Raw genomic sequence first — 136,047 nt, 5'->3', positions numbered from 1 at the left:
GTAGAGAGACACTGATTTGAGACGAGGGAGACAGGTCTTAGATAAGGGAGTGCGATATTAGGAAAGCTAGAATGTGAGGATACAAAATCTGAGATAGATATGAGGTGAGGGCGACATCTGAGGTGAGGTGGACAGATCTAAAACAAGTTAAGGCAAAAAAAAGACAGCCCTGAGGCTGATCTGTGGTCAGGAAAACAGACCTAGTATGAGGGAGAGAGATCTGAGGCAAATGAGGCAGATATGTGGCAAAGGAGAGAGATGTAAGGCAGACAAGGTCAAACGTATCTGAGTCAAAGGTGACAGACGTGAAATGAGGGAGACAGATCCGAGGCAAGAGAGACGGGTCTGAAAAATATCTGAGGCGAGGGAGATGGATCTCAGATGAGAAGGACAGAATTGAGTGAGACAGACGTAAAGTGAGAGCGACAGATCTGAGGCAGATCTAAGATAAGCGAGACAGATCTGAGATATTGGAGACTGATCTGCAGAGATCACCTGAGTTAAGTATAAGACATGGGATGGATTTGAGTCAAGTCAGGGCTCTACACATTTTAAAGCCCGCTGTATGATTTATTTCCCACTCCGAACCCTTCTGTTCATTTTTGCCTCTGAACATATGTATTTATATCATTAAATATAGACCTTACAGTTACATAATCAATTACAGCACAGAGACAGAACTGAGGGAAAGGTGAGTAAGGAGGCAGGGAACTGATACGGCTTTCCAGATCTCTCTCTCTCTCTCTCTGTGTGTGTGTGTGTGTGTCTGGGAGAGCGAGAGCAGGTACGTCATGTGGTAATAGAGTCAGCTCTGACTGCAGTGGAGAGTTCCTCGGATCAATTAAAGATGGACATAAATTAAAGTGTCGATAAATAAAAAGCGATTATGGGGTGTTCCGGAGCGAGAGCAGGAGCTTAATGGACGTCTGTGAGAGATGGTTTATTCTTTTCAGTTTTTTTTTTTTGGCGTTTGCAGAAACAGCTGCCAGGGGAGGAAATGATTTCAAAGGAAATGTCTCCCCCTTAAAAGCCATTATCTGCTGAAAGAGAATCTGAGGGACGAGGACAGAGGACAGAGCTTATTCCTGCTACGAGCACATTAAACATCTGTGGAAACACTATCACCCAGTGTGAAGTGATTCATACCAGTCCCAGACGAACACCTGAGTGACACGGCAAAACGACACCATTTACACAATCACCACTTTCACCAGAATCACACTCACAAATGTCTCTTCTCTGTATGAGTGATGTTAAAGGGCCAGTGTCATAAACTCCTTTACGTTTATTTCAATAAAGAAGATGTAGCATGTCAGTTTGATTTATTTGTTCATTCACTCATCGTCTGTAACAACTTATGGGTCATGATGGGTCAGAAGCCCACCTGAAAAAACTGGGGGCAAGGCTGGAACACACCCTGGAGGGTGCACCAGTCCTTCGCAGGGCGCCACACACTCACACATTCACTCATACCTATGGACATTTTAAGAAGCCAATCCACCTACCAACCAATGTTTTTGGACCATGGGACAGAACCAGGGCACATGAAGGCAACCCATGTGGACACGGGGAGAACTCACAGAGCAGGGCTCGAACCCCCAACCCCAGGACCCTGGAGCTGTATGACAGCGACACCACCTGTTGCAACACTTTGCCACCATTGATTTATTTAATGAAGTAAACAGTAGCACAAACCTGTAAATTTAGACGGTTGTAAACTCAATGTAGTTGTGATGTCACAACCATGAACATTAACATATAAATACTCTATCACCAGGTAGCTTTTTAAACTTCCAGTGGATGGTGATAAAGTGTATTTCCACACTTCAGCTCTGACTGTGATGTCATAATAATAAACTCATTTACATCTACACTCTGTGGACACTCACTCATCCGGTGTTTCACCTGAAATTACCATGTATTAATCATGAAGATTTTCTCTTTAATGCAGTAACAGTCTCTGCTTCTACTTCATGAGACGTGAAGATTTCTGTGATTTTATGGTGTTTACCAACATAAACATTAGTGAGGTCAGGTACTGATGTTGATGATTAGAAGCGGACAGGATAAGACAAGATGGGAGGAGACAGAATGGAGATGTTCTCTTTATTCTGTCTGTCACATGGCATTGGAGAACTGCGGGTGAAGGAGAAAATCATGGCTTTTGAACTGAGTGTCACATTTTATAAATTCACACTTCCACAAATGCCTAGAGTTTTCTGGGGGTTTTGGGTGGAGGGGTCCTTTTCTGTCTCAGGCTCAAGGTTGTTTTCAGTGTCCAATGGTCAGTGGTCAGTGACAGGATTAAACTGTTCTCAAACCTACAGCTCAAAAAAGATAAAGGCCAATGTGAGCTGAACCTTCAGCGACATGCGGAGCCTCTCTATGTTTAACACTCCGTCAGAGACATCAGTGTTAATACAGCACTGATCAGGAGTCTGTAGTCTGTATTTGTGCCTGGGCCTGAGTTTGTGTGTCTGTGTGTGTGTGTGTGATAAAAAAGTAAAAAAATCAAAATAAGAATAATGAAATTTGCAGTTAATTTTGAGTTAAAGGCAGTATAATGAAATTGTGTCCCAGTGTAAATGTAAAATTAGTGTCCTACTGAAGCCTACAACATTCTTTTATAGTCTACAATTTTCTACTATATTCTACTTAATTTTACTATACTAGGGTCTACTGAACTCATTTTTCTACTATAGTTTACTATAACACAATATTACACTGAACTCTACAATAATCTGCCATACTCTACAGTACTCTATCATATTTTAGGTTAATATTATTATCAATATTCTACTATTCTGTAAGTCACTCTGGCCAGGAGCATCTCCTTAATGTCCTACATGTAAATGCATTATATTATAATAAACAAAAAACTAATGAAGTCTAAAATATTCTACTATTATAATAATATCTAATATTAAAAGAATCATTGGCATATCATGAGATACTGTCACTGGTGTACAGCTGTCGTAGGCATGAGGCTGCAGGCAGATACACTGCAGTATTTATTTATACAGTTTAATTATTTATTTGTACAGCATTTATACAGTTCTTTCTACATTCCAGAGTGCTCTTCAGTACTCCATCCATCCATTATCTGTAACCGCTTATCCAATTTAGGGTCGCGGGGGGTCCAGAGCCTACCTGGAATCATTGGGCGCAAGGCGGGAATACACTCTGGAGGGGACACCAGTCCTTCACAGGGCAACACACACACACACACACACACACACACATTCACTCACACCTACGGACACTTTTTGAGTCACCAATCCACCTGCAACGTGTGTTTTTGGACTGTGGGAGGAAACCGGAGCACCCGGAGGAAACCCACGCGGACACGGGGAGAACACACCAACTCCTCACAGACAGTCACCCGGAGCGGGAATCGAACCCACAATCTCCAGGCCCCTGGAGCTGTGTGACTGCGACACTACCTGCTGCGCCACCGTGCCGCCCCTCTTCAGTACTCTACATTAGAATATTCTACAACACTCAACAGTACTCTACAATATTCTGTAATACATTTCAGCACTATAGAATATTCTACTGTACAGTACACTGTCTGTACTCTATAGAACTCTACTGTACTCTAGTTTACTTTACAATACTGTACTCTACAGCGCCTGTTTGACCTGTCTGTCTGTAGCAGGGAGCCGATATTTAGATGGGGAGTGTAATTAATAATTTATTTAATACTCTGAGTCTGACCTCTGTGTGTGAGAGGTTTATTTTTAGTTTATCCACTGAATTGTGTTTCATTAAACCTTCGTCCTCCACCAATCAGGTCTTTCTGCTCTAAATTAGGACGACGTGAAGGTTGAAGATGTCAATAGGAGCTCTCTGTGGCTCGGAGTGAAACTATCAGACACAGTGGACAGAGTCAGACTTGTGCAGTTCATGTGACTTTGTTCTGAGAAAGTGAAAATCGCTTTGATCTTTTTGATGCAAATAGTGCAAGGTTTCCTCAAGCTTTATATTTTTACAAAGAAATGTTTGAAGATATATATGGATTTCAAGTTGAAAATGAACACAATCATCATCACTATACTTTAAACAACAGCAGGCTTAAACCTCCCCGTGTCGTTATGGTGATGTTTAATTTTATGTTATAGGATTTAGATTTTTACACTTTCATGAAAAAGCAGAAAATGATGCAGTACAGTTTTCTATTAGTCTCTCTCGCACACATACACAGAGGACGTCTGAAAGTCAGTGTATGTGTGTGTGTGTGTCGTGTTAAGTTTGGACGGTGGCAGAAATGAGCCTCTGGCTCTCACTGAAAACACAACAAAAACACAATGGGTTCTGTTCTATTTTCCTTCTTACTGCTCTGTGTTCTACCTTTTTTTATTTTACCTCCAGTACTGAGAGAGAGAGAGAGAGAGAGAGAGAGAGAGAGAGAGAGAGAATTTAACACAAACCTTAAAAGCTAAACAAGACACACATTCTTCAGTGTTGACTGGGTGGTCCACTCTTTACCTTTTTTTCAAGCTTCTGCGGATACACCTCCTTAGTTCAGTCTTAGAAGTTCCTTTAGACTACTCCAATGCCATCACAATTACTGCGGTAAAAAGCTCAGTGGAAAACCCTTATAGTGTACACTACACAGCTGAACAGAACAGTGGGTTTTCTACTTCCTTTACCCTCTTGACATGTCGCTGTGCTCAGGGAGTTAAAGGCAGTGTAGACGATTCTGATTAACGCCACCCCAACACTGGTGTTAATTCAGAAGCACTGAATTTATAAGGTGGAAAGGTATGTTTGAATAAGATGCAAAGGTGTTCTAACAAGTTGTACTGCCTTGTTGGAATGTGCTTTGCAGACCACAACATTTTAATGTTTTTTTCTCTGGTGCATTACACAATATTAGTTTACTGATATCATTTGTTTAAGTGTTCAAACTGTACAAGGCTAATTAGATTTTAAAAAACCTATCAAATAATTTCTTGTCACTGTAATTATCTTATAGTTTCTTTAATAAGGACATTTAGACTGTGCATATCTCCTGCTTCTACTCTGTAGGCAGCATTTTCTGATACACTTAGCTTATTCTGACGAGTTGTGCTACCTTGTCAAAATGTGCTGCCACAGTGTATTTATATACATACAGTTGCTTAAATAAAACAGTAGGTAAGGTAATTATAAAGAGTTTTTGGGTCTGAGCATGCACAGAGCTGCAAAGCAGCATAACTCATCAGAACACCAGCTGTAACTTGTTTGTAGCTTAAGTTTAACTTGTCTTTTCGCTGTTTGCGCCTCCGTAAAAACCTATTTGTAACTGTTGTTGTTGTAGCACTTTCAGTATGTGTTCCCTTTCATGCAGGTTGTGGCCTCCTGAAATTGCATTCATTCCACCTTAAGTAATTAAATTAGCACATCTTTTAATGTGGAATGGTATGTTTGAGTAAAAAACAGAGTGTCATTTTTTGTGCTTGAACTTTAACTTGTCTGGAAGGTTTTACTTACTGTTGGAACTATCACTGAAACATATCTGTAACTCAAGCAGATTAGTTTTGTAGCACCTTCTGTATGAAGTCACTTTCACCCACTTATTGAGCAGGAATAGAGCAACATCCTCATCTGTTTTCATGCTTTTCAACTTTCTGAGGTCTCTCCACTCTTCAGTCTCCTCCAGATGTTGTTTCTTGTTTGTGGCAGTGACTTACAGAACTCCTGAACCATTCCAAACCAAGCCATTAGTTTCTTTCCCATTTACAGAGCCAGAGATGTGTATACATACTGGACCTTGTTACAGCATGCACTCATTCTATTAATTTTAGAGAAAGTGTATTGGATTAAAATCACAAGCAATCATTTTAAAGAGTTTTAAGTACAACCTGATAGTAAGAGAAAAGTGGAGCTCTTTGTGTCCTCTTTCTGAAATAGGCCCAGTTCAAAAATTCTGTTCCTCATCATTTTAAGATTTAACACACCACCACCAATTGGCAGCATCCTTATGGATTATGCAAAGGCAGCCCATCTCTGCCAGTAGACAAGATAATAGGAAATGTCAGAGATTTTTTTTAAAAATGCCCAAAGGGACAGACCACAGGGAGAGCATCCCTTACTGGCTCCACCAACAGCTACGTCAAGTTCATTCAGGCTTTTCTGAGAGGTCTCCCATCTAATACTGGCCAAGCCTAAACCTGCTTAGCTGTGGATTTGCCTATGTTTAATTTGTTTAGTTGCTATGGCTTTTGGCTGCATTCTCTTGTTTTCACAGAGAGAGATAAACAACTCAAGCACTTCAGCAGAGAATAAAGATCAAGCTTCAGCGGTTTCCAAACATGGGGGATCTGTACTTTGTCACCTTTTTATTAGTTGCCACAGAAATAAAAATGACATTATTCTATAAATTATAATTTTGTAGAGCTCAACTTTCAGAAGACGCTGGGCCATTAAACCGTCGCAATTAAATCCCTTCAAACTCCCTCCTCATACCATTAACTGCAATATCTAATTAAAGCTCAAAAAGGGAGTCATCTTTGATTGATAGGATCTCTTTTCACTATTTTGCATTTTAATGTTCATTAATAAACTTTTATTGTTTTGCTAATTATAATACCCCCTTTAGATAATGACTTCTGGCCGTTTGTTATAAAAGCTGCTCAGCTACATATGGAGCATCAGAGTCATGAAAACGCTGCCAGCCCTCAGTTTTCTCCATATTTACATCACACAAACAACTGATTACAGCCAAACAGTAGGTTTTGATTTGGACGTTGAGCTGATACCGAACTGATAGGAATCTCCTGTTTATTCTTCAAGAACTTTATTCTTGAAACTTTTGTTATGTATTTCATGGCATTAAATCACAAACATAGTTGAATTTGAGTGTGCTTTCTAATATGGGTCAGTAATCATTAACATTAACAAAGGGTTTTAAAATTATTTTGTGATTAGACATTTACCAACGTGTGATATTGAGGTTTAAAAAATAATCATATAACCCAGCACGCAGAGTGTGCAAGAGTGTTAGCTGTAACTTGTAGCATGTAACATTATTCATATTTAAATGCTTAATGAGCTTGTAATTCAGAGCAGTAAAATACAGCAGAAAAAATGCACACAGGAAAATGTGCTGGACCGTTTTTGTTTGCTGTATTGTGTGTTGGGTTTTTCTTGTTTCTTATATGTGCAGACATGATGCTGAATAGGGAGAAAGAGACTAAGAGAGACAAAGTGGGTGAGTGAGTGAGTGAGTGAGTGAGAAAGAGAGAGAGAGAGAGAGAGAGAGAGAGAGAGAGAGATGGGTAGATTGATCAGGTTCAGTAATAGGCGAGTGATAACCTTGTGTAATGATATGATTCTGCTCATGATGGATGATGGCGGCGAACGGATAGCACCATTACTCACACACACACAACCAAACACACACACACACAAAACCAAACACACACACACACACACACAGGCATGTACCCCCACCCTCGACTTTCGGCCCCCAGAGCCCTACACACTCACCCCCAAATTTCTGCACTCCAGCAAAACCACACACAAAAAACTTCCCACAACCTCTGTCTCTTTTGTAGGACGTCTATTTTCTCTCTCTCTTTCTCACATTCTTTCCCTCGCTCCCCTCCAACCTCAAAACACCATGTCTTCAGAAGCAGGAGCAAAGTAAAATATCAGTGAATGTTGATATTGAAACTGAAGCTGGTGTTTTATGTAATGCAAAGAGATATACAAGGGTTTATTCATTTTTTTTCTGACAGTGACAACGCGGCTGTATATTTTATTGCCACAAAAGTTTTCCATTGCTCTGAGAAAATTAGGTCATCACTACAGTAAACAGCTGATGGTCTCTCTCTCTCTCTCTTTCTCCCTCTGTCTCTCTCTCTCTCTCTCTCTCTCAAATTTGAGTGAAATTGATGTTTCTCTCTGCATTGTCTCCGCTGCATCACTGCAGTTATTACACACACACACACACAGAGAGAGAGAGAGGGTATTGTTAAAGTTTCAGTCCACACTGTCAAAAAACAACCTTCTGTAAATTCCTATTACTAATTCATATGCACAACCTATATGGCCAATCACAGCTTATACATCCTTTCAAACTTTTAATGAGTGTCATTACCTCAGACAGTCTGCTCCACCCCAATCAAATGCCACCACAGTGAGGAAGTAAGGAATCCCTTCAGTCTCTGTTTGTGATGAGAAATTCCTGATAGAAAGCTTCAAACTGTTCAATATTAGACCACAAACACAAGCATACAGGCATTCACACACACACACACACACGATTTTTTTGCTGCATTTTACCAAATAAAGACAAAAAATAGCCAGCAGGAAAAACAATTTATATTTACAGTTTTGCAAGCAACTGACATTTTTTTCATTGTAAGGACTGGAGTCTGGTATTCTGAAAAACAAATGTGTGGGGTATGAATGGTGTGTGTGAGGTCTAGTGATATCTCTGTGGTCCTGCAGTGCAGAAGGTCCAGTTGGATGAATCCCCAGATGCCTTACCTCCACCTCCAGCAGCTCTGAGGCCCCCAAATCACCCCCCATAAAATACCTCACACAACCCTGCCACACCCACCCACCCACACTTTAACCCCCCCACACGCACGTTCTTTACACACATACACCACCAAGTTGCCAGCCACCCAAACCACTGCAACCCCACTCCATCAATCACACCACCACCAGAGAGATGATGGAGGAGGGGGCAAGAGAGGAGGAAGAGGGAGAGAGAGAGAGAGAGAGAGAGAGAGAGAGAGGTCCGCTCCATTCTTTGTGCACATTTCTGGAAGTCTTCATTTTCTACTCTTGGACCTCTTGATATTCTCTGTTTATAAGGAGACTGTCTGCTTTAATGTTCACAACAGTCTGGAGTTACAGATGTCACTGGGGGAAATACTTCTGGATGTCTCTGAAAGTCAACATTGTCTCACAACCTTCAGAAACACTTAACGACTTTCATTCCAATTTTCATGAGCTCAGGCCAGACGCCATAAACGTCTCATCAGCAGTGGAAATATGGGGAGACAGAGGAAAACACCCTGGAGGGTTCTCTGGAGAAATTTTGTAGTGGAATTTTTCCTAAAAAATATTTTCAATAATTGATTTTAATGTTCAACCACAGTTGACAATTTACACCACTACACTGAAATGGCCTTTACAAATATTTTATTCAGTTTTCATTTTAATTAAATGGTTAAAATTAACCTTTTAATGAAACAATAAAATTCTTTCAGTCAAACAACTCCATTAACATTCCCCGAAATACATTAATTTCATCTGTATGGAGTAGATTACGATAGATGTTCAGACTTCAGCTTCCTCTAATCCTGCACTTTTCCCAGGTAAACCCTCTTCGTCTTTCTTTTGTTTCTCAATATTTTGAGGCAGATGTGTGTGATGAGATGCTGTTAAGTAATGGAGAGAAATAGTAAATAACGTGATGCAAATTGAGGTTTAGTGGCTAATTAGCATTAAATGGCCCTCTTAATTGGTGTAGAATGCAATGAGAAAAATGTCCATATTTCACTTTGTCTTCATTAACGCCACACGCAGCGCATTTCATTCAGTATAATGAAGTCAAATAGAAATTTATTCCTGAGCTCTAAGCGTTTACTGAGGCATTTACGGAAATAAACACAGGAAACAAACATGTAAACAACAACATGAATCACTGCCTCGTTTGAACCTGCTGAGCAAACACAACTTAAATCTAAGGTTTTAGGACCACCGCAGAACACTTGAAAGAACTCAGAGAGGAGTGAGGTACTGATGTTCTATGTGGAGAGAAAGTGTGTGTAGAGCAGTGGAGAAAGAGTTTACACACTTCTGGTTAAATACCACATGACACACATCAACAGAGAAAAAGTCCTGCAAATATTAGCACACATTTGTATGTCTGGGAAGAGTTTAACATGTGTGTATGAAAGGGCTGATCATAAATCAGTAAATCAACATTGAGTGTGTTCTTTGTGTGGTGATGCATTCATTTATTTTAACTCAGAAATTCAACACAAACCTGTACATTAGTGTAGGGTGTGTAAACTTTTACACACAGCTGTACCAGAGAGGTGTGTGTGAGGGGGGACAGGTGGGGGTGGGGGGCACCTGGGGAATTACAGCCATATGTTTAAGCTTTGTCTTGTCCTACAAAGTTAGTGTCTGCCCTTCACATACTACAGTACTGACACAGAGAATATGGGTGAGAGTGTGGGGGCGGTAGAGAGAGAGAGAGAGAGAGAGAGAGAGATTGCTCCTGGCTTCCTGGCTTCTGTTGAAACGGCCGACTGTTGAGCTGATTATGTTGTAATTAAAGCTGTAAAGTGCTGAGATTATGCACCTGGTTCTGGGTTCGAATCTCACCCCCCACCATAAACACACACAACACGCACGCACACATGCATGCACACACACTGAGGGAAGCTCAGGGCCAAGAGTTCTATTTCTATTCAGTTAAAGGCCTATATTGAGATCTGTTAAAAGCATTATCGGTAATTCGTCATGTTTAAAACCTGGGAAATTAAATGATGAGAGAGCAGATGCTTGTCTGGGGGTTACAGATATACACAATTTGCGTTTTCAGGTTCTCTCTCTCTCTCTCTCTCTATACCATCTCTCTCACTCCCTCCCTCTCCTTGTAAATGGTTACATTTAGAAGAGCTGTGTGGCATTTAAACAGAATCTGTATAAAGGACAGAAAAACAGCTGTATAAGTAGCCTATTTTTTAAAACAGCAGCTTACTTAATTGTACTTCATTGTTCTTCATTGATCAGGGCCCCACATAGCAGGTATTATTTGGGTGATGGCTCATTCCCAGTGACACTCTCTGGTGACATTGTCATGGTGGTGATGTGTTAGTGTGTTGCACTGGGACAAGGGGATCAGACACAGCAGCGCTGCTAGAATTTTTAAACCCATCAGTATCATTGCTAGACTGAGAATAGTCCACCAACCTAAAATATCCAGCCAACAGCATCCATTGCCCACTGATGAAGGACTAGAAGCTACTGTCTCACACTTTTTCAAGGTGGACCAATGAGGTAGGTTTGTCTAATAGAGTGGACAGTGAATGGACAGGATTTTTAAAACCTCCAGCAGCACCGCTGTGTCTCTACTGTGTAACTATATATTAACTATATCCAACAACAATGTACATCACATACTGGTTATGTATTTAGTGTTACAGATAGATTACACAGTTGTATCTGGATAACTAGTATATAATTTTAAGGTATTTATTTAAACAATTAAAAACTAGTTAATACATTTGTTTTTGTACTAATTTAATACATCTATAAAATCTACAGGTGAACACTTCACAAGCAGTCCATTTTTGTTGCGTGTATAATTAATATGTAATTAATTCATTTTAACCTTGGTAACATTTTCATGTGTTGTTGTTTATATTCTAGAAGAGGTATCATATATGAAATAAGTAATCAGTGATGATGTTAATCATGTCCACCTGCAACGTTGCAAACAGAGTCTCAAAAACCTGGATTTAGACACCCAGGGTCACAAACCTCAGGAACCAATCTTGTCAACTCGGAGGGGGTGGTTTTGGAGGTGCAGATGAGCAGCAGAGGGGTGGGTCAAAAGTACCTGTTCTCTGTGTTTTGTTTAGAGATATTTCTCCCCTCACTGCTGAAGCCCTGAAACGTTTTAATTTGTAGAGAAATAAAGCACTGCTTTGTTTGATATTAACCGCATTACAGAAAAATAAAAACTTTTGTTAAAAATAAGCTCTAGCGTGTGATTAATGTTTGGACACAGCAGCATGTTTTACCTTGCTCACTTTTTATGAAAGTTTTTTTTTCTGTATTTTCTGTTTCTCAGACTCTGAAGGACGTTGAAGAGCAGAGCGAAAAACACACGGTGAACATTTCAAACCCTTTACAGCTTCATTTCCATAAATCTGCACACGGCACACGGTGTAGAGACAAACACAGCGTCCTCACTCTGCTCTCATTGATGGAAAAAGACTTCATATACACACACATGAACACACACACACACACACACATACTTCTTATGTGTTTATAAAGGTAAATATATTTTATTTATATATATGTGCTTAATTATGAAAGGGGAATATGTTTTTTTATTTCAGGAAAGTGTGCTTCAATTTTTCAAATCAAAGCAAAACCAGTAATCTTAGTAAAAGGATATGTAAAACAACATAATGTAAACCTGCATATACAGTAAATTCGAGTAGTTTCAAACTATGGAAAATACTAGTAAACTTTTGTTTATGGAATATTTTTTAATACATTTTAAAAACAGTAGTGAAATTTTTAAATCATAAATAATAATTTACTTGAATATAAATTGCTGTCATATTTTAACAAAGTGGAAATATATAAATGTATAAATGAAGTAGAGCATTTGCATATCTTACACTGACATTCACATAAACATTAAAACGTAAATCATAATTCTTTTACATTTTTATATTTAAGAACATCATTACGCTTAAACCCAAGTAGAAATATCAATAGATGACTTTTATATTTACTTTTTTATTATTACAAATATTTAGTTAAGAAAAAATTAAAGGTAACATAAAAAAATGAAAAGATGTTAAAAGCATACTATAAAGATATTTTAATATATATTAAAAGATAATATACAGTTAAATATATATAATTATAATGCATTAACATTTTTTTTACATTTGGGGTAATTCTGTGAAAAATATGAAGTATGATGTTTTAGATTTTCTCAAGCACAAACTCTAGTCTCAGAGAGAACACATCCTCCCGATGTACAGCCTTATGGTAATTTGGAGATGAAATATTACGGAAAATAAATCAAAAACCACAAGTGAATGTTCGGTGTTATTTGAAGGTGGAGGGCGCCACCTGTTGTTCATGTTCAAAATGACACTTTACCACAAACCTTTCACAAATTTCTCAGTCTGAAAAAAGACAGATATATGTAAATATAAAATATATTCGTTTAAAATTTCCATTAATCATTAAATAATTAACGTTTGAAATATATTCATTACAAGTGGATTATGTCTATATGAATATTGGCTACTGCTTTTTTTCAAAGATGGATATTACGTTAAATTAAAGTGTAATTTGTTTTCTAAATCTAAAGCGGAATTAATATATTAAATATGCTCTGAATCAAGAATTTTACCGAAAATATTTAATAGCTGTCCTTGAGTTTTACCTTCGTCACAATGAATACTGTAATGTAAAAATAAGAGACTACTCTTTCATGAATGTAACATAAACATTACTAATATCAATAAAAATAATTAATCTGTGGATTTTAAGAAATTACAAGTAAAAAAAAGACTAATTCCCTGTGTTGGGAATGGTTCACTCATTAACTCTTAATTCACCACAGAGCGTTTTCTAACTGGGAACAGAACTGCGCCGGAGGTTCTTTTTGTCAAATAAACGAATCGGTATTGTTTAGCCTGTAGGGTTTGTTTGTTTGTTTTTATTTTTTAAACCAGAGTCAGGGTTGTGGGTCAGTTCACTTGGCGAAGGTGTGCAAGGTCAAGTACAACAGAGAAGTCATGGAGACCGAAGTTCCGTTGAACACTTTTAATAAAGGGAAAATAAACAACTGTTTCTGCTTCGTGTAGCTACGACCAGACGAACTATTATCATGTTACTGCTGATCTCTCTCTCTCTCTCTCTCTCTCTCTCTGACCCATTCCTTCGCTCAAGTCATTCATTGTATAATAAACCCATTTGCTTTTATATAAAAAATAGTTGCAAAATAAATGTAGATAACCTACCTCTGTGGTTTACTGGCATTTAAGCGTGTCCAGTGAATAACCTTAAACTGAACAATGGGAAGCAGCAAACTGCCAGTTTGGTTAAGGTTTAATAGGTTAAGAGAAACTAAACATTAATAAGAAACTAAAGTGTGATTTCAATTTAAATGTCATACAACAAATACCTATGGAAGCCTTTGCAGCTGTTTGGTCTCAATGAGAGTACATGAATAATAATAAAAAAAAACTCCATTAGGTCTCCCAACCTTTTGCCTGTATATAAATGCAGTGGATTTGGACACTACTGCATTATGAATGTGATTTTTTTTTCTAACGCATCAAATAAGGCACTGCTGTGTCTGATCCACTCATACCAGCACAACACACATTAACACACCACCACGTCAGTGTCACTAAACCAAATGATCCACCACAAAAACATACCTGCTCAGTGGTGGTCCTGTGTGGGTCCTGACCACTGAAGAACAGGGGCAATGTGGGAAAATAAAGTATACACAAAAACAAATGAACTCCATTCTGTAATTATAAAACTACAAAGTGCTCCTCTGTGGTCAGTGGAACTCAGAGAGTGGACAGTGAGTGTAGAAACAAGGTGGTGGTCATAAAGTGATGGTTTATTGATGTATATATTTTTGTAGGTGGCATGTTTCTTTTTAAACGTGAACCCGTCATCATTCTGCTTGCTTTCTTTCTCTGGTTTTCATTGTCTATTTTATCTGAAAATCTGCCTCAAACTTTTCTGTGTCTAGAAGCTCATCTGAAACTCAAAAAAGGGGTCTGAGGGGTAAAAATATACCAATTCAATTTATAATGTTTGTTTTTCAGTGTATATCCACAAGCCTCTTGATCATTTTGCTCTTCTGTTTTGATGCAACAGTAGGATGACAGTCCCTCAGCAAAGAGTTAACTGGTCCAGAATGTGAGCTCTGTAACCTCATCTTTCCTGAACTTCAGTTCCCAATGAATCATTTGAATCGTTACTGATATTGTCTAGTGGGAACAAATCACATCATCGTGTTCAGTTATTTTCATGGTCAACAACATGAATCAACTCCAGAAAATCATGTCACTAAATGAACGCCATGAAACAGAAACATAGTAAGCAAGCAAAATTATAATTAAATCAAAATTAACTCAATCCAGTTTGTAGCGTTAGAAAGTTTCTAAACTTTATTAAAAGTGTGTTGTGTTCACTATTAATTCCATTTACAGTGAAGAAGGGTAAAACTTTAGGAAAGAATGATGCAATTCCAATGACCAATTCCAATGGAGGACTTTTACTGTTAGTAGTAGACACCATGTGACGAACCACATCTGGGACTTTATTAATGCAGTACATTGATTACCCTGGACTTAGATAAATAAAGTTATGATGTATATTGTATACACAAGCATGCTGTAAACGACTTGCCTCCCTCAAACAAGTCTCAAATGTCACCCATATTCATAAGGTTTTGTCATGATTTATGTGATCTTCTAAGTAGAATATTAAACACTTGAAGTGTCAAATGTTTAAGAGAAAAAGGATTCATTTTTGCTAATTTCCTGTTTTCTGTGTGCAATATTCTGTTCTGAGAGCAGTTAGACATTGTTTTTATACAGACGCGATGCAGTGCATCTGCTGTAAATGTGAAAGACAGCTATGAAACAGCCATTACAGCTCCTGGCCTTGAATCATTATTAAACACCTCCTGATGAGGTCACCACCCATCCCTCCAGCTCCACTTCAGAACACTCTCACTTTTAATGGCCTTTTATTATTAAAATTCAGCATGTTTCCACAGCCAGCTTCCCTAAAATAGAGCCATCACAGACCGGAGCACCTGATCTCAAAGGAATCAGACAACTCAGCCACGTCCATCATCTCCAGTGGCTCCTGGACCTTCTGCTAACTCCATCCCGGGATTAGCCTGCTGCACTTGTCTGTCTCGATATTTCTGGAGGGTGAAATATCGCCTCCTTCCTCTTTATAATGAAACACACCACTGAACACACAATAAAAATGAAAGAACAGAAAAATGGGCAGGAATGTGTCTCCTGTGTGCAACTCTGTTTAAACTTCACTCTTTTACAGAGGCTCATTTACAGTGGTTGTAGACTATCATTGTTACCAAAGTAACAATCTCAGAGCTTTAGCACAAACTCAACACTTTATGAAAAGTGCAAATTTCTTTGTCTCTGAACAGCCAACTGATTATTAAATATGATCAATATTGACACTCATGTAACAAAATATTTTTTACTCTTTATTTACACTGTCATAGGCATCAATATCAAATTGTCTAAGCACATTGAGCTTATGTAACATTATTTGGGTTCTCCTCCAAGCAAACTGAGCTGATGTAACAGAATTAACAGTTGGTGTTCTCCTTTGAGCTGCAGTGTGTAGAGATGTGATGACGTGATATATCTCAGAGGAAGCTGGAGCTCTTTCAGCACCATGTGAATTTATCATGAGGGAAACTGATATAAAAAAAAAAACAGATATAAAACATTACCCAACTTATTAGAATTTGCTTTAAGTTCCCCTATGGCCATTAAGTAAACCCTTAAAACCCATCCCTGGTCATCCTTATTACATATGTATGATTTATTTCCAAGAACAAACTCCCCTAATGCCTTAGTGGCTTAACTGTAATTATAATCTATTGACTTATTGAGTTCATGCAGATCTATGAATATGCAAATATTCTCTCTATCTATGCCCACCCCTCAAGTTCATAATGTTGACTAATGTTTGTGACACATAAAACGCTGGCTGCCTTAATGTATGTGTTTTGTGTTAATGTGTTTTTGAAACTGTGGTTTCAAAGCGGAACTCCTCAGCCTTGGTTTCACACATATTTAGCATTTAAATATAAAACATGGACATGTTAACAAGGCCACAAAAATGATTTTAACTGGAGGTTATCTTTCTATTTCTCTGCACTGTCAAAAAAATTGTCACTGTGGTGGTACCATTTGTTGTCAGTGTGGCAGTATTTTTAAGGGTACATATTCTGTACCTTTAATGAGGGAACATTGTAACTTATTCTGTATTAATAGCAGATTTTTTAATTTTGTTGATTTCATACGCCATATTTCCTTTCCAGGACTTCAGTTATGTTCTGTTATTTTACACAGATCTATAATGAAATCTTACAAATATTTAGCTCTCCTTCTGGAGATGATGTACATTTAGTGACCAATAGCATATATTTTAATATACCTTTTTTCCGAGAGTGTGTGTGTTATATGTTATTTTAAGCATAAATCTATTCTCCTGAGATCAGAGTCTTGTTGAACACTAAAATTGACTGAAATTATTGTGTCATTGGTTGTATCTGAAACAATGCCATGCTGTCTATGCCGCCTCATTAGTCAGTGCCTTAAAAGGCAGTGTTTAGACATGAGAGTTATCATAACTGAAACAATTATGACATATTCTTCCAAGACAGCAATACATCATGACATGATACTAACAGCTGACTGCCACCAGGAGGAGTAATCAATACATACATTACTGCTTATCACTGAGAAAAGCAAAACCTAAAAACTAGGCAAGCCTTGTTTTACCAGAACACCATTGACCCATTGCATAGCATTTGCCGTACATGTCTCTGACATTTCAACAGTGGAAGGTAGGGTTTAAAATACATACCCCTATTAGAAGTCCTTGAGAAATTGTTTGGCTGTGAATCAATGTATTTGTTAACATGGGTTTTTATTATGTATGTATGTATATTGTGATACAGGAAAATGTAGGGCAGAGCTAATGAATATAGAAATTTAAAAAAGGATCACTATATTTTAGTTATATAGGTTTGTGTGTGTGTGGTTTTTTTTTTTTTTTTTGTACAATTTGTAAGGCAATTTATGTTTAAGCATTCAGCAGGATTTGGACATATAAGACCTACATATTTTGTTTTACAGTTGTTTTATAGGGCGACACGGTGGTGCAGCAAGTAGTGTCGCAGTGTGTTCCTGCCTTGCGCCCAATGATTCCAGGTAGACTCTGGACCCACCGCAACCCTGAACTGGATAAGCGCTTACAGATAATGAATGAAATCTAGACATTTTAAAGACTATTAAGGTTTGGTTGATTTAAATAATTATTTATTTAATGTAATATTAATTTATTCATTCATTCACTGTCTGTAACAATTATAGGGTTGTTGATGGGTCCAGAGCCTACCCAGACTCACTGGGCTCAAGGCGGGAAAACGCCCTGTGTGGGACTGAATGTAACAGCTTTCTTATATATAAAATTGTTTAGGTAAAAATGTGAAAACAAAACTTAGATATACAAGAACAAAATTGGCAACCTACTAAATGATCTCATCTAATTTTAATAGTAAATACTGTAGTTAATACAATATATATTTAATACTATGCATTCACCATACTGGGCCCTTTAAGTCTTGAAAGTCAGGATTCCCTTTAAAGTTGTGCTTGTCTCAGCAACAGATACCCCACCCACATTCTCCACTTGACGGAGAATGACATTTTCAGTGTGTTAACTTGGCCTCACTATCAGGATTCAGCCTGTTGCATTCTGATTGGCTACCTGCCTTCTTCTTGTGATTGGTCCTGGTTAAGTGGCAAAAGGTAGAAGACTCTCCTTAGAGAATCACTTAGAGAACGGATGGTGGTGCAGCAGGTAGTGTCAGACTCACATGGCTCCAGGGACCTGGAGGTTGTGGGTTCAAGTCCCACTCTGGGTGACTGTCTGTGAGGAGTTTGGTGTGTTCTCCCTGTGTCCACGTGGGTTTCCTCTGTGTGCTCTGGTTTTGTCCCACGGTCCAAAAACACACGTTGGTAGGTGGATTGGCAACATAAAATTGTCCATAGGTGTAACTGAGTGAGTGCGTGTCGCTCTGGGAAGGACTGGCTCCCCCCTCCAGGGTGTGTTCCCGCCTTGCACCCTGTGATTCTGGGTCGGATCCGCACCCATCACGACCCACGACACTAAATTAATTCATCAATTTGTTAATGTTTATATTGAATTTAATAATTATAACAATTTTGAACTATGAATGACCATTATGACATACATTGTGTGAGTTTAGAAAGGAGCTTTTCCCACTTGAAACAATAATGACATTAAAAGCTTAAGTTATATGTGGGAGATATAATAATTTATATGTAGTAGTTCAAGATAGATTTGAATATTATATCTTCAGTTCACTGAAAGAATATCAACATGTCTTTTTAAACAGATACAGATTTATAAATTCATTCATCACTTAATACACCACACAACACTTTTTCCACAGAGCCCCTTTGGACAGAATACAACTATTTCCTACTCCCCACCTCTAGGATGAGGAGTTGGGGGGTCACATGTATGCCTGATTTACAGGCCTTTTTTGAAGTAGGGAATGGGTAGAAGGGATTGGATGCAGTGAAAAAAAATTTTCTCATTATACAATCAGTACATTAATACAAATAAAGCACAATATTAATTACTCTCTGGTGGGTGGGGGACATTGGGGATCTGAGGAGCTATGCACTGCACTAGCAGCAGATGCCTCAAAGCCAGTGGGATCTGGGTGCGTGGGCCTCTGTGTTGAGGCAGCAGGATGGGCAGAGGTGTTCCCAGACTGAGGGGATACTGGGAGTCCAGGGGACAGCTCAGCACTGAGGGAAAATGGTTCTATGTAAAATTAAATGTTTCTTTGCATCATGAAAGTGTTCTTCAGATTGATGGAGAATGTGCTATAGATGGTTCTATATAGCAACATGTAGGAAAGGGTTCTACTATTTTCTTCTTCTTTACCAAAGAACTCTTGTTGAACCAGCATTTTTAAGCATTTTTAAGATTAGGGCATAAACATATAGCAGTTGTTTTCTCACAGATTTCACACAGATTTTTTCTTTGCGCTACAGAAAGGCAGGATTTTCACGTGTAGCCCACTGCGAAACGCTGCTGAAGTCCCTGGGCCATCATATTTATTAACTTCATTCATTATCTGTAACCGCTTATCCAACTCAGGGTCGCAGTGGGTCCAGAGCCTACCTGGAATCATTGGGCACAAGGCGGGAATACACCCTGGAGGGGTTGCCAGTCCTTCACAGGGCAACACAGACACACACACATTCACTCACACACTCACACCTACAGACACTTTTGAGTCACCAATCCACCTACCAACGTGTGTTTTTGGACTGTGGGAGGAAACCGGAGCACCCGGAGGAAACCCATGCGGACACGGGAAGAACACACCAACTCCTCACAGACAGTCACCCGGAGCGGGAATCGAACCCACAACCTCCAGGCCCCTGGAGCTGTGTGACTGCGACACTACCTGCTGCGCCACTGTGCCGCCCATATTTATTAACTTTTCAAATATATTTAATATATATTTTTATACTCATAAATATATATATATATATATTTTTGTGTGGAGTGATATCCGAAGAGCTTTGGTCATTTTCGTATAATATTAGCACTCCTGGAACGTCTCTCAGGCAATTACATTGCAGGGTCAGAACTAACTGTGGTATTATTAATATTACAGACATAAATCAAAGGTAAGTAAGTAAAATGTGTGTTTTATGCAAAACAAAAATGTTAAGAAAAAAAATACTAAAATAATTTCATATTAGCGCAATGCATGAGTAAAATTAGGAGCCAAAAAACTTAGCATTTTCTTTTATTCTTAATTTTGAAACCTTACAGTTGCCATATTCCCTGCATTTTTGGCTGAATTAAGCTGTAGTAAAGTAACTTTAGACTACAATCTCATTTTAATTCTAATTCACGTTTATACAAGAAAATTATTTCTTCAGAACACTGCCTCAATACACAGCATTTATGACGCTTCAGACACCGTCACTGAGTCATTCCCCAATTGAGGACTCGTTTGAGTGAATCGATTCCCAAGGGAAGTGAAGGTGAAGGTGAAGACTCGGTCAAGCATCACCCACAGCTTCATTTTCCTGACATTAAAAATAAAAAAAGAGAAAGAGCTCGAGGCTTGAGCTGAAATTAACCCATACCCAGAGCACAGAGAGAGGAATGTGGAACACAGCTCTGAAACACTGCAAAAATACAGACATAGCTAATGAAATCATCTTAGTGTATTCTAAGATAAAGACTTATTTATAAATGCATTTTGTATGTTTTGAGTGATTTTATCTAATAAAATTGTTGAGATCGTCGGTTTGTTTCAAGCATTATTTACTTTTAAAAAATGACAAATAACAATTTCAGTAGACAAAAACAAAACCCCAAAATGTCTAGAAATGATATAGTAATATAATTACAACAATCATCAAATCATAAATATTAGACATTATGACTAGATTTAAGATGGATTCAGTTAATAAGAGATTATCTTTCAGGCTGTATGAGAACACATGGGTTCAGTAAAGACTGCTGGACACTTCTAAAAGAACACCCCATTCGAAACTTTTTTGCTCCACACATTGTTTATAAAGTGGATGATTAAACATGGAATGACAGGATTGAGTTATCTCTTTATCCCCCAGTCTGTACACATGTATAAACTCCAACACACACAAATTAATTATCTCTTCATCGTTCTCCAGAACAGAGCTTATCTGAAACAGAGATAGATTTAGCAAAATAATTGACCCTGTATTAGCCAGGCCACTTCTCTTATTTTGGTTTTAATTCACAGTCGAGTGTTCTCAGCATCAGCATCATGTGTTTTTCCCACTTAATTCAACTTAGGCTCACAGTTGCAACAGAACAAACAAAAATTCCCAGGCATCTCTGTGCTCACAGCTTCCACCAGCTTCTTCTGGGGAATCCCAAGGCATTCCCAGGCCAGCAAGGAGATATAATCCCTGCAGTTTGTCCTGGGTCTTCCCTCCTTCCAGTAGGCCATGCCTGGTATACGTCCAGCAGAAGGCATCTTTATTGGATGGCCAAACCACCTCAACTAGCTCCTTGCAATGTGATGCCGCAGTGGCTATCAACTTCAGTGACTTTGGCCAAGGAAATGGAAACTGACACCCCAGACACCTCTGGCCTTACCTCCTGCACAGGTGTGTCTCTTTCGTTTAGCAATTCCTCTAACGCTCAAAAATCCAGACAAATGTGACACAAGAAGCACACTTAATAAAGACTGCAAAAAGAAAAGTGTGTACCCTGCCCAGGAGAGGATTACTGGGATCTTCACTTTATTGCAGAAAGTATTGACTCACCCATCCACATAATTGAATTCAGGTGTTCTAATCACTTCTAATCACTCAGTTTAATATGTTATAACTGCAAAGGGTGGGCCAACATCATATTAAACCCTATGGATTAAGGGATTCCACTCAAGTTCATATGCGTGCAATAGCAGATGAGCAAATAATTTAGGCAATATAGTGTATCTCTGGAGCCAAGCCTGAGAATAGTGTCCATTGGTAAGTCCCTGTTGGCCTAGAAGCCTACGGAAAATGTCTGGGCTCAGCCTGAAAACGGCAATGTGGGATGAGTTGCACAGGGTACTGGGTGGGTCTGGGGATACTCACAGCTCACAGGCTGGCATCCGTACAGTTGGAGTTTGTCCCAGTAAACAAGACTGTCACATCAATGCAGCTTCCATTTAAAGAGAGAAAAACTTTAACTGCTGCATGTGCATATATACCCAACAGCATTTCAGAGTTTTTGGCCTATTTTGAGATAAAGATATCGTTCTCTCTTGCACTCCCAGTTACTAAATTAGACTTTTTTTTTCTCCTCCACTGTTCCACTGCCATTCCCATTATAATTAAATGGAAGACATGTTACTGTTCATTAGTTTCTGCTTCTGACTGGGACTCTCATTAATATTTACACCCTCAGTGTTACTCATTAAACAGATAAGTGAAATATGTGTAGATAATAAAGAGAATATTTATAAATGATCAACAAGCCATGAGTCAAATTTGACCCACTGTCCAGAATTTATTTTTCATATTTAAGGGTTTAAATGTGTTCTTTATGCAAATAAGGCCTGGGCAGTTTTCAATTAACTTTGAGGGACAAAACACCAACAACGTGTTGGTAATAAATCAATTTTATTAATTATGGGTCATTGAACCCAAATCCCTTAGTGTTTGTTAAATGTAAAAGTTCTACTTGGATTTATTTTAAAGCAGAATTAGAATCAGTTTCGGGCATTTTTAAGTTAAATTTAAAATTAATCTTTTTTAATGTTAATAACAATAAGAAAAAAATACATTTGTGTGTGTGTGTGTGTGTGTGTGTGTGTGTGTGTGTGTGTATATATATATATATATCCCTTCACACCCTTCATGCAAAGACAGATATTAATTAAATTTATTATTACAACTAACTAAATTAATTGTTATTAACATTTTTCAAAGTGTGGAGGAGTCCTGAGTTATATTTCTATCCCACAATGCCCTGCAGCAGATACATCACTTCCTCTCTGAAGGTTAATCTTAGATAACCTGCCGTTGGCATTTAATCAGCTGCTTGTTAAATACTCTGGTGATAGAAGGATTAAAACCTTTATTGCTTCCTAAATGACCCCCTCTTTCTCTTTTTAAAGCCTTAATCACAAAGCTAAAGCTTAGAAATAAACCTCTAATGAAACACTCTCCATCCGAAAGACTTTATGAATCTCTCTGTAAATCGCAGGCTCTGAATTTAAAGACAAAATCTCCCAATTTAAATTTAAATTATTCTGTACTCTGAGACAGGAAGGGATAATCCAGAAGAAAATGTGAAGGCAGTTTTCTTTTTCAACCTGGAGCTCAACACAGTGCAGACACACTGCTCAGGGAATAGGGCGGAGCCATATGTTATTTACCTTCACCTGGCAGAGGAGTGGAGCCAGAAGGTCTTTACTTTCACCTGAGACACCCATGAGAGAAGTGAGGAAGATGAAGATGGCAAACACAGAGCTGAGGAAAATAAAGATAAGGAAGAGGAAAGTGTGGAAGAGGAAGATTAATGTGATGGTGATAAAGATTGTTGTTAGCTCAGGGCTCTAAACACTGCTCTCACATGGTCAGAAGAGATTTTCCCATGAGGAGACAGGTACAGAGAAAAGTATGAAGGTGGAAGGAAGACGGGGTCCAAAGTGGGGCCTCTGTAAATGGGCTATGAAGTTTTGAGGGTAATGGGGATGTGGTCTGGGTAAAGTTGAGAACTGAACATGTGAACAGTTGCAGAGAATGAGAGAGAGAGAGAGAGAGAGAGAGAGAGATTAGTCATAAAATGAAAAGTGATTAGGTGCCTGACGAGGAAAATATCTAAATATCTTCATTTAATTGAGTCTTTTTGTGTTTTCTATAATCATTAATTTCTGACTCTTCTACTCAGAGACAGGTCTAATCAGATATGTGTGCAACTGTGCTGTTTCCTCCTGTCCTGGTTACTTTAAGAACTGATTGCGTAATGCTCAGCCACAGACTGGCGCCTGTGCAATGAGGACGGCCTTATGCGTCCAATGATAGTGTATAGACTCCGGACACAGCTTGTCCGGCAGATGGCGATAAAGGTTATCAGATATTCACTACCCGATATCGCATTAAAGGTTTACAAATTTAGGTTATCTTTAGGAGTATTGTATTTTATAATGTATTATTTAAATTTCTAATAACTCCCTAAACATTTATATTTTTATAGTTTTATTTTCAACGGGGATTTTTATCACTGGATTTCTCTGAAGAAATCCGAAAGTGTCGTATTACTTATCTGCTGATTTTATACTCAGAAAATGTACATTATCAGACAGTGATAATGGTTTCAGTCTATAGTAGGGTCATACATACTGAAATAGGATTTTTATAGAATAATAATAATAAAATTGTTTGTTTTTTTAATGGACTTTTTAATGGACTTCAGCGCCCCCTCCCCAATAATGGGCTGGCCCCGCTGAGTTGCTGACTGAAGGGAGCGAGGGAGATACCATCTGTGTGGGGTAGGGGTGGTGATCTGTAGCGGTAGACGAAGCTAAAGGCTTGGGGGTCTCAGCGCGGTTCGGACGCAGAAATGAGTTGCAGCCTTAGGCGCAGTCTTCACTAAAATCCTTTGGGACTATACCAGTGATTTTTTCCCTGTGATTTGGAGGTAAGGTTGCGCTTTTTGTTTTCTATATTAACCTGTTGCTGATTATTTATGTATTTAGTGGTGTTTAAAATTTGTTTTCATTAAAGACAGCCGTGCCGTGAAGCCGCTAAACTTAAATCACTCTCTGATCTTTACATTTTTTGCTCCTTCCAGACATGCATGCGTGTAGAGAAACTCGTGATTTAACGTACATTCTCAGAGTGGACTGAACTGAACAAGCCGCGTTGATCTGTGTGAATGAAACAGTGTGCTCATGTTTTCATGTGAAGACTAGAGAAACCTGGGATTACACGTTTCTTTCCAGTGTTGATGAATGAAAGAAGAACGTATTCCTGTCTAAAACACAAAAACAGCATTGTTTTTTACTTCTCAACCACTAGTCTTATAATGAATGATGAATGACGATGATAACTGAAAATAGTGAATTTCTCTAGTAAATGGTTTCTTTACATCACAATGTCCTTTAACAAGAATGGTCTTCATAACAACAACCTTCACAAAACTATGGTCAGACCCCAAGTGTTTATTCACAACCATTTACTGTAATAGCTTTCTGTGAGGAGATTTTAGAGGAGATATTTTGGTTCCATTCACTCCCCAGAGGTTACTTCTCAGCCACATGATTACTAAACCATAAGAAAAAAAAGTCCTGTTTTACCATGACCTGGACGCATGTTGCTGCGTCTGTTAGGGGTTTACTGACAATACTTACATTAACGTTTATTCTTTTGTGTGTTTAGCAGATGCTTTTTTAAATATTACACATACTAAAGTGCTTCATTGCCTCTCAGACTGCTGCTTCTTGGTCTCCTTAGTTCTTTTCGTTGCCTTTGTTTCAGTAAACAGCATAAACACAGACAGCTTTATCTTTGGAGCTTCCTCCAAGGACAAGCCTCCTGCTCTTCTCCAAATTCAGAAATATTCTCCAACTCTACTACTCTACTAATAACTTTCCTGAGATTTTTCAGAGAAAGGAATTTATACTTTGTATGTTTAAAATAGTATCTCTTTGACAATGAAAGTCTTTAAACAAAGCAGCATCATTTATATTGTTTCAGAAAGTTTTTAATAAATTCATTGTCTAAAAATGTGTGCCCAGCATGTTTCTCTTCATCAGGAATATATAAATATACAAATATGTTTTGGACTCAAAACTATAGTGCATTTAGAGGCAGACATCTGGTTCCATTCACCATCACTGAATAATTCTGACTGATTAGCTAAAGGCTGGAGATCAGCTGTTTTTATTGAAGTCACTGAAGCGCCTCTGTTTTGGGGAGGAGTATGTGTTATTGTGTCAGACAGGTGGTCAGTGCTGAGGGCTTTCAGGGCAGGAGGAATTACTGAAGAATTTCTCTCTCTCTCTCCCTCTCACACACACACACACTCACACTCTTTCTCTCTCTCTCTCTCTCTCTCTCTCTCTCTCTCTCTCTCGCTCTCTCTCTCTCTCTCTCTCGCTCTCTCTCTCTCTCTCTCTCTCTCTCCCCTTACTCAGGGCATGTTTCCAGGTATTTGTTCTATGTAAATCATAAACCTCTTCACTTCTTTTCAGTTCCTGTTTTTTTTTTTTTTTGCTAACCCTGCATCTAATCCTGAGTATAGCTCTTATCTCCAAGTGGAGGAGGGGTAGGTGTGCATATGTGTTGGGGGTATATGTGTGTCTGAATGGAACTGGTCAGCTCAGAAATGTGATCTCTAGTTTGAGGTCAGGGGTCAGAGGTCAGGGGTGGGGAGGATAATGGTCTGATCTCCTCAGTCCGAGAGGAAACTCTTTGTGTTTGTTTGAGCTTCTGATCTGATCCGATCAGATCGGACTGAGCTTCAGAACATCACACATTTCACAAAGGCTGCTGTCTGTATCTGACCTCTGATCTCTTGATACGTGTGTGTGTGTGTGTGTGTGTGTGTGTGTGTGTGAGTGACAGCTATTGGACAAAAAGCTGCTCATTATTCTACATATTAGTAAGGGTTTCCATTTCTCTCTCTCTCTCTCTCTCTCTCTCTCTCTCTCTCTCTCTCTGTTTTTCTGTCTTTTGTTTACACTTTTTTATTATTTGTCTGGAGAGGAGGATGACTAAGCCCAACCCCCGCACACACTTACAAACAAACACACACACACACACGCGCGCACACACACGCACACACCTCCTGGGGGACATTCTGAAAGACCCCCTCTCTCTTTTGTGGCTCTGCAGTGAAAGTGAATAATTTGAGACATTCAGAAGGTTATTTGAGCCAAGTAAAACAGTAAACACCAGTAAACACCAATGAACATAATTATTCCTCAGTGTGTAACTGTTAACAGAATGAAGCTGCTTCTGACACTGCACACAGAATTCTGAACAAACATCCTATTGGACTGTGATTTAATGTGTATCAGGTCCTGTGGTAATCCCATCATTTACACATGTTATTAAGAACATCACAGTGATTTTTGCCAATCTCAGAGAGACAAATGTAATTTTGGATGCATTATAATAAATTCCTTCAGAATCTTTTTCCAGAAAACCCAATTTTAGCCCTGCCTAGAGGAGCACCACTGTGTTTTTCACCTAACTCAGCGCTAATATTATTTTCTGTCCGTTTACATTCTGTGCATTCTGTTGTTTTAACCCAGATCAGTGCTGCTCTTGGTAGTTAGGGGTCTGGTAAATAAGCTTCAATGAAAACAGTGGGGGGATGAGACAGACAGAGAAAGGGTAGAGAGAGAGGATGTAATAAAGTCTGGGAGGAGGTGAGGGAGAATGAGAGATGAGAGAGAGAGAGAGAGAGAGAGAGAGAGAGAGAGAGAGAGAGAGAGAGAGAGAAGGAGGTAATAAACCCTGGGAGGTGGTGAAGGAGATGAAAGCTCAGCTGGGGGGTCATGAGTAGTATGGAGGTGGGGACATTGTCTGGCTGGTGTTGTTATCTATCAGAACTTCTTCTTTATATGACCCTAGGTCTCAACAGGCTCAGCAGCACATCACTTTACATCTGTTTGTTAAATGACAGACTGCCTCAGAACATTTCTTCTGTAATTTACACAAGACCTTAATTTAAGAGATTAGTTTATACTTATTAGGCCTCACTTGTTACTTGCTGAAGCAAACAGAAATTCCTTTGAAAGTGTGGAATCTAAACTTTTAAATAATACACCAATATAGTGAATGTTGTATTATGATCAGATACGTTTTTATTTTGTGCATAAATTCTAATGTATATCAAATGTTAATGTACTTTGTTGCTTAAAATTCTATGTAATTACTCATGTATTACCTACTGTCAGGGCCTGAAGAACATATCTGATGGCCAGAAGTACTGGCAGGTATTGAAGACCCACATATTTATTGGTATGGCATAATGGTATTAATAAAACACATTTAATTATCAGCTTCTTTGGTCACAGTACTGATGCAATTCAGGCAGTAGAGTAGCTATATATGTTATAAGTCAAACACTTAACACTAGAGGATGGCATGGTGGTGCAACAAGTGTGCTCCCGTTTCCTTCCACAGTCCAAAAACATGTTGGTAGGTGAACTGGCTGCTCAAAAGTGTTCATAGGTGTGAGTGTGTGAGTGAATGTTTAAGTGTGTGTTACCCTGCGAAGGACTGACGTTCCCTCCATGGTGTGTTCCCAACTGGCGTCCAGCGATTCCCCCACGCCCAAGTCCAGAACTGGATAAGTGGTTACAGACAATGAATGAAAATGAACATAACACTACACATAATTTCAGCATGTAAAAATGTGTGTGGTGTTCTCCCTGTGTCCGTGTGGGTTTCCTCCGGGTGCTCCGGTCCCCTCCCATGGTCCAAAAACACATGTTGGTAGGTGGATTAGCTTCTCAAAAGTGTCCATGCATGTGAATGTGTGTGTGTGTGTGTGTGTTGCCCTGTGAAGGATTGGTGCCCTCTCCAGGGTGTGTTCCTGCCTTGCACCCAATGATCCTGGGTAGGGTCCAGACCCACCGCGACCCTGGACTGGATAAGCAGTTACAGACAATGAATGAATGAATGAAAATGTGTTTGTATCTGTGTGTGTCTGTGTGGACTTTTTTTTTCTGTGTGTTGGACTGTTCAGTTCTGGGGCTACATGTTGAGCAGGTTTTAAGTGCACTGTGACTAAAGTTGTGTCCTGTAAGACACATTTTATTAACTTTAATTTTATTAACTTTTATTAACTTTACAGATCTGTTATGAAAAATATTGTCATTTTCCTTTTCCAATCCCGATTAATGGCTTACAGCTACTACAGGTTTAAGTGAAACTTCACTGTGTCGACGAAGACAGTAAACAAATATTTTAGACCACAGGTGTTATTCTGAATTATGTCTCCCTGCAGAATATTGCTGCCTGTTCACCATATGACACAGACATATGGACACTAGATGTTTAGCTGCAACCCCATTCTTTTCAGGAAAGGATTTTTAAACAAATAAATTAAAATTAATAAAAAACTGATTCTGTAATTTCTTAATTCTCTTAAACTATTATTTAATGGTTTAATTGATAAAAGAATAAAAATGTTAGTAAAGTGGCATGTTATCCAGTGTATGATATCACCATTTTAAATTACACATTGGCTCGAGAGAATCAAATCAACGAGGCAAAAATATTAGACTTAGATTTATTTACTGAGAAATATAAACATACCAGTTAGTGACAAAAGTATGTGAATCCGGTGTCAGGTGTTTTCAAACAACAGGATGACCATCAGGTGTGAGTGCGTGCCCTTTTTATTTTAAAAACCATGAATCTGATCTGCATAGCACATGTTTCTGGAGGTGTATCATGGCAGAAACAAAACAGATTTATGAGGACCGTCAAAGATATAGTTGTTGAAAAGGATGGAAAATATTACAAAACCATCTAAAGCGTTTGGACTCCAATAATCCACAGTTACAAAGATTGTGTAAAAATAGAGGAAATTAAAGACCATAATTACCTTCCCCAGCAATGACTGACCAACAAGGATCACGCCGAATGCGTGGCCTGTAATAGTTCACAATATCACAAAGGAACTAACTGTAACTTCCAAGAGACTAAAGGCTTTTCTCACATGGGCTAATTTTAATGTTCTCGAGTCCATCATCAAAACACTGAACAACTATAGTGTGCATGGCAGGGTTGCAAGGAGAAAGCAACTGCTTTAAAAAAAAGAACAATGAAACCCACCAACACCAAAACTTTTTGTACGGAGGAATGTTCTAAGATTCCTCCAAGCCAATGTGCAATATATGGACATTGCCTCAATCATTTTTGCTTACCTCAGTCTCGCCCATTGTTTTTACTGGCATGTTTGTTTACATAAAAATGAACATTACCAGTATTTTAGCCACTTGCCCTGTTTTGTTCTCTGGTGTTGTCTGGTCTCCCTGTTCTGTCCTTTTTGTCACTTTGTTAAGAAGACGTGGTTTTATTTTAATGATGGTATATTTATTTAGGACACTTATTATACCAATTCCTATCTAAATATTGTAAGTATATAAGCCATTGGTAAATATTCATTGCTCTTTAAAAGGGTGTAAATGCATTAAGACTTTCTTATATTGTCATTATATCAGTGGCATAAATGGTCTTAAAAATATAAAAATTATCATTTATTTGAAATTATTTCTGGGAAAATATGTCGATCACAAAAAATGGCAATCGTGACTATGTGATTATAGTCTTATGTAGGACTATAATCACTCTATTTCATGCTTCCTTTCTTTATCTCTTTCTCTGTGTGTACTCTCTCCTGTTTCTCTGTTCCACCCCCGCACCCCTCCCCCCTTTTCCACACAGATACACACACACAATCCGTTGTTGAGGTCAGGGTGACCTAACTCTGGTTACAGTGACTTTTTGAGGCGGAAAATAAATTGGACTGAATTTTCTCATCCAAATCTTGATGAAAGCAGATTTTCCAAAGAATTTAAACTAACAATCCTTAAAACGTGCAGCTAACTATCAGCTGCTGTAATTGGCTGGATCTTAGTGATGACCTCAGGGGTGTTGGTGTTAGTGAGTTAACTGTTTTGAAAATAAAATATGTGTTCTATCTTTACTCCATCAAGCCCTTGGTAACTTCCTTTACCTTTTATGTGTTGTATGTTTTTGCTTTGAGAAGGTTCTCCATTTGTATGCATTTGCTTTGAAGAGGTTCTCCATTTTATATGTATGCAGTAGATAAACTATGTATAAGGCCACCAGTCCAGCTCATGAATAAACTTATTAATGGGAGAGGAGCATAGCCACTTTGATAACACAGAGAAAAACAGTTCTGTTTGGACTGTTTTCCTTTGAGCATGTCCAAATTTTAACCCTTAAAATCTAAAATAGGTTTTTTTACAGTATTTAAAAAGTGTTGTAATGTTACATAACATAAGTGTTCAATAATTTGTTTTACAATAAAAGTGTGATGTGCGTGCTGTGTGATTTTTTAGAAAATAAGATATTTAATTGCTCCCTGATCAGCAGCAGTTATCTCCTTGCTTCTATTTCTCTCTCTCTATCTCTCTCTCTCTCTCTCTCTCTCTCTCTCTCTCTCTCTCTCTCTCTCTCTCTCTCTCTCTCTCTCTTTCTCTCACTCTCCAATGGTCTCACTGATCTGTCTTTCCTGAAGGTAATGGGGAATTCTTACGCTGGACAGCTCAGAACCACACGCTTTGAGGAGGTTCTCCACAGCTCCATTGAGGCATCCCTCCGCTCCAACAGTGTGGTTCCCCGACCTGTGTTCTCCCAGCTTTATCTAGAACCAGAACACAGAACTCACTCTAGAGATGGTACGACTGACTTGACCATTATCATTAAAGCCACATTGTAATAAATGGGCAAAATGGCTCAGGAAAAATGTTGAGGATAAAATGATTTATTTGTGTTTATTTATTTTTAGCTGAATGTCTTTTGACTGATTCATTTTGGACCACTTCTGAGTCCTTCTGCTCTATGATAACATGAAGTTATTAATGATATGAGTATTACAATCTAAACGTACATACGCAGTATGTAATGTGAGAAATGGAGGACTGTTTTTAGTCATAAAGAAAACCCTAAGTGGGAAATGTAGAAGGTGGAAGAATTATCCATAGTTTGCTTAGTTAATTCACTAAATAGATAGTTATTATATCTGTTGCTCCCTCCAGGCCACATGGAAAATGAGGAAGAGGATGATGAGGATGGCTCAGAGTCTAGTAGTCCCCCCATCCCATACCAGATGAAACCTCCCCCAGAGGGATCCTGCATTGCAGATGGTGAGAGGAGAGGAGCTGATGTGAGGATGTGGTCTAGACCTGCACAGAGTGCCCCTCATCTGGAATCATCACAGAATTGATCATTTTTATATAATCTCTGGAAGAGAAGGGTATAGTGATAATGATGGAGTAGTGTAATAACGTGAATGTGTAATAGCGAATAGAGGGCACTGGAAGACCAAGAATTTCTGGAATATTTCTGTGTGTGTTTTTTCAGGATTCTGTCAGGCAGGAAAAGACCTGCGACTGAGCTCGGTAGCAGCCGAAAATCTGGACGTTCCAGCAGGATTCCTCCTGGTGGGAGCAAAGTCTCCCAGTTTACCAGAGCACGTCCTGGTGTGTGCTGTGGACCGTCGTTTCCTCCCAGATGAACGGGGACACAACGCACTTTTAGGTAAAATACAATAAAGTTTGGTATTATTTTAAGGATCTCATCACTGAAATGCAGCATTCAGTTAATTAAGTTCTAAAAATTATATATATGATTCAATTGATACTAAAAATTGACATTAAAAACAGATGGTTTTAGAGGGGGTTTAAAGCTAGATGGAGCTAGATTAAAGAGATTCAGAATGGAATATATATAGAGAGGGAGGTTTATATCGAGGACTGAGTCCTGGGTCAGGACAACCTGACCTGGAGCATTCAGACCTGCACTCAAACACAGCTGTTTTTAGCTCTTTTCAATCACAGAGTTATGGAGTAACAGTTTCTGTGCTCATTGGTGACTATGGAAACTGGCTGCACTCTCAGCTCAATACACACAGACCCACTTTTTAGCTGATTTTCTCAGAAAGACACAAACCTCACAAGCTTTCTGTTACTGTAAAAAACTTTCTGTATATCATAATCTTTGGCTTTGCGTAGAAAATAAACTTTAGCTTCATTCTGAATCTATTCTTACAATAAGTTAATAACTAAATAACTAAGTTAACTAATAAGTTAATAAATTAGTAACTAAATTATAAAAACACCATCCCTTGACAGACACCTTAAAGCAATCTGTATGCATTTTCACATCATATTCATTTTATAAATCACTACACAAATGCACATTTTCTCATATATTCATTTACACACCTCTGTGTGACCTCTCCTGTTTTCAGGTTTCTTGGGGAACTGTGTGGGCTGTGGAGAGAAGGGATTCCGATATTTCACAGAATTCTCAAACCACATAAACCTAAAGCTCAGCACTCAGCCAAAGAAGCAGAAGCACTTAAAGTATCGTCTGCTCCGAAACGCCCAGGGTCTACTGGTTCAGGGACCTGCCATCTGCTGGAAGGGGATTGGTAAATCATCAGTGGAGAGAGAACACTCTTTTTTATCACTTAACTTAACTAAACAAGGACACAGTGTCATAGATGCAAATCACTCTATGAGCATACATTGTAGAGCAATTTCTAAATTTGTGAGAGCATTTACACCAATAATAGCCATAATATTACAATAACCTTTGTGCTTCTACATTCATTGTCCATTTCATCAGCTCCTTTGACAATGCATGTGCACTTTGTAGTTCTACAGTTACGGAGTAGAGTCTCTCTATTGCTCTGCCTACCTTCTTAGCCCACATTCACCCTGTTCTTCAAAGATCAGGTCCATCAGGAGCAGGTAGTGTATCAGTGGTGAAGAATGTCATTTGTGAGTTATCAGTTATGAGTGATCAGTGTATGTGAATGAATGTGTATGTGAATGAGTTACAAGCCAGTTCTATGAGGTGCTTCTCATCTAACAATTCTGTAACATTCACTGCATCTGACACAGCTGCAGATATCATATCTTAATTGTTCATTTATACGTTTGCGAACTTCACGCAAACATCTCTGCCTTACAACACAGGTGTCTTATGTGGACAATCACATCAGTGTAAACATAGTTTAACATAATGTGAATAGGGTGGCACAGTGGTGCAGCAGATAGTGTCGCAGTCACACAGCTCCAGGGACCTGGAGGTTGTGGGCTCGATTCCCGCTCCGAGTGATTGTCTGTGAGGAGTGTGGTGCGTTCTCCCTGTGTCCATGTGGGTTTCCTCCGGGTGCTCCGGTTTCCTCCCACAGTCCAAAAACACACGTTGGTAGGTGGATTGGCGACTAAAAAAGTGTCTGTAGGTGTGAGTGTGTGAGTGAATGTGTGAGTGTGTGTTGCCCTGTGAAGGACTGACACCCCCTCCAGGGTATGTTCCTGCCTTGTGCCCAGTGATTCCAGGTAGGCTCTGGACCCACCGCGACCCTGAACTGGATAAACGGTTACAGATAATGAATGAATTAATTAATAATGTGAACTGGGGGCTGCATCTAAACCAGAATGTATATACGATGAAAAAGAAAGTCTCATGCTTTGTTGAACAAAGTGGTTTGAAGCAGGAGAAAACTGGAAAAATCTCATGATTATGGTTACCTGCAAAACAGATGAGTTGAGATTTCTCAGTGTTCACAAGCTTCTGTGTGCCATGCTTACCCATGATGAGACAGAAAGATTTATTTGGATCTATGCAGAGATATAAAGCAGCCTTTACTGCACCGTGCTTCATTCTTTAAAATACACTGAGATACTCTAAATGAGATTTACTTTATGGAAAATTGTTTATTGTAAATCATTACACATCCACATTTCCGATAAAGACTTTGATCCTGAGACCTTGAGAAACAGCAGATATTGATACTTATTCATTATTTTCTATAACAAAACTTAAAAATTATGTATTTAATGCCCATACGTATGCATGAAGTAGAGGGATTTAGTGTGTGTAAACTCTAGTGTGTGTAGTATAATGTTAGTTTAATAAATATACATTGTTGCTATCTGCTGAAAAACATTTTTTGCTTCAGATATTCAGTTGTAATTAGTGGTTAAAATGGGTGTGCCATTATATATTGTCAAGACTGACGGAGGCAGACGCATTTGCAATAACACAATGACTTTTAATTATAACTAAACAGAGACAGACAGACAGGGATAACGCGACAGGATACTTAAAGAAAGAGAGACAGTGAGACTTGGACAGAAGGACAATACATGGAGAGCTTAACAGAGACCTAGACAGGGGGAGCTAAACTGAGACCTAGACAAAGGGGGCTAAACAGGGGCCTAGACAAAGAAGCTAAACAGAATAAACCTGAACACAGAGCTAAACAGCATAAACTTGGATACAGAGAGAGCTGAACAGGCTAAATGATCAAAGAAAGAAACACAAGGAAGGAAATAGACAGACCAGATCAACATACGCAAGGAAAGAGAAAGAAACGCGGATCGAGGAACAGATGAGACAAACAGACTAGAGACAAGCGATAATGGATGAGGATGAGGAACAGACGAGACAAACTGACTGGAGAAAGAAGAGCAAAACGAATGTCCAACCAAGAGGCACTAAGACAAGGGAACTTAAATGCACACCATAGACAAGGAACACCTGGGACAGATAACGAGAGGGCAGGATTGCAAATGAGACACAGACGAGGAGGTGGAACTAAGGTGGGGTGTGGAGACAGGAACAATAACAAACAGAACCATGTGCAAGTGCACATGTGATGCTTTTTTAATCTTCAAAAAATTCAGCTAGTATAGCATCGCTTTATTTTAATTTGATGTACATTTTAATATTCTTTATGAAAAATCAGCACTTTTTAAATTTTTTTGTGATTAATATGTGGCCATGCTGGACTAAAATAGGACTTGCATAAATACATAATCCTGGTCCATGTAGCAAATTTAAAATACCTGTATAAAAAAATCAAATACATATAATTAAATACATTAGAAGCTAATATAATGATTAAAAAATAGTTTATTTCTTTCCTTAAATGTTTAAATGAACAGTTCATAGCAGACAAGTATCATCACATTCTCAGGTAATGAAGATTTTATGAACGTATCTGGCAGCCAGTGAAGATTTTGGTTAAATAAACCCTGTGATATTTCTTAGCTTTTCATCAGTTCTTCTGATATCGGCTGCTATGGACAAATGCAGACATATACCCACATTTTATTCAGGGTAAAAAAGTAAAAACAACTAGAAAAGTGTTTATCACCAGAGAATATAAAGTACATTTTATCTGTGTGTAGAAAGCCGTGTGAAACAGATCCCCCCTGTATCCAGCGGTCTTGAGGAGAATCCACATGGATCTGGATCCAGTGACTTCACACTGCACAGTTCAGCACACAGTCACACAGCAAGCTACACAGGTACAGTGTTCCACCGTTCCAAACAGTGTCAGTTACACAGGTATAGTGTTAGTTAAAGTTTAATTACTGTTGCTTAAGTTGTTCAAGTTGTTTTCTGTAAGATTCTGTTTTTTTTTGTCATTTTTCCTCAGATCTGAACTCTCATCTTCAAGCATCTGAAACATCTCCTCCCATCGCCAATGGAAGCCATGCTCCCGAATCCCAGCCTGCTCTGCCCCAGACAGGTTTCCCAGCAGCCCATGCTACGGGAAGAACCCCAGGTAAAATATGATAGCTGTTCACAAAACCTTACAAACAGAGCTCAACCAGTAAAGACTATTATTGTCACCTTAAAAATATAAATGATGAAGATCTTAGAGAAGGTTAAACTAATAGTAAATTCCTACTTAACTCTTTTACATCAAAATATCAGTACAGACAACAATAAATTAATCTGGTCACTCTGAACTTAAACCCCCAGCTTGGGGTTAGAGAACATATATAGCACCTATTTAGGGGTCATTCCCAAAATGTTTTAGGAGCCCATGAAATAATATGTCTGATATTTCAGAAAACAGAGCCACAGTGATAAGATATCAGTGCATTCTATCACCACTCATGCATCTTAAAATACATTCATGAAAAAACAGCAACAAGTTGCTCAATATTAGCTTTTTCTGTAAAATCACAGCATTCCACAGATGCATATAGATTTATTCTCTTTTTCAGAGCAGATGGGAATGAACAATTTTTCTCACAACATTTTTCTTAAATTTGAAATCACATTGAATATATTGCAGTGGCAAAGCACTGCTTAATTAAAACTAAATGAATTCAAATATTGATCATATTTTTTTACTATATTAAAGGATATTAAACCATATTAGCCCCTTTCAGATTGGGTCATATAGGCACAGCCAAGTGCTGAAACATATCAATGGAGTGATGAATGGAAAAAGTAGCTTTGGTTTATGACTACTCCAGAAAACAGCAGAGGAAACTGCAGACGTTTATTGCAGTGTTATAGGAGGAGAGTTAAAGGGTTAAACCCTCTCTGTGGCAGAGCTCTCACCTCTGTAAAACATCCCACTCTTGAAAAACACCCCCATTGAATCCACCTACCAGCACCAAAAACAAAACAAAGAGAAGAGGTGTTTAAGGAGGAGCTCCAGATGAATTGTCTTGTCCTCTTCCTTTTCTCCTTTATTTCTCTGTTATTATTCAACACTTCAAGCAGTAAAAAGATTTTGTTCTAAACCTACCACCTTCTGGTAACTGCTGTAAAATTCTCTTTTCTATTTTTTTTTCCTGTCTCACCATCAGCACTGTTATAAAATGCAAAGATTTCCTTCATTAAGCATGCAGTAGGCACACACACACACACACACACACAGGTTAATGAACAACTGACCATTTCCTCTCAGTCTAAAAACTTCCTCGGCCTCTCCATTATTTTAACCAGGGAATGTTCCATTGTCTGGAGCAAGTCCGAAATTAAACTGTATACAAAGTCTTTTTAAAAACTTTAGCCACAATCAAATGATTAACCAAGGACACATAATATCTTTGATGCAAAGCACTGTGAGTGAGAAAATAATGGAGTGATTTTATATATGAGTGAGTAAAGGCCTGTTCTATGAGATGCTTTAGATCATGATCAATGGTTAATTATTTTAAATTAAATGGAAGATTGTGTAATGATCAGAGTTGTGTCTCCACATGGGGAGGCATGTTTAAATGTCTGTGCTTGAATGTCTAAAGGTTCTATGGTGAGTTCCGGTCCTCCCAAAAAGAGACACAGAGGCTGGTCTCCAGAATCCTCAACAACTACAGAGACTGCCAACAGACCTGCGTGCAGCACTATGAATGGCTCCAAATCAGGTACAAAACAAAACCTATCACACACGTGCACACACAGACACTTTGCAGAGTATTTCCAGCAGAGTATATACTATTAATGCTGCAAAGTAGGTGCAAATTGTTGATTAACATGGGTCATTTATGGAATACAATTAATATATCATTTTGTTTGGATGTATGTTTGTGTGTGTGTGTGTGTGTGTGTGTGTGTGTGTGTGTGTGTAGTTGACAGTAGTTCTTCAGGATGTGTGTCTCAGGAGTCCTCCCCCCAAGTTCCTCCTAGAGAGTCTGTTACTGTTCCTGAAAATCTGCTACAGACCTGCGGACTGCAGCCTGTCATTTTTAAAGGTAAGGAAAAACTCTTCAAATGCTCATTTAAAGAACCACAGGGATCCCCTTATGCTCTGGAGAAACAACATTCCTTCTGTATTTATTAATGGAAAGTAAGTTTCTAACTTACACTTGTGTAAGCGATTAATTATTGTGCTGTTTATCATTTATACTTTTTTAAAGTGAACACAGTCATACTTTCCTGTGTAAAGGTTTATGCACCCTGTTTTTTTAACCCTTTAAAGCTTGACACATGAAATAATAATACAATAAAGCTGATTTTTTAATTCACACATTATGTGGCTCTTTAACTAAAAATCTAAATGTTGTTAATTATTTAATTTTGGGTCATAAAATTCCTGAATGCAACATATTTAGGCATTTAACAATATATATATATATATTTAATTGGTCTTTCATTTAGTTCACTGCATCAGTTAAAACACTTTTTTAGTTGTTCAGACATCTTTTCAGAATTTCTTCTTCATTTTGATTGATTTCAGGTAAACAACGATTTCAGTTAGCAAACGATTGTCTCTGTTCTTCATAATGTATCAGGAAAACATAACTGTAATGATGCAGGCTGGCCCAAAACATCACCGTCTCTCTAAAACAACTCACCAAAGACATTCATTTTAAAAAGACTAGAAATTAACAATTATGAATTGGAAAAGGGTACTTGCCTGTGTCCTTTCAGGAGTGGCAGCATGTGGCTCACCCAGCTTTTATAGTCCTGAGTGGACTGGGGGACCTGTAAAAAAGGAAAAACATCGATTAATACATTTTGTTATATAATGGAATGACTATACTTACCTATAACATCTGAACGTACGCATGCATCGAGATGTAACCGATTATATAAGTACTTGACCGTGTGTATATTTTAATGTTCTTTAAAGCACTTTTGTTACACTGTATTTTCTTCCCCAGTATGGGGATCTTAAATGATACATGAATTGTGTGTGTGTGTGTGTGTGTGTGCGTGTTTCTCTCTCTCAATCCAGGTCATGGTGTATTTCCTCATCTATGTGGAAACACCACTGATGTCCATGTGAGTGAGAGTCTCCAGGTGTGTTACCGCAGTTCTCAGACTCTTCCTCGAGTTTATGAACAGTTCGGAGCTGCATCTGTCCAGCCCTTGAGCACAGAGATGCAGATCCTCCTCACTGTCTACTACCTGGTTCAGCTAGGTGAGAAGCACACACACACACACACACACACAAAGATTGTCCAGATGCTTATGGCCTGCTGGGGTCTCATAAACTAAACTGTATATATACAAAGTTGAAAAATCGATTTCTGTGTTTGTGAGTTTAATGTATGTGTGTATATGTCTGATCAGGTCCTGATCAGGTTCCTTTGATTGATGATCTGGAGCAGATTCTGATTCGTTCATGGAGGGAGTCTCACCTGACGGAGATCCGACAGTTCCAGCAGAACCAGAACCAGACACAGTTCCCTCCACCTCTCCCAGGCCTAGCCCATCCCCTTTCCCCCAGCCAGCTCCCCTGGCTTGCCAAGCTGGCTGCCAGCTCTGGGGATAGCCTCCTGGTCTTGGACACATTTGTCTCAATCGCCCCAGCACTAGACCACACCTTCCTCTCTCTGATGGAGGGAAGACTCTCTCACACTCACTACATTGTCATCATCTGCATGAACCGGAACCAGGAGACTGAGTCATGTGTGATGGTCACAGGTCAGATACTCGGCTGAACTTCAGATGCTTTGATGTTTAGATTAACTGAGAAAATCTGCACTTATTAATAAACACATTTCAAAACTGGACATCATTACTTTCCCTGTAGGGAAGCACCAGTCCCGAGCTTTTGCTGAAAGCATGCTGTCTCGCAGTGAGTGTGTGGGAAAGATTAGTCAGGAGCTTTCCTCGGGGTTGACTGCAGAACTGGAAGCCTACTTCAGCTCCCTGGGGCCAGGTAAACTATCCTTTAATAGAAACCAAGAAATAAATATAAATTAACATAAACAGTGGAAGAGTTTAACCCTTTAAGCATGTGTTTGTCTACATTTCTGTGGGGCACTGCTAGATGGAAATGTGGAGGCTTTATTGGAGAAGTTAAGTCCAGAAAACAGCAGCAATTCTACTCCAGAACTTTCAGGAGAATCCACATGTTCAGGTGATTTACATTTGAGAAACCTACATGACTTCACCACAGAACTTGATGAACTTTACCTGAATATTCTCTAAACCCTACTTTAACCCTTGGTGACAGAGTTCAGAGTGCAATGGCATGAGGTCCGGCCCGTCCAGCTCGCTGTGGCCCGGAAACTTCTTTCTCATGTCTGTGCCATCGCTGACTCCAGCACACACAACTTGGACCTGGGCTCTTTTGACAGAGTGGACTTCCTCATCTGTGTCCCACCATCTGAGGTCACCTTTCGGCAGGTGGTCCTTCACCTGTGGAACTCAGGTAAAGCCATTTCTTAGAAAAAATGTGATACGTTTCTCGGAGGTATATAGCTTTAGCAGTGATTTGGACACAAAAATATTTTTTCTCTTCTTTAAAAAGGATAATGCTTTATTCATATGATCGAGTTAATGCCTGGCACAGTGATGAAAGTTAACTACTTTTTAATTGACATTTCAATTTGTGTTCTTCACAATTTGAACTTACACTGAGGTCTGTTCTCTCTGATTGTGTCCTGTGGGTTCTGTAGGAGTTCTTCAGGAGCTGGGTCTAGATCAGGATTCTGCTTTGTGCCTAAAAGACGCTGAGCAGTTTGTGGTGAAGTTGGACCAAGCTGCGGTATCAAAGATCAATGACCTCATCCAGAAATCTAAACTTAACCCATACACTCTGTTTATACTGGTGCATGACCATGCTCACTGGGACATTAGCAGGTGATGTTTTCCTCCTGTACAACATGTCTACACTACTACACTATACAGTGATACATTTGAACTTGAATTTAGTTACAAATACATGTAAATTTCCTCTTGCCTTTTAGACTCATTACATTAAAACTTCTATATGTAGTGTGAACTAAATCTGTGTTTTTGTTTGGCTTTGCAGTGGACAGTATGGTCGAGTGGGAGGAGAGTTAAACTCAGGATTAGTTGACAGTCTTCTGAATTGCAGGCAGATTCAGGAGGCAAATAACATCCTGATACTCCATGTAACCTCGTTCCCCTTCGCCCTGCAGACTCAGTACACACGAATCAGCCCCTACAATGAGATCCACTGGCCTTCGCTATTCAACAATGTATGCACAAAAACTGATGTTATAAAGTAAAACAATTATTTTTAAACCATACTCTGTTTTAATACATTCAATTTTCCTCATTGTTCAAGAGGATAACCTTATATTTATGTTTCTTTATAGTGTTGGTGATGGAAATCAGGGTTTGCCCTCTCTACAACACTAAAACAGCAGTTTGTTTACCATTGTAATAACTTACACACTGATAAATAGATATGGGTAATTGATTAGTACAGTTTTGTCTTGTTTGTTCCACCCTGCAAGGAGATGATTTAAAAAAGTTTCAGTTTAATGTAAAAATATTAAACATCATCTCAGATATCAGACAATGTTATAGAGGAGCCTTTAGACCTCTGGATCCATTCACCAACACTAAACAATTCTGACTGTAAATTTCTGTAGTAGAGTACTTTAGTATTTTTGGAAACTTGAAACTGAAATGACACATTTAAGCTTGTGTGTAATGTGTGTTCGTGTGTAGGATGTGGATCTGTATAATGAGAAAATGAAGTACTTTGGCATGTCTGAGCTGCTGGAGTCAACTTGCTCAGGGAATGGAGTTCCTCTGCTGCGCTTTGATAGTTCGTTTGAGAGCATCGTCACTGCTCTCGAAGAGAGGTACATCACTAACTGCTGTCAATAACTTTAATCTTAAATCTGTAAATATAACAATATTTTATGAAGTTACTGTTCTTGGGTTTTGTTCTATACGTACATGGGACAGCAGTGATTAAACTGAGTGGAATAGAGTAAAGTAGCCTGAACCCAGATTTAAATATAAGATATAAGGCAGAACTCAGGCAGAACGTAGCAAACAAACTGAATAATCATGAAGTGCACTAAAACCCTTAGTGAGTGTGTTTGTAATCAGGGAGGCTGAAGTATGATCTTTTTGGGTCATTTTGGTCAAGGTGCAACCTGGAACTGTGATGTTTGCTTTTGTATTTGAAAAATAATTTTGTATTCATATTGATCTGAACCAGAGAAAAACTGAAAAAATCAATTACATTCTTGAGCTTTGAACAAAACATGGATGAAAAATTTTTTTATAAATGCACACATAAGCACTGTAACACCCCCCAAGCAAATGTACTTTTATATTTTCTGGGGGGGGGGGGTTCACAATAATATGGCACTGTTTTCCAGCTTTATTGTTTGAGAAATATAAAACATTTTCAGAATAAAATTGAATGAATAAGAGCAGTGAAGGTTAAACATAAGTGAATTTATTAAAAAGCAGATATTCTAAATCAAAGTACATTAGCTAGTTATGAGCCACTTTTGTCTATCAGTATAAACTCAGCTTGTTCATATAATACAAATTCACACATTTTAAAAATGCTCCACACTCTTACTATTTTCTGCAGGTTCCCGAAGCTGCACAGTGTAGTGATCCGGACCCTGGTCCTACTGAGACATTACAGCATAGCTTTACTGGCAGCAGCGCGAGGTGGGGGTCAGGTGCAACTGCAGAAGCACACCTCTGTGGAGACGATGGAGATGGTGCAGAGTTTGCTGGGCTCCGCTCAACGTTGTCCCACCCATGGACACATGATCCTGCTTCGGATTCCCATTCCCTCCCTGGCGTCTCTCGCCCACCAGCGCCTTAGACGCATTCGGAATCAGCTTGGCCTGCACCACTGTTTCGACATTGTCCTTGCAGACCCAGCGTCTGGCATCACTGTTGGGACGCACTTCCTCAAACAGCTCAGGGTAAATCTATTTTAATACTTATTATTTTTTTACTGTAGGAAAAAACATCCTCAGACAGATTAGAATGAATGTCCTCACCCGTTTTTATTATTATTATTATTATTTGTGCATTATGGTATCATTTAATCAAAATTATTTATTCTGTTTTTGGATATATCATACTGTAGTACAAACTGCACTTTGGTTTTTGTTGTAAGTGTTTGGGTTTTTTTTTATTGTTTTAACTCTGTATATGTTTATAAACCCTTTTGCAGTTTAATCTCTTGTGTAATATTTTCCAGTCTTACACACTGTCTGTGTTCTGATGTTTATTATCTATGTATGGTTTGTATTTTATGAATGTAGGCCTGGCTAAATATCCAAGACCCCGACTGGACTCCTCAGACATATCTGGAGCTGGAGGCTTTGCCTTGTATCCTTATCTTCACCGGATTTGACCCAATGGGGGAATCTCTGCCCAGGTACTCACACAACCTTACGCACCATCTACACAAATCCAGATATTTTTAAGAACTGAGATTGTTTGTCTTTGTTTTGGCCCATTTCAATAATGCTCACCAAGTTTTTGAAATCACAGTTGTCAGTGGTCTTGTGTGTATGGAGAAAACACATCTTTTCAGAAATGATGACCTCACACAGCATGTCTGTCTCTGGCTGAAATTCAAATGGCTCCTCATTCCCTATACAGTGAATTACAAGTCAGTGTTTACATGTGGATAGCACTAGATTTTTAAAATACCCATATGGAGAGGGCCTTAAATACACTTCATCAAACACACTTTAGACAAACTTTGATTATCATTGATAGTACTCTACACAATTACCATAAATTATGAAACGAAAAGTAATGATCAGGTCACAACAACTTATGTTTCTGGGACTGTAACATGGGAGAGGTGTTTTTAAACTAAGGTTTTTGAAAAATAGAACATTTTGGGTGAACATGAATTTAAATATATAAATATATAAATATTAATTGCTGATATAAACATATCCTGTATTATACTACTGTGACCCTGACCTGGATAAGTGGTTACAGATAATGAATGAATGAATGAATGAATGAATAAATGAATGAATGTATTATATTAAAATAAAATAAATACATGGTTTAACTGAAGTTATGTGTTCAACCCATAAAACAACAACAAAAAAAATACTGCATTTGGAGAGTGCAGAAATCTAGACCTTAATCCTTCCATTAGAAACTTGTCAGTTGAACTCTCAGCAATGCCACGGCAAACTGTTTAATATGTGTTTCTGCAGGTCTTTGTGTTTAATGTATGTGTGTGTGTGTGTGTGTTGGTTCTAGGTCTCTGAAATACTGTGACCATCGCGTGTTAAGCTGCTGTGCACTTCAGAGGACAGTTCTGGAGCAGGAGCTTGGATTTGCTGCGTATCTGGTCTCAGCAGAACCTCAGAACCTCAGACAGGTCCAGACATCTACTGACCTATTCGAGAGTGACCCGGACAAATTAAGCAGCACCGACAATGAGGACGATGAGCTAGCAGTGGAAAGTGAGTTTCTTAGAACAAGACAGAACACACTTCAGAGCAAACTCAGATTATAAATAACATGTTGAAATTATTGGTGTTTAATTGAACTGTGGTTATTTATTAATTATTTATAAAGATGTTTAGCATTTAGAAAATAAATATAAATATATAATGGCTGTTTGTTTCTTTTATGAAGTGGTTGCTATCTGTCAGCATAAAGCATTCTTTTCATTACAAATAGTGCTGCTGTTTTTCGGAGTTATTAAGTCTGATTTGTTTATCTTATTCTCTCTGTCTCCCCCTTGTGGTGTTTAGTGACCCATACAATCCCAGACCATTCCCAAACGGAGTCCTCCCCTCGCAAACCAGACCCCACTCTCCCCCCACATCCCCCACCAGGCAGGGACACTCCTCAGGGGCAGAGACACAGTTCCTTGTCTCCATCCCCCATCTCCTCATCCCCTCAGGTTTCCCCCCTGCGGAGGACCTGTTCCTGGGCCCGGGACCTGGCCCGTCCCCCAGCTGTGCTCCTCCCAAAATCTCTGTATGACATCATCACTACAGTGGACTCCAGTGGTTTGCCCAAGTCCACATCCTTTCTGCCCCATGTCTCTGTGGAGTGGGTAAGCTCCTTCAGACCCCTGCTCAGTAAAATAATGACCTGCACAGAGCAGTCTCTTTATTACAGACAGTGGACAATGCCCCGGGCACACCACATGGACAGCAGTAACCGAGCGGATGGACGGACAGATAACTTCCACCCTCGCAGACTGTTGCTCAGTGGACCCCCCCAGGTAAATTACTCAACCCTGAGATCTACAGAACAAATATCGGTGGAAATATCTCAGGAAAATTTGCCCTCTTTTGCCTAGAAATGCCTTTAGCATTCTAAGTGATACCATAGTAACATGGGGCATATCGTTGTATTTAATATTTAATTGCAATTCCTAAATAAATGAATTAAAAGATTAGCAAGATTTATATACAGAGTTACATGTGTTTGTCCAGGTGGGAAAAACTGGAGCATATCTGCAGTTTCTGGGTATTCTCTCCCGGATGTTGATCAGACTCATGGAGGTGGACATCTATGATGAGGAGGATATCAACTGCAGTATGTAATATAATATAATATAATATAATATAATATAATATACTCGTGGGTTTCCTCTGGGTGCTCTGGTTTCCTCCCACAGTCCTAAAAACACACGTTGGTAGGTGGATTGGTGACTCAAAAGTGTCCATAGGTGTGTGTGTATGTGAGTGAATGTGTGAGTGTGTGTGTTGCCCTGTGAAGGACTGGCGCCCCCTCCAGGGTGTATTCCCATCTTGCGCCCAATGATTCCAGGTAGGCTCTGGACTCACCACGACCCTGAAGTAGATAAGCGATTACAGATAATGAATGAATGAATGAATAATATAATAATTCTTACACTCTTAAACCTTTCATCATAAACATATTGTCACAATGACAAAAACTTGTGTTCTCTGCAGGTTCTCAGTCAGATGCGGTTGGGTATCACCAGGCCATGGCGTCATGGCCCAGTGCTGACATTCTGCGGGGAATGCCATTTGACTTTACCATCCACAACCCAAAGTACAAGGATATCAGCCCCATCTACAGCCCAGAATTTACTCCGAATGTAGAAAGTAAGCACAACCAAAAAATAAACATAAATTCTGTATAAGCATTCATTTGGAATTCTTAGGACATTCTCCCACACACCAATTATATGAATTCATATTTCCTTCTTTTTTTAAGAATCCTTCTGGCGTCAGGAGGACATTTACAGACGTCGACGAACAGCACGAATAAAACTCTCCAAATATGCTGCATACAACACATATCACCACTGTGAACAGTGCCATCAGTACATGGGCTTCAATCCTAGATATCAGGTGATCACATGGAACCATTCTATAAGCATATTATGTTAATTATATACACCATTTTAAGCATTAAACAGCATTTTTGATAAGTAAGCTACGCAATAATTTTATCGTTTTACTTTTTCATGCTTTTTTCATAACCCAACAGTGTATGTTTGTGTGTGTGTGTGTGTGTGTGTGTGTGTGTTTAGCTCTATGAGTCCAGCCTCCATGCTTTCACCTTCTCTCACCTGTTGCTTGGGGAAGATATCCAACTCTATTTCATAATCCCCAAATCCAAAGAGCATCACTTCTCTTTCAACCAATCAGGAGGCCAGCTGGAGAGCATGAGACTGCCCCTCACCTCAGATTGGGTATGGACTATTTTGGCACTTCATTATTAAAAAACAAACAGCAAACCCGTGATATCTATCAGAAATCCATTAAACAGCATCAGCCCTCAGAACCTAGCTATAAATAAATATATTACCAAAATGGTACAGTAATAAAATCCTAACTAAAATCTGCTTTGATTTTTCCAGAATCCTGACTGCATTAAAAGTCCAATTTTTACTCCCACCACCGGACGACATGAGCATGGTCTGTTTAACCTTTATCACGCCATGGATGGAGCCGCTCACCTACACATCCTGGTCATTAAGGAGTATGAGATGGCAGTCTATAAGAAATATTGGCCTAACCACATCATGTTGGTCCTACCCACCATTTTTAATGGAGCTGGAATAGGTAACTATAGCCTTAACCAAAAAAAAATTAAATCTATCTAACATCAGGTATCCCATCACAGTAATCTGTACCTGTTAATCTTTTTATTGTCTATATGTTCTTGCTTTCTGTTCTTTCTCTCTCTCTCTCTCTCTCTCTCTCTCTCTCTCTCTCTCTCTCAGGAGCAGCCCATTTCTTGATTAAAGAGTTATCATATCATAACCTGGAGTTGGAGAGGAGCAGAAGAGTGGAGCTGGGCAATGGGCAGGATGTTTGGCCATTTATTGTCCTCGCAGATGACTCCTGCGTCATGTGGAACAGAGCTGATATCGACCCGAACAGGTGCCACTCTAATAATAATAATAATAATACTTTATTATAATATAGCGCTTTTCTAAAACCCAAAGACACTTACAATCATTGTTATATTCAACACATAAACAATACAAGTTCAACGGTTAGAGAAGAGACATCAAACCATTCATTCATTCATTCATTATCTGTAAGCGCTTATCCAATTCAGGGTCACGGTGGGTCCGGAGCCTACCTGAAATCATTGGGCGCAAGGCGGGAATACACCCTGGAGGGGGCGCCAGTCCTTCACAGGGCAACACAGACACACACACACACACACACACACATTAACTCACACTTTTGAGTCGCCAATCCACCTACCACCGTATGTTTTTGGACTGTGGGAGGAAACCGGAGCACCCGGAGGAAACCCATGCGGACATGGGGAGAACACACCAACTCCTCACAGACAGTCACCCTTGGAGCGGGAATCGAACCCACAACCTCCAGTTCCCTGGAGCTGTGTGACTGCGACACTACCTGCTGCACCACCGTGCCGCCCACATCAAACCATCAGTATTATTATAAGGAACCTAAAATTAGCAAGTCTCTGATCTTGACTGAAGGGAGGCCATAAGCAAGAGAGAAGAGTTGAATCTTAAGATTGGATTTGAATACGGAAAATTGTTAACCACAGTTGGGAGCGAATTCCATAGTTGAGGGGCAAGCCTAGAGAATGTTCGATCACCAAAGCTAAAGAGTTTGGATGACGGGACATGTAAAAGCCCAGCAGTGGAAGACCTGAGAGTGCCAGAAGGTTTGTAAGGAAGAAGAATGTCAGATAGATAAAGAGGTGCCAGATTCTTTAAAGCCTTATATGCTTTATAAGTAAGAGAATCTTGAATTGAATTCGGTGTTTAACAGGGAGCCAATGAAGATACGGCAGAACAGGTGTAATGTGGTCATGTGTGTGGGTGTGAGTGAGTAGCCAAGCAACAGAGTTTTGAACCATTTGGAGATTATAGACAGAAGAAGAGCAAAGGCCAGCCAGCAAGGAGTTACAGTCACCTAGCTGGCTGGAAATAAAAGCGTAAATAAGGAGCTCAGCAGCAAAAAAAATTTATATAGTAATCGCACCAGGGTTGTGGAAACTTTCAAATATGACCACATTTTTTGGTATATACGTCTGTATGTGTATGCATATGTCAGTGTTTGTGGGTGGGTGTGTGTGTGTGTGTGTGTGTGTGTGTGTGTGTCCTGCAACACTCCTATGCCTCATCCACACTTGGATGCACAACACACAATACTACACCACCACCACCACATCAGTGTCAATACAATGCTTGTTATGCTGGTTATCATTCTGATCCACACCCAAATCAAACCTGCTCTGTGGTGGTCTTGATCATTGAAGAACAGGGTGAACTATGCAAAGCAGTCACTGCACAACATTCTGTAATTGTAAAACAACACACAGTGCTCTTCTTCTGTGCTCCTGTATTGTCAGTGGAGCTGAGAGTGTGAGTGTAGAAACAAGAAGGGGGTCGTACTGTTCTGGTTTATTGATATGTGTGTGTGTATGTGTGTGTATACGTGTGTGTACAGTGGTGTTGCAGGAGCAGAAAGGAATGTGTCTTTGAAGCAGGTTCTGCAGCACATGGAGTCATCTCCGAATGTGTCTGAGTATGGAGTGTGTGGTGTAAGGAAATGGTCAAGTGGAGACTCAAGAGCAGGATGTTGCAGAGAGCCATTTTCTCGAGGACATCTTCACGACTTCATTCTGCTCAATGTCGACCTGACAAAGGAAGTGCAGTACAACCAGAACAGGTCAGTTTATAATAAACCCACACTACTGCATAATCAGAACCACTTAGTTCACAATAAACAAACAGTAATGTATAACCCAATCTGGTCAGTTCACAATAAACATACACTATTGAACAAAAAGAACCATTCAGTAAATAAATAAACACACATTACAGTACAAAGAAAACGAATGACTGAAAATGTCATTGACTGTGGATAAGAACATGTTAAAATATGGAAAATATTAACAGTAAAATTATTCGTCTTTCTCTGTTTATGTCAGATTTACATGTGACGATGTGGACTTTAATCTCCGTGTTCAGAGTGCTGGACTCCTAATGTGTCGTTTCAATAACTTCAGTGTGATGAAGAAGCAGATTGCCATTGGAGGATACCGCACCTTCATTATCAAAACCAAGGTCCACTCTTTACATTTAAAGACAGGGTCAACTTTCTGCAGGTTTCACATCCAACCCAGATATAACTCCACTCACTCAGATCATTACAGGGGAGAACAAGGGTGGACCTAAAGGCCACTGTAGTTTTTAATTAGTGCTGCTGTATTTCTTTTTATTATATGGTTAAGAGCTTACTTCAGATCTGAGTTTATTCAAACTAAACAACAATTCCAAACTAACCTTACGCTAACAATGAGTGAAATTTACCTTTAAAGTTGTTTGTTAATTTCATCAATATCAACAGGTTTGATTTTGGTCCTTTTAAAAGTACTGATGCATTGGTTCAGGGATGAATGGATTTTTTTTAACAAACTAACCCCATTTTATACAGCTTTCTTCACTGTCAGACTAAATTTAATGTAACAGTCTTATAACATTATTTTTACTGTTTCTCTGTTTAGATGACAGATGTCACAACCACTGTGCAGCCGTCCCAGTATATCTGTGCTCCTGACAGTAAACACGTTTTCCTGGCAACACCGGCTCAGCTGCTGCTGGAGAAATATTTGCAGCAAATGAGTCAGCAATTGTTTCCTCTCAGCGCTGGAAATTACACTCACCCCGTCCTCTCTGTGGATTGCTACCTCAATCTCGGTCCTGAGGTGCACAGACTCACAGAACACAACCTCACTGGTCTCACATAGTTCTCAAAACCAGAACCTCACTAAGCAGAGCATCATAGGACACATCCACACAGAAAACAACTTCATAGATGACAACCTCACAGAACACAACATCACAGAACCAGAACCTCACCAAGCACAACTTTACTGGACACAAGCTCACAAAACAGAACCAGAGGAAAATGTATGCTCAAGAAAATATTTACACATAAAAAGCATTAATGGCATTACACATAATTTGTAACAGAAATCATATAATTTGAGCAGCAATCAACAACTATTTACTATTAAATAACAACCACAGACGTACCTCCTCCTGCATCATTTTGACTTCCATCATTTACAAGTTTGTACCGGGTTCTGTTAATATAAATGACAAAAGATGAAATTCAAGTAAAGCTTTATGCAATTTACATTGTTCAAGGAAACATTAAAAATCCATGCTAATATAAAACACTGATATCAGTTAAAAAAAATTATATATATATGTGTGTGTGTGTGTGTGTGTGTGTGTGTGTGTGTGGATGTATCTGAGACTCTGTACATATTCAAAACATGTAGGAGACCCACTCTATGAGCATAAACTGGTCCATAAATTAGATAAAAATTTGATTTTTTATCTCGTGTGTTTGTGTGTTACTAGGTGACAGTGTGTTTTGTGAGCTCCAGGCCTCATTCTGTGAATGTGAGCTCAGTGGGGCTGCTCTTCGGGGGACTCCTACTCTATTTCTGTGAATCCTACGTCACACCAGGATTCCTCAAAAAATTTCACTTCCTCAAAGGTGAGAGAATCTGTACATGAATGCTCTCTCTGATGTTTAAGTAACTAATTAAAATTACAATATGAATAAACTAGTGGCTATTTACGTTCTGCATTTTTCCCTTGATTAAACCACAAGTTATACAAGAATATTGATTAATGTATTATTTTGGACATTATTATATTCCACTGAGGATTAGAGGGAAGAACCAGCATTTTCTACTGAATGTTAATAATAAACAGTCATTTTTAAGTGGTAATTTTAATTCATGTAGGAAGATAGGTAATAAACAAGATATTTGAAATAATGTCAACAATAGCCTGCATCTTTACGCCATGCTCTTAATCAAATAATTAAATAGTTTGACATCCATAATCTACATCCATCAGTCATAGCAATATGACCACCACCTTGTTTCTACACTCACCGTCCATTCTCTCAGCAGCTCTCACCATGATTACAGACTAGGCATTATTTGGGTGGTGGATCATTTCAGCATTTGTGTAGTGTGTGTTGTGCTGGTATGAGTGGTTCAGACATAGCACTGCTGCTGGACTGAGGTCACACCTGCTTTTTTGGGGTCCTGACCAATGAAAAACATGGTAAAAGGGGGCAAACAGATGTATGCAGAGCAACAGATGGACTATAGTGCTCCTGTAAGATCAGAGATGTGGCAGGCAATGTAGAAAAAATGGAGATGTTCGTAATGTTTCAGGTGATCAGTGTGTGTGTGGTTTTTGCAACTAATTCACAGTCTTCAGAAAAACATTTAACAATTTGGACACCAAAAACTTTCAAGTACACTCACTGCAGAGACAGAAATCCAGTGGGTGGAGAATAACATATTTCCTACAGGGGACAAACCTCTATACATTTTAGTCCCCCTGATGAGAATCTAAATTGCTCATGTTTTTATAAAAGCAGTTTTTTTTCAATCTCTCATCCAGTCCCTGCCCCTCCTGTGATTCCTTTGCATGCATTTGAATTTGAATACCTCTGCTGTAGTCCTTCATTAATAGACACAGGCCTCTGCAGTTGGCTAGATATTTTTGGTTGGTGGACTATTCTCAGAGTTTAAAAACTCTTGCAGAGCTGCTGTGTGCAGAAACATGGACCACTTTAGGGACCTTGGGAAATGGTTTGAGTATCAAAACCCAAAAGCATTGCAAAGAAGAGCGGTAATGTATGTAACACTAATGTATGTTGCACAATACATAAAAACATACAACGGCCACTTCAGTGTTACTGCAGCGCCATGAATGATCCACAACCCAAATAATACACATTTTGTGGTGATACTGCTGCATTGAAGGACAGGTGGAATGAGGGCTTACAAAGTTTGCAGAACGTTTGGTAAGAACTCCCGTTCCCTGTTTTAAAAAAATTATCTATGTGTTTATTTAGGGGCGACTTTGTGTGTGATCTGTCCCAACCGTAACGCCCTGCGGCAGACGGTCGTCAGGCTGGAACTTGAGGATGAGTGGAGGTTCCGGCTCAGTGACGAGTTTCAGACAGCAAACGCCAAGGAAGACCAGCCGATCTTCTTCCTGACAGGAAAACACATCTGAGTTTGAACAACAATCAACAACAAAAACAAAAATCAAACACAGACTCCTGCAAAAGTGGCCTTACTTTTATGTTAAAAACTGTATATAATGAACAATGTACTGTATTTTTATTGTTCAACAACCTTTTGTGTGTCATGTTCTCCGAACCAAACCAATCGTTACATTTAAAGCTGCAAAATTTTTTATTTATTATTATCACCAGCGTTGTGTTTTATGTTTTTTCAGCTTTGGGTTCATTCATGGAGTATTTTACAGAGAAAATGAATTTTGTATAGAAATAATATTTTTGTAAATATTTGTTTTGTGCATTCTGTTATATTGGGTTTTTTAATATTATAAATGTACTGTGTAAAAAAAGTACTCAAGCCATTTTTTGTAAAGTTTATGCTGTTAGTGTTTGTTTACTGTGAAGTTCTGTGTTTTGTACTCCAGAGGGCGTTATAGGAACGTTAATTGTTTAGCTTCTCACAGGATCTTTTAGTGGTCGTAATAAAACAAATCAATATACAAAAATATACCGAAAAACTTAACAGAATTTCTCTTATTCTCTATTCAGTGCCTCTCTACATATACACAATACCACAATTCTAACACACACACACACACACACAAACTATTCTCTCAAATACACACGTTTCGGAGGTTCTTGGAACTTCAGAAACATCTCTAGAACTGTTTCGTAGACACAGGGCAACGCTGATTTTGGACGCTGAGTTGAGTGTCAGTGTGATCAGTCACAATCAGCTGAACACAATCAGAGCTCAGATCTGGGATTATCCTAGGAAACTAATTTGCGGTTTTATTCCTGGGAAACAAAGGTCAGGTGCTGAAGTTGATAAGTTCTGTATCCAAACACACCACTTGCTCCGTCACTCCAGAGAACACAGCCAATGCTGATTCATACCCCTCTAGTCGATGCTTGGAATTGGGCATGGTTACCTTCGGGATATGTGCAGCTGCTCTATAGCGACACTTTTCATGTTTTTCCATAGAATAACACGTGTATTAAGGACACGTACATATGTGGCTAATCAGTCTGCATGTGTGTGTGTGTGTGTGTGCGACAGAGAGAGAGTGCTGGAGTCTAAGGGACTTGCAGTTACATGATCCCCTTGACCAGATACTCTCAGGTTTCTGTCCTGGATTCTGTTCCAAGAAGACGCTAGGTAAAATTAGTAAGAAAACATCCTCGGTGCTGATATAAAGAACACAGCTCTCTCTCTCTTTCTAACACACACACACAGAGAGAGAGAGAGAGACACAGGGTGTAGATACGAAGACTAGTTCAACTGACCTCAACTAAACAAACAAGGCCTGGATTAAGTGGAGGAACAGAGGATGGAATCATGGAAAAGGAGGAATATCCAGAGGAACTTTCTGATGAACTCACCAATGAGACGAGCTGGACCTGGGTAACACACTCAGTTTAGTTCTGCATGAGAACAGACTACTTTGAGGTTATAAATAAAGTAAAACAAGACTAACACAAATGAAATATCCAGACTATGCATGAGGTATATTTACCAAAGAAGTTATTCAGAATTTTTATCAGTCCTCTTTCACCATCGTTGCCTTTACTCCACCTGGAAAAGCACAAGCCTAAAATCAGAATCCAGAGTTGCTCCAATTGCTGTGGCGCAAACATATATTACAAAACTTAGTCCGATGAGGCAATGCTTCTGTTCTAATTTTTAAAAAGCAATATGGTTTTTGTACAGCTGTTAACTACGTTTGCATTTGTATCTTGTTTGCATTACTATAGTGAGGGGGGAAGTAAACACCTGAACTATCTGCACTAAAATCACCACTATATATGATGGATTAAAAGAGAGGCATCAGTGTTACAGGCTTTTATTAGTGCAGTTTAGCAGTTAAAGAATTAGTATTTTAGCAGTAAATAATCAGAAAGTTCACCTCAAAGTGTCCACAAAACACAATATTTACTTCCATTTTAAGGTTGCATCAGTAGAAATTGATGTCCTGAACTTATAGCAGGAATTCTTTCTCTGGAGACAACCCTGCTGTAAGAGGAGAGTTCACATTTGTGCTGTCCCTTTATGCAATATATTAATATAGAGTACACTGATATGCCTTAACATTATAATGACCTTCTTAATTCTACACTCATTGTACATCTTTCTCTCAGAGCCACTGACCATTTTTATCCCCATTTCACTTTGATTCTCAGCGGCAAGAACCCCCATATGACCCCCACAGAGCTGGTATGATCTGGCTGGTCTATAATTCTTAGTGTGTAGTGACATGGTGGTAGTTTGTGTGTGTGTGTGTTGCTGGAGCTTTTAAACCTTGTTGGTCCACCTTGTAGATGAAAAGTTAGAGAGTGTAGCTCATCTGTTGCTGCAGAGTTTGTTTTGTTCGTCCTATAGTCCTTCATCAGTAGGCACAGGACCACTGGATATTTTTGTTAGGTGGGCTATTCTCAGTTCAGCAGTGACACAGATGGTTTTAATAACACCAACACTACTGCTATGTCTGGTCCACTTGTACCAGAACAACACACACTAATACACCATTATTCACTGCAGAGCTATGAGTAATGTGCCATCCAAATAACATGTTCTGTGGTGGTCCTGTGCTTTGAAGAAAAAAGTGAAAAAGGGCAGACATAATATGAAAAGCAAAAGATGAATTAGAGTCTGTGATTGTAGAAGTAGAAATTGCAACTATATTCTGGAAAGGTGGTGGAACAGTTTGGGTCATGGCATTGTGGAGTCACTGCCTGTGATGAGTTTGGTGTGATTTGCCAGTGTCTGTGTGGATTTCCTTCCAGAATCCTAAAACACACATACTCATAGGTGGATGCAAAAGAGTGTGTGTGAGTGTGTGGCGCCATTTGATGGACTGGCATCCTGTCTAGGGCATGTTCCTGCCTTGAACCCAGTGAATCCAGGTAGGCTCAGCCCCACTGCAGCCCTGAACACCATAAGTCTTTACAGAAAACGACTGATGGAATTAATTATATGGTAAGTGAAACTGAAGAACATGGGCAATGAGTGTGGAAACAAGGAGGTAAGTTTAATCTTGTGGATTATCTTTGTAATGGCTGACTTTTTTTGTTATCATTATTTTAGGTTCAATCTAGAGCAGCTATTCTATACATAAGTTATTTTTTATTGTTCTGGAATAAGAGTGATAGAAAGACTTCCCTCACAACGAATAGGAACATCCATGGCTGAAGGGCTCTTGAGCAAGGCACATAATCCCCAAAATGCTCCCTGGGTGCAGAGAGTAGCTGCCCACTGCTCTGAGTGTGGGTGTCTGCTGCCCCTAATCACTAGTGTGAGCATGTGTGTTCACTAATGGTTTAAATGCTGGGGTCTAATTTCATTTTACTGTTTTAATTTCCATAATGCACAATTTCAAATCAGAATTGTCAACACTGAAGTAAGTGTCTAGCAGCTGTTGAGTGCAAAATTTCCAAGGCCAGTAACAGAAGCTGCATTGGATGATGACTGAAAGTATCTATACATCTCACGTTACGTTGAGATTTTCCAGCTGGCCTGTTAAGTTGGTATAAATTGGACTAATTTGGGCTTTCGTTAAATGGACAGGATGTTTTGTGCATTTTATCCAGCTATGTTCCTGTATTTATCATATTTTATATATTTTGTGTATGTGGTGTGTGTGTGTGTGTGTGCGGTGGGGAGAGGGTTCAAGTGCCAGTCGCAGTTGTGCCCAGTGAGAAAGAGGTTATATAACTGTACTGTGGCATTAATGCTCTAAATTTAACCCTGGGGTGAAGATTGTGAGAAAAGAACCGAACAGAACTGAGTGACAGAAATACTTCCCTCTCTGCTGCTAACGGGCTGATAATGAATGAAAGCTAATAGTTAGTTAGAGTGATGTCAGTGTTATTCTAGTTTTCCTTTATTAGATTTCAGCCAGTGTTAAAAAATATTATGATGTTAAACATCACAAACATTTATGAAAGAGCGGTTCTTTCTAAAGACCTAGCTCAGGGAATTTAAACATGGGACTGTAGTAGGATGTCACCAGTGCAATGTTATTTCTTGAACTTTCTTCCCTCCTAGATATTCCACAGTCAATTATCAGTGGTGTTAAATGTGAGAAGGGTTTAGGAAACAATGGCAAGACAAGCGGCAGACAACATTAAATTACAGAATGGGGTCACTGAGTGCTGAAGTACACCGTATGTAGAAATCTGCAACGCTCTGCTGACTCAGTAACTGAAGAGTTCATAACCTCCTCTTGCATTAACATTAACATAAAAACATTGCATTGGCAGCTTCATGGCATGGGTTCCCATGGCCTTGCAGCTGCATGCAAGCCTTACATCAACAAGCACAACGCCAAACGCTGGATGGAGTGGTGTACAGCATGCCGCCACTGGACACTGGAGCAGTGAAAATGTGTTCTGTGGAGTGATGAATCACACTTGTCCATTAGGCCCTCTGATGGAAAGTCTTGAGTTTGGCAAACACCAGGAGAAAATTATCTGCCTAACTGTATTTTGACATCTGTAAAGTTTGTTGGAGGAGGGACAGTGCTGTGGGGTTTTTCAGGGGTTAGCATAGGCCCCTTAGTTATAGTGAAGGAAAATCTTAATGCCTCAGAATAACAAGATATTTTGGACACTTGAATGCCTCAAATTTTGTGGGAAGGTTTAAGTAAGGCCTTTTTTTTGTTTCCAGCATTGCTGTGCCCCAGTGCACAAAGCAAGGTCCATAAAGGCATGTTTGGTTGAATTTGGTGTGGAAGACCTTGACTAGCTCACACAGAAGTTTAACTTCAACCTCACTGAACAACTTTGGGATGAAATAATAAAGAGATAGCGAGCCAGGCACTGTCGTCCAATATATCAGTGCCTGACCTCAAACATTCTTCTGGACAAATTGGGGCAAAAATAGACACACTCCAATGTCTTGTGAAAAGCAGAAGAGTGGAAACTAATATAGCTACAAACGGGTGACCACTCCATATTAATGCTTGTAGATTTAGAATTTTTCCATGTAGTGGAAAAAAAACTTCTTTACCAAGCCGTGTATAGTAGGGGGGAGACAATATATTGAAAATGGCATTTGTTTCTTTTGTGATTTATTGATATCTGGCACCAAATATAGATAGTTTTATTGAAACATGCAGGCGCTCTAAACAAACTCCCTCACAAGTTTCACTTACCAGAATCACTATTTTGTGACTCTACATGGTGGCACTAATTAAACTCAGAGTAAACCTGCAGTGAAGAAAGAGAAATTCAGCCATCCTCTTTCAAGTCTAAAAATGCTTGAGTTCTGTAAATGAAAATATAAATGTGTAAACTCAGGGCCGATTTTGACTTTTACAAAAATGTAGGCACAAATGAAAAGGACAAACACTATATGATTTGCAAGGACTGTCTATTAAAATAAATTACATGGGAAATGCAAGAAGCATAAATAACCACCACAGAACTCTTCTGCTTTCTGACCATTTTGATGTATTTTATGTCTGAATGATGATCCACTATGACCTGAACAAGTTGCAGTCAGGGTATGTGTGTTAGAGGAATGAAGTTAAGCTATGCACTTTGCTGTACACTGTCTTTTATTCGTTGTCAGATTCTGTGAAACTGACCCTAATAAATACCTAATTCCTGGTATTTGCCTTTTTAGGAATATATTATTTTTTTCAGTTACATAAATATTGTGATATATCATAGAGGACTGTCTTGCAATATAATGAGTATTGCAGAATCACAGAATTGTGATATCATTATTGCTGGCAATGGATCCTGATAACATTGTATTGTGACATGATTCCCACTCCTAATGTATAATTCTTCCAGGATCTTGTACTGATGATGCCCACCAAATCAGAAAGTGGCATAAAATTTATTTATTGTAAAAATAAATAAATTTTCATCCCAAGAGTCATCCCAATTATAGTTTAGAGTTCAGTCCCCAGCAATACCACAGTTATCTATAACTTAGAATCTGAGAGAGCAGAGAGAACACAAAAGAAAACTGAGCCCTGCAGAATATTACAGAACACAGTAAGAACATTTTAGACCACTGTAAACAGAATACCACAACACACAACAAAAAACAATGAATCCTACAGAACATATCTGCTGGGGTGAATATTATAATGCTTTAGAAATGTACCGTGCAGCACCGCTAATGTGTTATATAACGTGTTATAGCTGTTGGACCTCTGTGAATACTAAAATCAGTTAAAACCAGTCTCCTTTTCTGACAAATCCAGGATTTTTCAACCAACAACAGAGAACGTGGTGTGTTTGTTGGATAAAAGAGAGGGATACTGAAGCTCAGACAGTGGCTCAGAATAAGAGTAAACAGAAGGAAAGAATGGAAGAATTTGAGTTAACAGGCAGCACATGGCCCCATTGACTCAGTCACGTGGCTGTCTGCGCTATGATTGGTAGAGAAAGCCCCACACCAGGCACTCCTCAGATCCTCCTACCACCCCCCGCCTTGATACCACCCTCAAACACACACACACTTCAATGAAATTAGAGTTCCTGGGAATCTCTGTTCTCTCGTTTTGAGTCACGTGCAAAAACAAGTGATATGTATAGTCTCTAGCAGTCATCAGCTTTAACATGTCTTCACATTAATATGCCATGATTTATGTTGTTGGGTCCACAGAGAAAACAAGTCTCAACATTGTGAGTGTGTAAACAAGTTTTGGTCCCTAATGTGATTGAAATACACACACACATGTAGACACAGCCCTGGCCAATTTAAAAACACACATGTATGCACTTCCTTCTTGAAGGCCTCTTTTCCAGGAAAAAAACTCCAGTGCTCAGCAGTGTTGGGTTCAGGACAAAACACAAAAACTCTAACAAACACAAGCCTTTGTTTCAGATTCAGGAACATTGTGTTACTTAAGTTCACTCCATTCAGAGAAAGAAGAAAACTGTATTCTTTAGCTACAAAAGCAATGACATATACCTCAGACACAACACAGAATTAATTATTTGGTGAGCAGAATGTGAGTCCAAGCACTGAGAGCAGATTGGTGTGAAATGCTCCTTTCCAGAATCAAAAAGAAACGTTTATAGTGGTGGTGAATGAAACCAGACTGTCTCTTCTAAAAGAGCTATTATAGTAAATGTAAAATTGAAATTATATATTGAACAATCAATATATTTCCATTTTAAATGCTGTTGTAAAAGAGAATTAGTGATTCCACCCAGTTTCATTCTCTGTAATCACATCTGCCTAAAATTGCAAACTGAATATAAACATCAGTGCCATGAAACACGTTTTTTTGTCTACTGTCAGTTTTCACGTCAACTTTAACTTGTTTAATATAGTTATTTGTCTCTTGTGATCCATTCACCCTCTTACTCTCTGCTTCTCTCTCCCTCTCACACTTCACATCTCTTTTCTTCTTCTCTGTTTTCTTATCTCCCTTTCTCCCTCTCTCTCTCACAAACACACACACACACTAAAATGATTATATTTAATGCATTTAGATGTAACAGTGTGTGAAGGCCATAAATCAAAAGCAGCATGTAGGATGGATATTATAGTAGATACAAAACACACAATCTAAGAAGAGACACCCCTTTGAGCACTGCTGCAAACATCCTATTGCAGAAAGTTCTGGACTTTTTCCAAATCTGCCACGTGAGCTGAGTAATGCGTGTGTGTTTCTGTATGTACAATGTAATTTGTGTGTGTAGGGGGGGTGTAAAATGTATGGTAGGTTTGGCTGAATGTAATGAATATGAATGTGCCTGAGCATGTACTTACTGATAATGATTCGGTTTTATGAGATTATTTATCTGCACAAGCTACACTGTTGTGTATATTTAATACTGTTAAAAGAAAAAAAAAAAAAAAAAAACCTTACATGAGATTTTGCTGTGAAGGGATTCATTGTAGAGACTTTATTAATTAGAGATTGTATAGATGGTTTCCAGTGTTGGTGAATAGAAACAGGTCTCCGTAAATAGCTTTTTTACCACAGCCACCATCTAAAGATTTACATTGTAGTTCTCCTAGTGAGGACACTGAATGGAAACCTGAACCACCAAAGGCCTTTAGAAAGGCTCAGTATTTTCCCATCCAGTTCATGACAGACAAAGATTACACACCCTTAACTACATTACATCCACGTAATAAACAATAACACAACCATAAATCTCCGCAGGGGTTATACGACCGAAGGGGGAAATGTCGGTATATAAATACGCTACGTATAATATGAAATCATGATGGGAAACTGAAAAAAATCAACGCATACTTCTGCAAGAACTCTTTTTTTAAACTGACTACCTCTCTCTCTCTCTCTCTCTCTCTCTCTCTCTCATCCACCCCTCTTCCTGGGATTGTCTGTTTATGTCTGAGCTGCGGTACTAAAGGGTTAATATCTGGTGATGTCACAGGCAAAATGCGTATTCTTATCCCACGGGTTTTCCGACAAGCCCCGCCCTCCTGTGCTCTGATTTGTTTATCCCGCCAACAATCCCTGTGTTCGACTGGTTAGACCCCGGTTAGACTGAGCTGCTGGCCAATCACAGCGCAGGGAGGAGAGCCTTGTAGGAAAACGGGTAGAGACATTTAAAGGTGGGATTTTTTTTCTTTTTTTTTTTTTTTGGTGAGGCCAGGTTTAAAACCAGTGGCAGAAAAGAAAGACACAGAGAACAGAAGAGAAATCTCATCAAATAAAAGAAAACCTCACCTGCGCACAGCGAAGTTGTGAAACGCAGACATATTTTTATTAACACTTTAAAAGATGGATTAATGCAGAGTTGAACCGCTGCGACATCAGCTCCATCACCGCGGTGTGTACATCACTCTAATTCGTTTATTTGACTTTATTTCTCATCTTCTTCACTGACAACCCATCACATACTGCAGATCTGTGTGTTTCCAGGAAGCTCCTTTTATTTTAATGCGTTTGTATTGTTTGGTATGCTCTGCAGCGCGAGGACGAGGCTTGTTTACAGTATGTTTCGAACAGGCTCAGCTCAGTTTCACTCAAAGCGTCTTTCTCAGTAATAACATACTACTGATGCCTCTCACTTCATTTGAACCTTACGTTCTGCATGTGTTTATTTATAACGCCCCCCGGCACACACACACACATCCACGAAACCTATGGAACCTCATCTATCTATCTATCGTTACACTTATATAGCCTCATGGTTCTAAATGCATAGTTGTTGATTTCCAGTGTCTGAGCTGTGGTACAGACCTGTGCTATTGTGTATATATAGGTATATATATATAAACACAAGCTAAATAAACACTATGGTGAATCTGTGATGCCTCACTGGGAGAATAGATAATAGGAAATATAGAGCCTCTTCCAATGCTACTCCAGGTCAACACTACAGAAACTGCACTATGTAACTTTAAGAGGAGGGTAGGAAAGCACCTTTTTCATACACCATAGGCAGTAGATTGGACCGTCTGAACTGAATTCAGGCCTAGAGAACTCAGCAACATGTCCGTATACAGTTGTTGTATAGCTTTCTCCTTGCAAAACAGAGTTTCAGGGCTGCATTTTCTGATGCCATGTTGGACTGTGTTGCATGGCAACAATTTCCAAAGTACTTCCTATTCTGTTTTCATCAGAATAGCATAACAATTTGTCATGCAATGCCATCTGAGGGCTCAAAGGTCAGGCTCATTCAGCAGTGGCTTCTGGCCTTTTCTGGATTCTATGTATTGTAGATGGTGAAAGACATTGAGAAACACTGAGAAATATTCATTGTGAAGTGTAAATTATATATGTTTTTGTTGATATTAATAGGTTCTGTTTCTTTTTGTTATTTTATCTGTGGCATCTGTGATGAGGAAAACCACAAGGTCTGGCCTGCTTCACCAATTATTCTGATATTACCATGAATAACTGAATACTAAATCAACCTCAGATAAACTGCCATGAAATGAACTAGATATGAGAAAATAGTCTGTGGAAGATATTCATTAACCTAGGTCCATACGAACTAGGGCTGTTTTGTTTTTACATGAAGCCATCATTAGTAAATCGGTGTGGCCCTTAAAGTCATTATTGATTCTATTCTACAAAGAGTGTCTGGAGTTTCTGTGTGTCCAGGGTCAGAGAGGTCATAATTCCATCCTCATCTAGGCTGTGACTGAGATATTTTTGTTTGGAAAAATGAGGGAACTAAGTCCTTGTTCACAGATGAAAGTTGCAGTTTCTCTCTTACTCTGATGAATTCAGAGACTGAACCATGTGCAGAGATTATTAATCATATTGTTTTGCATTTTCATAGAATTTTGCATCAGACTCTGAATCTTTGATTTAATGGGTGCAATATATTTACTAAAATATTTAATCCCTTCACTCCACGGATGTTTGTACTGGGAATCATCACCCAACGATGACCCAATGAATACACCAAAAACATTACACGAAGATATATGTGGCACTGAGTAAAGGCTATGTAAATGTATTGTATCCCTCAGACTCAGACGATGAACTACGTGGGGCAGTTGGCTGGGCAGGTGTTTGTTCAGGTTAAGGAACTTTACAGAGGACTGAACCCTGCAACTCTCTCTGGCTGCATTGATGTCATCGTGGTGCGTCAGCCCGACGGAACTCTGCAATGTTCACCGTTCCATGTTCGCTTTGGAAAAATGGGAGTTCTGCGTTCTCGGGAAAAAGTGGTCAGTTTGCTTGCACATGCAATCATTTCTTAATAACTTTCTTTTGTGATATTTAGTAGTTTTTATTTTGTTGAAAACATTGATCCAATTCTTCTGAAAATTAGTTTATACAGAGACTGGGAGATGGGTGCTTTGTTTCTGTAATTAATGTGTTATTCTAATTTTACAAAAGTAAAACATGAGATGCCACAAGTGACAGTCTTAGGCCCATTGATATTTTCTTGTGTGAGGCCCTATAATTTATCACATATTAGCCTTGGGTTGTTCTTTAAGAGCTTAAACCAAGTCTTCTCTACATCAGCCCTAGGACATGTTCTGTTTTAAAAAGCACAGAAAAAATATATAGAGATTTTTTATTTGAATAGTGATAGAGCTGTGTCTCTTTCCTCAGGTGGACATAGAAATCAATGGAGAACCTGTCAGTTTACATATGAAGCTGGGAGAGAACGGTGAGGCTTTCTTTGTGAAGGAGACTGAGAGTGATATGGTGAGTACACAGTGTTTTCATGGGGCTTGTTCGGTCTATAATAGAATATAAAGGAATGTAGCACGTGGGTTTTCTGTCCAAGATGCATGACGTGAAACGTGATCCTTGTTTACGGGAAACAATTCCACACTGGAGTTTCTCTGTAACTGGAGTCCTTCCCTGAGCTTAGGAAAAGAGCCAAGACTGTCAGTATATTCTGAAGCATTTGCAGCCATCCTCTGGCCAAAAAACTGACCAACAATATGGCAAATTAACTGCGACACCAGCTATCCAGAGCTTAAACTGCTGAGAGTGATTCCTCTTGCTTAAGGTCCCTCTGGTGAAGGCAATATGTTCTGTATTTCTTTTTGACACTTAATCATTACAGTCCTGAGCACTTTGACCCAAAAAAAAGAAGCACACTTGTTACTGGAGAAAAGGAAATCCTTAATGTGAGTTCCCATGAGAGAGAGAGAGAGAGAGAGAGAGAGAAAGAAACAGAGAGAGAGAGGTCTTTTCATCTTTAATATTATTTTTCTGTGTTCATTTTAGGAAATATGTTTTCTTTTTTTTGTTTATTTTCGGAAAGCAATATCAGAGACTTGATTTACTTATCAGGTTATGTATCTGAGGAGATAATCCACATAAACCAAGTAAGGGAATATCAAAGTAAATAGGTAGAAAATATTGTGTAAATAATATATTGGTTGGACTGTTCAGTAAAGCTGTAATGCACATTGTTCCAAAGTTTAAAACTATTTTCTTGTGTTAAGTTGAACAGATGTGCTGTTGCCAGGCCTTCTGTTGTGCCGAAGCTTGTGCTGAACTCAATTACATGTTATCGATATAAATTTGCTTGATATTGGATGATTGATGTTTGCCAGACATTCACCAACTTTAAACTTTAATAGCTTCTGTAAGTGCCAACCTACATCCTATTAAAATGAATTTAAAAAAAAGCATAGGAAGCTTAAAATCTTAAGCAAATGCTTAATCATCTTGTGATGTTTTTTTGCAAATTAGAGATCATCCTCATAGAGGCACAGTAGACAAAAACATAAAAATACAGGCAAAGAATTAAAGAATGAATGAATAAGTTGCATAAACATATTCCCACATATTCCTAGGTACAATAGAACAAAAATTAACAGCTTAAAATTGCCTAGTTAGGAAGCTAAAGTGACACAGGTATAAATATATTAAAGACAAAGTAAAAAAATCAGTGCTGTGTTTAATGAAGTTCAAGTGCTACAGAAGTCATATAAAAAAGGAATTCTTGGAAAATAATCTTTACATTTAATTTTGTATTTTATTACATGGATGACCCAAAGCACTAAATCACTTGTTACATGTGTTCATACTTTTCAGTTGATTTTAGGAAGGAAGGTCATTCAATTACAAAGAAATGGTAATAAATGGTAATAAATTATAATAATAAGATTATAATCTGGAGATCTGAGTTACTACACTTCTCTTCTGTGGATGTCAAAAGTTTAGTTTTATAATTTTGTTTTGGGTTTTGATGAAGACACGTTATGATTCTACACTGAAGACTGAAAAGCATTTTGTGATTCTATTCTAAATCACTTTGTTATAATAAATGATTCACTCATTCTCTCTGACACACTTAAATGTACAGATAGCTCAGGGTCAGCAGTAGTTGGATTCCAATACAATTTTAAGGGGAATACAGAGACAGATTCCTGTGTGAGTGTTCTCTTTTTAGCACTGCTGTGAACTGTCAGAAAACTGACAGAAGCATGATATAAATGATCTCTTCAGGAGATGGTTCCTTCATACCTGGCCACATCTCCAATCTTGACGGACAGCTCAGTTTTGTTGGAATCACAAATGGGAAAAAGTGCATCTCGTCTGTGTGAGCCTGTAACTGGGACCTCCATTCACTCCCTGGGAGCTTTGCAGAGCTCTGGAGAGAACAGTTTAATAAAGAAGAGGAGGAAGAGGAGAAGGAAGCCAAAATCGAACAGTGTCAAGCGAGAGGATAGTGGGGATTCATCTAAGGAAGACGAGGACATGTTCCCCATTGATTTGAGCTCAGATGAAGACACAGAATACATAGCTAACAGGTGAGTGTAGAGGCTGTGGCGGAACTCTGTGTGTGTGTTTGTGCCATGCATATATCACATTGTGTTGGCCAAAACCTGTTTACACACTCATTGTGGGGACTTGCTGTCATTGTCGGGACAGCCAGCATTATATTTTATGCTGAAGGCATGTTTAAGGTTGGGTTAAGGTTAGGGTAAGTCTCCACAAAGTGAATGAAAGGCTGTTTTGTAAGGGCCAAAATAAAGAGTCCCTGTGGTGAGTGAATGAACCATTTCCCCAGTAGTGAGGAAGAATCTTGGAGACATTCCAGATTCTCTTTTCTCCCTCTTCTTTATTTTCTCTGTTGTTTATTGTCTCTTTTGTAACCTGACTGTGTTTCTCTGAAGAAAAAAATTCATGTCTATGTATTTACTGTGTGTGTTTGTGTTATTTCTTTAGAGCCATTGGCCATGAGCTCTACAAACCACAGGTCACTACTGGGTCCAGCACAGTGTACTCTCAAAACCAAGACTGGACACAAAGGTGATCATACACTACAAAACTACAAAATCACACTGAATAGTATCTGACAGCTACAGAAAGGGCAAATAAGGCTTCTGAAGTGAAATTCCACCAATATTCTAAGCGCCTGGATAATTAAATATTTCAGTGATTAAGAGTGGTTTGTGTGATTCAGAGTTTTTTTTTTTACACCGTTACAGTAGTATTTTACAAATTAGATCACACTGTCTGGTCCCCCAAATGTACATATTTATGTTTATATGATCATATTTTTAGGGCGGCATGGTGGCATGAAGGTAATTTCTCTGTCATCCAACTCAAGGGCCTGGATGTAATGGGGTTCAGGCCTTGCCTTATGTCACTGTCTGTGTAGAGTTCAGTGTATTCTCCCTGTGCCTGCCACTGGGCCCTCTTGGGACTGGTTAGCATATTCCCAGTGAACTCCCAAGCCCAGGTGGAAAAAGATGCTTTATGAAGTGCATTCAGCATAAAACTTGTGCCAAGCTTACTGTGTGGATTGATTGATCTGCTGTGGTGACCACTCATTGGAGCAGAAAAAATAGACCATTTACTATCATATTTTTCAACAAAAAAAAAAAAATTAAAGAACTTACCTTCCTCTACAGCACAAGAATGGATCAGACCCACACTCTGCCCAGTTCAACCAAGGGAGGACTGTCTGTGTCCTGCCCCCAGCAAAATTCAGTGTTCCAGTCCACAATCAGGTGCTTAAAAATGTTATATGTCTAGAATTGTATGTATCTGGTGCCTAATATATCTAGAACCTCACACATCTCAAACCTCACATATCTAGAATCTATCCAGAAAACATTATATTGTAATTCTTTAAAGTATGACTACCCTTTAAAGAGGTTTTTAAATTGTTTAATATCTGTTTATTAATGGTTATTAATTAAGTTGAAAACACATAAAAGCGACAGTAACCTTTTTGTATGCCTAATAGTGACCAATAATGACCATTATTAAACAGATTTAATCCATGTAGGGTTCAAGGGTATTTGTAAATTGATACCAAATCCTCACAATCTTTTGGTCACTGGCCTCTAGAATTGCACTGAAATCACTGGACTTTTCTGTGGACTTAATCACAGTATTTATCATAGTAAATTTAGAGTGATTATATTAATTATAACCCTGTGCTCTGTATTTCCAAGTGACTCCTTGCCTTCTTCACCCAAGAGTGACTCGGAGCTATTGGTGAAATCGAATCAAACCAGGGGCAACCCAGAGAACCTGAAGAACACAGATAACCCAGAGATGCTGTGGGCCTGGGGAGAACTACCTCACGCTGCCATGGTACACATATTTTGTTTACATTTTGCTTTATATTTCAGCTATAAGAGAAACTTATTTAAATCTGTCACTTTTTGTTTGGAAACAAAATAAGACCATACATGCCACTTACAAGCAAACCCTGCTGACAATAGCTGTAGCTACAGAGTTCTGCAAAAACAAAAGAAAACAAGCTAGAGTTTATTTAAATTAAGACTCAGTTCCAAGCAGCAGCTGCTTATATGATTAATTTTTTCAAAATGCTAAAATTGTAGGTGAAGAATGGAAATTAGGAGCCCAAAACTATATTGTAAATGGTATTAGTATGTTTTTTTAGAATAGTATTGGGTTTCATGGTCAAAATCCATCTCATTCTGCACAGCCTTTGGAGAAGCAGCCTGAGCCCATGGTTGTTTCTCCGACATCAATCCCAATGTCTGAAAGCACACACTTCCGCATCATCACTGGGGATGGGATGGTGGAGCCACGAGATGAAAGTCCTCCATCTCTCTGCTCTGCAGCTCATAGTCATTATGTCCCAGAGCTTAGGACGGAGACGTTGTATGTTCCAGAGTCTGTTCTGTCTGTGGAGATGGAGGAAAAGGAGAAGATGGATGGAAAGGAGAAATTGGAGGTGGAGGGCATCGGTGCAGCTGCTAATCATGTTTCGGATCTGGAGGATGAACATGGTCCTAGGGTCATGTCCCTAAACAGAACCGACTCTCCATTGAAGAGGAAAGGTAGATACACCTGACATGAACAGACTTAAGCCTATATTCACCTTCAGTGTCTTGGGAACTTTTTTATTGTAAAAAGTAGTAACAATGGGCACTTACTTAAAGAAGTGCCCATTACTGTGAATTTGAAAGTAAATTCCAGCGGTTTGAGCTCACTGATTTAAATAATATACTAAAAAACAATTTTCAATTAATGTTGGTGTTTTAGACAAGAGGAGTCGTCACCTTGGCTCAGATGGAGTTTATCTGGATGATCTCACAGAGCTGGAGCCAGAGGTTGCAGCACTCTACTTTCCCAAGAGGTACGTACATTTTTCTTATGTTTTTAAGCACGATGTAAACATTTGCACTCACATCTACAAACTCCATTAAAAAAAAAAAAAAAACGGTGGGAGTATGTTTATTGGACTTTGAAAAAATACATATGCCCGTTTTGGATTTGATGCCAGCAACACATTCCAAAGAAGTTGTAAACACTGTGTTGCATAATCGCTTCTTTTAACAACAATCTGTAAACATTTGGGAATAAACTAAGCCGGTATTTTGATGTAGTTTTAAAGTGAAAGTTTACTAATTCTTGCTTATTATACAGTTTCAGCTGCTGAAAACGTAAGTTTCCGTTAGTTTTTCACAGCTCATAATTCATTCATTATCTGTAACCGCTTATCCAGTTCAGGGTCATGGTGGGTCCAGAGCCTACCTGGAATCATTGGGCGCAAGGCGGGAATACTCCCTGGAGGGGGCGCCAGTCCTTCACAGGGTAACACAGACACACACACATTCACTCACACACTCACACCTACGGACACTTTTGAGTCGCCAATCCACCTACCAACGTGTGTTTTTGGAGGAAACCGGAGCACCCGGAGGAAACCCACGCGGACACGGGGAGAACACATCAACTCCTCACAGACAGTCACCCGTAGCGGGAATCGAACCCACAGATAGTCAAATAGTTTTGGGAAGTGTATCTGAGGCCATGCAGTGGTTTCCACTGCAAAATCATATCTTTTTAATGTAGTTCCACCTGTGGGTCCAAAGGCAGCCAGTGTTGGTTTTGGGCCTTGTCCTGTACATAGAGATTTCACCCAAAATGGTGAAAAAAAGTACATTTCCTCAGTTTCAATATTATTAATTAAGTCAATTAAATATAAGGGTTAAATGGTTTGCACATTGTTGCACTTAATATTTATTTACATTTTGCACAGCATCCCAACTTTTCAACTCTTTTGCTTCCTGTTTCTGCATTGACTGCATGGCGCTGGACACAATAATTCAATATCGATCCATGTTAATGTCAACATCAATGTGAAGTGATGGTATAAGCAACGTCAAAGGCGGGGCCGAGCCAAGGAGCACCAATCAGTCACCTCAGTCAGTGGGCAGCAGTGGGATTGACAGTGGAGTGGACAGCTTTTCTGATCAGTTAGGAGATCTACCTCATGTTGCCATTTCTTTGTGTGGAGGTTTAACAGAGGACCGGGAGATCACTAGAGGTACCTAGCAGATTTATGGTTTGTGTTTTTGTCATTTGTTTTCTCTTAAAACTTTTAGCTCCATCTGGAAGAAAACTGTAGTTTTGTTAATGATGAAAGCTTTGTTTTTCCTCTTCCACAGAGGAATTTGAGGAGAGAGCAATATCTTATCAGGAGTTTGCTGATAATCCATCAATTATAGATGACCCCAGCCTTGTTGTAAAGATTGGAACGAAGTAAGTGAAATCTTACTGATTTATAAATATTACAGTTTATACCAGTATTTTCTGATTAATTTATTCACAATTCTCTTAAACTGTTTAAGGTATTATAACTGGAATACGGCTGCTCCTCTCATGCTGGCCATGCAGGTGTTCCAGAAACCTCTGCCAAAGGTAAAAACTCGCCATTGATACAATATTGCTTCATTTATTACTATAAGTATTAACTGTCTGGAATACTGCACCAACTTGTGGTTAGGCTGTAGTTTTCACCTCAGAACACAACTGACATAAATGTTTGCAGTTCTTCACTCAGATGATTCTTTAACTCTTGCTCTGATTATTTGCTATGTTTTTTTTTTTCCGCTTCCTGTCACATATTTGAAACTTATCACTTAAATTACTTAAAATGGCTGCTTTTCTGTGTTTGATTTAGCTACATTTGTCACTTACAAATTAAATATTTATATCTATAGTTGAAAATAAAATAGAAAAAAAGATATTAATTACTAAATGTTCCATTGCTTTTAATGTCCTCATGTTAATCCTTGAGTTTACAATCCAGAAAAAAGTAAACTTGTCTCTTCTTTTTTCCCTTTTTTTTTTTAAATTCCACTTCATCCCATTGTCTCTGTTTAAGTTCTCATGCCTGAGTTATGTTTACTCTGCTTTTGGATTTTTCACCTACTGTTTCCCCAGTGTTTTTGGCTCCAGCTCTGTATGTCTACATTTTATAAAGAGAGTGAGACCGAAAGAGTGTGTGTGTGTGTGTGTGTGTGTGTGTGTGTGTGTGTGTGGGAAATAATGAGTGTGAGAGTGAGTGAAAGAGCATGCCAGAGAGAAATAGTGTGAGTGAGAGAGAGACTTACTTATTGCATGTGCAGAGGATTCATGTGCACTTACAATTTTCACCTCCTTTTAGTTTCCAGTTTAAGTTTGAGTTTAAGGATCAGGATTGTGTGCGTTTGCTCCAGGCTGCGGTGGAGAATGTGATGAAGGAGAAAATGCCGAAGAAAGGGGGACGTTGGTGGTTCTCATGGAGAGGAAGAAACAACAGCTCCAAATCGGTAGGATTCATTTTTTAGGTAAAACCAGTAACAAAAGTAAAAAAAGATCATTTTGACAAATCTGCCGTGATTAAATATAAGTTTAAATTCTCCTTCTGCTGTCAGAAGTGAATAGTATTTTTAAATGTGTTTTTTTTTTTGTCAGGAATCTGCAGCTGATACAGTGGAAAGTGGAGAGCAGCTGATGATCTCAGATAACACGTATAACATCCTTAAAAAATGAGTCTTTAATGACTCACTCATCCCATATGGTTAAATTGTTAATGATTAAACATGCTGTTTGATTCTGGATTATTAAAAAAAGACTGTCTGGGGTTAACAGGTTAAAGGATGACTCGTCGAGTGATGAGGACAGAGGGGATAAACAGAGCCTCGTCTGTGGTCAGCAAGAGTCTGTCCTCAGTCCAAGCTCCATCTGCTACAGAAAAACCCTCAGACTGACATCAGATCAGCTTGTAAGACCTTCACAAATCAATCCCCAGTCCCTACAGTAATCCTCAGACTTAACCCTGATTTTCAGACAGACCTCAGATCAGCATTTCACAGATATAGAATTAGAATATAAAAGAATAGTAACATCTTACAAATGGTAAACAAAATAATTAACAGTTTATTTTTGCAAAGACATTATTTTAGATTCTTCTCTTATAAGCACGAAGTGTTTCCACCTATTTCTCTAAACTAAGATCCTTCAGTTTAAAGATTTCAGATAATGGATACTAAAGTGAAACATAGTTAATTAATTTTGTAGTAAAGTAAAACAATGTGTCCTCAGATAAGCTTGCAGTTAAAAGAAGGTCCAAACGATGTGGTCTTCAGCGTCACAACACAGTATCAGGGAACCTGCCGCTGCACAGGAACCATTTATTTATGGAACTGGGACGATAAGATTGTGATATCAGACATAGATGGTACTATCACCAGGTGAGAATAAATAATGCAGGAACTTTAAATATTATTTTACAATGTATATATAGTATCCTGTATGTTTGACATTTAAATTTCCATGTATGTGATTACATACATACAGTCACTCTTTAGTCAACAGAGAGGTTAAACAATTCTTTTGTAGGATATAAATTTTCATGGAAAGTAAGGCTGCATGTTCAGCTTGTAGTGTTTATATTTATCTGATTTAATTTCACAGATCAGACACACTTGGACATATTCTACCAACACTTGGAAAAGACTGGACTCATCAGGGCATTGCTCGCCTTTACCACAATGTCAGCCAGTGAGTTTTACATGTCATAAACATGTTCTCTTGTAGTTATTTTATGTGTTGATCACACATGGCTGTGATGAAAAATATTTGCTACATTTCCAATATATTTTATTCTTGCATATTTTTCACACTGAAATTTCACCCGGTGTGAAGTACGTGCATTGATATGAACAGAGGCAAAAGTCCTGCTGTTCTTTAGATGTTCTTCTGGTTTCTTTGGTGACCTCCTGCGCTATTGAAGAATGCTGGGGCACCATCCGCCCCTGGAAGGTTTACCATTGTTCCAGGTTTTGTTAATATGTGCTTTTATTGTAGTTCCCTGAAGTCCTAGATCTTTCGCAAGGGCGTTCTATTTTCTAGACTGATAGATTTCAGTGAATTTGATTCATATCTATTTCTGTATCTCTTTAGGATGTGGGTTTTTTTTTTTTATCTTGGCTGGGTGTGGCTAGTGAAATTGAGACCAGTTGTCAATTGAATTGATTAAATGGTTGACTTAGTCGTCAACAGGGCCCTGTTGTCTCTTAGAGCTGTGCTGAAGCCTATATATTCTCCTATGAGCAGTGTCTGTTACACAGCAGAACTCGGTTTGTGTCCCGCCCACTGCCCAATTACTAGTAATATATCCACGTCTCAGGTAGCCAGGTATGACACAAGATAGCAGACACAAACATGGTGTGCTGCAGCAAATACAGAAGAAGCTGGAAAGGAAAAATATATTTCACCGCACTGTACATGACTCTTATGCACTGAGCACAAATTTAGCTCCAAAATATTTCTCATGTTTTAAATTTTAATGAAATAAATTGTATATTTTAGATGTTAAAATATTAATAATATAATTTACTTTGGTGGTAGAAATGGCTACAAATTTATGTACTGTTCCGCACGGGCGATTGGAATGGCTGGAATGACAAGAGGTTACCTGCACTGGGTGAATGAGAGAGGAACCATGCTCCCTCAAGGTCCAGTTCTCCTCAGCCCCAGCAGCCTGTTTTCTGCTCTGCACAGGTCAGTACTCAACAGATATTATGCATACACATGTCAGTCTGAATGTATATAAACCTCATCTAAACTAAGATCTTCACCACTCAAACAAACTCCACTGAATTAGACAGAGTTGGAAAGATTAAGATTGTTAACAATATCTTTTGTTATGTATTGAAGGGAGGTGATTGAGAAAAAGCCTGAGAAGTTTAAAATCGAGTGTCTTACCGACATTAAGAACCTGTTTCACCCAAACACAGAACCGTTCTATGCTGCTTTTGGAAACAGAGCAACTGTGAGTACCTTGAACAACTGATAGAAACTTCATTAGGATCAGACATCACTGAGGAATAGCAGAGTAGTACATTTCAACAGTATACACATGCCTGTACACACACAAACTAGATGCTTGAAAACATTTGAGCATATTTCTTAAAACATATTACAGAATTTTCTCTCTGTAGGATGTGTACTCGTATAAAGAGGTGGGAGTTCCATTAAATCGAATCTTCACTGTGAACCCTAAAGGAGAACTGATTCAGGAACATGCCAAGACCAATATTTCATCGTAAGTATCTTCTATGGGCTCAGTAAAAGTGATTTTCACACAGAAAACTAACATAACTAGCAGTAAATTAAAGGCTAAGCACCAGCTATATGAAAGTGTCAAACAAATAAATACAGTGGAATTTGAGTTCCTAACTTGTGTTTATTGATAGTCAGAAAACATGTTATTTCTTACTAATTGAAGGAATAAGGTTTAAAAGACAGTTGCCCCCCCCCCCAACGGTGTTCGGAAACTCTAATAGGCGTCTTGCCTGTGACGTAGATGGTGGACAACAACTCTAGAAGCTGCACTTAATTTAATACAAAATGACGAAATGGTGTGTTGTTTTTGGCTGCAATAATTCAATGTACAGTGGGACATCTGTGCACAAATGGCCCAAAGATCCCAAAATATCCAGAAAATGGACCAAATCTGTCAACTTTAAACAGGCACTTTCGAAAGGACCATCCGCTCACTCCGTTATCTGTAGCTCATTTCACTGGCGCTTTTCCAACAATATGGGCATGTAAGGAAACCAACGAAAGGTGTTCAAGAGCCTCTGTATACATGGAGGTAAACAGGGTAAGTACACTTACTTCGCCTGTTTTAGTTGGTGTTAGTTATCGTTAGCTTGACTCGGTGGCTCAGATTATACGAGGCTGCATTACGGAGGTTTATAGTGTCGGATGAATTCGAGTTTGACTTCGATCACATTTACAAGAATAACGGTACCTCTACATTTGAGTTTAGTTTATTGCTAGGCTATTGTCATGAATAATGTTGGTTATTTAGCTAGATACTGTCATAACAGTTAGTCCTAACGGTGTTTTACCGCGGCGTTGGTCAGCTGTTGTCCAACAATGACGTCACGGTTGCGTTCAAGAATTTCCGTAGCGAGCTCGGGTTTTTCCGTCAATTTAATAAAATTGGCAGTTTTAAAGCAAATTAAGTATGCTATTTTCATTTTAATTCATACTTATATATGTCAGTAACTAAAATAATTTGAAATATTCATGGAGGTCTATTAAGTGGTGCTTAGCCTTTAAAGCAAATAGTCCTTTAATAAAATGTCCCTGACACAACCCTGACAAATTCTCTCTGTCAGTTGCAGAGAGAATTTGGGACAATGTTCAGAAACAAAACTGATTTGGATTGGGTTAAGACTGAGTTTGGGTTTGGCTTAAATTGGGTTCAGATTGATTTCAGGCCAAGTTAAGGTTTCTTTTATGTCCTTATATCTGTTGCGACTTTATTCCTTTATAATTTTTCACTCTGGGACATAGCTATGTTCTGGTTAGTAACCACATCCTCTTTGGTTAGGTATGGCAGGCTGTGTGAAGTGGTTGATCATGTTTTCCCACTCCTGATTAGAGGAAACACTTCAGACTTCCCCTGCTCCGACACTTACAGTCAGTTTACCTTCTGGAGAGAACAGCTCCCAGAGGTAGACAAACCAGACCAGCCCACAGAGTACAGCTGAGAATCGGCCAGCATTGACCAACTGATTATAAGCCCATGGAGAACAGCTAAGGATTGGTTCAGATTTTAACTATAGACAAGAAAACCTCTGAAATGTGATGAAACTCTCCTGACGCACAAATAACTTCACTCTCTGGAATCTCCAGTTAACTGCAATATTACAATAATCAGTGTAGAGCATCAGACCTTTAAGCTAATAACGACTTTCTTTATCTTTTATAGCAAGTTATAATCCATTTAAAACATGGGGACATTCTAGCTGATTTTGTTTATTTTATTTATTTTTACTCCAAGGTTATAGTAAGTGTTAATCATATGTGTTCACAGTGTGATGTGAAATGGTGTACTGTCCCCATTCAAAAACAAAAAACCCTATAATTTATATTGTCAAAGATAATGTCTTTCATTGAAATATGTTTTTAAAACATTATTGACTTTTGGTTACATTTAAAGAAGCATAATGTGTGGAATCAATCAGTAGTTCCTCAGGTCAAAAATTATACTAGATCGCATCACAAAATTATACTTATTTAAGTGACACTTTTTGTGTACTTTCACATGACTTTTCCCTTGAAGGGTGTTCTGATATTTTTTTTTTATTAAATTGAGAGAAGAACATTTTTCAGAAGATTTAAATATTAGTTTTTAAGCTAAATAGCATTCCTTTATTCTTTACAGGATAGTACAAAGAATCAGTTTGTAAATGTGTCTGACTCAACACCTTTAACCATATAAGGAACTCAGGGTTCAAGTTTCCTAAAGTAAAATTTTCTCACACACACACACACACACACACATATATATATATATATATATATATATATATATATATAATACATCGCAGATAAATGACAAACCAAACATACTACAGTGTGTTCAGAACTATTATGCATAAGTATTTTTGGCTACATGTCAATATATCCTTTTATTAATTAGTACAGCTGCTCAGAATGAACCACTGTTTGGCCCTCACACATAGGTTCCAACTAAGTAATTTCTGTTTGTATACAGTAGTAGTTGGTGTTCACAATTATTAAGCAAATCTAAATCAAGGTTCCCAATTTAAAAATGATCAACTGACTGGTCATTTTCATTGGCAAAATGGAGTGATGTTGAAGTCAAAAGGGTAATGCACTTTCTTGGAGAAACCATTCTTGCCATGGTGGATGGGTCATTGTGCAAAAGCAAGGAAAACGCTCAGGACCCATCTCATACTTCCTGCTATATTCATATAATACTCCCCACTTCTGATGAGGCTTTACATTGTTATTGAAATTAAAACCCTACATAGGCAAACAGGCATATATATTTAAACATTATATATTGGATTTGTGAAATATCATTTTCATCTGTTATAGAAAGTCTTATTTTTGTCATTGCACTAAGTAAACCTGTTTTTACGTATAGCTAACATTGTGTTTGTTATGTATTGTCCAGTATAATAGTTGTGAAAGGTGATCTTTTCTTTGGCCTTGAGCTTTGTAAAAACAAAAAAAAAAAATAATAATAATAATAAAATAAGAGAATACACCAAATGTTCACTAGACTCAGACAATAATATCAAGGATTATTGACAAAGTTAACTTTCCTGTATTCCACGGTGTAAAATCTAGCACTTGCATAATGATTGTGAACACACTGTAAATTCTTAACATAAAAATGAAGATTATTGTAAAGAATAACCATTTTTAATGCAATGTGTATTGGCTTGGAAATATTAAGTGAAGGTTGTGTGGGAAAACAGGTTAAAAGTGTGGTATGTATTTTATTTGATGAATGTTAAAGTATAGGGTTAGAATTACATTCAGTTCTGTGCAAAAGATACATATATTCACAAATAATTTTCAGACTTTCCAGTTAAAGCATTCTTCATACTTTACACATATGTCAGCTTCCATTATTTTTAGGAAACTCAGTTTCAGTACTGAAATAACATTGCAAAGCTCCAAAGCTCCACATCATTGCAGAAATATAGTATTTTCTGGAAGGATGGAGGGGCTACTGTGTAATTTTCTATTTAATATCTTCCAAAATTTTTCAGACCAGTTAACGTCAATGTACATTTTGAATTTGCACAGTTCTGGTGCTTTCATGCTAATCTGCTTATGCTATGAAAATAATCTATCTGAGTAGTTAAACTTATAATATTTACATTAGAAAATAAAACAACATAAATATCATATAATTATAAAATTATGCAAAGAGCACTGTTTCAATGAAGCACTGATATTGTCTGAAAGTTAATGAAATGTATGTTCTGTATTATGAATAGAAATGTGTGTTTGTTAAAAAATAACTGTATATGGTGTTATGTGCAACATTAAAATGCAATTTTTACTGTTTTTAATGAGGAAAGTATTAATAATAATGTTTAATAATAATGTAGATATAGTTTTTAACCATATTGATAGTAGGCCACAACAAACCATCACACTGTGAATTGACTAAAAATTGTAACTGTCTCTATTCCATTTTCTTTGATTTAATTCAAATGTTGTGGTTTAAATCTAACTCAAAATTAAGTGCCATTGTATGTTTCTCTAAAATACAAATCTGTTCAGACATTAAAGTTGAATATGTCTAATTTTCCAGAACCTCTGTCTGATTCTTATTTTTGGTCTCTGTGAAATTGTGAAATTCTTTCTATGAAAGATTTTGTCATTAGTTTTGACCTTCTGTTCATTTATGTCAAATTTTCAATTGTAAAAAATGTATAAGTCAAGACTTGTGTATTAAAATCTTGCAGTAACTTCTTACAGATTTCTTCTGTTCATTCTCACACAGACGAAAAAAAAGTGCTGATGTTTGAATATTTTCTCTATTGGTCTGATTTTGTGTATTTTAGTTCAATCCTTGAACCATGTAGTGTATACTTATTTCCCCTTCTCTCGCAGATATTCAGCTAAAAAAAACACAATAAAAACATAATTAGCATTAAATCCAGAATCATGTTATAATTTTATAAACATTACCTACAAATCAAACTGTATTTATGAATGCTGCATAACCACCAGAGGGGAGCTTAGACTTTGGATTTTTCCCCTGGGCTTAGCGCAGATGGAGACAACGTGTGACGACACTATGGCAAACCGTTTTAACGTTAAATCGCTTTCTGCTGACTATAATCAAATACTGGATAGCTACAACAGAGTTTTGACTAGTAAAAAAATCATTTTGACTAGTCATAATTACAATTTAAGATATCTGCAGTTACAATCAGACAAGTACGAACAGTAATTTAGATAACTACAATTATATTTTGAGTAGTCAAAACGTCTTTTAAGAAGTCTCATGACGTCAGCGAATTGTCATATGACGAGTCATTCATCCTTCATTAGTATTAAAGATTACATTGATTAGAGTGATTAAAGCTTTTGGGAAATTTCAAAAATTGAATTTTTACTGGTGAAAATTTATTTTCTGATATAATTAATTTAATTTTTACTAATAAAAATTAAATTAAAGTGTTGGGTCAGACTGATGAGCTCAGCTTTCAGGAAATGGCCGAAAAAAAAGTCTGCGTTCGCTGCTGATGCTTAATCGGTTGAATAGTTTTCTCTATCTTGGTACAATTTTCTAAAATAGCTGACTTTTTTTATATTTTCTTCACCATCATTGAGAATCCTAATCATTTGATAGGATTCTCCAAAAAGCTGTATGTATGCTGGAAGAAGCGGGGCCGAGACGACCATTGGGGGTTCAACGAAGCCCAGGGTCCCCCGAGAGAGCCGAAGGCGGAGCGGAGCGTGGCGGAGTGGGGTTGAGGCGACCTCTGGCGGCAACTGGGGGTTCCCCCGACCTGGTGAAAATTATTTGTTATTATACAAAAATTTGGAATGAACAAAATATACTGAATCAAAACCTCTAGTTTCCTCATTCATTAATTCCTCATCAAAAAAAAAAAAAAAAAAAACTCAGCCAGGTCACATGACCCATTCAGACCAAACATCTACCATACACTCTGGTGGCTACTGGGGGTTCCCTGACCTGGTGGAATTCCTTTCAAACTTCACAGCTGATTTCTCTTCATATTAAATGTGACTGACTTCAAATCCTTAGTTTATACAACACATTTATTAGTTATAGAGATGTTTTACGTTATTTGTTACAATGACTTTCATATTTTCAATGTCAAGTTACTGGTAGCTCATTGGGGAGGCAATTCATAATAAAATATAATAAAATAATAATGAACAAAAAACCCACCACAACACTCTGATAAGTGTTACTGAGTACAAGATATACACTTTGTGCTGCAGTACAGTACTCAAATTCTTAATTTGTAAAGGCAAAAAAAAAAAAATCTACAGGTGTTTGCTCAAATGGGAACCATAAGTACCAGTACTGAGAACTGGGGTCATATGATATATATGGTATGAACATACATTATAAAGAGGAATTTCTCCAAAGTATGAACCTTTCTACATAATTAAACAGTAGTTCAGACATAAACAGTGGAGTGGTCATACAGTGGTCTGATTTGACTAGGTGAAAGACAAACTGTGGCACAATACGTTCTACGTACGTGCTGACATAATATATGACAAAATTATGATGTTATGACACGTACATCATTTCTATTCTCTTGAATTATGATGACTTGGTTTTCTAAGTTTTAAAAACTTTTTTTAGTTGAGAAAATATAAACATGAAATATTAAGTTATCACAACAAATTCAGTGATTGGTAGTCATACCAACAACAATATTTAAGTTAGGATGACTAAAGGGAAAAATTATTTTTTACTGCACTGACCATGCCCAAATGGGGTCAAGCTATCTGCGCTTTGAAAACTGACGGTCAAGCCATCCGCACTTCCAATCTGAATGCAGGTATAGGGGCATCATTATGGTTTTTCATTGCGGAGAACACAACATCCGCTTTGGGAAAGATAGAGAATCAGAAAATGGACTAAAATTAACAAGTCATTATGAATATTTTTGTTTTAAAGCACTTTAAAGAGGCAAAACATACATATTTACGTATATTGTACTATTATACAAACATTTAATTGGCTTTGAATGGTAAAACTGATGTACATGTAATAATACAGATTGCATTTTACTGTACAAAATATAAACAAATAAATACCCAATTCCTATTTTGATAAGTTTGATGCAATTCCACTTCCATTGAATGGAGGGACCCCTTGGCTATCAACTGTATGATTTTGGAAAGATTTCACTGTATAATTTTCTCATAAATTCATACTGAAGACTTATTGATATGGATTTCTCAAAAAATTCCCATAATGCATATATAAATCCACTTTAATGCTAAAATCATACAGCGGGAACTGTATTTTCTGTATTTTGGACTAGTTCGTTAGCAAAACATGGTGAAAAAGAAATTATATCTATATCAGGGCATCAACTGATGTCATATATATGCCCAAGTTTTATTTAGCCAAAATAAATACCAGTAAATGCAGGTGTTTTCAACCTAACAGTGTGTAGCCCATGTTAGCAAAGAAGCCACCAGATGTTAAAACAGACTAATCAAATGAACCTGTCACAGGAAAGAAAATAGATAAATAATATTTATGAAAAAATTCATTCATATGTTGGGAGGGAAATTAGACCAAAACATGATACATTGTGAATAATGACAAACATAGGAATTCATATTTATTTTATTATTTTATTAATGCCCTGCATACTTTTGTTCTTTGATTGTGATCGGCTTACAAGGCCCTAGAAAGTTATCAGCCAATGAACTTGCATGATATACACGGGTAACTGATGTTTCTGGATTTCTACAACCCAAGCTGTAATAAAACAGATATATAAGTTAATAAAAGTGCAGTAAAACATTACAAAACACTCTTATTAAGTATAATTACTGACTGTGAGCTGAAAATGAAGGTTCTTCACAGTCTGCCCTGTGGGGAATTTGCTCTGAATTTCCTGCATTGGTCAGGTTTTTTAGGTGAGAGAGAAAAGAGACATTGAACACTGCATTCAGGTGGATCCCTTGGATAGCGAGCCAAGCCCAGACCCTTGAACCTGGAAGAATTTCTTCATGTAGATAATTGAATATGTTGATTCAGTGACTCATTCACCATTAACAATGAGCAACCTTGTTTCATAGTGTGGTAGGCTAAAACTTGCATCCCACAGTTGAAAGACTCTGCACTTGCTCCAGCCTGGTGAATCCCTCAGACACGAGACTTATTTCTTAAAGTAAACAAGGGTGAATTGAGAACTGTGATCACTTTGATAGATGTTTGTGGGTGAACATTTGATTTTCCTATCTGTGACTATTTGTTATTTTGGTTTTATTTTAATTACCCGGGTAATGGCTATTTTTGGAAATGGAAGTGTTATTATCCTCTTCCAACCAAACTTCTATTGGTTCAGTGTGGTTTCTCACTCATTTGGTTGCCCTGGTTCTGTAGACGAGCCTAGTATATTTCTGATTGGCCCAGCTGAGAAGTATGGTATTCCTATCTTTATACATCTTATTCATACCTTGAACCTGACTACCAGAACTGTACCCAAATAGGGGTTACAAGTGTCTCTCCTGACTTGTGCTTGCTTGCGTACATCTATGATTGGTGCCAGTACAGATTGACGCAAGCCAAACCTTATGGGGTCATTAAGGCAAAGCAACCATTTTCTGGGCATTCCCTTGGCAGTCAGTCCCTTCTCGAGAATACAAGCTTGCAGGTCTGGAATGTGGCAATACATTTTCTCGGTCTTGATACTGTATTGTCTGGTGTTCTTGTACAGAATCATTTACCTGAAAATACTAAGAAATATATATATATATAATTAAATTGGAACAGATGCAGTTATATTTGTTTGTAGTACATTGCAAGGAAAGACCAGAGAGCAGAGAAGAATGTTAGTGACATAGAGAGGAGGAGAGAAAAAAATTTAGCCAGACAGAGCAAAAGCCCCTGCTGCCCATCCAAGTTCACTTATAAAAATGTATGGATAAACATCTAAAATCTTGATCAATTTTCCACATAAAAAATGCAAATATTTCAGCTGTGATTAGCATGATTATAGTTGAACAACAGAAAAAGAAAAATACAAAACTCATTAAGTACATTGTCTTGAATTAGGTTTTGTCCAACCTGGTCATTCCTTGTGGTAGGAATCAAGTGCTGCAAGAGGGTTCTGGTCTTAAATGCTGGTGGGCTAAACTCAGAATGCTTTCTGGCGTACATATGTATGTGTTTCTAGACAGACTCAAGGTCAGCTGTCAATCTTAAAAATATTCAGTCATGGGTCCACATTTAGCTTTATTTTCTAATTTAGAATTGCATTCACATAGTTCAAAGACAAATTACCTGAAGGTACAGAATTCAAATGGTCACCAGAGGTCGCTATCAGGTTACCGTGTGGTGGCCATCTGATTGCCCCCCCCCCCCGGAGGTTACACACTGGACTAGAGTGGTTGAGTCATGTGATACTGCTGAGGTATTTTTAATTTTTTTTTAGACTAGAGGTGTGAGCTAAGCTCCTGTTTAAGAGATTGTCACAGGATAGTTTGTTCATTCTAAAATTTTTAATAGCAACAAATTATTTAAATCAGGTCAGGGAACCCCCAGTGAGTGCCTCAGGCTCCGCTTTACGGTGGGCCCTGGGCTTCGGGGAACCCCCAGTGGGAGCCTCAGGCTCGAGGCAGCAACTAGGGTTCTCATTGACGGTGATGGGAAAAAATGCAAATTTAATTTCCTACCTCATGACTTGTGCTCTCAGTCGTGGTGAAAAAGAAATAATTCTCCCACGATAATACGACTATTTCCACTGACTAAGAATCAGCAGAGAACCCAAACTCATCTTTTCAATGATTTTTCAAAACATAAGTTTGTCTGTTTTCTTCCAGGAAGCTTGGGTAGTGTTGTGCCTTTTGTCTCTGAATTGGAAGTGTGTGTGATACTTCTAAGGTGGGTTTTTCTTTTAATCACCACGAATGAGGAGACTAGAGCTCTGTCCGTCTATTTAAGACACAGAAACCAAATGACCAGCAGAGGTTGCTCTCTGGCCTGGAGTGGCTAGTCAAATGATGTGATACTGTTGATGGTTTTTTTTTTTTTTTTTTTACGTCACCATGAATGAAGATACTAGAGATCTCTGGTCCCATTTAAGACACTGAATTCAATTTGTCACCATAGGTCGCTCTCTGGCTTGGAGTGACTAGTCAAACTATGGTTGTGTCTGAAGGTGACGTGGTACTTTTGGGTGTATTTTTAGTCACCATGAATGAAGAGAATAGAGATCTCTGGTCCTATATAAGACACAGAATACCAACGGCTGGAAGAGGTTGTTCTCTGGCCTGGAGTGACTAGTCAAATTATGGGTGAGTCTGAATGAGTCATGTGATACTGCTAAGTTTTTTGTTTTATTTTTATTTTTTAAGTCACCATGAATTAACAGAACAGAGATCTGTGGTCCTATTTAAGACCAGGAATTCAGATGGCCTTTAGAGATTGCTGTCTGGCCTGGAGTGGCTATTTGAATTATTGCTCAGGTGTTTTGTTTTTAACCTACCATGAATGAAGAGACTAGAGGTCTGAGCTAAGCTTCAATTTAAGAGATTGACCCTGGATATTTTCATTCATTCATTCATTATCTGTAACCGCTTATCCAATTCAGGGTCGCGGTGGGTCCAGAACCTACCTGGAATCATTGGGTGCAAGGCAGGAATACACCCTGAAGGGGGCACCAGTCCTTCTCAGGTTAACACACACTGTCACACACTCACACCGACGGACACTTTGGAGTTGCCAATCCACCTATCAACGTGTGATTTGGACTGTGGGAGGAAACCGGAGCACCTGGAGGAAACCCACGCGGACACAGGGAGAACACACCAACTCCTCACAGACAGTCACCTGGAGCGGGAATCGAACCCACACAGACAGTCACCCAGAGCGGGAATCGAACCCACAACCTCCAGGTCCCTGGAGCTGTGTGACTGCGACACTACCTGCTGCGCCACCATGCCGCCCCCTATTCATTCCAAGTTTTAAAAAATATATACTTTCACAAGGTCAGGGAGCCCTAGGGCTTCGCTCAGTGTACCCTGTGCTTTGGAGAACCAACTAGGATTCTCAACGATGGTGACTAAAAATATGAGTCTGACCCTACTTTTCTTCCAGGGGATTGGTGTAATGCACTCAGGCCCCAAAGGAGCAGAGAACTAGATAAATTCGGGCTGTGTCAGTTTGCCTCACCTGCTCAAAAGAGCACAGTGAGTAATCTCACTGGCCTTGCCCACACTGGGCAGAACTTAAAACATGCAGTCAGAAAACTCTCCCAAATCACACTTAAAGAAAGAGACAAATTGCTTTACATCCAATTGTAATATGATAACATTTCCAATCAGATGACTAAAGTTCTCAAAGATGGTGAAGAAAAGGTGTAAGCTCTAAGTCCCTCATAAATTTAAGGTGGAACAGGGCAGCTCCACCTTAATGGTTCCAACTAAAACCCATTGTTTTACAGATGTGGTACCAGGACCCAAAGGTAATGTTTGTCCTAAATTGGATATTGGGTAGTTCCACCTTAACAGACCTCATTGTTGCCATCTGTTGGCCATCAGATGGTACCCAGAAGTTGCCCACTGACCTGGAGTGGATGTTAGATTTATGGGTGTGTCTGAATGGGTCATGTGATTTTTTAAATTTTTTGACTCACTGTGAATGAAGTGACTAGAAATCTGATGTTGTATATAACATACAGAATCCAAATCAACAGCAGAGGTCACGATCAGGTTACCATCTGTTGGCCATCAGATGGTACCCAGAAGTTGCCCACTGGCCTGGAGTAGATGTTAGATATATGGGTGTGTCTGAATTGGTCATATGACTTTTTTTTTGACTCGCCATGAAGAGACTAGAAACCTGACATTGTATTTAACATAGAGAATCCAAATGGTCATCAGAGGTTGCTATCAGGTTGCCGTCTGCTGGCACCCACGGTGTGTCTGAATGGGTCATGTGATTTTTTTTGGACTCACCAGGAATGAAGAGACTAGAACGTTGAAGAGACATCTGACGTTGTATTTAACACACAGAACCCAGACAGCTGCCAGAGGTCACTCTCTGGCCTGGAGGGGAGGGTAGATTTATGTGTGTGACTGAATGGGTCATGTGATGTTTTTTTTTGTTTGTTTGTTTTTGTTTTTTTTGCTCACAATGAATGAAGAGACTAGAAATCTGATATGGACTACAAATGCAAAACAAACCAAAGTTAGAGAAACATACAAAAATACGTACACTATGAATGTGACAACCAAAAACCAGTACAATGACAAATATGTAAGCAAGACAAAAGACAAAGAAATAATGTGTAACATGATTACAGCTAATACAGAATTTTCTTTACTCATACATTTATAGTACAATGATCTAGTACATAAATCAACGTAGAGTGAAACGAACTGTTTCTGTCCAATATTTCAGTCAATGTCCAGTGCCAAGCCATGGCAGGTCTCCTGCAGCGTTGTAACTGATAGCAATTCACATTTGCGTCTTTTAGCATTACGACTTTAGCCAGTACTCAGCGAAATAAGATTATGTATTAAAACTTACTGCCTTGATAAATTAAGTGCACACAGACCACAGAATATCAATGAAGTTACTCGAACCTTTAAATTATTTAAAATGCCCATCCCTACCAATCTAGCGAAGCTTAGCATACCTTAGCTGAAGCTGATTAATATTTCAATTAAACTTCATTATCACATATTTCATTATATAACCAGCAAGAAAATAGCCACTCTGCTGTTTGATATTATAGTGTGATTTATTTTTTATTTTTTTTTGAGGATATCAGAAATAAAATTCTACATGTTAAAGGTAGAGGTTATAAGGCCATCTCCATGAAGCTTAATATTACTGTGACTGCCGTTTCAAATATTATTAGGAACCCTGTGACAGTAGCCAACCTCCTTGGACATGACCCCAGATAGAAAAGGATAGTGCATATGATAGACACAGAACCAACAAAAATGGCCAAAGTGTTACAAGGTGAACTCCGAGGTCAATGTACATCAGTGTCTGATTGCACCATCTATGTCTTTCTGAGTGACAGTGGGCTCTATTGAAGACCCAGGAGGAGTCCTCTGTTAAAGTTAAAACATAAATGTAGACTGGAATTAGGTTTTTAAAAATATTTGAGAAGAAAAAAGAAAACAAAATTTCCAGTTTCTAACTTTTGGCTAGTCACATTAACTCTGAAATATGAAAAAAAAAATGAAGCTTTCAAAAAAAAAAAAAAAAAGAATACCATGCAGTGAGACATGGAGAAGGTTCGGCGGTTATGGTTTGGGGTTGCTTTGCTGTATTTGGCATATCTGTGGAAAGAGCTGAAACATGCAGTCTGGAGAAGACACATTTCAAACATGACACAACTAGAGCAGTAGGCTCAGGTAGAATGGGTTAAACTATCTTTTGATAGGTACAGAAGTCTAATTCAGAGCTATGGAAATTAAACATGCAACAAAATATTAGGCTAAAAATTAAATCATTCCTGTCCACGAAATTTTTACTTACTATTTAAAATATGCTGTTGCATCAAAATTCAAAGTTTGACTTCTCTGGAAAAAACAGCAATGTATGCCAATTACTTTAGTCAGTTTTAAGTTATTTATGAGAACATTGTGAATATTTTTATATTAGGTTACAAAAATAAGGGTTACAAAAATTTGTCAGCATCTATAACTATTCAGACTCTATGTTTCTTTAGTTTACATCTTAATGATTCAATTGTTAAAATTGTTTTGTAAAATAATTAGGGCACTTTCAGTAAAGTCATCAGAAACAAAACAGGAAAAAATGTAAAATTTTATTTGCTTCCCAAATGATTTTGTTGCTTGGGTCTTTGCTTGCATCATTTTAAAATAAATCTGCAGCCAAGCCCCCATTCCCAGTACAGAAAGAAAACACAACCAAAAGAAAAAAAGGCACAAAAAGTAATTAAAATATTATAGCAGTAACAATTAAAAGAAAAGTATGAAATTTGTTTCCTGAAAAAAAAGTTTTTTTGCCAAATATAAAACCCCCAAAAACTGTGATTTGTTGATTTCCTTGAACATGTACATAACTCAGAACGTCCACCAACTTGATTGTATTTTTTGAATGTATATTCAGCATTTTGATACCTGCAGCACATTAAGGGTTGGGACAGTGGCAAAGTAAGAGTGAACTTTGTATTGAATAAATTAGCTACTTATTTTATTACATTCTATAAATAGGTGAAAGTAATAAAGCATTAAAAAGAGCATTTATCAAAGGCTCAGACTTTGCAAACTAAGTTTCAGGTCCAAGATTTAGATTGTTCTCAGGAAAAGTGAACCTTATGTTACCAGTGCCAATGAAAAAAAGGTACCAGTCAGATTAACACCATTCAGTGAAATTTACAAAAGCCAACAACTGTTAACCACATGGGATGTGCATCAGTGCCCACAGCACGGATGACTAACATACATGAGAAGTTACCAATGATGTAGATTTGTTTTTTAGTGAGATGTGCTTCCATCAAAGCAATATATTATTCTGGTAAGTCTAAAGTTATTTCAGCAAGACATTGCATGTCATCATTTTGCACATACTGAAATATTGTGGCTTCATTAACAGAGTGTCTGTGTGTGTGCTTGACCTCTTCTGTAAAATCATGAAGAGCAGAATCAGACAAAGGCTGAGCATCAAGCAAGATAGGACAAAAATTCCAGTTGAAAGCTTTAATAGTGAGTATCTTAAATCAGGTAAATAAAAGAAAAGATGTAAGACAGTGGTAAGCATCCCAAGTTTGAGTGTGGCAGGCATCACATTTTAAGTGTTTAAATTTATAAAATGCAATCAACTCAGTCACTGAAAATATTGGAAAATTTCCATCCCTTTGGCCCATTATAAAAAGGCTCAGGAGAATTACCAGCTTACAAAAAACAAAAAGAAAAAATCCCAATTTTCTGAAAAGTGAGGAAGGTTTACAGATGTTAGGAAATTTAAATGTGGACAGTTGAAGTGAAAGAGAATTGTGTAAGGGTGAGCATTAAACCTGATGAAGTAAAGCTGAGAGTGTAAACACTGATGGTGTTATAAAGCTGATGGTGTTAACTGAGCTTGTAAAATGTTGTCGTTGATCCTAGACTTGTTTAAAACATGTTTTACGAACTGGCGTTAAAACTAATGGTTTAAATTTGATGGCAGGAAATACAAACTAAACTGTTTCTAAAGTGGATAGTCTGAGGCACATAAATTATAAATAAATAAAACTCACACAAACTCAACAGTGATTAGACAGTTATCACTCCTAGGCAATCACTTCATTTGTACCATAAATCTGTAAAATAAAATAATAGATCATTACCTACCATTTCTTTATAACTTGAGATTTTTAACAAAATCCCTTTTTTGAGAAACTGGCAGATTTTATATTAATAAAGCTTAGGTGCTAAAACAGATACAGTATAAGATTAGACAATATACACAGAAGAAAAAAAAGAAAGAAAGAAAAAAAAAACAATTTAGTGTTCCCTTACAAGATTGATTGCCAAACCTGATCTACTGCCGATCAATTCACATATCGATTAAAGGAAAAAGGGAAAAGAACAAGGACTACAGCAAAATAAACAGTATATGCATGGTATGCAGTATATGAAAGGTCCTGAGATATCTCTACATCCAGTGGTAAACTATTCTGTCAAAACCACAATTTTACATTTTAAGTCACATGTTTAACAAATCAGTTGCAAATTGCAAAAAATTCAGCAGCAGGTTCAACAATCAAAGGAAAGATAAGAGTGAAGCAGCTTGGGTTCTTCCAATAATATCCTCATTTAGGAGCTTTATCACTTTATATTAAAGAGTTGTCTTTTTATTATGGAGTCTTTCCATTAAACAGCTGAAGGTCAAGTCGGACCCATACTTCTCCAGTGGGAACCTCATGAAGAAGCAGGCGTCTGGTTGCAGGCCCTTTATTCTCCAGCTCCTTTTTTATTGTAGCCACAGGAACCTCAGTCCGCCCCAAAAAGTCTAAAGCAGGATACACAGTACAACAAAAAAGTTAATACCATGCTTAAAAAATTGCTTCAAGCTCAATTTTAATCTTGAGATTGACTCAGGAAAAAAAGACAGTTAACACAGAACTAAGAAACTGTCTAAATGAACTAGGATAAGCACTAACATCTAAACAGAGTAAAACAAGGTTACACTGGGCTACAGAGGAACAATCATTGATGAGTGATATTCAGAGATGAATCATGAATCTAAATTGGCCTAAGAGTTTATGATAAAATATTTTCTGGTGCTGTTCTAATGAAAAAAAAAAGCCACACTTTCCTCTCATTTATGTGACAATTAATACCCCAATATACACAATATTTAGACCAAATTTGTACAAAAGACAGATCTCAAGTTCATTTTTAATGTGGAATGTGAAATAGAAATACTTCAAAATAGTACTTAAGTACTTAAAGGAGCAATCTGTAATACTGACACCAAACATTTAAAATCAGAAGTATAATACAGTTTCAAAACAGTGGGGAGATCTGTCTGCCTCCTCCCACTCCTCCCCAGAAGTGAAGCTCGAACAGGTTGCCAGTTTGAGGAAAACTGAATGAACAAGCAAGAGATGAGTTTAAAAACTTAGGCCATAATAGCTAAGCAGAATGTGCCATAACCGACATATTTACACAGAAATGTGTTCATCATTTCACTAAAACATCAACCTACACAATAAAGTGAACATGTGGCCGCCATTCTTTTCTGTCCAAATCCACCTGAAATATTTAGACTACACAAAGTTGGTGTTACTTATCGATTTTCCTTTCTACAATATATGTCATTTAGGAGGCAGATCTTCTTATCCACAGTTTTCATAGTCAAACATTTCGTTCCACCTTAGATGTGTCCGTTTAAAACAAAACCTATGGCTTTTACTCCTTATATATACATATGTGTCTGTACTTCTATATTTTTTTTCAGAAATTATTTGCTGTTACCTGTTCAGCAGAAAACTAGCCATCTCTCTCTCTCTCTCACTGTTCTGTAGTGTTGCTGCTTTTCTGCCTTAATTTTTCATATATAAGGCTAATATTTCCTCTCATTTTACTCTGTCTCTTTTTTGAGTCTGGTAAAATATAAAATTCACTCTTGGTAATTTCATGGGTGCAAGACCCTGTTTGTAGACCTGGCCACACGGTGGACTGTAAAATGATTGGACAGAGGGCGGGATGACGGAAAATATCCTACAGATTGCTCCTTTATGCTGCAATGAAGTTCATTTAGTCAAGTACATTCCAACACAGATCAAATTTACCATCAGGAGAAAACTGCTCTCGTTCATAAATGGTGATGCAGAGTACATCCTGGTACACATCTTTAATGTGGAATTGGCAGTTGAAGTTCCACTTTGGGTTCAGGGTGTCATTCAGAGTTCGAGACGTGTAACACTGGGCCCCCATTGTCACCTCACAGTATGGATTACTCTTCCCTGAAAAGAAGGATAAGAGAAAATTATAAAAACATGACTTTCAACAGTATTAATATCTTTAAAGATAAAACTCAATCTCACCACTGGGTTTAGAAGATTTGAGCTCTGTGGCCTCCTGAATGGTGACCAGCAGACGACCAATTCCAGTGGCCTTCATTGAACGAGCTGAAAGTAAAATACAAAAATAAAATGACTTAATTACTATTAAAAAGATATTTTATAGGTTACTTGTAAATTGTTAAAGAAATATTGAGATTATATGCAGATGAACTGAGCACTAGAATGTCACCTTGATATGTTTTCTCGTGTTTCTTTTTTTCTGTCTCGAGGAACTCCTCTGAAGCTGCTTTGATCTTCTGAACCCACGCAGTTCTACAGATTACAGTGTCTTAAATGTTAGTATTTTTTAGATTATAGAAGAGTAAGCAAGTATTTATTTTGTTATTATTATTCAGATTATAGCAGTGGTTCCCAAAGTGAGGGGTTATTGCAATGTGGGCACAGCAAGGCAAATGTATGAGATACATAATGCATGTCACTTTTAATAATGCTACTGTAATGGTGATTTGTCACATTTTTTTGTTCAATTAAAGGTTAAAGTCTTATATGAATTACAGTGGTACAATAGAGTCAAAGGACATGCTCATGCACATGGACTGTGTGTGTGGGGGGTGGGGGCTGGAAAATATTCACATCTACATAAAGGGACACTGCAGAACAGTTTGGGAACCACTGGATTAGATGACTGATTAGAGATTAGAATAGAGGACTGAGACTCACCTCTCATTGATGTTCTCCGTTTTGAGAGTGTAAACTCTGTCAATATGAGAAATGTGGAAGAGCGGTTCATCACTGGATGGATCAGAGGGCAACTTTACCAAAACTTCGTTCAGGAACACAGGCTAATAATGGATAGAGCAGTTGAGTCAGGTTCATTTGTCACAGATGCTTCAATTATATATATTATCCACAGTTTTAAATTTGTACTCAAACAATTCTGAGTGCACATTCTCAGATTTAAATTTTATTTTTGTATTTCGCTAGCTAGCTTTACTAAACTGACAAATTTGTCGGCCGCAAAAAAGCAAGCATTTATTAAAAAAGATAAATATTAAACAGTACTTCAAATATATAGAAATTAAGTGTTTATTTTTATTCTGAACTGAAATATTTACTGATATTCATTATTTAAAATGAAGAGTACACAGGTTGAACCCTTACTGTTTTGTACATCTTGTACTGGGTGCTGGACTTGGGGCTGAAGAGTTTGTCTGACCCAGAGAAAGTGAACTGTTTAACCATTTGTGTGAAGAGCAGGAAGTCATTAAAGAGAAAAGCAAACAGTTCCTTGTTGCCCTTTGTTTTATACACTTTCCCACTGTGCAGTAGCTTCCGAGGACCAAGGCAGTTTGTCAGAGAGTTAAACACCAGATTCTGTTGGAGCAAAAAGAACAGGAAATTGAAGAAAAATTAAAGCTTGATTTGTTGATTTTGCTTTAATATTGTTTTGGGATTTTAGCAAATGTCTAGTCTTCATAAAAACATTAGAGAAGCATGTTGCCCACCTCTGAGATTCCCTCGCATTGAACATGAGTCTGGATCCACTCAAGCCGATCAGAGTTCTCCTTCTCTCGCACTCCTTCATTCACCTGGGAGCACAGTTCCTCTGCTTTTTCCAGAGATTCGTGCAGTTGCATGTAATCCACATGATTCTCTGGCGTGCTTTCAAGAATCTGAAGATGGACACAAGCACACAATTATTTCAGCCTCTTAGATGCACACCTTTATTTCTGAACAGAACAACTGCGAGAAGGGCAAGAGACTCACATTTTTTATGTGGAGAGGGTAACGCGTGATTCTCTGCATTGGCTTCAATAGGAAGCTGGACAAAGGCATCCCTTTACAGCGATAATCTGTAGCAATTTTCTGAAAGCAAAAATCAGTCAGAACCACACTTTCTGTGGAAAAGTCTTAAACAGGCACTTGAAGCTAGTGTTGTTAGAAGAAGGGTTTGTGACCTCTGCACTCACAGTTACTTGGTAGAATGTAGGTGGGTGAAAATGGGGGAAAAAGAAAAAAAAACTACCAAATAGTACTGTGTAATAATATTTCAGTTGAGCAAACAAAAATCAGTGAATTTCCAGTTTAGTTCACACTAAATCAAAGAGAGCAAGAGTTAGTGGAACAGAGCTTAACTAGACCTGAGTGTTACCTTAAGGAAGTTTTTAAACTCTGGTTCCTGATCAGTTCTCTGCTGCAGTAAAGCGGCGGCATTGAGCTGACAGCTACAGAAACGAATATACGGTTGCATGTGGGAGAGCTCCATGACCAAAATATCTCCCACCATATGAACAGGCATCTTCTCACCTCCAGATTTCTTCCTCGCTTTCAGAGCCCTTTAACATACACAGAAATTATAATATAAGTAACAAAACCGCAGAGAAACCTGGAGAACAAAACACACCAAATAATAACAAAAAAGTAGTGCTTGTTTGTGTAATTAAATGCTTGATTTTTGCATAGTGCACAAACCAAAAACCAGCCATCAACGCTCAGTGACAAGTGATGAAGGATGAGAATTATCAGCAAAAGATGAGCTACTGTCTCTGACTTTACATGTACATATGTGGTATGAACCCAAAAGGCCAGAACCCTGGAGCTGAGCACTGAACACAGCAGTTATACACTCTACTGAGAGAAAGGTGGCAGCACTTAGCAAAGTTCTTACTTCAGTAGCTTGGTGTTGCAAATAATCAGTTCTTTCCAGTTCACAAAAATCATGTTCATCTCAGCTTCAGTCAGTCGTCCAGATTCTGTCATTGGCTTGTGGAATACCTTCAAGAAAAGCAAAATACTATTATTTTTACCTGGTCACATTTAATTATCATGCAAAAAGGTTTTACCATAAATTATGACCACTTAGTTTCCACACTCAGTCACCAATCTCTCAGCTTCTCCTGCCCTATAAGAGCACTTTGTAGTTCTACAATTACAGACTGTAGTCCATCTGTTGCCCTGCATATTTTGTATGTTCCGTTTCACCTCGTTTTCAATGGTCAGGACCTCTAAAAGAAAACCACAAAGTAGGTATGATTTGGGTGGTGGATCATTCTCAGTGCTACAGTGACACTGACGTGTGGAGGTGGTGTTACTGTGTAGTGTATTGGATCAGATGCAGCAGTACTTCTGGAGTTTTTAAAACACTGTCCAGCAATGGTTTTAAAATCTCCAGCAGCCCTGCTGTTTCTTATTCAATCATGCCAGCACAACACATTAACACAGCACCCCTACGTCAGTGTCACTGCAGCACCGAGATTGATCCACCACCATCAACTCATACCTGCTCTGCGGTTGTCCTGTGAGGCTCCTGATCATTGAAGAACAAGGTAAAAGTAGCAGGTGGTCATTCTACTTTGCAGGTTATAGTTATAGACCAATTCCTATGTTGCTGTCCCCACCCACAGACTTCACATATGAAATGGAACAATCACCACTGACCAGATATTACTTGGGTGGTGGACCGTAAATGAAGATATAAATATCAGGTCAATGGATCAGCTGATACTTAAGGTTTAATTGTGAAATTCGTTTCAGAACATTAAGAAAAAGCTCAAAGTATTTATTTTATAGGCTTTGTATTGTTTGAAGTTAACATACTAATTTTCTGCCATTAATATCAGATCAATATAACATGCTGTACCTCCAGAACCAGCTGAAGGTCCTCCAAGTATTTCTCCTCTGTCTCAATGAGCTCATGGATGTAGCCCTGTCTCTTCTTCTCCTGTGCACTCATGGAGTCCAGACTGGTCAGGTCAGCGCACCCTACAAAGACATTCAGCAACAAAATGATCTCTAACTCAGTCCTGAGGACAAAATAATTAAATAAATAAAAAAAAAAAAAAACACCTCCCCACACCAGAATACAAAAAAAAAACAATAACAATAAAAAAATAAACAAATGAAATAAAAACCCACACTGTAGACTCATTTACACCTTCACATATCTCTACAGAAATCCTTAGAGGAAAAAAAAACTCTCAAAAAAGCAAGCAAGCAAGCAGTTCAACTCAGAGTTAATGAAGGGCACTCAAAAACTCTTACATTGTGCCTTACCTGTCGAGACCCCCCCACTCTGATGGTCCCGAAGCCCCTGAGACTCTTTAGAGTTGCCTTCATCCTCATCATCATCATCATCATCATTCCACAGTCTTAAAAAGAGCAGTTTACCACTGGAGCGAACACTCATTTCTCACACAGCGCTTAGTAAACTTTGCCTTTTCTCCAACTACAGCACAAAGAGCTCATATCTCACTCAAAAGAGAAATCTGTTTTCACTAAAAACATTTTATGGGACAGTGGGTGAAAGGCTGCACAGGTCTTGACAGATTGTGAGAAACCACACGCTTAATGTCCCCTTCAGCACAGAGGAAGAGCGACAAAATAAAGTAGTACTTAATAAGACTCTAAAATTAATCATAAAAACATTTATTAATGCATTGTGTCAGTGACACATCTGAGCACAGCTGCCATTTTCGTGACTTAAAAACAGAACAACATTATTTCCTCAATATCTAATTCTTGTCTTTTATGTTGTTTATCTAAGAATGTATAAGTTTACTATGGCTTATAATATCACCTTGAGTAACAATTCCACTGACATTTTTAAGTAAGGTATAAATAAAGTAACTTAAAATGTTTTGTTGTGCAATGTTCCTATTCCACAGAACTGTTCAGTGGAACCAGACATCCAAACCATTTAATGTCTCTAAAATCTTCTAACATTTATTATTTAAAATGTTATAAACATATTGCCTGTAGTCAGAGATGTTGTTTTACAATAGTTTTCATAGATTTTAAATATTCTTTATTAAACAGACAAGAGTCGTTACTGTTATTTCACTACCATAAAAATTGTTTATTTGTGCTGTAGACAAAGACACCTGTTTCCACTGAAATTATGACTAATATTAAAAAATATAAAAAACCTGGACTAATTTAAATAATCACAAAATTTAAAAGGGACAACAGAAACGAAATGGGTTGTTTTTCAAATGACTTTTAATGTCCAGATTAAATCAAATATATATATTTGATATTACAAGATTTTTCATTGTCTACAACATCCCAAATATTTAGTTTAAGGTTATACTGCTACCACACCACAAATGTTTGCATAGTTTCACTGAAGATAATGGCATCTGTTTTTACAAAGATGACTATGAAACAAAAAGAAAATTCAGTATATTGGTAACAACAAGACAAAGATAAAATGATTGTGATAGCAGCATTTAGGGTTAAGTCTGAATTATAACTTTCTCTTAGTTCAAAAAACATTGAAATTACTAAACCTATTTGTAATCCAACTGCAAATAAGTGCACAGCCACCCAAAATCAACTTTACATCTATATTTATATAACACTTAAAAGCACCAAAGAGTTCCTTAGTGTATTTCCCAAACCGAAACAGTAACTATTGTTTAAGCAGGGAACCGCTGCATCAAAATACCAGTCATATTTATTAGGTTACACTCACAACAGACTTTATTAATGTAGCACTGAAAATTCCAGGCCAAAAAATGAAGCAGAGAGCAGGTTAAACATGTTCATTAGACCATGAACACCAAAAGAAGGCTAAATCTGTTTCAGGATGATTAACAGTGGAGAAAAAAAAACGAGACAAACAAACAGAAAGACTGACCACCTTCATAATTTCTCGTCTCATGCTAAAGTCACTGAAACCTACTGTATGTAAACAGACCTCATCACCGTAATCACACTGTAAGGAATTTTAACATTTTGCTACATCTTGTAAGGGAGGTTAATGGAAAGTTTTAATTTTCAAATCTGTCTTAAAAGGTGATATATCTGACATTTTAACATTCATATAGCAACAAAACATCTAATTTATATATAAAGTAAATGCATCCTAAGTAGAAAATGAAGTCACACAACCTGTGTGTGTTGTTTTCTGCTCTATGTTCCTAGCTAGGCCAGCCGAGCGTGCATGTCAGCCCTGCCCTGTAGAAACTTTGGCCCTCCCAACATTTTGTTTAGTAAGATGGCAGAGTGCAGTACGAAACATTCAAGTAAAATGATTATCCTAATATTCTTCCACTTTAGCTAAAAGCGCCTCTGTCAACGACATGTCAAAACATGACAAGAATCAACATTGGACTGGCTTTTCCAACATAGAGAACACAAAGAGCGCATTCACACCTTCAAGTCCAGACCAGGGGCCTCATTTATAAATGATGCATACGCACAAAACTGGTCTGAAATGTGTGTTAGCACATCATCTCACGAAGACACTGTGAAAGAAATACTAGGCATAAAAATGAGTGTTCATTTAGGCAAGGTTTGACCCATGCTTACACACAAAAAACACTGCAGACAGACCAAGAATTGGTGCTCACACATCAATTCAAAACGCATAGATTAAGAAAGGAAAAGTAACTCAAATTTGTTTAATTTAGCTTTCATATGTTTTCATAATGTTTTATATGATAAAAGTTTAATTGCTTGCTGTGTCTCATTCTACTTTATTTTACACTAGCTTGCTTTACTTAATTCTGCATTTTATTCAAATTTTATTTAGTTTTACTTATTATACTATATTTTAGTAACACAACATAAAAGCAAGATAACTGAGGTGTGAAACTGGAGGTGTGTTATACTTATGTATGTGTTATGCTCTTCTTTATGTGTAAAACTCTCAACATTAAAAAACTGCATAACCGCTAAAAAGTTATATATCCCATGATTGTTCACAGTCCACGGATTTCACTTAAGGCATGGTATGGTTATGGTAATGAATTAACAATTACATTAAAGACTTTTACATGTTTGTAAAAATATTGGGAATTGTTTTGGGAAATCATCTGGTAATGTCCACCTCTGTCATTTACACTACTACTGTGTTTTCACAAACACTGACCAAATTTTTTATTCTCAGTCCAGATAAAGTAGATGTTTCCGCATGTGTGTTTCTTTTCCCCAATAGGTGAGTAACTTGATGTCTAAACAACATTTCCTGTGTGTTTTGATGAATGACTGGCTGGAGTAGGCATGATTTGAGGTGAATATTATGAGCTTGGTCATGCTCTTTGGCTCGATGAGGGAGGATGAGGAGAAGCATTTGTTTTGGTCTGAAATGCTCTACTAGCAGAATGTCAGATATTGCACCTTTAAATAATGCTGCCAAAGTCATGCTTATTGTGATGCTGTGATCCCTTAAAACAGTCAATTAAAAACCAGGAGCAGCAGAAGGGCAAAAGTATCTACAGTGTGAATTAGGAGGTGGTGGGGGGGTTACAGCAGAATGTTTTGTGGGTGAGAGTTAGCAAATCTGTGAATGTAGATGATTTCATTGTAAGTAGGGTCTCCTCCCCTGTGATGGAGGGTGAACTTTAAAGAGTGTCTATAAGATGAAGAAAGGGGGGAAAAGTCTACCACCACCCTACAGAGGGGAAAAAAAACAGAGAAGAAAACTCAAAGAGAACCAAAGCACCAGAAGAATAAAAAGGATAAATATCAACCTTCAAATTAATTATGGATATTGTGGAAGTGAAAATTAAATTGTTTAGATATAATTAATTACAGAGATCTTAAATGCATGTAAGAACATTGCTATTAAACTAAAATACAAACTAAAAGTACCATTTCTTATGATGCTTAAGTGCTCAATTTTAAATACTCCATTATAAATACTACTAAATGTTACATAGAATACTTAATCTTTTGTCTGTGCCACTGTAAGCATAACAATGTACTGTGCTATAGTTGTCTGAAGTAAAATAAAATGGTAATCAACAAAAATTTAAGGCACCATACAGTATTTATACATTAAATTAATAAGTAAATTGTCTGTAACTGGTGCCAAGCAGAACTAAGCAATGTGTTCGATTACTGCACCTCATTAAATCTGTAAATAAACCAGCCAGCAATGGGCCTTTACTTACACTGCTGACTAGGGTCAGAATCTGAGGTTGTCAAGGTGATGTAGTTAGTGGGGATCAGCCCCACAACACCGTTAATTTCTCCTTTCCACCAGTCAGGGTCACTCTTGTCCAGAACGTTGATAAGCTGTGCTTTGGTAAAACTGAGTTCGTCCTCATTGGCTGCGGTGTAGTCATAGATGGCAATAACCTGACAGACTGAGAAAGAGAAAGACAGAGAGAGAGAGAGAGAGAGAGAGAGAGAGAGAGAGAGAGAGAGAGAGAGAGAGAGAGAGAGAGAGGTGAAGTGTGGAGAACCTGCCAAAGACAGACAGACAGACAGACAGAAGAGAGAGAGAGAGAGAGAGAGAGAGAGAGAGAGAGAGAGAGAGAGAGAGAGAAATTGCTCTATTTTACCTGGAACAGCTGCAGGGGTGGACTTTCCGCTGTTAGAGCCAAGCATTTTCACATGAGATGCAGGAAACCAGCCTTTCTGCCTCTTCTTCCCTCGTGCCTGGGGCATTGGCGCAAAGTTTTAAAAAACGAATATCAGTAAAAGGGAAATATGAACAATTTAATATGCAAACTTTCAGAAGCCTTGAGACCTGTTACCAGAAGACTGACCTGTAGTTCCCCCAACCACCAGCCGGACGTGTTCTTGTTCAGAATCAAGATCAACTGCCCAGGAGCCAAGTTTAATTGCTCAGCTTCTGAAGAAGTGTATGGATTTGTCACTTGAGCTATTTCTACAAAACAGAAAAATAAATATATTGTCGATTAAACAAAGATCATGAAGCTGATATACAGGACCAAACCCTCTTTTTTTACCTGATCAATAAACCTAAATATTTCTAATATAATTAAAGTGTAATAATCAATTCAGACTTTACCTGGTTTCTTTCCAGGCAAACCAGGCTTGAGACCAGTCTAAAAACAACACATACAGTGTTAATAGAGAAAAATAATACAACATGAAACTATTTTTAAAAACATGCATAACCAATGACCTCTGCTTCCTTGGATTTAACATAGTTAGCGGGAAAGAGTCCAGAGCGGTTTCCAATGCTTCCTCTCCACCACTCTCCTTCTTTCTGAGTCACCAGGATAGTGTCCCCCTGTGAGAAGGTCAAATCTCCGGGTTCAGGGCTTTCATACGTATACAGAGCAACGTATTCTAAAGAAACGAAGAAAGCCACAACTATGGTTATGTACTTTCAGAGACAGAGATATAACAACATTACAAACACAAACTTCTTGGCAGGAGTGAGAAGGAGTTAAGTTTATGGACTGCCTCAAGGAGAATGCAGACACCACAGATTATTTTCTGAGCTCTGTAAACACACAAGAGGATTAGAGGAGAACTGAAGACAAACTGATTTCTCTAAAAGATTGGAAAAGGCTTTATCCTCACATTAAGGACAACAAAGATGCAGCGGAATTCAGAAGCGCATCTGGAGGCCTGTGGTTCATCATAATTGTGTGATTTCCTTTTAAAAGTCCAATAAACATACAAGTCTACATAAGTGAGATCAGAGCTGAACTCACTGTTACTTTTTTTTCTTTTTTTTAAAGAATTTATTAATAGTGAGCACTTTATCCCATACTTCAAGCTGTTCACTTTTGTATGCATATGTATGCATGTATCTGTTCCTCACCCTCAAGTAACGAGACATCAGCTGAGTCAAGCCCATCAGTTGAACTACACAGGGAAGAGAAAGCAGAGAACTAATGAAATTACTTTTTTGATAAGTTAAAAAACAAAAACAAAAAAAGTCAAAAATGCAATGCTAAAATCTGTGGGTTTATTTCATGTATCTACTACTTAGTTTCACAAGTATCAACTAAGTAAGTATACTTTGTTTAAAAAAATGCTGTTTATGCTGTAAAGGCACATATAAAATATCCCCATGTCTTACACTTCAACTGCATGATTTTTGTTTATAGTAAAAGTGTAAGACACTGCATGAAAGACCTTTTCACACAGAAAAAAACCCCACATGTATATTAAAACTGTCATCCTTGCAGAGTCCGAAAATGACTGAGCAACACTGCAACATATTTTGAATTAGAACCCAAGCTACTTTCTGCATTTACAAATGTGTTAAAGTCAGATTCTCATGTTTGCAGATCAAACAAATGAGCAGGAAGCTGGCGGCTGAACAGCTCGTCTTGTTCATAGCAGCAATCCCAGTGTTGTTCTGTAGTTCTGTAGAGTGTTGTGTGTAAATCGTTAAGTTGCAGTGCTTAAAGCAAAATGATACATTTATTATCGCTCCTACTCAATTAATCAATTTCTTCTTCTTCCTACCGCAATTTCAGTTTTGTGACAAAAATGCATCAGACTTGATGTGAAAGTTCCACTACATCAAAAATTGCATAGGCTTTATTTCGTGAACACTTACTCTGCTGTTGTTTCGCTGCTCAGAACAGTGACATAGGTTTTGGGGAACCATCCCTTGGCTCCATTCAGTTCTCCAAACCACCAGTTCTCCTGCTGCTCTAGAACAGTGATAATATCATCCTTGGAGAAGTTTAGATGGTTTTCTGTTTTTGCTGTCCATGAACACAAGGCCTGAACCTGAAGATTTCCCACAACCTGTAACAGAATAAATATTAGTGAAACAAAGAACAATGGACAAATTTGCAGATACCAATTTTAAGATGATTAAGATTCAGATAACTGTTATGTTGAACGGGTCATTCTGAAATAAACACATTTCAAAAATATTTATTAAAAAGTACTTTCCTAATACCACAGACATGTTCAAACAGAAGATGAATATGAAGCAGAGGAGCCACATCAGTTTCAGATATGACATTTTTGAACATTATTTACATTACATTTAGGGATACACCAAGACCATCCATAAGTACGAATGCTGAGCAGAGCATAATTAACGAATCAGCTGTTGGCTATTTTATACCCTAAATCAAGTGTCATATCCTTGTTAGCCTTATTTTACCCTGCAGTACGTTATTTACAATACTGTCACAAAAGCACATATCCATAACTTGCGTGAGAAATGATTACATGCAACTATTTCATAACAGCAAAACAGCCACCAGTACCAACTGCAATTTCAAAATTTGACGCTGGCAGCAACAAAAGCAGGGCTGCTTTAAACACAAATATCATGATGAAGCATCTGAAAAGAAAACAAGCAAAGCAATATGGTGAACTAACACAAGCCACTTATATAAACGCTGCACTGAAGCAGTATGCTTAAATGGAAAGAGTAGTTCCTCTAACCTGTGACAAGGCATGAAAAATATGAGAAGACATTTGAATACATTGCGTTGGATTACTCAACGCATTCACTGTAGTTGCAAATGTGGGTTTAGCTGCCTTCTGGAGGCTTTAAAGCCTCAAAACAACTTTTCAGACACTTGTGTAACAAAGCGTTAAAATAAATTTTATGACCACCAGACTGCCTTTTAGATTTGATTGCAGTCAGCTTTACCTCTGACATTTGGAGTTTGGATGTTTGCCTGTTGTCATTGCTTAAACTTACTGTACATTGGATTGTATCCCGTTTTAATTTAAACATGTAGTACTACATGCTAGTCGGTTTAGTGTCTCTCATACACCACAGCATGTAATACAGGTAACTATGGTCATACGGAATATGTGCATTTTAAAAAACTGACAAGCATGCATGTTCTAATGTGAGAAGCTTTCAAGCATTCCCCACAGTTTTATACTTGTCTTGAAGATATCCGGCTGATTTTTAGAGAGCAGGGTTCTGTCATTTTGATTAATTCCAGGTTTTAATATTTTTCACCTAATATGGATCCATCACACTTAGCAATCTCTTAAAATGGGATATATATATACTCATTTTTCCAAGTTTTACATAGTTCTCTGGGGTCTTAATAAAACGTCTGTGCCATGCTTTGGTCAAAATACTACAGTGATCAAACATCACAGCACTTTTCGCACTCTGTGTTACTAGCCTTATTTAGAACAACGAGTTTCAGACCTTATTGAGAAAGAGCCTCTGTTCCCTTTCAAGCACAAAGAGCCAAGCAGTTAAGTGCAAGGAGGATACAATTTACTCATCTCATTTCTTCCTATTTATCACTACACCCTTTGTGTGTCTGTGCTCATTGTGTTTCTTTTGCTTTGTTCAACCTTGTCTTTGTACTATCACAAATGTGGATACAGACTGGGAGGTGGGATCTGTAAATCTGTTACATACATAAGACAGTATATGCTAATGCATCCAAAAAGTGATGTTGTGTACTAAATCCCTTTAAAATGGAAGCATATAGTGGAAACACAGAAATATGTATTAGGTTTGTGATGCCCCTTGCATCCTCAAGCATATTCTATTTTTCATTCAAAAGAGCATCACATACTGAATGGTGTTGTCTCATACAGCATTTTAAGTTATGTTACTGGTGCTTTTATAGCTGTATTTCCCTAGATAATGATAAAATTATAAAACCTAAATACTGGTCTGATAGATAGCCCTACTATAAATATTCACAAACACCTGTTCCTGGAGGACTCACCTGGCTGGGTTCTGAGGAAGAGTTTGGAGCATGAGTTGGAGTGAAGGCGGAATTCTGTCCAGATGCATTTGGAACCGAGGGCTCACTTTGTGTAAATAAAACAACAAACAGGTTTTTACAACATTACATCTTTTATCTCAGGAAAGTCGGGTTACACTTCTGTTGATTAAATTAGTATTGTAATGATTGTTTTTATGATTAATTTGGGAACCATTTAGCTTCTTGATAAGATGTTCAGTCTCAACAGAATTAAACCTGACACTTGCACACTTAATTCTTAAAGAGAAAATTTTTAATTTTACTTAATTTACATGCAGTTTGGAACCAAATACATTAGATACCCTGAGTTCTACTCTGTTCGTCTTTAAAACCAAATACAAATTATACTGAAAAATCCTCAAGATCTTGCAACTATTTTTAAAACATATTAAACAATAACTGAGTGACTGATTTTAAATCATGACAACCCTTGTAAAATATTCATGTTATTACTAAGGAAACAGCAGAGTGCACCTGGAGATGGAGATGGAGGCTTGAGGCTTAAGCGCTTTAGAAGGGGGTTCAGGCTTTGAATGTTTTTCCACATAACTCTCTGGAAACCATCCAACTTTTCCTTGAAAACTGCCATAAAGCCAACCTGCCTCTCTTTCAATAGTCTCATCTACCTACAGAAACATACAGAAAAGTTTATGGTGAAAAGAACATCCCTTATTTTGGATCTTCAAACCAAATTGTTTTTAACAAGATACATGTTCAGTGCCAAGCACTGAACTCTGCCAAAGAAACTAATAAAAGCATACCTCAATTACATCTCCTGTCTCAAATGAGAGTTCATCCTCATTCCTAGCAGCAAAGGGGTAGAGGGCTTTAAATCTGGTCAGAGCTGCTGATTTCCTGGGAATAGGCAGCTGAGTTCCTAAAATTATAAGCACAGATATAAAAACACAATAACTCAGTCATGGTAAAGCTAAGTTGCAAGAAAATACTAGTAAAAGTACGACGTTTGATGTTTTGATATTACAAAGCACATGGGTGAGTATTTTTCCATGTGAGAAGGTGGATGATTCAAACTAAAAAAAAAAATTATGAGCTGAGAAAACATATTCTTTGCTTAAAAAAATTAATTAAACGTGATTTCAACAACCGCAAAAAGAGAGCAGAATAGTTGATTTGGTAGTATATGTAAAAGAAAATAAAAATAAAGCTGCATGCACAACTAAGTTTGTGTCTGTGTTATCAATTGATTTTTATAAAATGGATAATCCTGGTCCTAAAATCTGACTGGCTAAGCCACATTCAAAACCATTGTAAAATACATGACATATGCACACTGTGGCCAACTCACACCATCAGAGTGCCATATTAATGCAGTGTGTTTTATTCAGTTCTCCCTGAACAGCATGATATCAGGACAAAAATACTGTTACACACCACTCAGTTAAGCCATTTCTACTTCCTGCAATTTCTCGTTTAGAGAGAGGACAAAAATCTATGCTTTTCTAATTAACTTGAAAACCTTGAATACCCATGAACAGATTTTGTTTCATGAAATGGCTATGCCACAGTAATGCTTTTTTTATGCTTTGCATAATGCCAAAAACACCCTTCCCCATGATAAAACCGCAGTAACATGGCCTCTCATGGCTTATTGCCTTAATATGGCACCAGTAAACCACACTGCCCATAACTAAAATTCATTGTAGAAATCTACATTTTAGATATTTAAAAAAAACATACCTTTCCTCTCTTTCAGTCCTTGAAGCAGAGCGGCCACAATGTCAGATTTAGAATTATTCAATTTATTATTATTCTGTTTATTCTGCTGTTCTTCCTTCAGCCTTACTGCGGCTACAGCTTCTTCCTCCTGCTGTTTCCTTTTCCTCTCTTCATCTTGTTTCCTTTTCTCTTCTTCTCGTCTCTTCCTTTCTTCCTCCTCCTGCTTCTTCCGCTCATCCTCTTTCCTCTTTCGTTCGTCTGCATCCCGGATGGCTGCTTCTTGTGCTCTCTGCCTCCTCCTTTCCTCCTCCCTTTTTGCCTCTTCTGCTTTCCTGCGTTCTTCACGTATTTTCTCTTCTTCCAGTCTCCTCCTCTCGTTTTCCCTCTTCTCCTCCTCTTGTCGCTGCCTCTCTTCCTCAAGCTTCCTTCGCTCCTCCTCCAGCTGCCTCTTCTCTTCCTCTATTTTCCTTCTCTCTTCTTCACGCATCTTGCGGTCCTCTTCTTCAATCCTCCTCCTCTCCAGCTCCCTCCTCTCCTCCTCCTGCCGCCATCTCCTTTCCTCCTCCTCCCGCTTTCTCCTTCCTTCTTCCTCTCTCTTCCTCCTCTCCTCCTCTTCATGTGCCCATCGTTCTCTCTCTGCTTGTTCTTTAGCTGCCTGTAGACGAGCCTGTCTCTCTCGCTCCTCCTCTTCGCGAAGTTTTTTCTCTCGTTCCTCCTGTAGCTTTTTCTGTCTCTCCTCCTCATCTCGTTTCAGTTTCTCCTGCCACTGTCGCTCTTTCTCCTGCTTGATGCGTCTTGAATACAAAGTTATCAAAATCCAAATTGTCACAAACAGAACACTATACAGATCAACATACAGGTTTATTATAAATGCATAAGAGTGTGTGTTTATGTGTGTGTAAGGAAATAATAGGATTGACGCAGACTGGCGTGTGAGAAAGGTGTCTGAGATGTGCATATGAGATGCAGGTGTGTGTGTGTGTGTGTGTGTGTGTGGATATAATTTTTGCTGGTTGGTCACCTTTGCTCTTCCTCCTCCCTCTTCTTCTTTTCTATTTCCTCCTGTTTGCGTCTCTGGAGCTCTTGAAGTTTATCTTCTTTAATATGACGCAGTTTTTCCAAAGCAGCCTGTTGTTTCCTTTGAACCTCTCTGAGTTCCTTTAAAGATAAAAACACACTGCTTTATATTTCTCTGCAAACTGTTACACACATTAGAGAAAACAATATCACAATGTGATACAAAAAAACCCTTTATTACATTCATAAAAAAAAAACTATTTACCATGAACACTTCATGTTACAGAATAAGTGTATAAGTCCAAAACTGTGTAAAAACATACCACTGTATTATTTTTGTACACCCCATTTAAAAACCTGCAGACAGATTCCCCACCAAACCCTGAATTCAGGAAGAGTTCAGTAGAACCAAAGAGACACATTTATGAAGTGAATAAGTGGAAATGAAGTGAGAGCACCACAGCATGAAAAGAAAGAGAGGGAAAGAGAGAGGTAGATAACCTTCAGGAGGAAGAAGAGTTTATGAAGACTGCTCAGTAAAAAGAGCAGGCCCTTTAGCAAACTGTCATCCATTTCCTCAAACTGCAGCGAAAGCCAGGGAGAAACAGAGAGGTAGACAGACAGACTGACAGACAGACAGACAGACAGACAGACAAGCTCTACAGCTAGTTATAAAGACACAAGGACAGAAGCAAAGCAGGTCATTAGTATTAGCACATATGCCTTAAAAAAAAAAAAACCAAGATCAAAACTATTGGGAATGTCCTCAAAACCTCTACTTCATTTAACACCACATCTACTGTGTAGCAGTAGAGGTAATTGATGTGGTCAAGTATTCAATTGGTTAACAGTATATGCATTACTCGTACTTAAGTCTAAAATGCTCCCTAACTTGGTTTGCTTTACAGTAACATGTTTAAACTTCAGTAGCATGTTCATGTTGTTCACCTGTATGTCCTTCTTATATCTGTCCATATCAGACAGCTTGGCTGCCGTCTCCTTCTCGAGAAAATCAAGCTGTTCTTTCAGTTTTCGACAGTTTGAATCTTTCTCTGAAACATTTTTCTGCAATGTGGGCACTGCTGAATCTAGAAGAATAAAAATCGTGTTACAAAATCAAAGCTTTGTTCTCATTCTATTAAAAAGGAAATTCAAAGTTTTTTTTTAATTGCAAAATTATGCTGTCAGGAAATGAACAAACTGATAGAGCTACACGATACTGGAGAAAAGTAACTCTGAAAAAATTTTAATAAATACTTTTCATCATAAGAAAATAATTCAGTGTGTTTCATAGGGGAATGTGTAGTAAAAAGTACAAAGGATAAAGTAAAAGGCTGTAAAATGGTTTACTCTATTTTTGAGTGTAAACCACAATTTCTTTCATTTTAATGCTGTGACTGCCATTATGATTTGATTTTGGAGGCTGAAACTAAGTAGCCCTAATATTAGAGCAAATAATATTATATATTTGGCTTCCCTTAGGATAGATTAGTCCAGGAAAATGACAATTGTACATATTTTCATTTTGTATCATGCAAGAAATAACTAGCATAATTTCAATTTGCCTTACTTGACATTGCATACCCTGTGATCTGACTATCACTGCACAATGCAGTGACAACGCTGAAAAAATATAAAATACTGTGCAGCCCTAGTTTTTTTACAATATATTCTTGAAAAATATTTTATTTATAGTGGCACAGACCTCTACAGGTCATATGAGATCATCAAGAAAACAATTTTTCAGCTTTACATTCACTTCCTAACAATAATGCTAAACAACCAGCATTATACATAAAAATCTACAGTTACCATCATCAATAATGTAAAGAAAATGTTTCTCTACACTCAAAACTCTTCCATCACATATCGCTCATCTTACACAATGAATTATAAAGAAATTTAGAAACTGGTAGAATTCCACTTTAAGAACATCTGATTTTGTCATGCTCAATGGTAATTTATGCAGTATCCTGCCTTCTAATTTTATTTCCAGCATAAAAAAAATTAATTAAAAATCTGCAATATACCCAACACTAGCTAACAACTCAATTTTTCACAAGTACTAAGAATTACTCTCTCCTCTGAACATGGCTTACTTAATTTATTGTTCAGATTCATGCTGCGAAGCCTTTCACTCAGTTTCTGCTGCTCTGGAATCAATTGTGCCGACTTCCTCTTAAACTCCTGAAACACAAACCCACAAACACAGTGCATCAAGAAGACATTGACAAGATAGCCCAAACACCACTATAGCCAATGAAGTAATTAAAAGATATATAAGCAATGTGTCTTCAGTGTATGTGTATTTATGTATATTCACGGTTGTTTTGCAAGAGAAACATGGTAATACTTTAAAAAACATCTACTGTGATAGAGTGGAAACAGTATATATTAATAGCAATTTTTGGCCTGTTATACAGATTTTTGTTAAGTACGGAGCCGACTTTAAAAAAATCGTGTTTCTTCAAAGGTTAATGCTTTCCCTTCTTTACAGAAATTATTGACATGAATGAGAAATGTCCACACTGCAAAATGAAAACATTCTCGCTGGTACAGAAATCATCTAAGTTTGATATCATTTAGGAAAACTAAACCCAGACTTCATGACCACACCTCAAACTGCTGCTGTAATGAACTGATTTCTATGATGCATCCATCTCTCTTCTGGTTGATTTCATCCAGTTCAGTTTTCTGCACCTTCTTTTTGGCCTGAGCATCCCTGAGTTTATCAGATATCTGTTTGTGCTTGTTTCCCTAAGAAAAACAAAGAGTAAAAACAATAAGTTAATGAGATTTAATGTATATGAAACATTCCAATGTTTAAACATGCAACTTAATGTAACAATTTACACCATTTTTATCATTTTAATCTTTTACTGAGATACTAAAGAAGATTGAAGGCTAATTTCTGCTTCTGCGTTGAATCTACTCCATGCATAGGTCACACATAGATGTAAACCCTGTAGTTGCGTAGTTGTAGTGTAGTTGCGCAGGCTACTGTGTAGACTCTGAGTTGAGTCAACACAGAAGTATAAACTAACCTCAAGAAGGTTGAGTAATGAAAGAGCATTGGTCTGAAGGGTTTACCACAGCTTCAAGCTCCATCTCCAGACTTCTCTTCTTGGCTTTGAGGCGGAGAATATCCTCCTGTTCCTGACTCTTCAGGGTCTGAAGCTCTTGTTTTTTCCTCCACTCCCACTCCAGTTTCTGCTGGCGTTCCAGCTCTTTCTTTGCTGCCTGGGAGAACATTTAAGACATTACTACTGACATTAACGTCCATTGCATTTTCTGTAATGTTGCTTAGGTTTATAAAGGAAATTTTCTAAGGAAAATTCACACAATATGTATCTTTGTAATTCACACAATATATTTAACAATATATTTCAGGCCAGTCTTTTCAAACAGTTTTTGTTTTTGTTTTTATGCAGCCAACACAAACCCAGTTTTTAATGTGTGTTCACCTCTTTCCTCTCTAGTTCTTTAAGCCTTTCCTCCTCTCTCTGTCTCTCTATTTCCCTCTGTCTCTCCAGTCTCTGTTCTTCCTCTCTTTTCCTCCTCAGTTCCAATTCTCTCGCCTCCCTTTCCCTCCTCTCCTGCTCCTCTCGTGCTTTCTGTGCTCGCCTCTCCTCTTCTCTTCGCTGCTGCTCCTGTAAAACCTGCCTCCGTTTCTCCAGCTCAGCATTCCCAAACTCCAGGTTCTTCTTAAACTTATCCTCAAAAGTCACTGTTTAATAAAGGACACAAAAACAAACAAAAACAGAAAAGCATAAACACAAGACATGCATACATACGTAGTTTATACATTTGTGTTAGTTGTGCTCTAGTCCTTCAACTGTGCTCACAGGATGCTGGCAATGGACATGGTTAGCTGAATATTGACTGGGTGGAAGGAGTATTCGCAGTCCAGCAATGATGCTGAGGTTCTTTAAAAATAACTCCAGCAGTACAACAGACACATTTCTCATCACCACATCAGTGTCATGAAGAAACCACATGAATAATCCCTGGTCTAGTGGAGGTACTGACCATTAAAGTGTAAAGTATAAGGGGCAAATATATGTATGCATGGCAACAGATGGACTAGTCAGTAATTACAGAAATACAAAAAGAACATATATGGAAAGTGGAGCTAAAAAAATAAAAAATAAGTGTAAGAACTATGAGGTTGCATTAAATGTTATAGCTAATCTGTGTATATTTATTTGTTTATGATTATCATTTAATTTTATGATTTTACACCCTGTCAAGGGTGAGTTCCTGCCGTGAACCCAGTGATTTCAGGTGGGTTCCAGACACATCACGACTCTAAACAGGATAAAGAGGTTGCAGACAATGAATGAATAAATAGATTTTAACAAGCAGACTACAGTAATGTAATTAAATGTACAGAAGCCTTCAGCAAAGATGCATTACAGGCCTGTGGCTAACTATAAGCTTGATCAGTCAAATGAGTAATATATTTAACATATGTTATAGCTGTTATATTTGTTTATATGAGTCACAGGCAGACAGAATAAGGGCCAAGTGTTAGGCAAGACCAAAGTGTGTTTGTGGTGAATCAGTTTGTATGATTAAAAACTGGGTGTGGTGCAGTCATACAGTTCTTGAATTTCTGTGGAGGCTCAGACTCAGTAAACTCTTCTGTCATCCCAGCATAGACTAAAGGACTGGCAGCTCCATTCAGGGGATCACCCATTCTTCCCCTACAAGACAGGGTATATGAATAGATCTTTATTAGTACTTGTTAAACTGCATGTATCACAAAATATCATGCATCACACAATGTGAAGCAGAGCAAAAATGGATATATATATATATTAGTTTTTATTGAACAGCAACGTTATGGACTCTCTAATTCACAAAATTAGAGGGTTCACAACAGTATCCATTTATACTGACTATATTAAATGAATGGTTGCAAGTAGCTGACTGTGTGTCAGTACATGACATCTTCGGTTCATTTATTTTTCCTAATTATTTTTCAGCATTCATTTTTATTTTGCAAAACCGATCACCTTTATGAAAATTTAACATTGCTATATTGATTAAAAGTCCATATGAATAAACCTTAGAAGTTGTTTGGCCATTTGTACAGTACCTGAGTGATGGAGGGATAAGATCCAGAGGAAGAGAGAGAGGGAGGGACTGTCCTTGTTTAGCCACATCCACCAGGTGCATAGCCAGAATGAATTCCTCTGCCTTCAGTTTACCGTCTTTATCTACATCTGACAGGTTCCTAAAGGAAACACAAAAGTCGTCAAAGAGAAAGACGGGTATATAAATAAAAACACAAGATCAGTTATATATTGTGGTTTATGTAAACCATAAACAGCTGAGACACACACCAGATGGCTGCGAGCTGGTTCTGAGTTAGTAAGGTGGAAGCCATTGCATTTCTCACTTGAGGTCCTGCAAAGTAAAATAAAATTTAAAATATATCTACAGGAATGTTTTCATTGATGGGTGTTTCAAATTTTCTAAATGTAATAGTCTAAAAGACAAACACAAAATAAGGTTTTCCTTCAAATTTCCAGTTGACTATTACCTGACTGGATAAGCAGTTACAGAAAATGAATGGATGAATGAATGAATTTCAAACATAATTTCAACATTTCCAGCATTGAAACATTGCCTAAATCCTCCATTAACTAATACTTGGACAGGGTTTAACTGAACAGAAATTAAACGGCTTAGATAAAAGGAGTCTTACATTACCCTTACATTTCTTAGATTCTTTTAACCCTGCATTCAACTCAGCTTTGTTTAAACTAGAACTACAACCCTGTCTTAAACTAAATCTTGGTAGGGAGAACACTGAACACAATGACAGATGCTTTTGTTGTACCAACAAAACTGGTCTGACTGAAACTGACTGTGCTCCTCAGACAAAGCTAGACCTAGTTCTCAAAAGAACATTTAAATGTTACATGTTATGTATGATTTATAATGTGTGACATAGTGCTACTATAAATATAAATTAATCATATTCGCTGGAAACATCTAGCAATGAGCTTGCAAAATGTTTGTCTAAACTCCATCATAAAGCATGCAGACCTTACTGAAAATACCTGTATGTTTTCCAAACATGTTTTAATGTGAAGAATGCTACACAGTGAGTTCATTCAGCAGCTATGGAATGGGGAAGTGCTTTCAGAGCATTCTTTTAGAACCCTTACAACTCCTTTTATATAATATTGGTCATATAAAGAGAATCACAGAAATGTAAGGGTTTAGAATCATTTCCATGGCACTGTTAATAAGAGAAAATTAACATACACAAGAATTAAAACTAAGTATTTTTTTTAATAAGTACTTCGTCAAATGACAATCACCTCCAGGTTTATACAAATGTATCTGGTGGCATTAGAAAACCCTATAAACATTAGCCAACTTCCAAAGTATCCCACTCAGGCCTAAATCCATATGGCTCTGATGACTGAAAAAGGTGTCAAGCATTTTATTAAGTTCTGTTTTGGTATCTATAAAATTTGGGGACTATTACAGTTAAGGAAATGACTGTAAACAGAATTTACATGTATTTTTCAGTTATTTTGTATGCACCTGAAAGATATCCAACCATCTGTTTATCCAGGCTGTTGAACTGCTGTCTGTATTTAAGGCGGGATGACTGAGGAACCGCCCAATCCGAGGGTCCTAGAGGAGAGTTGCCAACTAAAGACATGGTGGAAGAGGAGTTGGAACTGGGAGAAAAGATAATGTGTTTGTGAGAATTTTCTTATTTAACCTCCTTGCCTTTGTAAAAAAAAAAACAAAAAAAAAAAACAATAATATATATTCAAATGTGTATGGACATCATCAAATACGTAGAAACATTATTGCGAGTATGCACAAAGGAATTTGAAACTAATAACATTGTGTCAGAGTTAAAACTTTGTTGAATTAAACTGTTAACATACTGCACACTGTTAGTGAACCTGAACACAAACATCATCGTTGGAAGACTAGGTAAAATATTCTGTTGAAGCTGTTCATTTCAGTTTAAGAATCATAAGAGCCAGAAGAGAGCTGTTTATCTAAAATTAATCAAATATAAATTCTGAAATATATTTAGAATGTTTTATCTGCTGCTATTACGAATAATTAGAGCATTTAACCCCATAAAACCACCAAAAATATTAATATCTAAGGCTGGGTGATATGGCCAAAATTTATATCATGATATATTTCTTAATTTCAGTTGATATGATATCATTCCGATATCGATATGAACAACATAAAAGCCACAGAAAACTGCCTAGAACAAGCAAGAAACATGACATTACCATCAAACATAAACCTCTTGGCTTTGTCAATATTAATATTTTTTAACTAACTTTAAAATTGAGGGCAGTGAAGTGGGCAGCACTCTGTAATGACAGCGTAATTACAGTGACATATGCTGTAAATAATGTATACTTGAAAATAATAATGTATAATGAATACTTGAATAATGTATACTTGAAAGTGTTTAGAAATCATATCATTTTTATTGAAACATTTTATATTGTGATATATATTGATATTGAATTATTGTCCAGCCCTATTTATATATACAGGCAACTAATTAACTGTATCATCTCTTCCACATAAAGACAAAATTGTTTTCAAGTCCTTACCTGCTTGAGCCCTGATCCAGAAGAGGTGACGAGAAACCCAGAGGAGATGGAACAAAAGAACTGTTTTGTTGGAGAACAGCTATAGACACAAACATGAAAGATATCTCATTTAACAAAAACTGAATTTGCCATTTATATTTTGTACATTAACAGAGATGAATTGTGAGAAAATAAGCAGACACAAAAACGTAAAAATAAACAGCTCATCTTCCTTTGAACTGCATGAACATCTGGTGTGAAACTTAAGTTTTTAACTTGTTTTTAATTAAAGTTTCCTAAATATAATTCAATATGCACATTATAACCGGCTTTCAGTTTTTACTAATCCAATACTGTAATGCTTTAATATAAAAAAAAAATCATACGCGCCTTTAGCAACAAAATATATACTGTCATGCCTTTTAAATAATGTAAAATTGAATAAACCTACATTTGTGTAGATTCAGAATAATAAGCTTTAACAAGTGTAATATTGCATGTCTTTACGCAGACTAATGTTTTAATGAAAAACAAATAAAAATTAAAAATAAACCTTGAACATGTTGCTGTTTTAAAGCAGTTACAGTGTTTTGCAGGATTACCATTGGCCAAAGGAAGAGGGGTGGGTTGTAAAATGCCCACAGGACCATTGGGCAAAGCTGGAGAGCTGATGGTTGGCATTATTGATATTGACATTCCTGGGGCCATCATGGGAGTCATGCCCTGCATTGGAGTTAATGAGGTCAGAGCTGAGTTCATCGGGGTCAAGACAGGCACAGTGGGCATCAGGGTTAAATTAGACATGGATCCAATTCCTGGAGAAAAAAAATAAATTGTGTTAAATCTTTCAGGTTCTAATTATTAAAATCCCATAGAGCAATTGATTTTCAGCCTATCCTTGCATCAGTAATCTGATGACAAATGCAATACAAGCATCTGTGTATCACAAATTTTTATCAAATAAAACAGGTTTAATAAAAATCTTGTAGACAGAGGTTGCCCATCCAGAGAGCAGAGATTGCAAACTTAAACATTCATTCTGGTATGTTTATAGGACAAAAATGAGGACTATCACTGGTGTTTAAAAATGTTTACAGGTAAGCCATAACAGACAAAGTTAAATGAAAAAATTGTAAGACAGACAGCAAGCAGGGAAAATGAGTATTGCACTCCACATTCAAAACAGATGTGCTGAGTTAATTCAAAGCAAGGGCCTCTAGATATCCGACTAAAATATGAAACCTGTCATAAAAGATCCTACTGCAGGAAAAACCCTTTTTAAAACCTTTTTTTAATTTTAGGGGAGAAATTTAAAAATCACATTTTCAATCTATTTTATCTTCAACTCGTGGTTAAACAGGAGAGTAATGTTCTTTTCAGACTGATCGTTTAAGATAAATATTAGTGATTAACAGATTTTACCAAGTGGAGCGAGTGGCATTGTAGGGGCAGGAACAGGGGGCTGCTTCATAATGATCGGGAGAGCAGACGGCAGATTCTGACCCTGGAGCTTCATCTTTATCAGCTTCATGGCAATGGAGAACTCCAAACGATCCATTTTACCATCTTTGTTCAGATCTGCCAGAGCCCTGTATTGAACAATAATAGAACCATGAGAACCACCAGGAAAATCCCCACTAGAACCACCAGGAGTATCTCCACAAGAATAGCCATGAGAACCACCAGTAAAACACTGGCCATAAAGTTCAGAGTATTCTACATAGTCAGTGACACATTTTAAGAAGTACAAAGCAAACAATTTATAACACAGAGGTTTCAGGTGTGGGAGAACACACAGTCTTATGCTTTTATTAGACAAAGAAAATAATATTATTCAATACTATATTTGATTCTGAATATCTTTAACTCAGAATTGGTTACCATGCTGTGTGTTATTAGCTAGTGAAATCATAATATAATTAACACAATTAAATGTATTACAGATTCACCATGTTTTGTCATTAACTAAAATTTACCTTTGTCTCTTGAGTGATTGTGCTATTATTGTTTATTGTTTCATTTTTAAATTTGCAGATTGTCAGGACTTACCAAATTTCAGCCAAAACAGATGAAGGTAGGCCGGACTGCAGGAAGAACGTCCGAGCTTGTTCCCCTGGAGAGAGACACCAAAAGAGAGCAAGAAGAAACAGAGGGGAAAAAAAACATTAACAGCAATTAGATTAAACCAATTTTAACTGATTGAACATTACACTGCTGAAAAACATACCTGACACATAGCCCTGTGTTGGAGAGAGGGTGTCAAATTTCTGATCATGTTTATCCCTTTCTTCTGGCGTTATCGCCCAAATACTACGGCCTCCTGCAGAGAAACAAAAGCAAACAGCAAAGAAATTATTAAATAATTCAAACGAAAAATTAAATGCCAAAATTATGTATTTACATTTTATTGTTCCCTTTTAAATCTCCCCATGGCTCCACACTATATCTATGACATTATTAGCCTCCATTCCACCACAATCCAATAACCACATAGTTCAAGCTCTATGCTGAGGTCTAAAGATCACCGTGCTTTCTCTGTGGCTGTTCAAAGTGTTTGTCTACAGACATGAACCCTCTGCCTCATGATGCAGAGAGCCTATTCATGATGCCAGTGCACTCTCAACCACTGAAACTGAATTACCTTGGAATACATTTGCGCTTCACGTGTGTGTCTGGTGCAGAAGACTACACTTATTTAAGCAGTGTATCGCCTGGTGTAAAATAAGCTTTAAGTTAAAAGTTTTGTATTATTTGTCCAACTTGTTTTCAAACATTTTGAATTCTGGTTTGGGCACATTATTTATTTTAAAGTAAGTTACATTTTAGTTTAGCTGTATTAATTAATTTTTAATATAAAAATATTAAAAGTTTTCAGAATTGTAGTTCAATAAACAGGAAAAAATTAACTGAGGTTTCATACTGTTTCATGGATATGAAAATGACAGAATAAACACTTAGCTTTGTACCATATGAATTTCAGTAATTATACAGCAAAATTGAAGAAATTAACTGCCACGAGTAAATCCTGTCACTCTGATGAGCAAAGACAAACCACATACTGTTGGACAGATTAGGCGTTAGCTTTGTCATACTAATTGTTGAGCATACAAGATCATGAAAAGACTTGAGTTTAACAAAACAAAACTGCTTTATTGTTAAGAGCTTCGGCCTGTAAAGATTAACAGCACACACATGGACCGGGCACGTTCCAACCTACAGAGAGAGAGAGGGGGAGAAGCTTTTGTGCTTCATATCAATGTCTACATGTGGTTTTTATTATGTGATTATTGTGTTGTACAGAAAATATGAAGAGAAGGACTAATAAATGCAGAAATGAAAAAAGGAGCACAAAGTTTTGTTAATAATAGATCACAATAGCATCAGTGTTTTACTTGTTCATTTTATTTAAAAATAAATACTAGATGATCTACCACCAAAGAACAAAGAAGACCAAGAACATTTTGTTTTATAATTTCCTTTACAATATTTCAGGCAAAGACACATACTCAGTGAAATAAGACAAATTCAGCAGTGCTCCTCTCTCTGTGAGTGTCACGCCCGGGCCCTGTCCTGTCTGTTGTCCCCACCATGTGCTCACGTAGCACATGGCTCTTTGTTGTTGTTGTCTCCGCCCTAGTCCCGCCTTAGTTCCTCCTCCTCGTCAGTGTCTCCATCTGTGTCTCTCTTGTAATCCTGCCCCCTCGTTATCTGTCTCAGGTGTCCCTTGTCTGTGTTGTACATTTAAGTTCCTTTGTGTGGCTTCCTGGTTGTTGGATATTCCTCATTCCTGTCAAGTCAGTCTTTGTAGTGCTCGTCTTAAATCTGTGTCTTTACTCAGTTTAAATTTCTCTATATCTGTCTCTCCATGTCTAGGTCTCTGTTTAAGCTCTCTCTGTATTGCTCTCCCTGTCTAAATCTCTGTTTAGCTCTCTTTGTCCAGGTTAGTCTCTCTAGCTCTCTGTCTAGGTTTCTCTGTCCTGGTCATTCTGTCCAAGTCTCTCTGTCTAGGTCTTTCTTTGTCTAAGTATCCTGTGTAGTTATACAAGTCTGTCTGTTTTGTTATAAATAGAAGAACCTACTCTACATTAGTTCCAGCTAAAAACTAATTTTTCATTAATCAGTTTATGTTCCATGGTTCCAAATTTAGTTTACAAACTGGTTCCCCATTGGTGGAAAATTTGGTGGAAAATGTGAAATATGGCTGTTGGAGTAATAATGTTCAGTTAGTCAGTAAGCGAAAAAGCCTCTTTTAGGCTGGTCTGACAAAAATAATGGAATGAAGTTACAGTATCTTAAGGGAAAAAAAAAAGCCTACCACAAATTTGCGTCTACTGCTGTGCCGCATGAGGCACGTTTTAATAGAATTTCTTTAGCTGTTTTCATACATAGCACCAGAAATTGCTACACTAATGACATGGTCATCATATATAAGCAAAAACAACCTAGCAGAACTATTCCGCTGTGCCGTTTTTGTCATTGTGGCAGAGAGTGCACACAATGCACTTAAATTATTACACCGTATTATCTAAATCAAGTCCTTTCTGCCGGACTGCCTACCGGGCTGGGCTAGAAGAGACATTTTTGCTGACTGACTGACACCTGATGTTGAAACGCACAACTAGGAACTGTAAGTTCAGCCATATTTCACAGAGAGGACTTAAGGTGGTGCTACTACACCTTGTGTTGTTAGTTCAGCTATTTTTAGTTTTGTGAACTAAATTTGGAACCCTTTGGGGATTCCACAAACTTATACTGGTTTGCGAACCAGAAAAATTAGTTACCAGCTGGAACCAAAGAACAGTAGGTTCTTCAGTGCAAACCGTGGCAGATTAATAGGAAATAAGACAGGAACATTCTCCATTTGTGTGTTTCTCTGTGTTTGGGACAACACCATGCCATTTGTATTGGCCAGAGCCTCAGCTTGCCATTGGTTAATTCACAAGCTCAGGAGGATGGCTTGGAACTTGGCAACATTTACAGACATATATCTCACAGAGAGAAGGACTGCTAAATTTGTCTTATTTCAAGCGAGTGTGTGTATCTGCCTGAAATATTGTAAAGGAAAATTGGGGTGGGGGCACTTTGTGGCATTAGTGTTTTTATAAAACTCCATATAGCTGTGCACTGCCACATTAAAGGCTAAGCACCAGCTATATGAAAGTGTCAAACGCAAATACAGTGGAATTTGAGTTCCTAACTGCAATAATTCAATGTACAGTGGGACATCTGTGCACAAATGGCCCAAAGATCCCAAAATATCCAGAAAATGGACTAAGTTTGTCAACTTTAAACGGGCACTTTGGAAAGGACCATCCGCTCACTCCGTTATCTGTAGCTCATTTCACTGGCACTTTTCCAACAATATGGGCATGTAAGGAAACCAACGAAAGGTGTTCAAGAGCCTCTGTATACATGGAGGTAAACACGGTAAGTACACTTACTTCGCCTGTTTTAGTTGGTGTTAATGTTAGCTTGACTTGCTAAACTCGGTGGCTCAGATTATACTAGGCTACGTAGCTGCATTACGGAGATTTATAGTGTGGGATGAGTTCGACTTCGATCACATTTACAAGAATAACGTACCTCTAAATTTGAGTTTAGCTTATTGCTAGGCTATTGTCATGAATAATGTTGGTTATTTAGCTAGATACTGTCATAAGTCAGTGATAATGGTGTTTTACCGCGGCGTTGTTCAGCTGGTGTCCACCAGTGACGTCACATGGTTGCGTTCAAGAATTTCCGTAGCGAGCTCGGGTTTTTCAGTCAATTTAATAAAATTGTCAGTTTAAGCAAATTAAGTATGCTATTTTCATTTTAATTCATACTTATATATATCAGTAACTAAAACAGTGTAAAATATTCATGGAGGTCCATTAAGTGGTGCTTAGCCTTTAAACTTCATAAGCTTTAACCTGTTACATTGAACAAATAAGTAATTATAATTCTTAAAATCAACAATGTTCTTGGTCTTTGTTCATTGGTGGTAGATGTAGTATTTATATTAAATAAAATGAACAAGAAAAACACTGATGCCGGTGTTATACATTATGAACAAAACTTTGCGCTCCTTCTTGCATTTCTGCATTTATTAGTCCTGCCTTCCATATTTTCTGTGCAACACAATCACATAAACCACATGTAAACAAAGACACTGACATGAAGCACCAAAGCCAGTCCTTCCAATGGCAAGGGTATATATTTTTGGGCTTTCCTGAAACAGCTGTGAGACAATGGCTATGTGGCTAACGGTGGTCTGGCAAAACTAGGCTTGCCTTGTTTCTCTTTGCTCTTGTTTTTAATTTGTTTTATTATCCAACTGTGCAGCACTAATTGACCACCGCTCTTTTTAAATGTGTTCTATAAATAAATTTGTCTTTATAATACTACTACTTATCCAAAAGCTTAGCACAAAATCAATTATTCTTACATTTTAAGAATCTCTGATTAAAAATGTTTATAAATAATAGATTTACCGTTCATCACTGTAGGTGAGGAGGACAATGAAGTAGGGTGGTCTTGATCCTGGTGTCAGCCAACAAACTCAGGCATCTGTGCACGAGAGAGAGAGAGATGAAACAGTAGTGAAAGGGAACTTGTCTCACAGCAGTGATATAAAAAGAGGAAAAATATACCCCATATAAAAGTAAATAACAGTAATCTGGAAGTACACGTAATGGGACATTACATGAACTCAGTGATTGTAACATTGCATTATGTATCACCAAAAGGAATTTTGCAGAAAAAAAGAAATGTTGTTTTACAGGATGGACTTCAGGAAGGCCAGCTAAAATCACCATGATCACCATCTGTTTCAGTAAATCCCTGCATCGCTCTCTTTTCCTCCCTCGCTCATGGACAGAGCTAACTACCACTGAGAAGGTGATTTCAGAAAGATGCAGAGTATGAACAAAAGTATTGGGACAATATTTCTAATCACTGAATTCAGATGTTTAGTTTTAGTCCCATTGACACTGGTGTATAAACGCAAGCCCCTAACCATAAAGTCTGCCTTTTAAAATATGCGTCAAAGCAAGTGTGGTACGGTAAATGGGATGCCATCACTGAAACAAGCCATTTCACAAAACGTCTTCCCTTCTAAATATTACACAATCAATAGTGAGTGGTGTTACTGAAAAGGAAAATAATTTAGGAGAGCCAGCAGTCACAGTTGTTTTTCATGTATTCTCCTTAGTCCAAGGAAGAAAAATCATAATGCTTCAACATACCAAGGCATTTTGGACACTTGTATGCTTCCACCTTTGTGGGAACAGTTTGGGATGAAGACTAAGGCAGGCACTCTCACCTGACCTCACAAATGAGGATGAATAGGCAAAGTAAATTCCCACAGACAAATTACAAAATCTTACACAAAACCTTCCCTAAAGTGTGCAAGGTGTTATAGTTGCAAGGTGGGTTGACAAACTCCATAATACCTATAGACTGAGAATGTCATAAAAGCTCCTGTTGTGTGTAAATTTGTCCATAGAGGTGTACCTCCACCTGCATTTACTTGTACACAATCATTGTTTGAAAAGAACCTCATAATTTCACTGCACTCCTCTGTGACAGCGTTTGATAGCAGTAATTTATATTCTTACATGTTTCTAACATCTTTTACCACTATAATTACATACATTATAAACTATATATCAATGAAAACTATTATTAGCATCAGCTAATGTGCACCATTTGTTTTCAAATAGAAAGGTGAAATCAAAAAAGACAAAACTACACAAAAAATCTAAAACCAGTTAATAATACAATGCTTGCATTACATTAAATTACAATGAATCCATTGTTTATTATTATTGCAATTATTTGTAATTGTACAATGTATAATGAAATGTGTATTCTGCATTTAACCATTCTGTGGCCATGAACACACACTAGTTGTCTAGGGACTGTGAATGCACACCCAGACCAACCATGCCCAGGGAGCAGTTGTGGGTTAGATGCCTTGCTCAAGGGCACCTCAGCCGTAGATTGAGTGAGGAGGACAGTGAGGTCCTTCACCCCCACTGCCCCTGATTTTCCCACCTGTTGTGGAAATAGAAAAAAAATTACTTTTCAATCTTAAGCCCTTTTCTCTAGCCATTAGGCCACCACTGCCCATGAGCTGTTTTGTGTAAAGAATTTGATTATGTTTCTGATGTTGAGAGTCATTGGATCAGGTGATGGAAGAGAGCGCAAAACAGAATTAAGGGAGAGGGTGCATGTTTTTCCACATACTTAATGTGTTACAGGAATTATACATTGCAGTTTTTATATATTTGGAAACAATAATTGTTTATAATTTGTCAATAAATGTGTACTTATTTGGAACACACATGGCCTTAAATGGTCAAATTAGAGATTAATTATGCACTTTCCCAACAGATATCATTATAGTAAATCAGGTCATTATCTATTAAATATATCCGAAAACAGATTTTGGTGGGCTTAATGGGTACACTTGCACTATATGAAATGTCCTGGAAATACAGAAGAGCGCTCTGCAAAATGTGACTGTCCATTTAAGTCAGGGTTTTTTTTCCTACCAATCTCTACTGAAATATCTCATTCTTGTATCTTCTGAAAATTACAGCTGGCAGAAATAACACCTTACATCAAATGTAAGACTAATTATCACAAAGCTTAAAGACTAACTACGCCCTAATGCTTTTTTCCCATTAACAGTTTAATTCTTCTGCTTTGTAATAATACAATACATCAGTCTTGCTTAAAAGGGGACATTATGAAGGAAAAATACATCACTTTTTGAGTGCATTAGCATTATTGACTTGGGGATGTGGTGCTCCTACCAACTCACAAACTGAAATATAGCTACAGAGTTATTTATTGTAGGCTGTCCAAGTCAGAAAGCATGGAACTAAACAAACATTCTGATTTTGTGCTGCAGACTCTCTAAAACTGCCTCAGCTCCTCCTGGTTATCTTCAATGACAGCACTAGACTGATCTTTATTTGAGAAAGGAGATAAGAACTGAGTAATTCCAAAAAACTTAAAAGCTAATCTGAAGACAGATTTAGGGTTACCCACCCTGTATGTGTGAATTAAAGTAATCAAACACCATCCGCTCTGTGGCTGAGCAACTACAGTGAAGAGGGAGGAAGGCTGAAATGAAACAGGAAGTAGAAAGACTTCTGGACAATGCAGCTGCCCTCCCAATCAGAACTTCTGGCTCAGGCCAGAGAGAGCTAGAAGAGACAAACTCATCAGCTGACTACAGAACAATTACAACTGACAATTTCAGCTTCGTTGGTTTCACACGTTCCTCTAACTAATTATATTATTAACTTGCAATTGTTTAAAATCGAAAACTACTTTCGTTATGTTCATTTTAAACAAAATAATTTTACGTAACTATTCAGACAGCATTCGCTTCCAGTCCAGTAAAAAATAGCCGGATGACAAAATAAACCGCAAAATTAGCTTGCTTTAATAAACATCACTTAATTTAGATTCGAAGCCAATTCCCTTTAACATTTGATATTTGCTACAATCGTCATTTAATGTTTTTCACACGATTTGTCCCGAACTAATTTTGAGTTGGGTAATAATGCGGGGACGGGACAGACCTGTCTCCACTGTTTAAAGCCTGAAAGACTCGCAGAGCAGGTTGGCTAATAGCTTTTGGGGAGAGTCCTTGTAATAAACTCTACTTTGGGAAAATGCAATAAAATCTGACCAAATTTCAAGCGATTTGATCGGAATATGTGCGTTTTCAATTGCGTTATTTAGTTACTTAAGTTTCAACGGGGTGACATTTCGTCCCACACAGTTTTGAAATTCCGTTCCACCTTAAACAGCGCAGTAGCTCTTAAGGTGGAACGGAAAATTCGAGTAAGAAGCATAAGAGGGTTAAATGGTTAAATGTATCCGAGTTATAGTGTTATTTTGAGTTTAAAGAAATTCCAGAGAATATGAGTGAGCAACAAACTGCTGAGAAACAGCTCGAGAATCGCACAGAGAAACAGTTGCAGCTTACTTCACACACCGAGAGAAAAGCGGTCATTATCTTCCGACCGGGACCCGCTGATGCCTAATCATCCACTTTGACAGTCCCCAGTAGTTCTGCAGCGACGAGAACCGCTCTATTTTTAAAACTGAAAATGAATAAAGGTTTTATTCGCTCTAACGCTGACAACCTGTTGCTGTCAGATAAACAACATGGCGGAGTGAAGCACACCGGCCTTCGAGAGTTTCTCCACCCGTTTTCGGACAAACGCCAGTTTCCGAGCAAATGCTGCGCTCTGATTGGTCAGTACGGGTCGTGGGACGTATATCGGGTCGTTTATGCGTGTTTGTGTTAAGTTGGGAGTGTTATATTGTTTTTGGGGAGTCTGTACATTTTCCAACCGTTCCTAAAAATACGGAATCGTCCTGTATTTGGACATTAAACCAAGTGCTCCGTATTGAATCGTTAAGAAACGCGTTTTGTTGGGTATTTTGGAGGTTAGATGGATGATTTGTTTGAGACCGACAAACACGTTCTCTCTCTCAGGTCGGTAAAGTTAGGTTTATATTGGATATTCAGCGGATATTCGGGTTTCGCATCTCCCCCTGCTCACAAGCAACGTCCTAAAATCTTTGAAACTTCATTTTCTTAATCGTCGAGGATCAGAGAACAAACTACGGTTATTATATTTTGACAAAATACCACATCTTTTCATTTCGCGGAGTACATTTACTGAAAATAGCCGGAATGGCTGCAGCGGGCGCCCAAGACGCTAAGGGACCGTAGGCAAAGTGTGGAACCTATTTAACCTATTTAAACCATGCACATAGATGAGCAGCGAGCTAGTAATACTTATAAAGACTCAAAACATAACATACAACAAACGGGAGGTACACACCAATAGCCAACCTTAACAACATTCTCAATTTTATTTATTTATACATATGAATATTTAGTTTTAAGCAATATACACATTGTAAACATATACATGTAGTGCATTTATAGCAAATAAACTGTTACTGTGAAGCATCCATATTACTTACAAATAATAATTATATATATATATATATATATATATATATATATATATATATATATATATATATATATATATATATATATATATATACCTTACAAAAATGCCACATTTTTATTCTGTAAAATGTGCCTCAATTTAAAATATTTTTCTCCATAAAATTAACTGATAGTCTCAGACATTCATATGGCATACAGATCTAAAATAAGTTGTAGTCTGCATATACACATCTGACCAACATACTACAGTCTTAAGTTTTTTAAAATATGTCTTTGTTAAATTTTGATGAATTTTCTAAAGTTACAAATCGCTACTGTGAGGTAACATTATGATACAGGGATCTAAAATCAATTTTAAAATATATATATATTTTTTTATAAGTAACAAATAGCTACTGTGAGACATCCATGTAACATACAGACCTAAAATCAGCTGTAGTCTACAGAGACATGTGACCTTTGATTTCTTAAAATATGTCATCATTAAGTTTTTAGAATATTTTTAAAGTTACAAATAGCTACTGTGAGACATCCGTATGACATATGGATCTAAAACTGGTTGTAGTCTACAGAGACATGTCTGACTAACATACTACAACCTTTAGTTATTAAAATATGTCTTTATTAAATTTTCATTAATTTTTTTTAAAGTTACAAATAGCTACTGTGAGACATCCGTATGATATATGGATCTAAAACAGGTTGTAGTCTACAGAGACAAGTCTGGCCAACATACTACAACTTTTAGCTTGGTTAAATATTTCTTGGTTACCTTTTTTATAAAGTTTTTCAAGTTACAAATTGCTACTGCGAGACATCCGTATGATATACAGATCTAAAACACTTGTAGTGTATAGAGACACATCTGACCAACATACTACAACCTTTGTTTTGTTTTTAAATATATCTTAGCTAAATTTTTTATACATATGTTAATGTTACAAATGGCTTCTGTGAGGCATCTGTATGATATACAGAACTAAAATCAGTTGTAGTCTACAGAGATACACCTGACCAACATACTACAACCTTTACTTTAGTAAAATATATTTCTGTTAAATTTTAATTAGTTTTCAGTTAAACAAATCACTATTATAATAGATCCATGTGATATAAAAATCTGAAATTACTTGTAAAATACAGAGACACATCTGAAGAAACAGTACAACCTTCAGTTTGTTAAAATACTGAAATGTGTTTTAATGAAAGTTCTTAATGTAAGAAATTGCTATTGTGAGACATTAGTATAGCACACAGATCCTAAATCAGTTGTAGTGTTTAGCAACATATCTGGCAAGCAGACTACAACTTTTGGATTGGTAAAAAGAATTTTAAAAATCAGAATTTTAATAAATTATTAAAGTAAATGTAAAATTATTTAAAAAATTATTAAAATTGAGATTTCTCAATTTCAGCACTTCATGATTTACTCAACTCAGATGGAGTGAATATTTTTGTGTCCATCCTCCATTTGCCATGTATTCTCCTCCACCGGGGGACCCACTGTCCCGCTCAGCCTCTGCCACTTGCCAGCCCTTCAAGAACCTGGCACTCCCCCCCATCTTTCCTCCTTTGAACACAACTCCTACTGCTTTTGTCCATATCACTGAAACTACCTGTGTGTATTGCTTGTGCTAAAGGTGTTGTTTTTTTTTCAAGATCACACACTGTGCTTCCTTAAGGCACAATCTGCAACCTTCTTTTTTTTACCACCATTTCCCTGTTGTAATCCTGCTGTTTTTTCTAACTGTAAGATGGCGCGGGCACCTGCTGCCGTCGCGTCTGTTGCCCACACCTAACCCCTGTTGGGTGAGTGGACAGATGGAAAATCATTTGGCTGCAATGTTGTACTTATATAACTTTGTATGTGACAAATAAATTGAATCTGAATCTGAAGTCTGCTTGCCAGATATGTTGCTGTACACTACAACTGATATTTTGAAATTTACTTGTCAAACATATTTTCTCTGATGTAGGCAGTTCCACTAAGTAAAAAAGAAAAGACAAAACATTTGAATTAAAATAGAAAAATATTAGCTAGTACATTTTTATAGAAAATGCACTGTTCATGACTACAGGAATATAAAGTGTTGAATATTGGATATTTTGGACCATGGATGATTTTCGTGGTAATTGGTCATGCTATGTACAATAAAAATCACAACATTTTAACGCACAAACACATCCAATGTTTAATTAAGGTAAAACCCGCTGTGCTGATGGGTGTACCGGCACAGGAGCTGCTGTTCTGCTGTGTACCGAAACAGGACCTGCTTTGCTGCTGGGTTAACTGGCACTGCACCAGCCGCTGTGACATATTTCCGGTATTAGTGTGATGGGACAAAAGGGGAGAGCACAGTAACATCTCGGCTACAGCTGGGTTTCCTCCGGGTGTTCCAGTTTCTTCCCAGGTAGATGGATGAGCAACTCAAGTGTCTGTGTGTGTCACCCTGTGAAGGACTAGCGCCCACTCCAGGGTGTGTTCCTTCCTTGTGCCCAATAATTCTGGGTAGGCACTGGACCTACTGTGACCCTGAACTGGATAAGCGGTTAAAGACAACTAATTATAATATATTTGTTAGTGTCTTCTCTGATATTTATTTCTTTTCTTCTTTAGTCTAGGACAATATGAAGCAGTGTGTCTCTGAGTTCACAAGAAACCAAAAGTCAACCATCCTGAAGGCTTCCTAAAGATTTTTGTTTCAAATGATTGTTTTGAAGGCTGAACCGGTATGTTTACAATTGCTTTTGCAAATTTGTGGAAAATTTTCTTTGTTTGCTGAATGTAACAAAAATGAAAAATAAGGTCTGCCACATCTTTTGAGAAGAAAGTTTAATAATAAGCCATTACAGGCAATGAATGGATGAAATTAAATATATTCTAATTGACATATGAATATGGTCATATAATGAGGACAAGACTTTTAGAACTCTTAGACTCTTAAAAGAGTACAGCAGTTTTTAAAACTAGTTATAGAATATTTGCAAAATACATGGACAGATTCTGCTTTGTGTCTTAATGTAGGAAAACTGGTATTATAGTATTTTTTTCTCTCTATGCAGTCTCTTTGGGGCGTGATTTTGTTGTGGGGAGGGGCCTGTGTTATGTGGGCGGGACTTACCTAGAAAGTTTGTTTGTATATTTTAGCGCTCAAATCCTGAAATTCATCTTAAGCTTGTATCAAAAGTCATGTACGGCGAGCAGAGATTGTTTTCACTTTTCTTAAACATCTCGTGGCCGTGTTTTTAGAGAAACTTCCTTTGTTGGGTTCTGCAGGGAACAAAATCACATGATTAGTCATAGTCATATGACATAGTTGAGCCATCCATCAAAGGAATGAGTGGTTGTCTACGGGCGAAACTCGGCTGATGTTTTTATTTGTTTTGGCTGATTTTAGAGACTCGGCCATGAATCTAGTTCGATAAAACCAATGCTGTGACTTTTAAAGGAATAACGAGATTATGGCAGACTGGGGTTTGCGGGATGTTGTAACTGTAGCCTGTTTATTGGGTAAGTCTCTGTTTCTCTCTCTCTCTCTCTAGATGTAAATATGTAAGAGTCATTGTGTTTGTGTGGCTATAAACTGTATTTCTGGAATCTGACAACATATTTCTAGCCAATTTCTGTCATACCCGTTTCCTGTCATCAACGGGGAACAATTTTGGGCTTCCAAAGTCAATGATGGGATCAGGATAGGTTAAACATGGGGCCAGTATGGACAGCTCACCTGAAAACAATTATTATCTCAATATTAAGACAGCCCATTGTAGGCTAATATAGACAGTTTTTGGCTCCCCCTAACAGTACATTTACCAATCCATTCAGAGCCCATGTCCACCTTAGACCTACCACCCTATACCTAATTGGTTGTATAGTTATCAAATCCACCCCCCTTTTCTCTGCTGTATGAAGTGTCAAGTCATGAAGGGAAAATTCTCAGAGGTTTTTCAAAATTTCTTAGAAAAAGAAGTGAAACTAAACCTGGCCCACTTTGCTCACAGATTTCAGTCACTGAAAATGCGGGGCTTATATTTTTGTGCAGGAGTTATAGCTCCACACCTGAAATGAGAAAATCGCCCCAGTCTTAGATGTTGCTTTTAAACATGCTGTATATGATATATTTGAGCAGAACCTTATCAATGTAATTGAATTAGAGTTACTCTGACATGGGAATGTAGACTGAATCATTTATTTTATATTGTTCATGTGCTGATGCTGATGTCAATGCCTTGTGTGTTATCATTGCAGAGAAATGTAACTGTATGATGATAATAGTTGCTTTCAGAATTTCATATATTAGAAACTTTTGAGGAGTGAAGGACTGAAAACTGGCCCATTCTGCCAGTGTTCTTAGCATATTTGGAGCCTGATGGAGTCATATGATCAGCCTTTTTAGAATTACTGCATATCTGCACTGGGTGCCTGTCTAAGTCAGGAGCGCAGCCAACCACATGCTTAATGTGATTACTCTCACAATAAAGACTCTGTTTCCCTTTCTGCTGACCCCAGAAAACCTGCTTTTTCTATATACAGCTTAGTCCACCAAGACCTAAATATATATTTGTAGATTTATATCTGCTGTAAAGTGTATACGCTTTGAAATAATGTAGTAATGGCCCCAGTGACTTATGTTTCTTTAAAAGAGGTCAGCATTGCTTGACTCTGTAATACTAGAACCACCTCAGTTTACAGAAAAAAGAAAGCTTTTATCCACATGTTTGTCATTTGTTCTTATTGGACAATATTAATTTTCATATTAATCTTCAATTTTATAATATGTGACTTTGTTATGCATTTGTACATTGGAGCAGATTAGAGATTAGTCTTTGTAGTGGCTGTTGCAGTGTCTAATAGCTTTTGTGTCCAGGTCATTAAAAAATAATAATTTAATTCTGCACTGGGCATTATGCTGGTATTATAAAACATTAATTTGATCATTTTATGCCTACACAATCCTTAAATCCAAAAAATAGCCTGACATTGAGCCACTGGAGCTAGTAACAGCTGAATGTTAACTGTCTGAAAGGAAATTTTAGAACAAACTGCACTGTTAATCTGAATATTAATTGATTACTTTCCTTAGAATAAACAATACTGGTGTAGAAAACAATAGAAAAATGTTCAGTGTCTTGAATAGAATGGCCAGATAGAGCTTTGATTCAACCCAATTATAGCAAGAGTTCATTAACAATGTTGTCTTAACAGATTTTAGATTAGGAAGCTTAACCCAAGTGCTCACACAGCTCCTGAACCTCCTGTACATATGGTCATCCTCTGAGAATCAACCAAAACACTCATGTATTGTGACTTCACTATCCCAACCTAACATGAAAAATGGATTTATACCTCCATTGCAATACTGGTCTGAACGAATACTGACTCACTATTTGCAATATTATTAAGCTGCTTATTATATATTTATATCCAGTAGTGCATTTATGCTTGTTGTGCTTGTATTATAGGACTGGTGAAGAGCCAGACTACCCTCACTCCTGCTATGACCATCACCACAGTCGGTGTGAATGTGACCACTACCATTCCTGTCATGCCGAGCACCACTGTGCCTGGCTGTTCCGTCCTCAATCTGACCACCTGCGAAGCGTGTGCTCCAGGCTCATACTCTGATAATGGTGAGTAGCATAGTCTTGCAGATGAAATGCTGCATTACAACTATATGAAAAGGGCTATGAAGAAAGATGTACTATTACGTAGAGGTATCCATGTAAAAAGGAATTCTTGTTTGCCAAAAGTGACTACATATCTATGGCTCACAAACTGAAACACAAATAATAATAATAATAATAATAATAATAATAATAATAAATGCTTAAATATGGGTGACACAGCAGGAAGGGTAGGTGAATTGGCTTCTCTAATAACTGTCCTGGTGTGTGAATGAATGTGAATGTTCCCAGATATGGATTGGCGCTCTATCCTGGGTGAAATCCTAGTGCCCGCTGCAGTCCTCCAGGTGGACGGTTGTTCCTGGTCGAGAGTAAAGTGTCCTTGGGTATCTAGAAAGGCGCTATATAAGTGTAACGATAGATAGAAGTGTCGCTCTGACACAGCTCCAGCATCCTGGGGCTGTGGTTGTGGATTCGAGCCCCGCTCTGGCTGACTATCTGTGAGGAGTTTGGTGTGTCCTCTCCAGACCCATTGTGAGAGTATGTAAACTATAAAATAAGCTGCCTGGAGGGAAAAGAAAGCCACCCTCTTAATGAATGAATAGCCCTGTCGAGTAATAATTACACCAGTCTCTGGAGAGTTTTTGTCCATGTTAGCCCACTTTTCTGCTAACTTTATGATTCATGACTGCGCAGAACACAACAATGACATTCCAATACTCCAGGATGATAACTTAGGTGTGTGTACATATGTGTCTGGTTCAGAAGATATGATGGAAGAGTTACAGCTGTCATACATTTTGGTTAAAAGTAGTAAAACAATTAAAATTTTCTGTAACAGTTCACCACTTCTCTTCCAGAGACTTTGCTGTGTTCCTGTTGTTTGGAGACAGGAATGTGTATGTTTCCTGGGGCCTGTCTTCCTTGCATTCGGGGTTTTTATCAACAATTAGCAGGCCAGCAGACATGTCTTCCTTGTACACCTGGCTTCTACACCAAGTAAGTCCTTAGTAGCAGTGTTCTTTGGTTCTTTGAATCTACTTTTTACATCAAAGAGCTTATCTTTCTTTTTCCTGTTATTATCCTTCTCCACAGCTTCACAGGTAGCCCAGTGTGCCAGGCATGTTCTCCTGGTTCTTACAGCAATAATTCTGGCTCATTTATTTGCACTCCCTGCATACCAGGTAAGCCTTTAGTATTTTTCTTGATAATGAATGATCAAGTAACATGGTCCACATTTACTGTAACCTAGAATTCCAAGTGTGTGCCACTCACAATCATAAAACATATAAGCTTAGGCTTAGTGTCTGGAACAATATTCAGAGTAGCAGATTAATGAGAGGATTAACATATTTATAATTTTTTTGCTTATTTAAAAAATATTTCAATGCTCAAAAACATTAGACTTTGTTTTTTTGTAGGATTTTATAGATCAGAGCTGAATGCCACCTTTTGTAATCCATGTCCAGAAGGCACATACTGCAAGTAAGTGCTGCTTTGTACACAGCCTCTGTTACTAAGGCCCTATTCACATTTGTGGTGAGTCAAACAACAGAAGGCTTTATACCATTAATATATAATAAGTCGCTAAATTAGGCAGGAATGGTATAGAAAAAGTAACAAACTTATGATAGTGCTGATTTTAATTACAATGCTTCTTTATTATCTTTAAGCTCCCTCTAACTGCAGAGCACATATCACATGTCTCTGTGATATTAAATGGCCCAACCTGAAGCATAGTAAAAAACATAATTAAATTATTTTCTTCTGTAATGTTCAGATTGTAATAACGTTATAATCAGTGACATGGTATGGAATCATTCGGCATGTGCTGAAATTATCTTTTCATGTCTATAGCTCCTCCGGTTGTTCTCAGTGCCGTATCTGTCCTGCTGGTTCTGAATCCTTACAAATTGGTGCTAAGGAGTGCACCCCCTGTCGCCCAGGTAACCTTTATTCTGTTATATTGTATTGTGTTTAATTTCAGTAAAGAATGAAACAAAATATTAGGTATATTAATGCAATAATATTATTATGTGTTTTTTTTTTTTGGTCTGTCTCTGGTTTTTGTACATGTTGAGCAGGTATGCACAAGCCCTCCCAACAAACAGTGTGTCAGATCTGCAACAGTGGCTTCTATCAGGTCAGCTGGGGTCAGGAGACTTGTAATATTTGCCCTGAAAATCACTACTGCCCTGTAAGTCATAACAATATCTCTATCTCTATCTCTCTCTCTCTCGACTTCAAAATTGTGTTAATCAAAAGCTTGTAATCATAGTTTTCAAAAAATAAAGCAAATTTTTTTAGATAAATAAATAGGCCTTTTGAATAAACATTATTGTATTTTATAAGATTCAACTGATTGACCAGATTTAGCTGATTATTTACGATGGTGCTTGAAAGATTGTTGAAACCCTTGAAAATGTTTTATATTTATGCATAAATGTGATCTAAAACTTCTAAAACTTTTTACACAAGTCCTAAACACAGATACAGTGAACCTAATTAAACTACTTTTTTTTTTTTATTTCCATTTAGATTTTTGTATTAAAACTATTTGAACACACACACACATACACACACTTAAACAGCATGCAGCGACCTAAGCACTACCATTCAGGACATGATAAAAAGACATTTTTTTGGTGTTCTTGTTAATTAGTAAATTAAGAAAATCTGGTTTAGCTGCTGTCTGAAATCTGACTTTTATCATTGTCCTCTTCCAGAGTCCAGATGTGAATCCAGTCCAGTGTCCTAGTGATGCTTTTTGTCCAGAGGGCAGCACTGCGCCAGGTTATTGCATGGAGACATTTTTTAAAAAAGCTGGAGATACATGTGAACTTGCCCCTGTCACCATTGCTCTGCTTGTCATTGGAGGAGGAGGTATGAACAATTAAGTTAATGATTCAGTTAAATTAAAAACAATGCTCCCAGACCTATTTAAAAGTGACATAATCCTTTTTCACAAGTTAACACAATTCCATGGGCTTTTAATGAAATTTCTGTGACATGCTTTGATCAGAATAACATAATGATGTAACAAGGTTCACCTTGTCTGTTTTGAGAATGACTGATTTCAGCACCTATTCCTTTAAATAACAAAGGAACAAAGGTCAAACATATCTCACACCCAAGCAAGCAGCATCGCCATGCCTGGCACACAGAAGCTTGTTTTTTGGTGTTTTAGCTTGGTTCTCCTTTTTTTCTCCACTCTTGATGTATGTTTTATACAATTTAACCTTGACTTTGCATCTTTGGATAAATACATTTCCAGTGAAGTGAGGGCATTGCTATCCAAGGTTCTAGCGTTGACATTTTTGTAGGTGGATTGGCTATTCAAAAGTGTCCGTGTGTGTGTTTAAGTGAATGTGTGATGCCTTGTGATGGACTGGCGCCCCCTCCAGGGTGTGACCCTACCTTGCACCCAGTGATTCAGGGTAGGATCCAGCACCATGATCACCCTATACAGGATAAAGCGGTTACAGAAAATGAATTAATTTGATTTCAGAATGGCTCGTTGAATGAATTGTTTTCTGACACCGTCTTCCATGAAAAAAAACTGGCCAGGTGGTATTGTTTCACTGTTTGTTGTTTTTTTTTTTTCATAATATGACAATTTATAGTTTTATGGACTCTTAGACCTGCTGGTATATTTTTCTGCCCAGTATATAACATTAAAACCCATGTTCTCTTTCTGATCTCTAATCTCTACAGTGGCTCTCCTGTTTGTTGTCATACTGGTTTTGCGCAGGAAGAGGGATACAGATGGTGAACTGTCTCTTGCTCGTGCCCCTTTATTGAGGAAGGAAAGACCACCTGGCCGATTATATGGGGTCCCATGTGATGCAGAACCCGTGTATGCTGGGTGGTGACACCAGAACCATTCAGACAACACAAACATCAAAATTTGTCAAAATAATGTAAGTTTCGATAGTGGATGTATGAAAAACATAGGTCTTCAGTGTGTGTTCCCTGCTGTTCTTAGATGTTCTGCTCAACAGGTTTTTTTTTTTTTCTCTAAATGTTCACACAGACAAATCAAAATATTTATTTTACAATGCTGTTCTGTGCTTTATGCTGCCAAATTACTGACGAAATGGAGGTAACAGGTTGTCTTCTGGACTAAGTGTAATTTAATCTAAAAAGTACAAATCCCATTTGCAGAGTTGGGATGATGTGCAAAATATAAATAAAACAGAATACAATGATGTGCAAATAATTAAAAAATGTATATATAATTGTAAATATTAAAAAGGCAGCATTTCAAAGGTTAAAACATTTATATGTGCCCATATTAAATGAAATGTCAGCAAAATGTTTTTAAACATTTGGGACAAGTGCATGTTTACAATTGTGTTCCATCACCTCGTCTCTTAAGGACACTAAATATTTGGGAACTGAGGAGACCTGTCGTTGTGGTTGAAAGTGAAATGTTTTCCCATTGTGCTTGGGAACAGAGGTAGTTTCTTATTGGTATGACAGAGTTTAAACTTGCATTTTCGAAGGAACTGTGATTACAGACATTGGTTTCAAGTCGATAAAAGTCATTCTTCAATTGTTTCAATATTTGCCAGAGCAGTCTTTCTCTGGTTAACCCTTCTCCATTATCATTTCTGAAAGACTTTTTAAAACTCATTCACATTACTGACCTGTATAACGTTAAACATTATGTATAAAATAATATTTGTTATTTTGACACATTTTAAATTTTGTCGTTGTTCTGTTTTCAATTAAATATAGGGTAAATTATTTGCACATAATTAAAATTATGTTTGTACTTACATTTTTCACAGCATCCCAACATTTTGGCAAATGGGATTTGTAAATTTGACCTCATGACAGCAAATGTTAGTGACTGGGAGAATATGTTACTTTGTATTTTGTTGTTTTTATGTGTTGTTTTCATATTGCACTGAATTTTACATTACATTGTTTTCTAGATTTTGATTATGCTCTGGACCTTTGCTGTGTTGCTCATAGATTATATTTATTCACTGTTGCCTCTTGGCTTTTATTATCTAGGGTACTTCAAGATTGTGTGATTGTAAGTTTTTGTTGTTCCTTGTATTTAACTTTTAAAAGAAGCACACTTGACAGTGGTTCCAGAGCAAGTACTGGAATAAAAGACTTTGCACAATTTTCAAATAACTGCTTGCATCTTTAATAATGTAAATTTAATTTTATCGGAAATGTAACTGTTAGGGTATTTTTATTATTACACTTTTGCATAATGTATGCCATGTAAATAATTGTATTTTTTAATAATAACAGTTCAGATTTTACAAGAGATTTTTTCAAGATTGAGAAAAAAAATCAGGTTCTCATTGACTCTGATTAGAATTTTTCATTTATAAGTGATTTTGCTAAAAATTATGTAGACCAGCCTTTAACAATGTGTTAAGTATTCATTATTGATATTAATATCTCATTCAGTGCTAATTGGCATATCCATTTTATTAAAGGGTGTATTGTTTACTATATAGGCCTACTGTTGCACAAGTATATAGATGTGAATCATTATTTTTATTCTTTACACATTTAGGATTTTTTGCCTTTTTAAGAAAATTATTTAAATTATTTTTCAGTATACAACTTTAAATTAAATATAATTAGCAATGGAAGCTCTTTAAATATAATCGATCAATATTTTG

The 136,047-nt window shown here is 37.7% G+C and overlaps 4 protein-coding genes across 9 annotated transcripts; 3 read left to right on the top strand and 1 right to left on the bottom strand.

The window, feature by feature from the left end:
- Positions 1–31,344: 31,344 nt before the first annotated feature.
- On the top strand, positions 31,345–53,285 carry greb1 (growth regulating estrogen receptor binding 1). Its single transcript, XM_066681386.1, has 31 exons — positions 31,345–31,501; positions 31,862–31,969; positions 32,187–32,363; positions 33,076–33,258; positions 36,032–36,151; positions 36,283–36,411; positions 37,892–38,011; positions 38,216–38,338; positions 39,325–39,510; positions 39,663–40,016; positions 40,126–40,254; positions 40,366–40,455; positions 40,552–40,749; positions 40,997–41,180; positions 41,353–41,542; positions 42,021–42,157; positions 42,907–43,252; positions 43,598–43,713; positions 44,565–44,770; positions 45,065–45,543; positions 45,758–45,860; positions 46,241–46,396; positions 46,509–46,645; positions 46,828–46,989; positions 47,158–47,362; positions 47,524–47,683; positions 49,241–49,462; positions 49,725–49,860; positions 50,301–50,501; positions 51,166–51,304; positions 52,688–53,285. Exons 1-31 carry the CDS (start codon positions 31,345–31,347, stop codon positions 52,849–52,851), a joined length of 5,517 nt encoding a protein of 1,838 aa, XP_066537483.1. The 3' UTR covers positions 52,852–53,285.
- An 885-nt stretch (positions 53,286–54,170) lies between these two features.
- Positions 54,171–78,358, top strand: lpin1a (lipin 1a). Of its 2 annotated transcripts, none has more exons than XM_066670580.1 (21): positions 54,171–54,263; positions 63,285–63,485; positions 63,877–63,972; positions 65,734–66,038; positions 66,457–66,540; positions 67,146–67,244; positions 67,695–67,836; positions 68,195–68,552; positions 68,758–68,851; positions 69,864–70,045; positions 70,167–70,260; positions 70,350–70,419; positions 71,220–71,312; positions 71,458–71,513; positions 71,635–71,767; positions 72,088–72,236; positions 72,460–72,546; positions 73,396–73,548; positions 73,705–73,819; positions 73,989–74,092; positions 75,392–78,358. In XM_066670580.1, the coding sequence occupies exons 1-21, from the start codon at positions 54,198–54,200 to the stop codon at positions 75,549–75,551; spliced, it is 2,841 nt and encodes a 946-aa protein (XP_066526677.1). In that variant the 5' UTR covers positions 54,171–54,197; the 3' UTR covers positions 75,552–78,358. The 2 variants fall into 2 exon arrangements, with proteins under 2 accessions (XP_066526677.1, XP_066526684.1); XM_066670587.1 differs by lacking the exon at positions 54,171–54,263 and adding an exon at positions 61,480–61,630.
- An 8,883-nt stretch (positions 78,359–87,241) lies between these two features.
- Positions 87,242–123,966, bottom strand: itsn2b (intersectin 2b). 2 transcript variants are annotated; one of them, XM_066670531.1, is made up of 39 exons: positions 123,767–123,966; positions 120,252–120,327; positions 116,006–116,098; positions 115,828–115,891; positions 115,201–115,367; positions 114,381–114,593; positions 113,800–113,878; positions 112,745–112,884; positions 111,529–111,592; positions 111,282–111,419; positions 110,783–110,886; positions 109,645–109,907; positions 109,271–109,420; positions 108,797–108,937; positions 108,280–108,367; positions 107,129–107,268; positions 106,185–106,321; positions 105,185–105,957; positions 104,248–104,363; positions 103,961–104,112; positions 103,448–103,532; positions 101,335–101,528; positions 100,588–100,631; positions 99,940–100,106; positions 99,823–99,859; positions 99,557–99,678; positions 99,350–99,446; positions 98,957–99,151; positions 94,699–94,820; positions 93,727–93,833; positions 93,211–93,394; positions 92,826–92,924; positions 92,564–92,731; positions 92,220–92,432; positions 91,779–91,900; positions 91,288–91,370; positions 91,080–91,163; positions 90,825–90,998; positions 87,242–89,539 (listed from the first exon to the last, which is right to left on the bottom strand). In XM_066670531.1, the coding sequence occupies exons 2-39, from the start codon at positions 120,256–120,258 to the stop codon at positions 89,385–89,387; spliced, it is 5,481 nt and encodes a 1,826-aa protein (XP_066526628.1). In that variant the 5' UTR covers positions 120,259–120,327; positions 123,767–123,966; the 3' UTR covers positions 87,242–89,384. The 2 variants fall into 2 exon arrangements, with proteins under 2 accessions (XP_066526628.1, XP_066526620.1); XM_066670523.1 differs by having other exon boundaries at positions 123,776–123,966.
- Positions 123,967–124,023: 57 nt separating this feature from the next.
- Positions 124,024–135,525, top strand: si:dkey-21a6.5 (multiple epidermal growth factor-like domains protein 9). Of its 4 annotated transcripts, none has more exons than XM_066670561.1 (11): positions 124,024–124,038; positions 127,389–127,501; positions 128,170–128,282; positions 130,235–130,402; positions 131,257–131,395; positions 131,492–131,580; positions 131,818–131,881; positions 132,254–132,342; positions 132,481–132,593; positions 133,123–133,279; positions 134,111–135,525. In XM_066670561.1, the coding sequence occupies exons 3-11, from the start codon at positions 128,234–128,236 to the stop codon at positions 134,266–134,268; spliced, it is 1,026 nt and encodes a 341-aa protein (XP_066526658.1). In that variant the 5' UTR covers positions 124,024–124,038; positions 127,389–127,501; positions 128,170–128,233; the 3' UTR covers positions 134,269–135,525. The 4 variants fall into 4 exon arrangements, with proteins under 4 accessions (XP_066526658.1, XP_066526651.1, XP_066526667.1 ...); XM_066670554.1 differs by lacking the exon at positions 124,024–124,038 and adding an exon at positions 127,118–127,182; XM_066670570.1 differs by lacking the exons at positions 124,024–124,038; positions 127,389–127,501 and having other exon boundaries at positions 127,960–128,282; positions 134,148–135,525.
- The last annotated feature ends 522 nt before the right edge of the window (positions 135,526–136,047 follow it).

The sequence above is a fragment of the Hoplias malabaricus genome, chromosome 1 (assembly GCF_029633855.1).
Source record: "Hoplias malabaricus isolate fHopMal1 chromosome 1, fHopMal1.hap1, whole genome shotgun sequence".
In the NCBI taxonomy this organism is placed as follows: domain Eukaryota; kingdom Metazoa; phylum Chordata; class Actinopteri; order Characiformes; family Erythrinidae; genus Hoplias; species Hoplias malabaricus.
This window is presented reverse-complemented; position numbering and strand designations above follow the sequence as displayed.

Excerpts from the sequence above, each read along its gene's own strand:
- greb1 (XM_066681386.1), top strand. The coding sequence starts at position 31,345 with ATGGGGAATTCTTACGCTGGACAGCTCAGAACCACACGCTTTGAGGAG. Across the intron at positions 31,502-31,861 it reads CAGAACTCACTCTAGAGATG|GCCACATGGAAAATGAGGAA; the intron begins GTACGACTGACT and ends TGCTCCCTCCAG. Across the intron at positions 40,255-40,365 it reads CTTCAGCTCCCTGGGGCCAG|ATGGAAATGTGGAGGCTTTA; the intron begins GTAAACTATCCT and ends GGGCACTGCTAG.
- lpin1a (XM_066670580.1), top strand. The coding sequence starts at position 54,198 with ATGGAAAAGGAGGAATATCCAGAGGAACTTTCTGATGAACTCACCAAT. Across the intron at positions 71,514-71,634 it reads CTGATGATCTCAGATAACAC|GTTAAAGGATGACTCGTCGA; the intron begins GTATAACATCCT and ends TGGGGTTAACAG. Across the intron at positions 73,820-73,988 it reads CTTTTGGAAACAGAGCAACT|GATGTGTACTCGTATAAAGA; the intron begins GTGAGTACCTTG and ends TTCTCTCTGTAG.
- itsn2b (XM_066670531.1), bottom strand. Across the intron at positions 113,879-114,380 it reads CCCTCTTCCTTTGGCCAATG|CTGTTCTCCAACAAAACAGT; the intron begins GTAATCCTGCAA and ends TTGTGTCTATAG. Across the intron at positions 100,107-100,587 it reads TGATGTCTCGTTACTTGAGG|AATACGTTGCTCTGTATACG; the intron begins GTGAGGAACAGA and ends TCGTTTCTTTAG.
- si:dkey-21a6.5 (XM_066670561.1), top strand. The coding sequence starts at position 128,234 with ATGGCAGACTGGGGTTTGCGGGATGTTGTAACTGTAGCCTGTTTATTG. Across the intron at positions 131,581-131,817 it reads TTGCACTCCCTGCATACCAG|GATTTTATAGATCAGAGCTG; the intron begins GTAAGCCTTTAG and ends GTTTTTTTGTAG. Across the intron at positions 131,882-132,253 it reads CCAGAAGGCACATACTGCAA|CTCCTCCGGTTGTTCTCAGT; the intron begins GTAAGTGCTGCT and ends TCATGTCTATAG.